Below are 144,179 nucleotides of genomic sequence, written 5' to 3'. Positions count from 1 at the left end.
TGATAACAGCACCTCATTTAGGGTCTCATACTCAATTATTTGGGCTTCCCAGGTGGCGCTAGTGATAAAGAACCTGCCTGTCAATGCAGGAGAAGTAAGAGATGTAGGTTCGATCCCCTGGAGGAGGGCCTGTCTACCCACTCCAGTATTCTTGGTCTGGAAAACCCTATGGACAGAGGAGCCTGGTGGACTAAATTTTTCAGGAAGCTGAGCCATTAGCATCAAGTGAAGCAGAACAGATTTGGTTCATAAGGTGGCCTTTAGTTATATTCTTTAAAAACAGGTACATTTTGTTTCCTTACTGAGAATGTAAAACGAAGTCACATCTGCAATGATATGGACTTCACTATATTTTATTATTTTACTTTTCATGATGTTTGAGCATAAGAAGTTGTTTGTTTTCTTCTTGACTCTGCCGTAAGGAAAAACAATAGCATAAGAATTATAATAGTAATATAAGTAATAAATGGCAGCTGACCCTTGCCTTTGGGATAGGAACAATAAGGAGTGCTGGGGGCTATGACAAGCTGGGTAGTTCCTGATATCTAAGTGTCAACACTCAGCTCCAGGTGACAGAAAACATGTTGGCATGAGGTCAGTATTCTCAGACCTAATGAATTTATTCACATGTACTTTTTATTGGAGTATAATTGCTTTACAATGTTGTGTTGGTTTCTGCTGTACAACAGTGTGAATCCTATGTGTGTATATATATATATAAATACAAACACACATACATCCCCTCCTTCCTTAGCCTCCTTCCCACCCGCTCCCATCCCACCATCTGGGTCACCACAGAGCGCCAAGCTGAGCCCCCTGTGCTAATCAGCAGGTTCTCATTAGTCATCTGCTTTACACACGTTAATGTATATATTTCCATGCTATTCTCTCAATGTGTCCCACCCTCCTCCTCCCTTCCTATATCCACATGTCTGTTCTCTATGCCTGCATTTCTATTTCCTGCCCTGCAAACACATTCATCTGTACCACTCCTGTAGAGTCCACCTATGTGCATTAATACATATTTATTTTTCTCTGTCTGACTTACTTCACCCTGTACGACAGTCTCTAGGTCCATCCACGTCTCTGCGAATGACTCAATTCTATTCTTTTCATGGCTGAGTAATATTCCATTGTACACATGTGCCACATTTCTTTCTCCATTCCTCTGTCGATGGACATTTAGGTTGCTTCCATGTCCTGGCTATTGTAAACCATGCTGCAATGAACACTGGGGTGCATGTGTTTGCATTATGGTTTTCTCAGGGTATATGCCCAGTAGTGGGATTGCTGGGTCATATGGTAATTCTCTATAGAAATAGACATCTCATGAACTTTTAAAAGATTCCTCAACATGCAAATTTGTATATATGGAATTGGGTTGGCATCTAAGTGAAATTTTCTAAAACATTGTCCTAGCCCAAAATAAAGATACCAAAAGTTGTAACTGTGGTTGGATTCCATCCAAGTTCCACCTGTTCGAGAATTCCAAGGTCACAGAGTTATGGATGTTCTTCATGAATTCCACCAAAGGAGGCTATTTCCCCAAACTCCAAGCCTCATGTAAAATCGGCTCATCCTGAGATCTATCCCCATTATTATGATCATCACCTCACTGAATCATGACTTGCACAAACGGGCACTTACAGAGTGGTATTTTGGAGGATTATTGGAGCCAAGTGAGACAAAGCTTCCTTGCTCCACAGGAGATGGAGACCAAGGTGGTCTCCCGCAAAACAAGAAAATCATCTTATCCTCAGGTGACAGCCAGATTCTTTCTGGAGAAAGACTATAGGTCAGAACACAAAGCAAATTTAGAAGTCAACATGTGGCCTCCAGGATCTTTTCTGAGAAATGTCTCTAAGATTTGGCAGGGAACATGTAACTTACCCCTTACAACTTCCCATGGATCTTCACCCTTCCTGTTGAAGGTCCAATCCCAACTTCTGCCTTGACCCTTCTTTTCTAAACAGGGGTCATGATATTAGACCAGGCTTTGTAGCTTTTTCCCTGTTAGCCTGTTATTTAAAATCCATTTCTAGACACAAATACACTCTTTAATCTGGCCACACTAAACCACTCATCCACCCTTTCCTGAATACTTGGTGAGCTTGTCCTCTTCCTGCTTTTGCCCCTGCTTTCTCCTTTACTTGGGATGCCCTTCCAGTCCAGCCTTGCCAGACACACACAGGTCCTTAAGGCCTAGCCCCAATGTCACCTCCTCTCTGTCGGTGTCACTGGTCCTCTGAACTTTTCCCATGCTCTCCTTCTCATGGATGTTCATGGAATGAAATAGACCATCACTCCCAATGAGTGTTTACAACATGCCAGCATTCTGTTAAGGCTGTGTCCACACATTAAGTCATAGTTCAATACACTGAGAAAATGATACCCATGAACTACAGTGCACTGGGAACTGGAATGGATCTGGGAGTCCCAGCATGGCTGCCAACCACATGTTCCCACCACCTCCCCAAACTTCCAGGACCAACGGGGTCCCTGACTCCTAGAGAACTGACTCTGGATCTTCATGGTACAGATGACACACAAGTAGAGAAAGACTAAATGCAGGCCACTTCTAATATTTTAACTAAAAACAAAGTAATATATCCCTACTTTGATGAATTATAAACTTTTCTCTCTTTATAAACATATATTAAAATATTAGAATAGTATTACCTAAAGGGCTTCCCAGGTGGTTCAGTGGTAAAGAATCTGCCTGCCAATCAGGAAATGCAAGAGATGCAAGTTTTATCCCTAGGATGGGACGATCTCCTGGAGAAGGAAATAGCAACCCACTCCAGTATTCTTGCCTGTGAAATTCCATGGACAGAGGAAGCTGGTGGGCTACAGTCCATGGGGTCACAGAGAGTCAGACATGACTTAGCAACTGAGCATGCATGCACCTTTACAAAATATTTGCAGACAGTGCCCTTGCCCTACATCCCACCCATGTTCCTCTATTGTTGACTTTTTCATTATAATGCTACATTTATAAAACATATTGAATCAATATTGCTATGTTTTTACTACATTCCATATTTTGTTCAGTCCTCCTTAGTTTTTACCTCATGCTGTTTTTAAAATCATTAATAGACTTTATTTTTGAGTAGTTTTTGTTCCCAGAAAAGTTGAATGGAAAGTTCAGAAAATTCTCATACCAACGCTGTCCTTCACAAACATAGCTGTCCACACTGCCAATATTTTCCACTAGAGTGGTACAATTGTTACAGTTGATGAACCTTCTTTGGGACATCATAATTTCCCCAAGTCGATAGCTTTCACAGTAGCTGACTGTTGGTGTTATAATCCACAGTTTTGGCAAAGATATAATGGCATGTTTCCACCATTACAGTGTCATGCATAGTAGTTTCACAGCCCTACAAATCCTCTGTGCTTACCTATTCACCCCTCCCTAACCTTAACCTTATCCCTAATCTTAAATCTAAACCTCAATCACTGGATACCCCCTCAACTTTCTACTGTTTCCATAGTTTTGCCTTTCATGAAGGCCATAGAATTGGAATCAAACAGGATTTACTCTGTTCAGATTGGCTTCTTTCACTTATAAACATGATTTTAAGATTTCTGTGTGTCTTTCTGTGGCTTGGAAGCTCATTTTTTTTTAATCACTGAATCATATTTTATTGTCAATTTGTACTACAGTTTATTTATCCATTTGCCTCCTGAAAAACATCTTGGTTACTCCAATGTTTTGGCAATTATGAAAAAAAGCTGCTATAAACATTCATATGCAAGATTTTGTGTTAATATATGTTTTCAACTCCTAATGGTCATTTCTTGAAAACGTATGTTGACACCAAAATCTGCACAGGAATGTTTATAGCATAAGTTTTCAACTCCTAATGGTTTTTTGATGCTTGATCCTTGAAAGAAAAGCTATAAAGAACATAGACAGAATATTAAAAAACAGAGAGATCACTTTGCTGACAAAGATCCATCTGGCCAAAGCTATGGCTTTTCCAATAGTCATGTACAAATGTGAGAGCTGAACCATAAATAAAGCTGAGTGCCAAAGAATTGATCCTTTTGAACTGTGGTGTTGGAGAAGACTCTTGAGAATCCCTTGGACAGCAAGGAGATCAAACCAGTTAACCCTAAAAGAAATCAACCCCGAATGTTCATTGGAAGGACTGATGCTGAAGCTGAAACTTCAATACTTTGGTCACTGGATGCAAAGATCCAGCTCATTGGAAAAGACCCTGATGCTGGGAAAGACAGAAGGCAGGAGGAGAAGGGGGTGACTGAGGATGAGATGGTTGAATGGCATCGTTGACTCAATGGAGATGAGTTTGAGCAAACTCTAGTAGATAGTGAAGGACAGGGAAACCTCGTGGGCTGCAGTCCATTGGGTTGCAAGGAGTCAGACACAAATGAGTGACTGAACAACAGCAACACGGTCATTTCTGTCCAGGAAGCCAGCTGAGATCCCACGTGACCTTTAATAGACTCGACTCCTCTATTTGTGCACAGAGCTTCTTTTGGTTGTGGTGTTTCCTCAGATGTTCCTTGTTCGTGATGACCTAGACAGTTTTCAGGATTGCTCAGGTGTTTTGAGAACGTGTCCCTTTGGGAATTTGGTGTTTTTCTTGTGATTAGATTGGGATCATGTCACTCTTTTCTTCAACCAAGATTGAAATGATGGACAGCAGGTTCCTTTGGGGGTTCCATAGAAAGCCTGAACCCAGTAGCTGAGCATGTGTCCTTAGGCAGTCTGGTCGCAGATAGTTTTGAGGCTCAAAAGCTGATTTTACTCTCATGCATTTATTACCATATGGTTCCTTAACCTAGAGGCTGGTGTCTGGTAGAGGGGTGGGGAGTGCAGTGACTGGAGATATAGTAGCAGGTGTGCTTTTGTTCTAAGGTGAATCTTAACTGTGCATTGCCAGGCTAAATTTGCTCCTTCAAAAATGACCTCATGTACAGTCAAAATGCTTAGTTACTCTATCAAAGCAATATTAACTTTTTGGTCAAATTCTGTGCATTCTTGTCAGAAAAATGAGGAAACTGGTCAAATAAACACCAGCTGAGCCAAAAAATTGATGCTTTTGAACTGTGGTGTTGGAGAAGACTCCTGAGAGCCCCGTGGACTGCAAGGAGATCCAACCAGTCCTTCCTAAAGGAAATCAGTCCTGGGTGTTCATTGGAAGGACTGATGCTGAAGCTGAAACCAATATTTTGGCCACCTCATGCGAAGAGTTGACTCATTGGAAAAGACCCTGATGCTGGGAGAGATTGGGGGCAGTCATTTTTAAGCTTAAACCAAATGAAATGGCTGTTTGTGGTAGGTTAAAATGATGGAATATCAGGAATTTTAATTAGATCAAACTAACAATAATAATTAGAGATTTTTAGAAGACCTTCTCTCTAGTGATACAGCTGTTTCAAAGCCTTATATATTCAACATCTTTTAGTGTTTTATAATGAAATTTCTCCATACAGGTTCATTGATTATCTCTAGGCTTTTTACATCTTTCTTTAAAAAGGAATCACTCTAAAGCATCTTGATCATTCTTTAAAGATGTCTGCTTCTTTTGAATAAAATTTCCGAAGTGCACACATGGCCGTGCATCTCTGCATATAAGTGCACCCACACTTGCACCCGCATACTCTCGTGCCGGTGCGTCACATATGGGTACGTACAACGTATGCACGCCTGTCACCTCCACGTCTTGGGGCAGAAGGCCTTAGAGAGGCTCCCTTTGGAATTATCAGTCTCTAACTGAGTCTCTAGTCCTCAGCCCCTTTTGTCACAAAGAGTGTCAGTCTCCACCCTGGAAAACTGGAGAAGAGAGAAGACAAGTTGCCCTTTGCGTGAACGCTATCAGTCACCGTGCACGGGGGCATAAGTTTTGCTGCTTTTGTCACATGTAATTCATTGGAAGGAGTGATGCTGAAGCTGAAGTTCCAATACTTTGGCCACCTGATGCGAAGAACTGACTCATTGGAAAAATACCCTGATGCTGGGAAAGATTGAAGGCAGGAGGAGAAGGGGACGACAGAGGATGAGGTGGTTGGATGGCATCACCAACTCAGTGGACATGAGTTTAAGTAAACTCCGGGAGATGGTGATGGACAGGGAGCCCTGGTGTGCTGCAGTCCATGGGATCTCAAAGAGTCGGACACGACCCCCCTCACCCACCTCGCCCCTCACCCCTGGAGTGGGTTGCCATTCCTTTCTCCAGGGGATCTTCCTGACCCAGGAATCGAACTGGGGTCTCCCACATTGCAGGTAGATTCTTTACCATCTGAACCACCAGGGAAGCACCTGCGTAAAGCAATGAAGGCCCAGCACAACCAAAAATATGATAAATAAAAAGAAGTTCAGATGGAAGACATCAGGAAACAGCTCTAAAAAGGCCTCGGATGGCACCTGGGGCAAAGGGTACCCACAGATGAAGAGCACAGTCCTTGTGCCTGCTGTGAGTTGTAGAGAAGACAAGGGACCTGGGGATAAGACACTAGAGGCTCCAGGAAGGGCAGGGCTGGTCTCTATCCAGACCTCATTCATTCTGCCACTCCGTCTGTCGTCCACTCACTCTTCCAGTTCATCCAGAGGGTGAAGCTCGTGAAGCGCTCGTGAAGCGCTGCGTGTCCCAGGCTCTCTCTGTCACTGAGTGAAATGCAGTCAAGAGTGACTTGACTCCTCCTCAAAGAGATGGCACTAGACAGGCAGGAGGAGGATGCCAGTCACAACAATGCGTGATTGAGCTGTTGGAGGGAAGGCTGGAATGCCTAGGGTGGGGACCTCTGACCCAGCCAGAGGCAATTTCTCAAGGGCCTTTCTCAAGAGACAGCTCAACAGCCGCAGGGAAAAGAACAGTATTTATTCAATCATTACTCAGTAACCACTCTAGGCAAAGGGCAGCATTAGTCATGTGGAATGCAAGGCGAATGTGATTTGTGCCACCTTCAAGACTGCCAGCTCCGTTGATGGCTCACTCTCTGGGGATGCCCGCAGCAGTGACATCGCATCACATCTCAGCCTTTAAGCTTCTGGTGCTCCTCAATTGCTTATGGAAAAGGTCCACATCTCTGGGTCTGATTTGAGGTCTTTCCCATCTTGATCCTGGCTAACCTCAAGGTCATACCCACCACACTTAACGCATGTCCCTGGATTCCAACTTTACATCACTGTCCACTCCTATCCTCCCACGTCGCACTGTTTCAGAACAAGTTGCCTCTGCCAAACTGTTTCCTTGTCCTGAAATTACATTCCACCCTTATTTATCCAACCAATTGTCTCTCTACCTGGCTCCCTGCGCTTCCGACAGAATTCACTGTTCCTTCATCTGGGTTCTCACAGCTTCTTACAGACGTCACCATGCTTTCACTTCATGTGTCATCTGATTTGGGTTGATTCATGTACTGGTCACCTTCATCAGCTGAATAATGGCATCCTTAGATCAGGGCTCGAGCAGGACGCTTAGAAAGCACTTAACAAATATTTATCGCTTTGAATTGGCTTCTGTATTTATCAAGATTATTCTGATAGTGATAAGAAAAAAACTGAAAACAACTGAAACGAAACTGAGAATTAATTGGAAATTTCTCTTTCTATTTATTATATTTTTGGTTGTGCTGTGTCTTCATTGCTGTATGCAGATAAGGGCTTCCCTAGTGGTTCAGACAGTAAAGAACCTAACTGCAATGTGGGAGACTCAAGTTCGATCTCTGGGTCGGGAAGATCCCTTGGAGAAGGGAATGGCAACCCACTCCAGTATTCTTGCCTGAAGAATCTCATGGACAGGGGAGCCTGGAGGGCTATAGTCCGTGGCATTGCAAAGAGTTGGACGCCACTGAGAGGCACTTTTCACTCAGATTGTAGCCCCTGGATCAGCATTGGCATCATCTGAGATTTACCAGAAATGCAAACTTAAAATGGGAACCTTATTCAGCCCCAACTCACACCCCTGTGCTTTAACAAGTTCCGCCGAGTGATCCTCACACACACACTCAAGCATGGACAGCAACAGCTTCAGCAACTACAGATTTATTCTCTCAGATACAAGGAGCAGAGCGTCAGCTGGGAGCGGGCTGTCTAAGCTGACCCAGGGCCCGGGTGCTTCCAAATGCTTGGTTCACTGGCTTTGTTCTCAGCTTTGTCTCATGGCTGCAAGACAGCGCTCAGCCTCTGATCAGAATCTCGGAATCACGTCCGGGAACAGGAGGGGCGATTTCTCCTTACACATCCTTTCCATCAGGGAGGAAATCCTCCCCCAAGCCCCAAAGGACCCTCTCCTTTTCCCTCAGGAACCAGGGTCACCTCCCATGGCCTAAGCCATCATGGATGCGGGCGGCGAGGGACCACGGATGGCTCAGACCGAGCCGCATCCACTGCCGGTGGGCTCAGCGGGGCCAGCTCCCTTGAGCGGGTGGGAGAGGGGATGCCCAGACCTGGCGGGGGCTTTGACAGCAGGTGAAGAGGGTCAAGCCAGCTGAGAGGCACCCCCAGGAGGGTCTGCTGCACAGATGACAAGAGGGTGGTCTGGAGCCGTGGTCCCCAGGCTTCTGGGCACCAGGGGATGGTTTCACGGAAGACAATTTTTCCACAAACCAACGGAGGGGAGGGGATGGTTTCAGGATGATTCAAGTGCATTACATTTATTGTGCAAAGTGACAAGTGTGACAAAGTGAAAGTCATTCAGTTGTGTCCGACCCTTTGCGACCCCATGGACTAAACTATCCATAGCATTCTCCAGACCAGAATACTGGAGTGGGCAGCCCTTCCCTTCTCCAGGGGATCTTCCCAACCCAGGGATTGAACCCAGATCTCCCACATTGCAGGCAGATTCTTTACCAGCTTAGCCACAAGGGAAGCCCATTGCACTTTGCCTCTATTATTATTTCATTGTGATACATAATGAAATAGTTATACACCTCACCAAAAGGCAGAATCAGATCGTCAGATTCTCTGAGGAGCATGCCACCTAGACCCGTGGCAGGCCCAGCTCACAGTAGGTTCTCCCTCCTATGAGAATCTAGTGCGGCCCCAGGTCCGGCAGGAGGCGGCGCTCAGGCGGCGATGGGAGCGATGGGGAGTGGCTGTGAATACAGAGGAGGCGTCACTTGCTCGCCCACCACTCACCTCTTGCTGTGCAACCCGGTTCCCAACAGGCCATGGACTGGGCCCGTCCGTGGTCCAGGGGCAGGGGACCTCTGCTCTAGATATTGGAGCCATCCTGTTGCTTTGTCCCCTGATCCGTCAGTTAAACTCTAGGCGTGGGGATCTCCTCTGTGTCTGGGAGCCTTCTCCATGGGTCATGGATGAGCAGGATTTTCCAGGTGTATCAGGTGAGTCTTCACTCGCTCAAAAGGGCCAAGGAGAGAGGCGGGGCAGGCAGAGTCCCCCAGGCATCACCTGCCCCACGGGTCTGTCCCGAGTGGACGTTGTGAGTCTTCCCCGGTGTCAGGACCACACCCAAACCCCAGCATCACCATCCACGCAGCAGGGCTCCGCCTGCTCAGTCCTCTCATCACCTAGGGTGCCTGACAGCCTCCAGGGACACAGTCCAGGGCATTTGCAATGTCTAAGTTCACGAACAAGGCTTCACTTGGGGACGCCCTGGGAACTGAGGAACCCGGAGGTTTACTGGAGTCCCGCCAAGCCCCCAGCTGGAGGAAGCAGGAGCCTCACTGGAGGGAGGGGTGTTCCGCTTCCAGAGTCAGCTTCCGTCCAACAAGCCAGGCCGCCTCACCGACATGGGGCTCCCCGGGGGCAGCAGGGACCGAGGCAGCACGTGGGGCCCTAGTGACGAGGGCGCAGCTCCTGCCGAGGCCTCCAGACAGAAAGAGGATGGCGGGGACGAGAGCCCTGCAGGGATTCCAGCCACGCTTGAGCGCTGGGGTCCTGCGGTCCTCCACGGCGAATTATCTGTGATGCTGACTTGGTCGGGTGGTGTTTTTAATTCGCATCCTGGGAGAAGGCTGCAGCCTCGAAGCTCTCCCGTGGAATCTCAGGGAAGGCTCCGCGCCCCGGGGGATTGTTCTGGTTACAAAGCAACGCTGAGCACGCTGAGCCGGTGGTGCTGAGAACTCTGGCCTGAGGCGTTTCTCGGGGTTGCTCAGGGCTCACTCTGCTCCGGGGCGGAGGGGAAGGCCCCCATGGACGGCGTCTGAGAGGGGCGGCCGGGGCCTGGCTCCCGGCCAGCAGCGGATGGGGCGTCCTGGCGCGGCCTCGCCCGAGGGTCCTGGATCGTCTCCGAGTGGCCCCGGGCGGCCCCGGAGGCGGGGACCCGGGCGCTGACGAGTCGGCTTCCTCAGGGCATCTGACTCCGCTCTGCTCTCCCGGGGCCCCGCAGGGGTGTGTCCAGGTCCCCCCGGAGACGTCCAGGCCCCCGACCACAGCCCTGCGGACCCAGGAGGAAGAATGGGGAGCTTGGAGCCGCACAGAGGTGAGGGCCCCGGCCAGGCGGTCTCCATCCCAGGTGAGGGGCCTCTGGTACCCGGGAGGGGGCCGTGGGGGCGGGACGGAGGCAGACACCAGGTCTGCTGGGAGCCAGCTCTGCCCCAGCTCGCTGTGTGACCGCCGTCACCAACCTCCCAGCACCTCGGCCTCCTTCTCTGCAAAAGGAGGCGGTGATGACGACTGAGCGCATCCTGGACTGGACTCGAAAAGCAGTGTTTGCTTCCTTCTGCCTTTTGGCAAATTGCTTGACCTCTCTGACCTGCGGTTTCTTCCTCTGCAGATATAATGATGCCCATGACATTGATCTGTGGGGAAAGTATGATAATAGCTGATGTGTATGCATTGGCTCAGCATTTATTCTGTGACGCTCCATCTTCACTTCTTCACATGTATTATTCACTCATTCACTCTCTCAAAGGACCCCTGAACTAGGTACTATTTTCATGTCCTTGTACAGATGAGGAAAGGCGATACGGAGGTCATGAATCCAACCCCAGGCCTGTAGCGGGTAGAACAGCCTGGCTGCTCACTGATGTTAGCTTGGGGGGAAAAGTGGAAGATTTATCTCTGAAATATTAGCATAGTTATTCTGAGCAATGGGCCCAGGGGCCATTTTAAGTGTCTGTTTTGGGATTTTTGTCAGTTTTCGGGTCTCCTACCATGAAATGTGTGACTTTCATTATGAAACACGCACGCGAGAGTCTCATCATAGGATAACATATATCAGAATGGAAACCACAGTTCAGCTCTTCTTGATCTGGTGCTCTGCAGGTCGCTGAGAAGAAGAGAGGGTCATATAGTGCCATTTGTGGGAAGCTTCCCGAAGAGGTGACCCCAGCAAGACAGATGCAGATTGTGGGGGAGAGGCGGGGCAGTTGTTTCATGAGGTCGGAGGTGACCTTTCTTTGGAGGTGATGAAGGCGTGCTCGGACTAGACAGAGACAGTAGTTGTCCAACATGGTGAATGGACTAAATGTCAGTGAATTGTACACTTGACAAGGGTTAATTCTATGTGATGTGAATTTATCTTAATCTTTTACGATGGAGAAGCTTATTCCTGTCCAGGGTTGGATCTGCTGGAATGACCCCCCCCCACACACTTCCTCCCAGGGAAGGCGCTCCAGTGGGGAAAGCCTCCTCTGCAGGTTTTGCCTGAGGCTCTGGGGGAGGCCAGTCCCCTGTTGGGGCCCCAGCATCCTGTGGAGGGCACTTATCAGGCCCCTTGGAGCCTTAGGGCCTTTTCTGGATGAGAAGCCCCCTCCCCTGCCTCCTGCCCCCTCCTGGCTGCCTGGAAGATCCATCCTGTCACAGCCTCCAGCCCCAGGGCAGAGGGTGGGGGGCGGGGGGCAGGTCCGTGCTCGCTGCCCCCTCATCGGGCTTAACTGTTCTTTCCCTGTGATGGGAAACTGTGATGTGGTCGTTCCAGGTGAGTCACTTACCCCCAAGCCCCCTCCGTCCTTCATGTGTGACCCCCAGGGTCTCCCGGAGCCACAGCTGGAAAGTTGCTGTCACAAGATAAAGGGAAGGAAATGAGGTGGCAGAACTCGGAAGCACCACCCCCACCCCTGCCAGCCCCAAGCAATCTCCTGGCCTGGAATCTTCTCCCAGCTCCTCTGCCCTTGGGAGAAGCCTGCTCCACAAACCCAGCCCTGGAGTGGTCACACCGCACCTGCCCTGTGGCCTCGGGGCCTCCTCGGTGCAGGGACCAAGCTGGTTCCCAGTTTCAACGCTTTTAGGAGCAGGGGTGGGTGAAGGGGTCTGTGACGAGAGAGCTCTGAGGCCCTGCAGGCGCAGCAGAGAGCCCTCCTTCCCTCCTACAAAGTCTTCCTTGTGGCTCTGACGGTAAAGAATCTGCCTACAATGTGGGAGACCCAGGTTCGTTCCCTGGGTGGGGAAGATCCCCTGGAGGGGAGGGCATGGCAACCCACTCCAGTATTCTTGCCTGGAGAATCCCATGGACAGAAGAGCCTGGTGGGCTACATCCATGGGGTCACAAAGAGTCGGACAGGACGGAGTGACTCACACTTTCACTTTTCCCTCCTCCAAACAGCCAGCGGTTGGCAACGGTCTCCGGAAGATTTCTATGGGGAGACAATAAAATCTTGTGTTTCAATCTGAGCTCTGCTTTCTCTGCGTCCTTGAGCTTGGGTTTCCTTCCTTGTTCAAGGGGAAGGTAGGAGCAGCCCCTGCCCCAGCCCCCAGGTCCCCCCAGAGGTGGAGAAGCTGGCATAGCCGAGGGGGCGAAGGCCGGCAGGCCCTGCAAAGGAGCCAGGAGACCCCGAGCTGTGGCTATGGGATGTCGGCAGCCTGGGAGAGGGGCCGCCACCAAGGCCCGCACACTGTCGCTTTCACACATTTTCCAAAGCCGCCTTATTTATTTTCCCAGGGATCAACCCCCTGGGGTTAGAGCTGGAACTCCCAAGGAGGCTTTCATTAGCTTTCTGATGTAAATAAGGAAACTTTCTTCCTCCTGGCTGCCAGGAATCTGATCCCTTCCCTCCCCGGGAGGGAGGTGTCCTGCCCTATGTGGGCACCAGGGAGATCACTGGACCAGTTTCCACCTCACCCTGGAAGGAACGAGTGACCATGGTTACCGTCGGGGCCTCCTCCGCTGCAGCGCAAGGGTGCAGCCTGCTCCAGGCCTGGGAAACCCCAGGGCCCCCCGACCTCCCACGCCCCCACCTAGAGGAGCAGCTCCAGGCGGTGGGAGAGGGCTTGGCCGCCCAAATCTCAGCCTCCGACTGGATGTAAGACCCTTCTTGCTGTTGTTGTTGCTCAGTCGTGTCCGACTCTTTGTGTCCCCATGACTGTAGCTCACCAGTAGTTTCCCAGGCAAGAATATGGGAGAAGCTTGCCATTTCCTTCTCCAGGGGATGTTCCTGACCTGGGGATCAAACCCATGTTTCCTACATCGGCAGGCAGATTTTTTTTTTTTAACCACTGAGTCACAGGGGAAGCCTTGAGGGGGACATGGAACATCTCTAAACCTCGGCTTCCTTATCTGTGAGATAGAGACAACACCTCTCCCTTCGTGGGGTGTGGGTTCATTTGCTCAGGCTGCTGGAGCCAAGTACCACACATTGACAGGACTGTCTCACACGAGGGAAGGGTCTGTCCTAAGACTCCATCCTTGGCTTGCAGGCGGCCACCTTCTTTCTGTGTCTCTGCACAACATCGCCCCTCTATGTCTGTCTGTCTGTCCTTTTTCTAAGGACACAGTCATTGTGAATTAGGACCCATCCTAATGATCTTACCTTAACAATTACATCTGTAAGGACCCTGTCTCTGGAGAAGGTCACGTTGGGAGGCATTAGGGCTATGAACTTGAACATGAATTTGGGGGGATGAATCCCACCCATATCATGGCAGTTGCCATGGTGATAGGAGGTGGGGGTGAGGAAAGGATCATATACATGTTCTCTCTTCTCTCCTAGAGGAGGGGAGCCCTGGTCCTGGGGACACTTCTCTCGTCCTCTTCTTGCCTGGGCAGTAGAAGCAACTCCTGCAGGGCTCTTGCTGGGTAGTTCCTTACTGTATTCTAGAAGATTCCACTGTACTCTATGATGGACAAGGGCCATGAGCTCAGCATGGTGTCCCGTGACCCAGAGACCTGCTTCAGCACATTCTTCCATTTTGTTTTTTCACCCACAAGCTTCAGGCTTCCTTGTGTAGTAAGCCATCTGGGGTGGTGGCCACAATCCCAGGCCCCAAGTCAGGCCCACCTGCACCCCGTCCCTGACCTCCATCCTCAGCAGTGGAGCTTTGCCAAGCCTCTTCACCTTGGGAACCAAGAAAATGGATCCTATGTGTTGTGTCTGGGACACAGAATGCTCTGGAATCAAATCTCTCGGGCTTGCGTGAGTGCGCCCTCAGTATCCGTGCCCACGTTACGTGGCGGGTCCCTCTCCGTCTCCATCCTCCACGGCCCTCCAGCCTCTGCTGGCTCTGCGTCCTGTCTGAATCTGGGCAACTACTCTGTTCCATTTCCTTCGGGGTCTCCCTTGTAAGCAAGGTAACAGGTCTTGTCCTCCAATTAAAAATAAACTTAAAAAAATAAAATCGGAAAAAAATAAAATGAAATAGTAAAGACCCCTTGGCAGATGTGACTCTGCTTTTCAGGGCGGCTTTCACGAGACCCTGCTTACTGTTTAATTCCCTGTGAGCTGTGAGCAGGAGGCAGGGGGAGAGAGCCTTTCCGGAACATTCCTGGGCCTCCCCCCTGCAGACTGCTCGCCATCTCCATGAATCTTGCAGGCGGACGGTAGGACGAGGGCAGGGGTGTCAGCAGGCTGTGTGCCCCTGATCCCAGGTCACTGCGGGAGACACGCAGTTGAAACCGTCTATTTCTGTGTGGGTCACGAGAAAAGAAGCCGTCAGTCAAGGCTCAAGGAAGGGTTTTGCTTTATCTGTCTCTGCCAAATGGTCCAGCTTCATTACATGCCCTGGCATGCACTGGATGTCGCCCGGGGTGACGGCCACACCCAGGCCCTGACCACACGGGCTCCAGGGGCAGCGGGACAAAGGCTAGAGCTGCCAGCCTCCGACCAGCCTCGGCCACGGTGTGTGCAACCGTGACACACGCCGTGTCCTCCAGGGGCGCAGCCGAGCCAGCAGCGGGCAGCAGGGACCCCGCAGGTCAGTCAGGGACAGCCAGGGGCCGGCAGGCAGGGCAGAGGGGCCAGTGGGGGCCCTGGGGCGAATGGTGCCCTGGAAAGGACTTTTCCTGGGAGCCTGGAAGACAGGAGATTGGGGGAGAAACAAACAGGGGAATCCTTCCTAACTTCCTAAGTACTTATTGAACCCAGTGCTCCTTATACAATAATTCCATTGTTCAAGCTTCTCAAACATGCAAGACAGGGATTGTTGGAATATGGGCTGGAATGGTTATCTTCAGAAGTAGAGCTCCTTGGAGCATGGGGACCACACTTGGGATCTGCTTCTACTCATGGAAGCGAGGGTCATCAGACTGAGATTCAAAGTGCCTGGCCACCGTGTCATTCACCCTGGTGAGGATCTGCAAGATTTCCAGGCTCTTTCTAAGCTCGATCAGGAAGGAACAGAAGGCCTGCACAAACCAGGAGCCCCTCTCTGGGTTCCTCCATGAGGAATGGCCTCTAACTGTGGAATAGGCAAAGAGAAAGTCAGCTTCAACTGGGATCTCATATCGAGGACTAGCATCTCTGTCACTGATGGGTGGATCCCGTCATCGAGCTCTGTCTCCTGGCAAGCCTGAGTGAGGAAGAGTTTGGGTTTCTCCAACAGGGCCAGCCCTAAAGGAAATCATCCCTGAATATTCATTGGAAGGACTGATGCTGAAGCTGAAGCTCCAATACTTCAGCCACTTAATGCGAAGAGCTGACTCACTGGAAAAGACCCTGATGCTGGGAAAGATTGAAGGCAGGAGGAGAAGGGGACGACGGAGGGTGAGATGCTTGGATGGCATCATCAATTCGATGGTCATGAGTTTGAGTAAACTCTGGGAGATGGTGAAAGACAGGGAAGCCTGGCGTGCTGCAGTCCATGGGGTTGCAAAGTATTGGACACAACTGAGTGACTGAACAACAGCAAGAGGAAAGAAATACTAGTGATTATTCCCAGAGGGGTAAAACACTCTGTGCATAGATGTAAGGTTTTGTTTTGTTTCTTTTAGTTTTGGTTTTTTGTTTTTTTTTTCTGTTTGATCAACTCTGAAATAGGTCCACATGACCATTTTGTATCGGTCTTCTCTCTAATCACCACTGTTCAACGTCAACCATCATGAAATTAGAAGAAGCTTTCTCCTTGGAAGAAAAGCTATGACAAACCTAGACAGCATTTTAAAAATCAGAGACATCAAAAGTCTTGGAGTCTCAGCATCAGTTCTTCCAGTGAAAGTTAGTCAGTGTGTATGTAATACACAAAATAAAGTCAGAATGTTCCTGCCCCTGGAGGAAAAGGACGGGCAGAGCAGCAGTTGCCCTGGGAAGTTCTGTTTCGAGTCCTCTCGCCCAATGCCTTGGCACAAGCCGAGCTCTTGGTTTGGATGATGGTTTCTGTTCCGCGGCTCATGCTCAGCCCTGTCTGTATGCCTGCACTGTGCTCAGCTCTGGGGAGAGAAACTCCAGGAGGACGGGGTCCATGCCGCCCCCCGGACGCTGGGTTGGGAGCTGATTTCGGTTCCTGATCTTTCTCCCCGTTCCCAGGGGAGGGCGGGGGTCTCCCTCTGCTCAGTCTGTCATCGCCTGGACCCCGAGTCGCCCATGGGGTGACTTGAGACGGGGACTCCCACCCGGGCGACCTGGTGAGCGTGTTAAAAAGACAGAAACCAGCGTCACCCCACCTTAAAGAGTTTGGTCCCTGCCCTTGAGGCCACGCTCTTCCAGTTTGGGTTGAGGGGAGTGAAGAGGAGATAAAGTTAGATCAGTGAGCGTATTAGTGAGATAAGAGACGGAGTAAAACACGTCTCCAGGAATGGGGTTGTTGCTGTTTGTTGTTTAGTCTTCCGACTCTTTGTGACCCCACGGACTGTATCCTGCCAGGCTCCTCTGTCCGTGGGATTTCCCAGCAAGAATACTGGAGTGGGTTGCCATTGCCTCCCCCAGGAGATCTTCCCCACACATGTCTCCTGCAGGCCCATTCTTTACCACGGAGCCAGATCACCGAGCACATTGGTAAAATAAGAGACAAAGAAAGACATACCTGCGGACACCTATGGGGCCCCGACCTAGTAACCTGTGGGGATCCTAGCACACCTAATCTCGAGGTCCCCGCATAAACTGGGCTGATTTTCTGGCCACTGTGTACACAGAGCTCAACAGTCTATAAACACCCGGTGAGGACATCGTGACTCCTGTTCCCCTACAGCCCCCCTTCCTCGAGCCAGGGCTTCCTACTTGGCTTGGAATGCCTTTAGGGTAATTTTTTCTCACTGTCTCAGGGATCTGTCTTGGGTCCTCAGTGCCCAGGGCCCCCAGGAATGGACCTGCTGATGAAGCCTGATCTCAGGACTCTGGAGTCCCCACACTCCCTGCCTTGACATGTGTGTGCATGCTTAGTCACTAAGTTGTGTCTGAATCTTTGTGACCCCATGGACTGTAGCCCACCAGGCTCCTCCGTCCATGGCATTTTCTGGGCAAGAATACTGGAGTGCGTTACCATTTTCTCCTCCAGGGGATCTTCCTGATCCAGGGATTGAACCCATGGCTCTTGTGTCTACTTCATTGGCAGGCAGATTTTTTCCCACTAGCTACTTTAATAGAAAATAAAAGAAATTTTAAAAAGAAACTTTACTGAGAAGCAACATAAATATATCTGGGGAAAAAAAAACAATCATCTGAACGAATTCAATGATTTAATTCATCTTAGACTTCAACTGATCACAACCAACTTTTACAACAGATGTTCACGGTTTGGGTTCTGTTCAGGCTAGTATATTTTTTTTAAACTTTTTGTTTTGTCTTGGGGTATGGCCGATTAGCAATGTTGTGATAGTTTTAGGTGGACAGCAAAGGAACTCAAGCCGCATACACACATGGGTCCATTCTCCCCAGACTCCCCGCCCAGCCAGGCTGCCACTAGCAGCGGGCAGAGTTCCCTGTGCTGGGCAGTAGGACCCTGTTGGTTGCCCACTTTATTTATTTATTTATTTTTTAATTTTTTTATTAGTTGGAGGCTAATTACTTCACAACATTTCAGTGGGTTTTGTCATACATTGATATGAATCAGCCATGGATTTACACGTCTTCCCCATCCCAATCCCCGCTCCCACCTCCCTCTCCACCCGATTCCTCTCGAAACATCCCACCCTCGCCTTCTCCCACAGAGTTCAAAAGTCTGTTCTGTATTTCTGTGTCTCTTTTTCTGTTTTGCATATAGGGTTATCGTTACCATCTTTCTAAATTCCATATATATGTGTTAGTATGCTGTAATGTTCTTTGTCTTTCTGGCTTACTTCACTCTGTATAAGGGGCTCCAGCTTCATCCATCTCATTAGGACTGGTTCAAATGAATTCTTTTTAATGGCTGAGTAATATTCCATGGTGTATATGTACCACAGCTTCCTTATCCATTCATCTGCTGATGGGCATCTAGGTTGCTTCCATGTCCTGGCTATTATGAACAATGCTGCAATGAACATTGGGGTGCACGTGTCTCTTTCAGATCTGGTTTCCTCAGTGTGTATGCCCAGAAGTGGGATTGCTGGGTCATATGGCAGTTCTAGTTCCAGTTTTTTAAGAAATCTCCACACTGTTTTCCATAGCGGCTGTACTAGTTTGCATTCCCACCAACAGTGTAAGAGGGTTCCCTTTTCTCCACACCCTCTCCAGCATTTATTGCTTGTAGACTTTTGGATAGCAGCCATCCTGACTGGCGTGTAATGGTACCTCATTGTGGTTTTGATTTGCATTTCTCTAATAATGAGTGATGTTGAGCATCTTTTCATGTGTTTGTTAGCCATCTGTATGTCTTCTTTGGAGAAATGTCTGTTTAGTTCTTTGGCCCATTTTTTGATTGGGTCATTTATTTTTCTGGAATTGAGCTGCAGGGGTTGCCCACTTTAAATAGAGCAGAGTTTGCGTGTCTCCCCCACGCTCCCTAACCTTCTGTTCTCCCCATTCTTACCCCCCGGCCCCTCCACCTCACCCCGAGCTCCCCTCCTCGGCCGCGGCAATCACAAGCTCCTTCTCAAAGTCTGTGAATTGGTGCAGGCTAGTTTATTCCTTTGTCCTTCTTTTTTTTTTTTTTTGACATATGCTTTATTTCTTCTGGATTATATCACTACCTAGGAGTAGAATTTCCTTTGTCCTTAGTTGATAAAAAGCCTCCTGGTACCAGCGTTCAGAAGCATCAGTGACTCCATATTGCCAGCCTGTGGTGATCTTATCCTGAAGACTAGACGGGGATAGTAGGATTTTTTCTTTTTTCTTCCTTTTGAGCATTTCCATCTCTTTTCTACTTGAGTGATAATCAGACTACACATCCACATACCACCCAAGCCTTGCTATGCCTTCACTGTATATTTTCACATTAGATTTTTATAACAAAGCCATAATGTGTGGCTGTTATTTATGCTTAAAATAAAGATGAGGAAAATGACTTAAGTGACTTCCCTATAGTGTCAGAACACCATCCTTTTAGCTGCACCCAGATTGCCTTCTTCAGGTATGCACTCTTTGTCCTCTGATAGAAAAAAAAAAGTTTTTCATCTTTTTTGTTTGTTTTTTAAAGAAACGGCCCTGGCTGCTTTGTTTGTGTTTTTTTTTTTTTTTTTGGCCGAGTGGTATGCAGAATTTTAGTTTCCCATCCAGGGATCGAACACATGTCCCCCTGTAGTAGAAGTGCAGAGTCTTAATCACTGGACCACCAGGGAAATTCTCAAGATTTTTTTTTTTCATCTTTTTGTGACACCACAACCCCAAATCGAGTCTGACAGCAAATGAGTGCAGGATGCCGGGGGTGGGGGTAGATCAGGAGATAAAATTCCACATGGGAAATCCTGATAAGACTTCAGCTGGCAGCCTGGGGGCTGAGAAAGGAGGGAGAAGCAGAAAGAGGACAGATGCTTCCTGGGTGCAAGGTGAGTGACTCACGGGGTCCATCCAGAGGGATGGGGACACATGCCTTTGCATAAAACGGTCGCTGTCTTCAGCATGTCTGAAGTCTTTCCCAACCCTGATTTCTAAAGCATTGACGGATATGTGACTTTTGGGTGTTGGCTAGAAGTTAGGCATGAGCAGCGAGTGGTGACCTAGCCAAAAAGGATGGTCTCAAAATGCCATCCCAGACACATCCAGGAGATCTCACGGATATGTTACAAAACTAACCCCAGAGACTTTTCCAACTCCAGCACCTGCACCCTAGGCATACAGTGGATACAAAAACTAACCACAAGGGCTTCCTCAAGTAACCCTGGGGAGCTAGGAGCCCATTAAGGGTTCGTAAATATTCTACACATAAATAGATCTGATTATTACAGACCCAATTATGGGAAGACATACACAACAGAGCCTGCTGTTACATAACTTGCAATTGTCAACTGGTCTTGAGCATATGCCCATTTCCATTTCCTTTTATTATTTTTTTCATTTATTTTTATTAGTGGGAGGCTAATTACTTTACAATATTGGAGTGGTTTTTGCCATACATTGACATGAATCAGCCATGGATTTACATGTGTTCCCCATCCCGATCCCCCCTCCCACCTCCCTCCCCATCCCATCCCTCTGGGACTTCCCAGTGCACCAGCCCCGAGCACTTGTCTCATGCATCCAGCCTGGGCTGGTGATGTTTCACCCTAGATAATATACATGTTTTGATGCTGTTCTCTCAGATCATCCCACCCTTGCCTTCTCCCATAGAGTCCAAAAGTCTGTTATATATATCTGTGTCTCTTTTTCTGTCTTGAAAATAGAGTTATTGTTACCATCTTTCTAAATTCCATATATATACGTTAGTATACTGTATTGGTGTTTATTTTTCTGGCTTACTTCACTCTGTATAATGGGCTCCAGTTTCATCTATCTCATTAGAACTGATTCAAATGAATTCTTTTTAACGGCTGAGTAATATTCCATGGTGTATATGTACCACAGCTTCCTTATCCATTCATCTGCTGATGGGCATCTAGATTGCTTCCATGTCCTGGCTATTATAAACAGTGCTGCGATGAACATTGGGGTGCACGTGTCTCTTTCAGATCTGGTTTCCTTGGTGTGTATGCCCAGAAGTGGGATTGCTGGGTCATATGGCAGTTCTAGTTCCAGTTTTTTAAGGAATCTTCACACTGTTCTCCATAGCGGCTGTACTAGTTTGCATTCCCACCAACAGTGTAAGAGGGTTCCCTTTTCTCCACACCCTCTCCAGCATTTATTGCTTATAGACTTTTGGATAGCAGCCATCCTGACTGGCGTGTAATGGTACCTCATTGTGGTTTTGATTTGCATTTCTCTAATAATGAGTGATGTTGAGCATCTTTTCATGTGTTTGTTAGCCATCTGTATGTCTTCTTTGGAGAAATGTCTGTTTAGTTCTTTGGCCCATTTCCTTCTATTGACTGGTGGTGGGTACAAACCTTATTGCACACAAGGCACAACAAAAAGAAGGAGACGGGAAGTGTGAAAAGAGGGGAGCCAAGAGACATGGGGAGACTGACTCCTTCAGGGTTGGCCGGCACTCATGTCTGGGGAGTGTCTTTCTAATAAAAGATCTGTCCACTTGAGCTGAACTGAAACTTGTTTCAGTTTTAAACCCTATAGTCCTTTCTTCCAAATCTTTGTTGCAATGAGACAAGAACCGAGGAAGGGAAGTAAACCTACCTGACAAAAGAAATAAATAAAAAAATATGTTGTTAAAGAACAGTCACAAGACCACCCATTACCTCCAGGATGGTCTCAGACTTGAGCTCTTCAGGCACAAAAGAAAGCCCTTCAAAGGGTTTCTTCATGCTGATTATAAATTGCTGTCGTTGTGGAGTTCAAAGACCTCCATATATTTGCAACATGAGTTTGAGCAAACTCAGGAGATTGTGAGGGACAGGGAAGCCTGGCATGCTGCAGTCCATGGGGTCGCAAAGCGTCGGACACGGTTGAGCGACTGAACGGCAACATGACATACACAAGGGATTTTTTGTGCTCACGTATTTCTTAGCCACTAAACTCAAAGCAGTTAGACCCCTTACCCCAAAGTGTTTCTCAGGCACTTCTTAAATAAATCCTTCCTGCAGATGGTAGGATGGCTGTTAAAAGGGTCTATAATTGGCTCAGTGTCCAAACTGGCCCAAAGTTCAAGTAAACTTTGAAACTCTGACTGTAAAAGGAGTTGTATATATCTGTGTGCGTGCTCAGGCGTGTCCAACTCTTGGCGACCCCATGGACTGCAGCCCGCCAGACTCCTGCCTGAAAATCCCACCATGGGATTTTCCAGGTTAGAATACCGGAGTGGGTTACCATTTCCTACCCCAGGGGATCTTCCCCACCCAGTGATCCAGCCTGCGTGTGTCTCCTGTATTTGCAGGCAGATTCTTGACCACTGCACCGGGAGTTTATGGGAGAGATGAGAGAGCTCAGCGCCATCAGTTTCAATCCACTCATTCAATTAATTTGACAAATATTTACTGATGTTCCTAAATAAAGCTCAAACAGATCACGGGTCTCTTACAAGTCCTAGAGCCTGTGAAGTAGCAGAGTGTATAAGTGAGTAATACAGCCGCTATTACAAACAGCAGTCTATTTGTATTATAAAATAAGTCCCAAGTCTCAGGGACTTAACACACTGGACGGTCATTTCTTCCTCACATGAAGTCTGATGAGCATTCCCATAGCTAACGATGGGTTTCCCTGATGGCTCAGACAGTAAAGAATCCACCTGCAATGCCGGAGACCTGGGTTCGATCTCTGCATTGGGAAGATCTCCTGGAGGAGGGCATGGCAACCCGCTCCAGTATTCTTGCCTGGAGAATCTCCATGGACAGAGGAGCCTGGAGGGCTACAGTCCACCGGGTCACAAAGAGTCGGACAGGACTGAGCGCCTAAGCACAGCACAGAGCTAATTATAGCCGAGAAAAGTAAGGCTCTGCCTCTACCGCCCCAGCTTCAGCCAACTTTGCTTTTGTTGTTGTTCAGTCGCTAAGTCGTGTCCGACTCTTTGCGATCGCAGGGACTGCAGCCCACCAGGGGCCTGGGGAGCAGGTGTGTCAGGGTCCTCACAGGGTACTATGGCAGGGCCCCGTCTGTAAACCCGGAGGATGTGGTGATTCCAGCTCTCTGAGGCTAAGGGCGGTGCTGAGGGAGGCAGCTCTGCCCAGAGTCTGCCCTGGGGGCTCTGGCTTAAGACACGGCTCCTGGTGGTACCCCAACTTGAAACACAGCTCCTGGCCTGCTCGTGGGCTCTTGTGGAGATCCAGTGCCTTAGAGAGGATGGCCAGATACCATGGTATCCAGGAGTCCTCACCCTGCCCTGGTCCCATCCTGGGTTAAATGTAGACTTGGGAGAATTCCCTGGCTTTCAGTGGGGAGGACTCTGCCCTTTCACTGGTTGGGCCTGGGTTCAATCCCTGGTTGGGGAACCAAGACCCCGCAAGATGGGCGCTATGGCCAAAAAAAGAGAGAGACAGAGTTGGAAAGACAAACAGATTTCTAGCTTTAAAAAAGAGGAAATGGAATATTACAGAGCATCAAGCCTGGTCCCGCAGATGAGTGCTCTTCACACAAGAAGGCTGAGGTCCCATGCTTGGGGATCCACTGTGTCTGCCTTGGTTAGCCCAGGGCCAGCCTTTGACTGCCTGGACCCGGCTCCCTGGAAGCCCTGACCGCACCTGGGTGTAGTTTAGGGCGGGCTCATGGCAACTAAAAACTGATGGCATCCTGTGGATGACAGCAGCCACCAAGTGCCACGGCAGCCCTGGAAAGCCCGCGTCTGTGTGCCAGGGGAACGGAACGGCCGTCGGGATGTGGGACCTGCCTGGAGATCATCCGTCTTTCTCAGTGTGAACCACGACCCTTACAGCTCAAAGGGGAGCCTTGCCAGATCCTGGCAGATACACGGCCTCTGCACTCTGCTGCCATCTGGTGGTGGCTTGTGGCCTCTAACAGCCTTTGATACTTGACCCCGTAACTGGAAATGCCTTGTGAGAGCGGTAGGTTTGGGCCAGAACACAGTAGCACGCGAGTCCGAGATGGGCCACCTTTCTGCACATCTGGATCACTGACGGCCATAGGTGCTGCGGCCCTCTCAGCAGGGGGCCCTGACGGTGGGTTGGTGACCCTGACACTCCTACAGCGGTTTCAGTTCCTTCCCCTGCTCAGCTGGTGGTGTCATCAGAGGCAGAAGGGACTTTGAGCGCTGGGGCTGGAAAAGGCGGCTGGAGACTGTGCTGTCAGCACCGCGGCCTCCCTTGGAGCCGGACCAGATGGGCATCAGTGCAGGCAGTCCTCAGAGCGAGGGCATCCGGGGCCGCTCGCTCCAGCGCCTGCACCTCTGGGATTGGAAGCAGCGGGCAGGGGTCAGAAGGCAGACCTCCCAAATCTGCAGGACGGGGGCCTTAGTGCAAGCTACTCAGGGAGCATGCGCACTGCTGACTGGCTGCCTTCAGACCGGGGTGGGGAAAGGACAGTGGTGCAGAGCTTAGAACTGAAATTAACCAAGATTAACCTTCCCTGGAGGCTCAGCTGGTAAAGAGTCTGCCTGCAATGCGGGAGACCTGGGTTCAGTCCCTGGGTTGAGAAGATCCCCTGGAGAAGGGAATGACAACCCATTCCACTATACTTGCCTGGAGAATTCCAAGGACAGAGCAGCCTGGTGGGCTACAGTCCATGGGGTCACAAAGAGTCTGACACGACTGAGTGACTAACACTGCTTCTACTACTAACCACAATGTACCAAGACGTCCCCTGGAATTTGCCAGCCTTCAGTAGACTCCATGCATGCCTGTGTGCTAAGTCACTTCAGTCATGTCCGGCTCTTTGTGACCCTGTGGGCCGCAGACTTCCAGGCTCCTCTGTCCATGGGGTTCTCCAGGCAAGAATACTGGAGTGGGATGCCATTTCCTCCTCCAGAGATCTTCCCAACCCAGGAATCAAACCAGCAGCTCTTACATCTCTTGCAGCAGGAGGCAGGCTCTTTACCACTAACGCCACCTGGGAAGCCCTCAATAGGCTCCAGGGTTCTAAAATATTGGATACCACAGAAAGCCCCAGTGGGTCAGCTCTGAGTACTCTCTCAGGACTGGTTCCACCTTCTCCCTGTTCTCTTTCCACCCTTGTTGTCCAGTCGCTCAGTCGTGTTCACTCTTTGCGACCCCAGGGACTGCAGCACGCCAGGCTCCTCTGTCCTCCACTATCTCCTGGAGTTTGCTCAGACTCATGTCTGTTGAGTCAGTGATGCCATCCAGCCATCTCATTCTACTACCTGGGCACCCACCAACAGTCTGTAGTTTGCACTGAGACTTCACCACATTTCTTGGACCAAAAACTATTTTAAAATCTGGGTTCCCAACCCTGGGCCAGGGACTGGTACCAGTCCAAGCCCTGTTAGGAACCAAGCCACACAGCAGAAGGTGAGGGGGCAGGTGAAACCCAAACCATCCCCCACCCCCGTCCATGGAAAAATTGTTTTCCACAGAACTGGTCCCTGATGCCCAAAAGTTTGGGGACCGCTGTTCTAACTGAAGCAGAATATTCATCAGGGTGATTCGAAGCATTGTTTGGGCCAACTTTGTGTAGTTTGGACTAATCTGGAAAGCCTGTTAAAATACACATTCCTGGACCTCATCCTTGGAGACTCTGATTGAGTGAATCTGAAGTGCAGGAAGACTGAGCCTCTTTGGGATTCCCATGTAGCTCAGCAGTAAAGAATTCACCTGCTGATGCGGGAGACAGTGGTTCCACCCCTAATCCAGGAAGATCAAATATGCCTTGGAGCAACTAAGCCCCTGGACAACTATTGAACCCGTTCGAGAGCCTGGGGGCCAGAAACACCAAGCCCACCTGCTTCAGAAACTACTGAAGCCCAAGTGCCTAGAGCCATGCTCTGCAACAAGAAAAAACACCGCAGTGAGAGGCCATGACTGCAACATGTAGCCCTCCCTCTCTGCAAGTAGAGGAAGGCCCACGCAGCAGTGAAGACCCAGCACGGCCAAAACTAAATTAAATTCAAGAGCTAGCCTTCTGTGAGCTCCCCGGGTGATCCTTCTGTTTCTCAGGCCACACTTTGGGTAGGACTGATTTATACTGCGTTTCATCACTAGAGAACACGGGACAGCTAGCTGGTGGCTTTCATTTAAAATGCTGCGAGTATGTGGTCTGTGCCAAAACCCAGCCTAGCTTGAGACTTTATTGCTGAGTCCAATTTGTACTGCTCTCTGTAGAACAGAAAAATAAATCAAGAGACGAGTTGTGGGGGTAAGGAAAAACAACTTTATTTGGAAATCCCTTAGGATAGAGAAGATGGTGGACTCCTGTCCCAAAGAATCATTTTAACTGAGTTATAATTCAGGCTCCTTTTATACTAAAAGGGGGGTGGGTGTGGCTGGTTTCTGCAGCCATTTGCTTTTCCACTTCTTTAAAAAATTATTTTTATTTAAGTATTAATTTTTTTTTTTTTACAATGTTGTGCTGGTTTCTGCCAAAGGTGCTGGGGTCCCTTATTCTTGCAGCAGTCCATGTAGGTCTGGTCATATTGGTGTTCCTATTACCCTCCCAGCAAGAAAAATAGTTATCCTCTGTTTATCACTATATGAATGGCAGAGTGTACACCTCTTAAGGTCAGAGCCTTGAGAATGGGATGTCTTGGGTATTTCAGGCTATAGGCGACATTCTTTTACAAAATGAGCAGAGTCAGCATGACTAAGCGGAGGCAACAGAGCAGGAAGATCAGAGCTGAAGGGATGGATTCCATGAGCAGTCAGGTTTGTTCTTTGTAAGAATGTGCCTGTGCTGAGAGCCAGGAGCTGCAGAATCCGGGAGACCTGGGTCCTATGGGCTGGGCCATACTGGACAATCGCTCTGTAAGCTTCAGGCCACTGAGTTTATAATTAGAACTAAAACTGCTGACCTCACAGGGATGCAGTGAGGATTATGGAAGGGACAAGTGAAGGGTCCAGAGCCTTCATAGGAAACGGACTTGTTAAGTGTGAGGTAGATTTTTAATGTATATATTTTTTAGAAATTTAACTGCAAGAAACCTCTCCTGACCCCCAATACCCTCGACTCCCACCCCAGCCTTCTGTGTCTCATATACTCATCAAGCGGGTCATCTTGGCTTCCACCACTGAGACGGAGCTCCTAGGAGGCTGGACCTAGCCTGTCAGTTCACTCCTACCCCACCCAGGGTCTTGTACAGAGTGCTTGGGACGTGCAGATGGTCAACACATATATATAGTCTGCTAGTGCCAGCCTCCAAGAAGCTCAGTGTCACAGGTGGAAACCAAGACAACCCATTTGATGAGTGTGTGTGTATATATATATATATGTGTATAAATTGGGCTTCCCAGGTAACACTGGTGCTAAAGAATCCACCTGCCAATGCAGCAGATACAAGAGATGCATGTTCCACCCCTGTGTCGGGAAGATCCTCTGGAAAAGGAAATGGCAACCCACTCCAGTAGTCTTGCCTGGAAAATCTCATGGACAGAGAAGCCTTCAGGGCAACAGTTCATGGGGTCACAGTCAGACATGACTGAGCACATGCACGCGCACACACACGTATATAAATCAGATGGAATGCATGTAGAAACTGTATTAATAACTCTCAACCCAGGTTACACTTGAGAATTCCCTGGGATACATCTCAGAAATTCTGATTCAATTAATCAGAGGCTGTGTATCTCAACCTTGGCCTTACATCAGAATCACCAGGCAAAAATTTTAAATCCATATGCTCAAGCCTCATCTGTCAGCATCTCTTGGGGGAGGACCCAAGGACCAGTAGTTTTAAAAAGCTCTTTCCTCAGAGGAACCCAGTCAGTCAGAGGGGGGCTAGGCGTCACTGGGTCAGATGCAGAGGCAATTGATTGACACAAGCAGTGGGTTAGTCACGTGCTCTTAGGTACAAACTTTACTAACATTTTTTACTTCCTGCCATTCTCGATGTTGGTGGTTTACCTTAATTTGTGTGTGTCCGGTACAGCTCGCTTTTGTGTTCACATCTCTATCTCTTTGGCCATTTGTTACTGATGTTGGGTGACTGTGCAAGTTGAATAATATCCTCTCCTCCCCACCTTTTAAAAATACTTTTATTGATTTACTTTTTCGGCCGTGCTGGGTCTTCACTGCTGCCTAGACTTCTCTCTAGCTGGGGCGAGCGGGGGCTGCTCTCTAGGTGTGGTGCCCAGGTCTCTTGTTGCGGAGCATGGGCTCTAGGGCGAGCGATCTTCAGTAGTTTCAGCACACGCATTCAGCAGGTGCAGCTCCCAGGCTCAAGAGCGCAGGCTCAGCAGTAGTTTACTCAGGGGATTAGCTGCTCGATGGCATGGGGAGGAATCTACCCAGACCACGGATCCCACCCGGGTCTCCAGCATTGGCGGATGCATCCCTCACAACCGAGCGACTAGGCAGCCCCTCCCCCCCCCCCCCCCCCCCAACTTATGTCCACTGGTCTCAGCGAATGCTTGAAAATAGGTTGTTTGCAGATGTGGGCAAACGAAGATGAAGTTGTTCTTGCCTAGGAAGGGCCCTGATCCGACGACCAACGTCCTTAGGAGGTGAGACACACCAAGGGAAGCTCCAGGAGAAGACAGAGGCCGGGGCAAGCTCTTCCGGGCTTCCTGGGAGGAGCCAGCTCTGCTGGCGTGTGGGTTTCAGACTTCCGGCCTCCGCTAAAGTGGAGAGCACGTTGCTCTAAGTCAGCCGGTTTGTGTGATGCGTTACAGCGCCCTAAGAGAATAACAGAGACTTCACTGACATCTGTTGTTTGGGTCTATTTTTCAATGAAACGATTAGAGTCATAATTGTGAAATCATTCTTTTATTGTTCACACACACATCTGCTATTGATACTCATTGAACTTTCTCTAACAAGGGGTCCAAGCTCCCATTCGATGAAATGTACCAAAATTCCTGTATTGTTCCAAAGGATTAGTGGGAATTAATGAATGTGCTGCATATTTAAACTTTCATGGAAGGCTCAGATGATAAAAGCACAACTTGTAAAAAAAAAAAAGACACCCGTTCTTTCCTCTCTTTGGCCATTGGGCACACATTCCCTGTGATCTCACTGGACTCTGTGAACGCCTGGAGGGAGGTTACTTTCCCAACATTTGGAATCGCTGCAGGTCAAGAACTGGTCAAGTTGGATCTGTTTACAAACTCTGCTCAAATTGTCTGAGTGCCTTGTTCTACACGAGAACGGGTATTAGCATGTCTCATACTGTAACAAAAAAAAAAATTATACCAAAAACAGCATGTTATCATTAAGAGGAATTTACATTATGGATTACAAAGACAACTTACTGGTTCTAAAAGTTATAGAACAATTTGTTACAGCTACAAAGAAAGTTAAAAGGTATATTTACATTTCCTTCCCATTAAAAAAAAACCAGAGAAATAAACCAGTTTTATCTATTAATAAATTTAACATAGACAATTTTCATTCATTCCACAAGGATTTCTTCAGTATTCACCCTGTGCCAGCTCCTATTTTAAGAGGCAACACCCTTTATATTTATTTGGGCATATCTGTTGCAGTTATGTAATTTTAATATTATTAATTCAGTTTTAAAAGTTCATCCTCTAATAATAAAGCCCTTCCCAGTCTCATCTTGGGAAATATGGTTTTAAAAAAAGGCTTACGTTTTCATGGGTACAGTTTGAACCATGGGTACAGTTTGAACCCTGGGTATAGTTTGAACCCTGGGTTTACTTTGAACCCTATCAAATACAAAAAAAGGGAGACAATTACAATTACAGCTGGACAGTTGCACCCCCCCCCCCACCCACACACACATATTTTTACTTTAATACAAATGCTGCCGAGCAAGTTCAGGAGAAACAGGTGTTGAGAAGGAGGTGAGCGGAGTCAGAAGGAACACAGTTTGCGTACAAGTTCACTAGGCAGAGAGTGAAGGGTGGAGCACGGGTCAGAATGAAAAGCATTGAAAACAGTTACAAAGTAAAGTGCCAAGTCCCCGAGACAGAGGAACTGCAAAGAAGAAATAAGAAGGCTGATTAAGACAGCTGAGACGAGTAAGCAGGAGGAAAGATAGTGAAAATAAGTGTAAGAAAATCTTTACAAAGGAAGCATCTGATTAGGGGTGATCCCGCCACTTTAAAAAGCAATCGAGTTCAACCTCATCAGAGCCCTTTTTTAACAAGTGCTTGGAGGGTGGCGCCACTCAGAAACCACCGCAGCCTCTTACTTGTGCACCGGCTCATCCTCATACACGTCTTCAGAATACATTCGACGGAGGTACTTAGCCAGCTTCACGGCAAAAATGAGAGCAGGAAGTAAAAGCACGGTCGCTTTTCCTATGCCAAACCAAAACAGATTCTGGGGCGGTGGGAGAGAAAAAGGAAATCACGAGGATTAGATGCTTGAAGATGGGAAATGGAAAACAACACTGATTTGGGGCAGGGGGGGTGGATTTAATTTCGCATTTTTTAAAATTAATTCTAATTTCATGAACTTCAGATAAGCCAACTACCGGCTGAAGGGCTAATCTGTTATTCTGGTTCATTCCGTCTTTCTGAAAACCTGGAATTGATCCTCTTCTATTTATTTTTACAAATGAGGCACAGAGGCAGAAAGTGGTGAAGCGAGATTAAGCACCTAGGGCCCCAAAACAACTGGGGAGGGCCCTCCTCGATGGCTCCCCCTTGCAGCCAGCCACAGAGGCACGGACAGTGTGCAGACCGGAGCCCCAGTCCGGGTCTGAGCTGTTCTGATGCGATGGTGGCTCCTGAAACTTTCTGACTTTGCATCTGAACAGTGCAATGATAGATAGCATCTCTCCCCCAAGACATTATTGTGTGAGGAAAACAGATATGATGATTTTGTGCACAGGAGGCTCCCAACAAACGTTCAGGGATGAATTGAACTGATCTTTAACAACGGTCACAGGCTGGATTCAATCCTGTTCTAAGAAGCAACATTAGAGTAGTTTTTAAAAGATAGCTGCTGAGACTTCCCTGGTGGGACTCAGGCTCTGGGCTCCCAGTGCAGGAGGCGCAGGTTCGGTGCCTGATCAGGGGCCTAGATCCCACTAGATGCCTCAGTTAACAGCTGCAACTAAAGATCTCGCATGCTGTGAAGAAGACCCAGCACAGCTAAAGAAATAAATAAATATAAAAAAAAAAAACCAACTTATGGCTCTGCAAAAAAAAAAAAGATAGCTGCTGATATTCCTAAGTCACATGTCCAGTAGTTAAGAATCTGCCTTCCACTGCAGGGGGCGTGGGTTTCATCCCTGGTCAGGGAACCAAGACTCCACATGATGCATGGTGCGGCCAAACAAAAACAGTTTTCTTCATGGGGGTCTCCTGACTTCTGTAAATAAAGTTCTACCAAGGAATGAAGATAGGCAGTGAGGACGTTGAACTTTCCAGCCTATTAGTATCACAACAAATTCATCTACAATTTGTAGATCCGAGGTCTTGAATTCTACCACTGTAACAGACCCAAGCAGAAGCCTATTATTCTCTTTTTAAAAAATTTTTATTTTTTAATTTTTCTTTACTATTATCATTATTTGGCTGCCTAGCATGCAGGATCTCAGTTCCACGGCCAAGCATTGAAACTGTGGCCGTTGCATCAGGAGCAGAGTCTCTTTCTATTGGACCTCCTGGAGATCCAGAAACCTGTTTTCTGTTATAGTATGAACTATCATCTGGAGAACGCAAACGATGGTGAATTCATTGTGTCTTCCTTCGAAAGACGAAACTCTTACCAGAGGGTCGACGATGTAGCTGCACAGAAAGACGTTAACAGCCGAGTCCAGTGCAGTGGCCGCCGGTTTGCAGGCCGCAATTTGCTGGGTGACCTATGGACGTGAGAGACACAGGCAAACTTTGATGGGGCCACACCCACACAATCCCATACAATGTTCAGCTCTGGGTCTCCAGGCCCCCTGGATAAGGAACTGAGAGCTGATTCTATGGATGAGTTCTACAACACTTGAAAGCATGTACTCGAAAACAAGACCCCAAGTCTCTCTGAGCCTCAGTTTTCAGCTCCCTCATCTGTTATTTGCTTATTCCCTAAGTCGTGTCTGGCTCTTTGAGACGCCGTGGACTATGGACCACCAGGCTCCTCTGTCCATGAGAATTCCCAGGGAAGAATACTGGCGTGGGCTGCCACTTCCTCCTCCAGCGGATGTTCCTGACCCAGGGATCGAACCCGTGTCTCCTGCATTGGCAGGTGGATTCCTTACCACTGAGACACCAAGGAAGCCTCCAGGAAAAAAGGAGAAAGGGGCGGCAGAGGATGAGATGGTTAAATAGCATCACCAACTCAAGGGAAAATGAATTTGAGCAGACTCCAGGAGACAGTGAAGGACAGAGGAGTCTGGTGTGCTGCAGTCCTTGGGGTCCCAAAGAGTCAGACACAACTGAGCAGCTGAAACACAACGCTTGTCATTCGGAACAGTCAGACCCAGCCGGGTAGCCTCTGGAGAGAATTAACGTACGTACACGTGGCCGGCACAATGACTCAGTCTGAATTTCTTACCTGACCCCTTGGTAATCTGACAAAGTATGTGGGAAGAAAATGGAAAGTTAAGTAATGAATACATGTACATTTTACAACAGGGGTTGGCCAACTTTTTCTACAAAGGGCCGGAATGTAAATATTTTAGGCTTTGCAGGCTAGGCTGAGACATATCTGTTGCTCCACTCTGCCATGGTGCGGTGAAAACCACCACAGATAAACAAATGGGTGTGGCGGTGTGCCAAGAAAACTTGATTTACAAAACGGGCAGGACCTGTGGACCCAGTCTGAGAAGACAGAAAATAAGGTACTCATTACTGAGGTTAGAGCAAACACATTTAGTGAACCACAGACAGATGCCCCAAACCCATCAAGTTAAGGCGACTATATTCATTCACTCAAAAACTCTGGAGTAAGCACACGAAGCTATTACACAGCTCTTCAGGGCAGGGGCGTGTCTTATTTCCTTTGCTTTACTGGTTGACTCACCTCCCCCTTATCGTCCACCTTCACATGACAAGGCAACTCAGGTCATTAATAACCTTATGTTTCTCCTAGCTCAAACAAATCTATATACTCTCTTTATAGGCTTTTTCAAAGTGAGTTTTATAAAAACTGGGGGAAGGGTGCATATGGGCTAGTGGAACAACATAGAAAGTCCAGGAGTAATCCCACCCACTTAAGGGTGAATGAGTCTATGACAAAGGAGGCCAGAATACACAATGGAGAAAAGACAAGCCCTTCAACTAGTGGTGCTGAGAAAACTGGACAGCTAGGTCTAAGAGAATGAAGGTAGAACATTCTCTAACAACATATACAGAAGTAAACTCAAAATGGATTAACGACCCAACTGTAGGACTGGATAGTATGAAAATACCTAGAGGAAAACTTAGGCAGAACACTCTGACATAAATCACGGCAATATTTTTTGGATCCCTTTCCTTAGACTCTGAGGCTGAGAGTAATGTATACAAAAGCAAAAATAAACAAATGAGACCTAATTTAACTTAAAAGCTTTTGCACCACAAAGGAAACCATAAACAAAATGAAAAGACACCCTATGGAATAGGAGGAAATACTTGCAAGTGATGTGACCAACAATGGCTTAATTTCCAAAATAAGTTTGCACTGCTCAATAAAAAAAACAAACAAACAAAAAAACCAAACAACCCAATCAAAAAATGGGCAGAACACCTAAATAGACACTTTCCCCAAAAAGATATACAGATGGACAACAGGCATATGAAAAGACGCTGAACATTTCTCATTAGTAGAGAAAGGCAAATCAAGACTTCAAATGTGCTATTAACTCTCACCAGTCAGAATGGCCATTTTCAACAAGTCTACATACAGTAAGTGCTGGAGAGGGTGTGGGGCAAAGGGAACCCTCCCCTGGACTGTTGCTGGGAATGGAAATGGCGCAGCCACCATGGAGAACAGTGTGGAGGTCCCTAAAACACTAGAAGCAGAGCTACCATCTGATCCAGCGGCCCCACTCCTGGACATGTATCTGGAAAAGACGGAACCTGGAGTTTGAAAAAACTGCAGCACCCCCATGTTTGCAGGAGCACTGTGGACGCCAGCCACGACGCGGAAACAACTTCGTCCTCGAGGTACTGCGTGTGACCGACATGTGGTCCCTTGTCCAGTGAGGAGACGCACGGAGGCGATGGTGAAGGCAGTGCCGACCCGGGCCCCCCGCCTACCCTGGGTGTGCCGGGCGGTCCAGCACCAAGGAGACCCCAAGGCCTTCAGCTCTGGGGGCGAGGGGTGGGGGGCAGCGGAGAAGCTGGAAGCTGGGCTTTGGAGGAGAGGCGGGCACCCGGTCTAGAGGGTGGGGCCCGGGGGAAGAGGAGAGGTGACACGCTCAGAGCATCGTGTAGAGAGAGAGGTGAACGTTTCCCGGAATCGGATTGAGGCTGGAATGCGGGGTGAGTCAAGAGAGCAGGAGGAGGGCGCTCCGACAGTGAAGGCCTGGGAGCAGAGCCGGAAGAGCTCCTGCCTGCTCAGGGCGGCCTGTCTCCCCGCCTCACTAGACTTCCCGGGGTCCCTCCTGGCCAGCCGCCCCTCCCCCAGGGACTCAGCTCTAAGCCCACCCCCCAGTGGAAGAGTCCTCAGTGGGGACCGGCCCAGAGCCCCAGGTGACAAAAGGCACTTGTGAGATGCTGAGTTCTCCACTGGCCGTGTGCTGGGAGCAATGTGCGCCACTGGAAACTTCATTCTGTTCCTCGACGTCTCTCTTTCAACCGACGCCTGGAGACCCAGCTTTGTGGACTGACTTTTGCCCCCTACGTGTTCCCAGGGTAAAATCCTAGCTCCCTGTACCTCTGAATGCGACTGTATTTGGAGATGGGGTCTTGAAAGAGGCAATTCAGTTACAGTGAGGTCACTAAGATGGTCCTGATCCAGCAGGACCGCTCTTCATATTAAATAAAAGAAGAAGAAATTGGGACACAGCCTCATGCAGAGGGGATACTCCGTGGAAACACAGGAGAAGCCACGGAGAGGCCTCAGAAGAAACTAACCTGCCCACACTTTGAACCTGGACTTCCAGCCTCCAGAATCTTAAGAAAATAAAACTCCTGTAGTCTAAGCACCGAATCCACAAATAAACCCATGATGTGTTAATCACAGGTTCAGTGCTGCCCGGGGCGTGGACAAACCACAGCTGCAAATGGCCCCTACAGTAAGGAGCTTGTGGTTCAGCAGGGGAGACACAGTGGAGGAGGCCAGAATTCCCAGAGCAAGCAGCAGAGGGAGCCGGGGCGGGGGGCAGGTTAGGACGCGGGGGTCAGCCGTCCGTGACGGCGGACCCGGGAAGACACCCAGGGTGGGCAGCGCTTGTGTGACTTCTTATGGTTTCCTCTACCCGTGGGCCCTAGGTGCAAGGTTTACCTATCCCCTGTCTAATTTCTGAATCCTGGTTTTACCCTAGAAAATGACATGTCCCCAGACATGGAACCCCGCATTCCAGCCGCAATCCGAATCCGGGAAACGGTCACCCTTAGGTCCATCAAAGACACGCCACTTACGGCCATCCTGACCCACTGCAGGTAACGTTCAAAGTAGCTTATTATCTTACTCCCGAACTGCTTACTTTCCTGGAAAGACATTAAAGAGCAACAAGGCCGTTAAAATGACTCCACCACTCTCTAGAGAAGCATGGGGCTATGGTTGCACACCCCCCTACTGGTATAACAACTTACTTCAATGACAACTTTGGCCAGCTGGCTGGTGAGAAAGTACTGGGTGGAATTCAAAAAGAAAATGATGTTGGATACTCTGTCCTGCAAAATACAGCAACCAGCGACATGGTGTCAAGAGACACAGGGGTTTCACCAGACAGTTTGTATATCGATGCAAATACAGTTCACGCAGCCCCTGAGCACCATGACTTGCCAGTGAAGACTGTACTAGCAGTTCATGGTTAGTGATCCCCTCCCGGCTTTGGCTTCCCAGGGCATGGGTATATGGCCCCACTCCGTGATGAACCTGGCTGTGTGAAACTTGTTTTGGCAGATGAAATGCGGTTGGGCTCGCCCCGTGCTGGTTTCCAGTGAGAATGAGAATTTGTGGGCCACAGGCACTATGTTTGGAGGCTGTTTGTGAAGCTGCAGTATCTCTGTAAAAGTGACCCACGGGCCACCTACACTTGCATTGCACACGTCCACACATGGCTTTCCGTTGACTAGACAACAGTGTGCCAGGATGTAGTCTGCATTTGCAGAAGTCTTTTAGAAAGGGGAGAACAGGGAAACCCAGTCTGGTGTTTAAAATGGGTGGATAACTAAGACTTGATTTTACTTAAAATAACTGCAAAACCCAACACCTCTGAAAGTCTGCATGTACTTTTGTAACAAGACCCCAAGACAGAGAAAGAAAACACATCCTTACCCTCAATCTGCTGGTCCTGTGATGAAGTCCCTTCATTTGCTGGTGCATGATGCTCTGGTGAACAAACACAGGTCATATTTCCCGGTAAGTGAAACTTGAAGATCACATGATCTTTGTGTCCACCCCCCTGCACCCCCACGCCAAGTCAGCCATCAAATCTGACCTTACTCTGTGATAGTTTCATTCAAGAAAAAAACACCAGACACGGGGAATGATATGCACCTCACATATCTGGGTGTAAGAAAACCTGAAGAAGAAAATCAGAATACATCTTCTGGGCAGTTACTCACGTGTGACAGAGCCACACGACCCTTCTGAGGCGAGTTGTTCAGAGTAAAACCTGCCCCACAACAGTGGCTTCATTTGCCTGGTTTAGACGAGCGGTTGGCAAACTTTATCAGTTCAGGGCCACATAAGAAGTATTTTCGACTTTGGGGACCACACTCTGTCCGAATCTCTCCACTCTGCCCTTGGAGCCGGGAGCAACCACAGAGCATCTGTGAATAGGACCAGCCTGGCTCTGCTCCGGGAGAGCCTTGCTTCTAACAAACAGGCGGCAGGAGGGGCATTCCCTAGAAGTCCCGTGGTTCCGACTCCGCGCTTGCACTGCTGGGGACCTGGCTTCAATCCCTCGCTGGGGAAATAAGATCCCAAAAGCCACAGGCCATGGCCAAAATTAATCAATTAATCAAATACAAAACAAGGAGCAGGCTGGGGGGCATCCAGGGGCTACAGTTTGCAAAGCCCTGGTTAAGGTCATGGGTCATATCTATAGAACAACTTGCCTAACTGTAGGTCAGCACAACTCTGCAAAGGCCAAGGAGGCCTGTGTCTACTTGAAGGAAAGCATGTCCAAAGGGACATGTCCAAACCAACTTAAAATGTTAACAAATTTGTGCAGCGCATAAAGGATAGCACAAAGAGAACTGTGATGAGCCCAAACACAAATGAAGAAAATTCTAGAGGACTTTGTGAATTAGAAAGTCAAGTGGGAACATGAAGAAAGAGAATTCTACAAGCAATAAATGCTGGAGAGGGTGTGGAGAAAAGGGAACCCTCTTACACTGTTGGTGGGAATGCAAACTAGTACAGCCGCTATGGAGAACAGTGTGGCGATTTCTTAAAAAACTGGAAATAGAACTGCCATATGACCCAGCAATCCCACTTCTGGGCATACACACCAAGGAAACCAGATCTGAAAGAGACACATGTACCCCAATGTTCATCGCAGCACTGTTTATAATAGCCAGGACATGGAAGCAACCTAGATGCCCATCAGCAGACGAATGGATAAGGAAGCTGTGGTACATATACACCATGGAATATTACTCAGCCATTAAAAAGAATTCATTTGAATCAGTTCTAATGAGATGGATGAAACTGGAGCCCATTATACAGAGTGAAGTAAGCCAAAAAGATAAAGACCAATACAGTATACTAATGCATATATATGGAATTTAAAAAGATGGTAATGATAACCCTATATGCAAAACAGAAAAAGAGACACAGATGTACAGAACAGACTTTTGGATTCTGTGGGAGAAGGCGAGGGTAGGATGTTCTGAGAGAATAGCATTGAAACAAGTATACTATCAAGGGTGAAACAGATCACCAGCCCAGGTTGGATGCATGAGACAAGTGCTCAGGACTGGTGCACTGGGAAGACCCAGAGGGATGGGATGGAGAGGGAGGTGGGAGGGGGGATCAGGATGGGGAACACATGTAAATCCATGGCTGATTCATGTCAATGTATGGCAAAAACCACTACAATATTGTAAAGTAATTAGCTTCCAACTAATAAAAATAAATGAAAAATAATAATAATGAAAAAATATATAAATAAAATTAAATCCCACAAAAAAAATAAAATAAAAACTAGTCCTAGAAGATTCTAAAGTTGGAGTCAAGCCAACAAATAAGCTTCTTCAAAGCTGAGCAGGCTGACTCTGGAAGCTGGTTCCCCTGACAACTGCATACATGACCCCCCGCCCCAAGCACACATCAAGCATAATAATAATGGCTCCTGTTTGCAGAGTCCCTCTGGGGTGTCAGATCCTTCATCTCCAAGAGCCAGGTAACAGTGAGGCAAGGACCCCTCCTCCTGCTTTTAAACAAGAAAAACTAAAGCTACCAGTCTCGGGAGAGGCAGAAGCAAGACTTGAAATCAGGTTGACATGACTCAAGAGCTTATGTTCCTTCTCTGCTTCCTTTCTGGCATTTAAGAAAGAAGCCAGAGGGTAGTGAGAATAAAAAGAAAGGAAGGAATTGAGAGAGAAAGACTGACAAATATACACAACCGTGTGTGAAACAGACTGCCGGTGTGTGAAACAGATAGCTCCCTGCTGCACAGACAGGGGGCGCAGCGCAGTGTTCTGTGATGACCTAGACGGGTGGGATGGAGTGGGTGGGCGGAGCGCTCAAGAGGGAGGGGATATACATATACAGACGGCTGCCTCACCTTGCTGTAGAGCATAAGCTAACACAATGCTCTAAACGGACTATTGTTGTTGGTGTTTGGTCGCTAAGTCATGTCTGACACTTTTGCAACCCCATGGATTGCAGCCCTCCAGGCTTCTCTGTCCATGGGATTTCAGAGGCAAGAATACTGGAATAAGCTGCTACTTCCTTCTCCTGGAGATCTTCCCAACCCAGGGGTGGGACACGTCTCCCGTATTGGCAGGCAGATTCTTTACCTCCGAGCCACCAGGGGAGCCCAAAGCAATGATGCCCCAATTTTTAAAAAACTAATTATTCAAAACAAAAAAAAAAAAAAGAAGAGAAAAGTTGAGAAAGTCGGATGGAAGAGAGGAGGAAAGACGTGAGGAACAGGGAGCAGAGCTACGTGCAGACAGAAAGGACATCACATTGCCATCAGGGATGTCACGGCAAGGTGTGAATGCAGAGAGGCTGATAAAGCAGGTAAGACCGAGTCTAGCACTCTACCACCTGCATGGCTTAGGGGAGCCTTTTAAGGCCATGAAAAATGAGAGCAAAACGGATGGAGGCAACTGCGCATCTAAGCTGTTCATACACAGATAGGAAAAGGTAGAAAAGGAGGTGTGAACATTGAAAACAAGTCCTCTTCAAAGCCCAGCTACTATCATTTCTTTTAAAAAGAGCTCCGCTTCTTAGCCTGAGGTTAACTGAATTTGACCTGCGTGTGAGACACAAACGTTATCACTGGGCTGGGCGAAACGGACTTTGCACAGGCCACAGTGAAAGAGCAAAAGGTGTAGCTTCTCACCATTGAATTCTGCAAAGGGACTACTTGGTTCTGATGGATATTTCTTAAGGTATCTACGTGATCCTTCAAGCTGGTTTTCAAGGTTCCTGGGGGCTACAAAGAAAAGACAGTAAATAAACATTAGTACCTCCTTCCAGACTCTGGAGCAGTCTCTCTAGTCACCACCAGACACATGGATAAAGCCCTTCTTATATGATGATGGGCTTGGAAGGATGGTCCTGAGACGCCCATAGTCCATAGCGTGGACAAGAGTCGGACATGACTGGGGCATTGAGCACTGCCTCCCGAGTCCAGGGTCCTGACCACCATGCTCTGCTGCTTCAGGAAAGAGACCAGTTGCAGCCATTTGTCACCAACCAGCAGAAGAGCTGGTGATGGGGAAGCTTAAAGGGTTTGAGGTGCTCTTTGCCCTTCCATATCCGCTCATCCTTGGAGCCGTAAAGCACCAAGTGGGATCTCGCTCCCACGTCCAAGTTACCATTCCTTACACTGCAAAAACATGCGTGCACTGGTGCTGGGCAGTGGAGGCGGGATGGCATGAAAGCAGACCAGTGCTAAAGTGGTGGGGCTGGGGACGGCCTTGGAACGCCGCTCTGGGAAACTTCACAAGCTCACGGACTGTCGGGCCACACGGCAGTGGCCGCTGGTGGGAGCTTCTCAACAGGCACGGAGGGGCATTTTTATACCAGGGACACCTGCGGCGCCAGGAACCTCTTCCTGGATCCTCTAAGAATGCTATTGACCTTCGCCCTCTACAGCAAGGACAGCCTTGAACAGGATCGTCTCTACTCACCAGCTGGTTGGCTTTTCTTTGGAGATTGTCTGCAAACGACATAAGATTTACTCTCGTGGGACTTCCCTCGGTCTACAAAAGAGGTGTAGAAAACTGATATGGAGATGGGATTTTTAAACCTTAACCTGTAACATGCAGAAGGAAATGGCAACCCACTCCATTACTCTTGCCTGGCTGGAAAAATCCCAAGGACAGAGAAGCCTGGCGGGCTACAGTCCATGGGGTCACAAAGAGTCGGACACGACTTAATGACTAAACAACAACAACCTGTAACAAGCAACAGAGTGAACGTGGGTCCATAAACACAAGGTAAGGCTAGACACCCCTGCATTGTTCATACATACAAAACAGCATAATTTGCTTTCAACCATACAGAGAAAGAAAGTACCTGCTGTAATGGACATGAATCTCGAAAAACTTAGACTACATGAAATGGACCAGTGAAGGTCATCAGACAAAAAAAGGGCACCCCGCTCATATGAAATATCCAGAATAGGTAAATTCATAGAAGCCAGGGGCTGGAGTGGGAGACAGGGAGCAATTACTTACTGGAAGCGGAGCTTTCTGTTGAAGGTGATGAACACACATTAGAACTAGTTAGAGACGGTAGTCGTGTAACATTGCAATTATACTAAATGCTAGTGAATTATTCAGTTGGTAATAAAAGAATTAATTAATGTTGTGCAAATCTCATCTCAGTTAATGAAAAACAAGAACAAAAGACAAACAAAAAAAAACATGCAAAGGATCACCCAGGAACACGCAGGTCATACCGCGTTTATGTAGGCAGCATAGTCTATTTTGCCTATTCCCGAAGAGCTGATATCCATAAGGGTTTTCCTTCCTGTTTTATCCAGCAGTTCTATATCGTTAATTCTTAAATTCATATTTTCCAAATTACTATTTATGTCTCCAGTATGCTGCAGTTTAAAAAAAAAAAAAAGATTAGTAAGTTCACTCGTCTCCAAAAATGTCACTAATTTAATGCTTTAAAGGAGCAATAAAATTACTCAGGCCAAAAATAAACACACCTGCACCTGACTGACATGTCTTCCTCGTTTTCTTGTCTTCCCTCCCAGTCCTTCCCCAACTCCCAGCTTTCTTCGCTGGGCCCCAGGCCAAGCACCATGTGAGGACCTGGGATGCAAAGCAAAAGCCTGCTACATCCCCACCCTCCAAAGACCTCAAAGTGAAGAGGCGGTACTGTGATAAAGGCACATGAACTGCATCAGGACACGACCCTTGCAAGGCAGGGGGCTGGGGAGGGCTTCCGAGAGGAGGTGGCTGGGGAGGGCTTCCGAGAGGAGGTGGCTTCTGAGAAAGCCTTGACAAACAGAGATGCCAAAAGGGGCCTGGGGGCTGCTTTCCAAGGGAAGGAGGTGGCCTGCCCTGGACTGGCTAGTGAAAACACTCCAGATCACGGGCATGCGGCTGGTGACTGTGGGGTCTTGTGTGTCCAAGGCACCGCTCATCATTGAGAAATGGCATCATGAGTGAGTGAGCAGAGGCCATCCCTTTGGGACCTGGCTGCAAAATAGTATTATATTTATGAGTGCATGCAAGATATGTCTAGAGAAGAGAATACAAAATTTGTACACAGCTTTCAAATAAGCCTCTTGACCTCTGAAGACCCTCAGGCCATCTTGACCTCATGGTGCCCCTTTGGTGATGACTCCGTACAGAAGCAGTGGGGCTTGGGGAACCACCTCTTTTTTTACTTTCCTGATGTTGGAAGCCCAGAAGGCACCAGCTTCCTTAGCTTCTTTCCTACACAGCAAAGAAAGCCAGCAGGCCTCTAGGCATGAGGGAGTGGGCACCACCTAGCTAAGGGCACCAGAGGCATGGGCCGCCGGAGCCCCCGGCCCCTTCCCCAGCCAGTGCACTCCGCAGGGGCCTCTACTCGGTGTCTGAAGGCTCCAGACTCGGCTGGGGGCCGGGGTGAAGGAGGAAAAGTAGTCATCCACTCAGTCCCTTTCCATCCCTGCTGCCAAGCTGTGTCTTGCCAAGGGCCCATCTAGGAGCCCTGGGGTCCCCCCACCATTCACACGGAGTAAGGACTCTGTGGGCCACTGTTCTTGTCCCTCATCAGCGATGTGACAGAAAAGGGTGGCTGGTCTGGGAGAGTCAATGCCCTGGGAAGCAAGTAGGGTTTGTGCCTCCAGGGACTCCGACATTCAGCAAGCTAAACTCTTTCCCCATGAAGGGTCTGCGGGGAGAACCCTGGAGATGCTTTTGTTCCATTCAGAGGAGAAACTCATGTCTCAGAAAGTCAGCTGGTCGGGGGTGACACCAAGGTCTTGGAATTAAATAGACGTGAGGGTTGCACAGCCTTGCAAATGTACTAAAATCACTTCAAAACGGCTCATTTTATCTAATGTGGAATCCACCTCAAAAGAGAAAATGGGGACCACTGAATTTGGTAAAGAAATATGTCGATTTCCTGATTGGTCCTAATTACTCACCTCTGTTGGAGAAGGAAATGGCAACCCACTCCAGTACTCTTGCCTGAAAAATCCCATGGATGGAGGAGCCTGGTGGGCTACAGTCCATGAGGTTGCAAAGAGTCGGACACGACTGAGCGACTTCACTTTCTTTCTTACTATAGTTCCTTTTAGAGAAGGAAATGGCAACCCACTCCAGTGCTCTTGCCGGGAGAATCCCATGGACAGAGGGGCCTGGTGGGCTACAGTCTATGGGATTGCAAAGAGTTGGACACAACTAAGCAACTAACACACACATACACACGCACACACTCACCTTTGTAATGTTGAGCTCTTCACTGACATTGTAGATGTGGTCAAGCTTAAGTGTTGCATAAAGGCCTTTATTTTCTTTGCAGTCACTGAGGGAAGAAACAGAGAAATCAGGATGCAAAAGGGCAGTTGTGGCTACCTCTGTCCGCTGCGAAGGATGGAGAAAAAGGTCAACCGTTCATCTTTGTTTAATCTGTGAATATGAACATGACATGGCAGGTGGGTGTCAATGCAATAAGCTGCCACCAGTGTCCCCAGGAATCCCCCGGGGGGCCCACCATTCCTGACGCCTTTCTCTCTTCTCCTTAATGTCCCACGTTTGGAACAGATACAAGGTGAAAGGTGAAAGTGAAGTCAGTCATGTCTGACTCTGCCACTTCATGGACTATAGCCCACCGAGCTTCTCTGTCCATGGGATTTTCTAGGCAAGAGTACTGGAGTGGGCTGCCATTGCCTTCTCCAGGGGATCTTCCCAACCCAGGGATCAAACCCAGGTCTCCCGCATTGCAGGCAGACGCCTTACCCTCTGAGCGACCAGGGAAGCCCACAAGAGGACAGGTAAATACTACAGCCTAGTGCTCCAAGTGACAACAAAGTTTACAAATTGGGAAGACACAAACTCTAACCCGAAAAGAACAACACACGTCAGAGAGATGCGTGTTACCAAGCGTTATCCTTATTAAAAGATTTAATAAATATTTAGTAGAAGATTCTATCGGGCTTACGTGGTGGCTCAGTGGTAAAGAATCCACCTGCCAATGCAGGAGATATGGGTCCGATCCCTGATCTGGGATGATTCAACATGCCATGGGCCAACTAAGCCCATGAGCCACAACTATTAAGCCTGTGCTCCAGAGCCTGGGAGCCACAACTACTGAGCCCGCGTGCCCTAGAGCCTGTGTTCTGCAACAAGAGAAGCCACTGCAATGAGACGCTCGTGCAAGGCAGCTAGAGTGTACCCCTGCTCACCACAGCTATAGAAAGGCCTGCTCACCAACAAAGAACCAGCACAGCCAAAAGTAAATAAATAAATATATATATATAAAACTTTATCCACTGACTTCCTGGCAGTCCAATGGCTAAGACTCTGCACTCCCAATGCAAGGGTCCTGGGTTTGATCCCTGGTCAGGGAACTAGATATCACATGAAGCAACTAACAGTTTATGTGCTACAATTACAATTCCTGTGGGCTGCAATTAAGGGCCCAGTGAAGCCAAATAAATAAATAAATTTGTTGTTAGTCAGTTGCTAAGTCATGTCCCACTCACTGCCAACCATGAACTGCAGCCCACCAGGCTCCCCTGTACTTCACTATCTCCTGGGTTTGCTCACATTCATGTCCATTGAGATGGTGACGCTATCTAAACATCTCAGTATCTGTCACCCCCTTCTCCTCCCGCTTTCAATCTTTCCCAGCATCAGGGTCTTTTCCAATGAGTCGGCTCTTTATATCAAGTGGCCAAAGTATTGGAGCTTCAGCTTCAGTGTCAGTTCTTCCAATAAACATTCAGGGTTGATTTCCTTTTGGATTAACTGGTTTGATCTCCCTGCTGTCCAAGGGACTCTCAGGAGTCTTCTCCAGCACCTCAATTCGAAAGCATCATTTCTTTCATGCTTAAACTTATGATCCAACTCTCACACCCATACATGATTATTGGAAAAACCACAGCTTTGGCTAAACAGACATGTCATGTCTCTGCTTTTTAATACGGTGTCTAGGTGTGTCATAGAATCCCTTCCAAAGAGTAAGCGTCTTTTAGTGCCATGGCTGCAGCCACCATCTGCAGTGATTTTGGAGCCCAAGACAGCAAGGCCTGTCACTGCTCCCACTTTTCCTCATGTACGTGCCACGAAGTGATGGGACTGGATGCCATGATCTTAGTTTTTCGAATGCTGAGTCTCAAGCCAGCTTTTTCACTCTCCTCTTTCACCTTCAGCAAGAGGCTCCTTAGTTCCTCCTTACTCTCTGCTATTAGAGTGGTATCATCTGCATATCTGAGGTTGTTAAATATTTAAAATATACTCTATCAAGCCCCCTCCTGACCATCTCCCTCCACATTTCCAGGGTTGAGCTCTACCTACTAAATCTAAGGTTGGACTAAGGGTAGGAGACAGGGACGGGCTGACAAACATCCACTTTGGCTGTAAACCTAACTTGGCCTCACCTCTCCTAACTTCTCTGAAACGTGGCAAATGCCTTCTCCAGCGAGCTCAGCAGGGTGGCCACACCCTTGCACATCCTTGCCACCCAGATGACCTCGTCCTGGGTGCTGCTTCCTTCTGCAGAGTCCTCGAGGGACGCCTGGGAGAAGAACGTCCCAGAACCCTGGGAGGGGTGACGCTCCTCTCCGGGGAACCCTAAGCAGGCTGGCGTTGGTGATACACTGACCACCAGAGGAAGGAACGGAGAGTTCAGCTGGAGACGGAATCCCAAAGAGCTGGCACATGACGCTGAGAAGCTTGGCTTCCTTCTCTCAAGCCTGGCGAGGGTTTCATTCATTGCATTCATTGGAGGGCACAGAGACGCCAATGGACTGAAAGTGTCTTCCTAAAACACTGTTTGAGAAGGCTCCTATGACCCTCTGGGCAAAGCAGAAGACCCCAAGTGATCAGCAAGTCTGCCATGGGGGCCACGTGCCAGGAGGATGGACCCCTGTGCTATTTACTCACTGTCTAGTTCCCTGGAAGTGAGGGTAGCTGGTGATACTCAGCTGACTATGATCATCCTACTGAAGTGACAGGAAGGGGACCACAGAGGTCACAGAGGCCCTGGGGGTGGAGCCGGGCCTGGGGCCCAGGCGGCCTGATTCACAGCCTGGTCCTCAGGCTACACCACTATCAGCCCCTGAGAGACTCGACCTGATAAGAGATGTTCGCATATGGAGGGCTGGGGAAGTCTTTTTCTGCAAGACCTAACTCAAATTTTATGCTAACTAAAACAGATTGCTTGTGGCCTGTCAAAGAGACATTTGTACGTCAGCTTACATACAATGAAATTATGAAAGAAAAGGGTGCACTGACCAGGAAAATGTACGCATCAAAATAAAGATTAAATGTTTCCCTCCCTGGGACATCAATGCTGGTCCTTCCTTGGTGATAAGACTGCCCTTCAGGTGCCAAGGCCATGCTGACTCACCGTATACACACTGAACAGTTTTGTTTTTTGAAATCTTTAATGCATGTACCCCTGACTTTAATGTTACTTGTCCTGACAGGATATAAAACTGTGCCCAAAGACAGTTTTTGGAACAACTCCTCAGAGCTGTCTGAGAGGCTGTCTCCCTGGCTAGAGTCCTCAGTTTGGCTCACATAAAACTCTTTCCTATTCCTATTAAAGACTGCATATTTCTGTTCTTTGCTTTTTTTCTGCTGTCCCACAAGGCTTGTGGGATCTTAGTTCCTGAGCAAAGGATGAACCTGGGCTCTGGCAGTGGAAGGATTAAGTCCTAACCACTGGACCTCCAGGGAAATCCCATGCTTATCATTTCCACTGACAGACTCATCCAGTGAATTCTAAATTGTTATACAGCATTTACCTGGGGTCAGGGTGGTTCTCAAACAAGAGTTTTCCCAGGGTCCCATGAATGTATTTTAGGGTCACCTCTACCAATGAGAAGGAAATGGCAACCCACTCCAGTGTTCTTGCCTGGAGAATCCTGTGGACGGAGGAGCCTGGTGGGCTGTGCTGTCCATGGGGTCACAGAGTCGGACACAACTGAAGTGACTTAGCACACATGCATGAGTTGGAGAAGGCATTGGCAACCCACTCCAGTGTTCTTGCCTGGAGAATCCCAGGGACACAGGAGCATGGTGGGCTGCCGTCTATGGGGTCGCACAGAATCGGACACAACTGAAGCGACTTAGCAGCAGCAGCAGCTACCAATGAGTTTTATTGATAAAGACAGAGTGACCTGGGATGCACCATCCTAAGTCCTAGAGGGTTTTCCGGGGAAGAATGCCTTTTTGGTCTTACTGCTGAGACCAGAGACTGGCTTACGTCTGAAATTGGAAAGTTGACCATTCAAATGAAAGACACGCTGAGAGCAAAATTCTCACTGTAAAAACACAACATTCTAAGTAGCAAAAAAAATGCATAATGCAATTATTCATACCTGTAAACTTGTTCAAAAGTGAGATTAATATCTGGTTTGTTAAGTACTAGGCCAGAGAGATAGTATTCCCAATCCTCATTTAGTAAATATGGAGTGTCCAAAATCTAGAAGAAATTTAAAGACAGTTTTACACTAACATACATGCATATAATTAAATGAATATTCTGTTAAACATATAATGTTTGGGATATTTTTATTTATATCATGATTTACTTCATTGATTTTCAACTTTAAACTAGAAAATAAAAGTGTGATTGGAATAGACAGATCACCGGGTAGAAACCATAGGAATTATTAAAAGTATGTTTTTGAGAGGAATATTTAAGCAAAATAAAGATTAGACATGGCTGAAGAATAATTTGATTCAGAATATCTAATAGAAAGCCATGAAGCAGTAGACTCAGCTCTTCACTCTTTTGCCCTAGACAAATGGAGTTAAATCAGGCACATTCTTCAGCTTCACATTATGTAATTTTAAGATGGGCTAATGAGTACATGGGAGAAGGCAATGGCACCCCACTCCAGTACTCTTGCCTGGAAAATCCCATGGACCGAGGAGCCTGGTAGGCTGCAGTCCATGGGGTCGCTAAGAGTCAGACACGACTGAGCGACTTCACTTTCACTTTTCACTTTCATGCATTGGAGAAGGAAATGGCAACCCACTCCAGTGTTCTTGCCTGGAGAATCCCAGGGACGGGGGAGCCTGGTGGGCTGCCGTCTATGGGGTCGCACAGAGTCGGACACGACTGAAGCGACTTAGCAGCAGCAATGAGTACATGACTGTATACTTACTTGAGTGTAAATGGGAAATACCCTCATTTTTCAAAATATTCTCCTCTACTTTTAAAGAATTCCTTTTTAACAACTTAACGTAGAATAAAAGATGATGAAGTTGGGCTTGATGCATTAATTTTTTTATCAAGAGGCCACATGGAGATTGTGTGACAAACTGACGCTCCCAACTGAATTTTCCTGAACCAAGTGAGAAATTAAAAAACCTCCACAACAACTGGTTTATCTTAGGAGTCCCTCACCTGATTTTATAACATATATGAGGTAGACAAATAGGTACAATGAAACAGGAAAGTGGAAACACATTTTAAAAATCAGAATAGGGAGAAAAACACTGGGAAATCAAAATGAGAAGACAGACCTGTAGATCAAAACATCTTTGTTAGTTAATGAAGCTAAACTTGGATATGGTGCCCTAAAACCTGAAGTAGTTGGCTGCAGAGGGAGAAAGTGAAGTTCAAATTTAATTCCCAACTACCTCATCAGATTTCCACCAGGGACAACCCTCCACCACGAGGTGTGCCATTCAGCAGTCCCCTTCACGTCAGCGTTTTTTGAAGGTTTATTTATTGGCTGCATCCGGTCTTATTGCAGCACGTGGACCCTCTAGGCGTGGCTCGCGGGCTCATCACGAAGGCTTAGTTGCCCACGGGCGGTGGGATGTTAGTTCCTCCACCAGGGATCGAACCTGAGGCCCCTGCATTGCCAGGTGCATTCTTAGCCACTGGAACACCAGGGAAGCAAGGAAGCCCCCTCTTTCATTGCAAATTTAGGGCCCGTCCACCATCTGTGTGGGCAACTGTCATCTGGGAAGTTCTTCGAAACATCAGAAACCTCTTGAGGTATGGTAGGAACCTGGAAAATTTATCCTCTGATATTCCACATTTGGGAACTACTTCTGGGAAGAACTGTATTCTCCCTGAATATGACAACCAGCATTGATGAGTAAGCCTTAACTCCTGGGACCGATTTCACTGACATTAAAAAAAGAATACAGTTGACCTTTCAACATGGGTTTGACCTGCAAGGATTCACTTATACGTGAATTTTTTTCAGCACTAAATAATACAGTGCCACGTGGTCTGAGGTTGGTAGAATCCGAGGAAGGGTATATGGAGCAACCATGTGGACAGAAGGCTGAATATAAGTTGAATGCCCAGAGGATCATCACCCCCAATACCCTCGTGTTCAAGGGTCACCTGTATGGCTGTATTTTTTTTTTTTTTGGCTCTGACAGATGGCATCTCAACCTACTGAATACAAATCAGGTGCTCACCTTTTTACTCTTGAAGAAACCCACTAGGTTTGGGGGGAGCATAAAAGCTTTGGCTCAAGCCCTGTGTAATGGACACACAATCCATATTTACCTGGAAGAACTTCTTGTTTCTGTAAGGCTCACAGACCAGATTTTCCAAATTTCCACCAGTGACAAAAGTCAGCACCACGATGGTCATGACTATCCAAGAAAAGAAGAAACTGAATCCAACCCCACTGGAAACACAAACAAACAGGAAAAAAACAGTTAATTCTACAGGCAGTTATTCACTATTACCAGAACTTACTCATTCTACCTATTCCACGTATAAAATGACCTGGGACGTCAGCTTTCGGCAGGTTAACCCGGGTTCAGCCTACCCAGGGATGCAGACGGGTAGTGCAAGGAGCACCTTAAGGGGATACTGGGCCCTGGGCCCCTGGCCTGCCTGCAGCCCAGCACCGCGGCGCAGATGTGGACCCGGGGTCACCCGAGGGAGCCAAGGCTGTCCAGTGAGTGAGGGGGCTGTAAGTTAGTATCCCTGGAAAATGCTGACAGGACAGAAATCCTATCAGCAGACAAAGGACGCTGTAGCCATTGGCCGTCCCATTACACCCGCCCCAACGGTGAGCCCTGCGGGGCTCAGCATAGAAACAGGATGCCCACCCCCCCATCTAGCCATCACCCACTGCAGCCACCCTGAAAGGCCGCCCCGAGGAGACTCAGGAGGACAAAGCATAGGACCCGGGCCCCTGGATAGCTGAGGTGCTCGTTGCAGGAATGTCAGTGAGCCCAGACCATGTGGCTTTCTTTTTTTTTTTTTTTAAGAGATGAATCTGTAGACATGCCGCCTGCATTGTAAGATTTTAATCTGTAGAATGTTGTGCTAGTTTCAGATGTACCACAGCAAAGTAAATCAGTTGTACCTATACATAGGTCCACGGTCTTTTTTTTTAGATTCTTCTCCCATATAAGCCATTACAGAAGACTGAGTCGAGTTCCCTGTGCTATACAGCGGGTCTTATTAGTTATCTATTTTATATACCCTAGGGTGTGTGTCTATCCCAGTCTCCCAGTTTATCCCACCACGCTTTACTCCCTGGTGACCATACGTTTGTTTAGTCCGTTCGTGACTCTATCACTGTTTTACAAATAAAAGTTCATTTGTACCCTGTTTTGTTAGATTCCACATAGGAGCAACATCACATAACATACTGAGGGAAGTAACTCAGACCCAGAGAGACCAATCCCACGTGGTTTTCTTTAATTAGCACTAATCTTCTGAGGCTCTGAGGGCCAGGTCTTTGTCGGAAAAACTCCTCTGTATCCTGGCTCCTCCCTCACCTCTTCAGAGCGGTTCCCTCAGAGCGTCCTGGCCTTCAGTCCTCAGTTTTGTCTACCAACTACAACAGAATTCCCAGCTTTTAGAGGGTGCATTTTTTTTTTTTTCTCCCTCAGTTGACAGCAGGAAATGTACTCTGGGGAGTCTGAAAGCGGCAGATGTATTCAGATATTCAGAGGGATGCCGACAGCCCAAGATGGCGGGCAGGGGCATCCAGCGGGGAAGGAAGAGTGGTTCCCTTAGAGCGACTTGAGAGGTTCTGTCCTGGCCTTCAGTCCTCAGCTTTGACCGCCAAATACAGCGTAATTCTCAGCTTTTAGGGGGTGTGTTTGTTTCAGTTGACAGCAGGAAATATACGCTGGAGAGTCTGAAAGGGGCGGATGTATTCAGATATTCAGAGGGATGCCGACAGAGAAGCGCTGTGAGGGAAAGCCCAAGATGGTGGGCAGGGGCATCCAGCGGGGAAGCCTGGAGGATCCCGGGAGGGAAGGCCAGTGAAGGTCTTTAAGCACGGGAGGAACATGCCCCGACTTCCCTCTGCAAAAACAAGCCCTCTTGGCCGCGTGTGAAGGGTGGATGGACAGGTGCCCACAGGGGAGGCTGTCAGGGAGCTGGCTGTTTCTGGCCCAGGATGGGGACCTCTTGCAGCTGGGAGTGGTGGAGTGGGATCAAGGGTGAAAGAGGGCTGAGCCGGGAGGAAGACACGGGAGGATATGGTGAAGCTCATGCGCTGGCGATGAGGGAAGGGAACAGAAAGGATGCACCAGGGCCCGTCAGCAGCAAGGACAGAGCAGGGGAGAAGATGGACTTTTACAAGGTCCTGTTTTCCGGGAGACGTGGCGGAGGAGATGCTGTGCAGATGCAGTCTGGGGTTTGGAGCACAGAGGCCTGGGGTACAGACCTACTTTAGGGAGTCAGTGGCTTAGAAATGATGACTGATCCTTGGGGCGGTGGGGGAAGGCACAGGCAAGCCTAGGACTGACTGGGCCTGGGGGGACCCCACCATTTGAGCAAGAAGTGGTGGAAAGACAGCAACGGAGACCAAGGTGGAGGATCAGGAGGGTTGGAAGGAAACCAGGAGGGTGTGAGGTCACTGGGAGTTAAGGAGTGTTTGCAGAAGGAGGGACAGCTGTTCCGTCGCTGCTGTGATGTTCGAGGAGGACTCGGAGAAGTCCACTGGGCTGGAGACGCAGAGGTCACTGCTGATCTGACAGTGACAGGCGAGGAATCACGGTGGCTCGGGCTGGGCAGGAGGTGGGACACCAGGAAACGGGCAGCAGACGCAGGTCTTTATTTTAAGACGTCTGTGCAGAGAGGGGCGTTAGAGGGAAGGATGGGGTGTCTGCAGGGGTATTGTTCTCATTTCTAAAGAGGGGAGAGCCCCGTGTTGTGGCCAATAGACGTTCACCACTGTACCCCACTCGGCCCCTACAATGCTCCCCAGAGCCTCGGAAGACACAGGATCACAGAGAAGCCAGGACTCCTCCTTTCAGATCTTTTCACTCGGATCCTCCTGGGAGGCAAGGACTCTTGCTTGGTTGTTAGAGACACCATGCTCTCTACTGGACAGCATCAACCACTTTCAAAGAGCAGGTGGTGTTTTGGTTTGAAGTTGAACTAAACACACTCTTTCTCCTTTCTACAAGCAAGTCAGTGATTAGAAGGAAGAAACAGCATTCTAGCTTGATGAGTCCATCCAGTTGTTGACCAGATGTCTCAAAAGATGCAGCATTCTGCCAAGCATAGCAAAGTATGCCATGCTGAGGGGTGGGCTTCGATGGGACAAAAAAAAAAAATTGCAGAAGCCCTCAGGGTGCAGACCACCCAGAATGCATCTGACAGCAATTGATAGCTACCAGCCTTTCCCCTACTGCTGAGATGGGTCTTATGGCTCCTAAGTCATAGGTTTACATGTGACTCTAACATTTAGAGATTCCTTAACCTGAGACGTGAGTATTACATCCAAACTGAAGTGGCTCTCAGCCTCCCATCAGTTTGCTCATGACTCTGTTTTATTTTAATTTTTTGAAGCTAGATATCACATTTTTTTTGCTTTCATTCCCACCAAAAAGTAGAATAGACTTTTATGAAAGCTGGACCTTTTCAGAGCAATTTACTTCCTTCCTTCAATAATTAAAAAGATGTATCAACAACACATAAATCCACCATGAAAATACTGATAAAATAGCCAAGTGATAAGATTATTAAATTTTGAACATTAAATTAATCTTCTGTCTATAGCTGTGGACATTTACACAAAAGGCCAGGCAAATACATTCTTCCTTGCCGGCTTAATTTCTGAAATTTAGGCATGTGAGCAAGAAGGCTTTTCCACGGGTGGAACTCTGTCCAGCTTTGTCCAATTCTGGCAGACTCCCACGTCATTAGCTTTAAGGTTATTTTTAAAACTTCACTTAAAAAAAAAAACAACTCACAAATGAACCTAATGGAAAGACTCACAGACATAGAGAAAGACTGGAGCCTGCTCGGGGAGGGGGTAGGGCAGGGAGAGTGATGGGCTGGGAGTTTGGGGTCAGCGGATACAAATTATGCCATTTAGGATGGATAAACAACAAGGTCCTACTGTATACACAGGGAACTATTATTTAGTATCTTGGAATAAACCATCATCAAATAGAATATAAAAAGGAATGTACACATGTGAGTCACTTCACTGTACAGCAGAAATTAACACACATTGTAAATCAACTATGCTTCAGTAAAACAAAAACTCATGTGCCTCTATTCATGTGAATAAAGGCTTGTATTACAATGAAGCTTGAAGCTTTGTGGAAATGGCCTTAACTTTAGAGTCACAGCTCATAAGTAGCCAGATTATTATAGTGACCCAAAGTTTAAAAAAGCAAATTAATGCATGTCACTATAAACACAAGTAAAGAAATGGCTGTGGTTTTGGTTCCCTATGACCCAAAATACTTCTTCTAAATCTTAACCCTCCCCTGGATCCTCATCACCACCACCCCCAACTCATTCCCAGGAGTTTATTGGAAAAGAGAATATCCCACAGCTTCCTCTCTGGGGAGCACTCCAAGCTTTTACCCCTGGTCACTGGTTTACATTTCTGGCTCCACCTCCACTTCCATCCAGCACATACCCCCTCTGCTTTGTTATAACCTAGTAAATGGTTTTCTTTACAAAAATAGGAACTTGGATACGAATCTAACTGAAACAGGGATAACTGCTCCAGTCTGCGTCACATTGAACACTTGCTGGTACCTCGTATCTGATCCCATCACTAATACAGGCTACCTGTCTAACTCCCAAGGGTGCTGGCTCCACAATCCCTGTTCTAAATCGAGTCTCTAGAGCTTCAGAGTGAACAGTGTCTGATATCAGGTCAATCTTCAGAAAGTATCCAATGTATGGGTTGGTAGATAGATTGACAGACAGACAGACAGATGGATGCTGTTGTTTTTTAGTTGCTAAGGCATGTCTGAGTCTTTTCGACCCCGTGGACTGTAGCCCGACAGGCTCCTCTGCTCATGGAACGTCCCAGGTAAGAATACTGGAGTGGGTTGCCATTTTCTTCTCCAGCGGATCTCCCCAACCCAGGGATCAAACCTGCATCTCCTGCTTTGGCAGGCGGATTCTTTACCATTGAGCCACCAGGGAAGCTCAGAGAGATAAGACAGATACGGGGGAAAATAATGAGAATTAAGAAAGCAAACTTGGGGAATTCCCTGGTGGTCCTGTGGTTAGGACTCAGTTCTTACACTGCTAAGGACCCTAGTTCAATCCCTGATCAGGGAACTAAGATCCCAAAAGCAGTATGGCCAAAAAGAAAGAAAGAAGAAAGCAAACTTGGAAATAACTTCCTGATAGCTGCTTTAAGGAGGAGCCTACTATACACACATGGATATACTTATAAACATGGATTTTAAGCTTGTCTCTCAAAGTGTCACTGACCTAGAGTTTCCTTGATTTTTATGCTTAATGGAATTTCCCAAACCAATGAAAGCATAATCACATCAGGTCTCCCCGGTCGGTCACAGGAACCCAGAGTGCTTGGCCCGGAGGCCACCGGGTCCCTGTCACACCATGGTCCCCACCCTGTGTTTCCACCCTTCACAGACCAAGGAAGGGCCGAGACTCACACCATGAGGAGGACGCCCCCGGTGTTCGAGACGCAGCCTCGGTTGGTTGGGGTGGCATTCTGGTCATAGCCCAACGTGCCACACAGCAAGCCCAGGAGGTAAAAAATCAAGATGAGGGTCAGCAAGCAGCAGATGGTCAAGCAAACGAGCCACCTGGTGAAGCAAACACAGAGCAGGCACAAGTGAGTGGTGACATCATCGCAACACAGGCGTGCTGGAGGGGGTCCACGCTACCCTTGGCAATCAAACACCAGAGTCCTGCTAATTCCTCAGAGGGAGAGCGTGCTGTGAAAAGACCCCTTTCCAGCCCGAGTCCTCCAACCCAACCAAATCAACATTTATCCTGGTTTCAAAGAGCTCTCAAAGGTCATGGGATTATCGCTTCTTTTCCTTTGCTTTAATTCATGGGGCCCGGAAGCAGGGTTGACTCAGCCTCTCCGAGGCAACCGACAACCATGCCCCTTAAGGCTTTTCAGTTCTCTGAAGGTTCCGGAGGCTACAAGTGTGGATAATCAGGGTGTAAGAGAAAAGGGTGATGGTTGGAACGCTGCGTATTCAGATAGTTATTGAGGGTGGACCCAGGACAAGCCAAGCTTAACACTGATTTACTTCCCCCACCAAACACAACCATGCCCCTTAAGGCTTTTCAGTTCTCTCAAGGTTCCCGAGGCTGCAAGTGCTTATTATAAGGAGGATGAGATTCAGACAGATCGTGATAGACAACAGATAAGAAGTTGGGACTGGTTCCCCTGGTCTTTTATCTAAAGTGTTTTGTGATTTGAGGAATACGAGGGACGGGGGTGGGGAGGAACCTGTGTTCCTTACTGAGGCAGATACCTTCTACTTGACGAGTGCACTGACTCTTTTAGAAATTTTCACATCAAGTGAGAACAGTGCATGCTCAGTCGTATCCAACTCTTTGTGACCCCATGGACTGTAGCCTGCCAGACTCCTCTGCCCATGGGATTCTCCAGGCAAAGATACTGGAGAGGGGTGCCATTTCCTACTCCATGGGATCTTCCCGACCCAGGTATCCAACCCGAGTTTCCTGCATCTCCTGCAATGGCAAGCTGATTCTTTACCACTAGCATCACCTGGGAAGCCCTTAGAATTTTAGGTCCATGCCAAATCAAATGCCTGCAGAATGGGGGTCTCAGTGTTATGGGAGGTCTTGTGAGACACTTGAGGATAAGGGATCCTCAGTTAGGTATTGCTGGCATTCCTCAAACGTACAGCAACCCAGGAGCGTTCAAGGGTAGAAATACTTTCCAATCCTTAAAACGCTAAAAAACAGAGTATGTACTCTGCGACCAAAGCTGTCACTGCAGTTTTTCATTCAATTAAGAATAAACTCAATCATTATTAATAATGGGCTTCCTAGGTGGCACTAGCAGTAAAGAACCCGCATGTCAATGCAGGAGACCTAAGAGAAGAGGGTTCAATCCCTGGGTTGGGAAGATCCCCTGGAGGAGGGCATGACACCCCACTCCAGTATTCCTGCCTGAAGAATCCCAAGGACAGCCACCTGCACCTACTCTGTGACATTTTGTCCAGATCCTGAGGATACAAATTTAAATAAGCCATGGAACCTGGCCTTAGGGATCTTTTACTGTTAATACATGCCTCATCTGCTTCATTAAAATTTCTTTTTAAAATAAGCTTATCATCTCAGGGTGCGGGAGGAGGAAGGAAAGGGAGCTGGTATGTAGACAGATCATTGCACCAATCCTCCCATCTGTACCACTCTGACTTCTAATGAGATTTCAAGTCCATTGGGAAAGGGTCTGTCTTATGTTTGTTCAAGAAGATATTGGTGGCTCAGACGGTAAAGCATCTGCCTACAACACGGGAGACCCAGGTTCAATCCCTGGGTCGGGAAGATCCCCTGGAGAAGGAAATGGCAACCCACTCCAGTATTCTTGCCTGGAAAATCCCATGGATGGAGGAGCCTGGTGGGCTGTAGTCCATGGGGTCACAAAGAGTCAGACACGACTGAGTGACTTCACTTTCTTTTGTTTGTTCTGACGCCTGCTGGGGTGGCCAAGCCGCATGGTGGGAAAAGGCTGGCTGAGACACAGCGGTAAGTGAGGGCATAGTCAGGTGGGGGTTGAAAGCCTACCTTTGCCATGCTGTCCTCAGTCTCGAGTAAGTCACTTCACGTCCCTGAGTCTCAACAAAACAGGGTTATAAACGCAACACAACCTGAGGGGTTTCTGTGAGATGCCACATGGACGGCTCGTGGTGGGCACACCTCAACTCTTCCCTGAAGGCTAGCAAGTACTGTTACTGTCTCACTATTTATCCTGTGCTCCTGCATAATAAATAACACAAGTAGGGATGGTGGTCTCTGCAATCTCCTGGGTTTGGACGGCTGGAAGAGTTCAGTAGTGGTCGTGAGACTGAGCCTTTCAGAGAAGAGATCCCGTCTTCCTTCTCATGTGATCCTGGAGATCCCGTGAGTCTCTCCTGTCCTGTCCTCCCCTGAGCTCTCGTCTAAGATATATGCCCACCAGCATCTCCCAGGACCACAGCCTACCCTTAGTGCTTTTCTAAAGGACAAACAGCGGGGATCCACAGCAGCTTCAGACAATCCACTGGTTTCAAGGATGCTCTTTTCCGTAAGAACCAACCTCTATGGATTTATTTTATATATGCATAAAGAGAAAAATATTACCTGAATGCTCATTCTAATTTCTTTTAAATTGTAAAATCTTGTTACATACTTTAGATAATTATAACCAAGACTCTGGAAGCCATAAAAAGTGCAAATAATTGACTATTTGGCTCAAGAGCTTCCAGTCTTCAATTTATATATATATACACACACATACATATATACACACACGTATGTAATGCTTCATGAATTTTCATGTCATTCTTTCACAGTGGCCATGCTAGTTTTCTTAGCAGAGTTTCAATTTTAGTATACGTGCTGCTGAAGTGAACACTTCAACTTTTTAAATGAACTTAAACTAGGGTGAACACATATCCCCTTATGGCCTCTTATTAAAATTTGCTGTCTTAAGATTACCCCGGTTGTATCGTCAGATTTTCACCCCCCTCCCCAGCAAGTTCCATGCTCCTAGTGGCACAGCTCAGAGAGGGCACTGACCTGTATGAATTGCATTTTTCCACAGTGGGTAAATAGTGCAGGATATAATCTTCAGAGTTATTAACGTAACGGACGAAATTCGACAGTGTCTTCTGAATAGGAATCTTTGTGCTTACATTTTTGACATCAGATTGAATGGAATTCAAGGTCTTTTTAAACTCTGAAAACAAAGATGCCTCAGTTATGCATTTTCATAGAGAAGACAAGGCACTTAGTTTTGGAACTCAACTGAAAAGCTTGAACCACTTTTAGTTCTTCCCATGTTATGCAGATGTTTAAAATATGAGAAGATTCTACAACAAGCATGAATGCAGCCAAGTCTACTGAAAAGCAACTGTTTAACAAAAGAGCAAGCTATGAGAACTGACTTAAATGACATGGTGTGAAATCAAGCCAGAGTTTTCTTCTACTTATTTCACTAAAAAAAGAAAAGCAAAATGGACCAAGTGACTAAACTGTACTGTGTGCCTACAACAGACAAGGCATTTTTATAAATGTTAACTCATTTCTCATTCCCACTTCACTAACAGGGATGCTGGACTCATAGGGGTTAAATCACTTGACCATATGTCTGTTTTTCAGAAAGTACTAGAAATGGGATTAAAAACTCAGGTTCACCTACCTGTAAAGCTTCTGTTAAGTGATTTTGCAAAAAAAAAAAAAAAAAAAAAAAACAAAAACTATTTAATAATATAAGAATCCCTCCATCTACAAAACAGCACTGAGGAACACAGTAATTCTCCAGGAACAATTTTTTGAACACGTGACCTCAGGTGACATTTTTGTTAAAATTGTATTTGACTCATACAAACTGAATCTTGCTGAAGTCTACCTGTGTCTCCTATATGCAAAAAGCAGTACTATTCCCAGCAGTCAGGTTCTATTAGCATGTATCCTCATCTCTCAGGGAGGTGATGTTGCAGCTTTCTGGAATGTGTGTGATCATCAGGGCAGGTCCTGGGATCAAAGTCAGCAGGTGGGGACCATCACCACTCACTAAGACCTGAAGGGGGCCTCATCCACAGTGATTCTTGACGCGGGGACATCCCAGAAACATATTCATCGGTCAAGGTCTGCTGATTCTAAAGGGCAGATACACGTCTCTGCGGCAGCGGAACCAAGACTGGCAGGTCTCAGGATGCGATCCAGGGCTCCCGGTGAACTTCTGGGAGCTGGGAGCACCATCCAAAAGGAAATGACGTCACACTGGTGGGGGTTTTTGTTTTTGTTTTTTTTGGAAATTGTGCGGTTTACCTCCGTGTGAATCCTCAGGAACTCCTAAGAGTCACAGTCGGTGGACATCTCCTCCACATCACTCATGCCCAGAGACCCAGGACCGTCCACCTGGAGACTCTGTAGGTCTCTTTTTTAAATTAATTAATGTGTTTATTTTTGGTCGTCTTTGGTCTTCGTTGCTTTGCACGGGCTTCCTCTAGTTGAACGGGGGCTACTCTTCACTGAAGTCTGCGGGCTTCTCGTCACGGTGGCGTCTCTTGTTGCAGAGCAATGGCACACAGGCTTCAGTAGCTGCAGCACTGAGGCTCAGTAATTGTGGCTCGCGAGCCCCAGAGCACTCTGGTTTTGGGGCTCTTGCAGGACCAGGATTCGAACCCATGTCCCCGATACTGGCAGGCTGATTGTTATCCACTATGCCGCCAGGGAAGTCCTCCAGGGCTCTTTATTCACCCTGAGATTTCTGGGGGTTGGTGCACATGTCATATAGATACCCCCTCCCCTAAGCGCAGTTTCCTCGTCTCCGAATCGGGCCCCTTCCGCTTCTCTGGCTGTGTTCCTCCCCACATTCCGCAGCCTTGGTGACTGTAGGCAGCTGCCGCCCTCTAGGCAAATACCTTCTTCCGGCTTCAGTTCGGACGTTGCTTCCTGAAGCCTTCCGCTATTCTCTCCGGCCGCTGGATCCCTTGCACACACCTCACCAGCTTCCCAGAGGGTGATAAAAGCCAGCTGAAGGGTTCATGCCCAGCTGTAGGGTACACGGGGGTCATGCCTCCCTCACCTCCCATCCCCAGAACCCAGCAGCAGTGGGCACACAGCAGGCGCTAAGGGTTATTTGTTTGGGAAGGACATGAAAACCCTTACTTGTCTTCAGCCTGAGGGGCGGGGGCGGGGGCGGGGTGGGGGGACGCTCGCTCAGACTCAAGAAAACTCTGGCTCGTGTTCAGGTGATGGCAGTGTGTATACCCGGCCTCGCGCATGCAAACTGCGCGCCTTGCTTGGCCAGACTTACAAGGGAGGGCGGCACATGTTGGCAGAGGAAGTCCAGGAAGAACAAACAAAGAGAGTAAACACAGAGATTAGTAAGCAAGTGGCTCTCAGATGTACAGCGTAGGTTATCCCTCAGAGGCTGGCATAGGAAAGCCAGAACTGTCTTGAATAGGTCAGTATTTTAAAGCAGAATCTTAAACAGACGGGAAACCACAGAACATCCAAAGCACTATGTAGTAGGAGAAAATTCTTTTTACTCAAAGTCTTAATGGGTTGAAGGAACAGTATTGGGGTGGGGGAGGGGGGAATCAAATACCTCCAACACAACATTTTAAAACCAGCAACAGGTTTTTCCTGGGCGCTCAGCTGGGAAAGAACCTGCCTGCAATGAGGGAGACCTGCGTTCAATCCCTGGGTTGGGAAGATCCCCTGGAGTAACGGAAAGGCTACCCACTCCAATGTTCTGGCCTGGAGAATTCCCTGGATAGTGTAGTCCACGGGGTTGCAAAGAGTCGGACACAACGGAGCGACTTTCACTTCACCATCAACAGATAAAAAGAAGCACTAAGAAGATGATTTAAAGAAAAGAGAGGAGATAGCCTTACACAGCTTCAGAGATGTGTTCCCTTAGCAAACAGCCCAGGGGACTCCACACTCTTGCACAAAGAATTGTTTATACTGTGTTCTTTCTCTGTACCTTCACCCTGGGTACGACCACCTGAATTCAGTGTGACTTGGTCGCTTGAGATCAGTGGGATTCTCTTTACATCACTTCTGCCTCTCCAAAAGCGTAATCACCTTAAGACCCTACAGCAGCATGACATCAGCCTCCCTAGAGAAGCATGACGTCAGCCTCAGAAGCAGACCGATGTTTTCCTAAAGAGACAAAATAAGTCCCTAGACAGAGTGTTCCTTTAAAAAATCAATTTTAAGCTCTTTTAGGAGATAAATTTACAGTGAAAACAACCCAAGTGTGACCTTCCAGATCGTAAGCTATGCCTGTTGTTGGTTCTTATAGCACCTGCCAGGTTATCATCACAGTCTGACCCTCAGCCCTGCAGCTTCCAGCCACAGGAGGATGTTAATCTGTGTTTAATAGGAGTATTATTTTTTAATTGATATCATTTGGTGAAGGTAACATTATTGAAATATTCATTATTTAGTTTTGTAGTTTGGGATTTTAGTGAGAGAATTTTTTAAAGAGGGAAAAAGAACAATTCTTAATAATGCAGTTCTTTGTGCTAACCAGCCAACTCTTAATAAGGAGACACACACAGTTACTTCTAACGGGCAGTCTCACCTGATATGAAGTCCCTGGTTTGATTTTTCACTTCCCCAGGTATGTCAGAAAGAGAGTCATTGGCCTAAAGAAGGTTCAAATAAAATCATTATACAGAGTAAGTAGAAGAGCATTTCATAATATTCATGTTCAGCTTAGAATGGAACAGAGAAGCAAAATTCAAATGTAACCTTCATCTTAAGGCTGAAATTATCAAGACATGGTCATTAAAAGTCTAAAAATAAATATTCCCCTTTAGAGAGGACTTGCTTTAAATTGTATCCATGGAAGATCACATTAAAAGTTTTTAATTTTCAGTTCATGTTAAACGTTTCCATGTATTTAACCCAGTGTTTCTCAGTTAGGAACAACTTTGTTCCCTAGGAGATATCTGGCAATGTCTGGAGATGTTCTGGTTATCACAACTGATAATGTCCTTGCCATTGGCAGGCATCAGTCAGGGATGCTAATAAATACTTGACAGTGTGTAGGACCAGTCAAAGTGCCCTGAGGTTAAGAAACTCTGATCTGTACAATGTTCCACATGTAGCTATTAAGTGAAACTCTAAAAACAGAATCTTATTTTCCAAAGCAATTGCATGATAACATTGGAGATATAGTCTCAGGGAGAATAGTAAGGTCCTAAAGCACAACTTAGAAAGAATACAAACTATAGTGAGGCTCAAATGAAACTCAAAGCAGCCATGCCAAGCTCTGTCACTCTTGGGCTAAATCCATGAAAGGACAATGTCATTATTTCCAAGCAACTTACCTAAAGAGCCAGATTTCTGTCTAGAAGGGGTTTAATTTGTGTTTCTTAACTGTCTGCTGGTGTATTTAGACATCTGTTAGGGAACACTGTAGTGATTACAACCTCTTATGAACTGAATGTCTGTCTCCCTGGAATGTATATGTTGAAATCTTGACCCCCAAAGTGACGGAACTTGGAGATGGGGTCTTTGGGACGTGATTATTTCATGAGGGTGGAGCCTCCATGAACGGGATTAGTGCCCTGTTAAACGGGCATTAGTGCCCAGAGAGCTCCCTCTGCTTGGTGAGGATACAATGTGAAAATGCCTGTCTGCAACCTGGAAGAGGTCTCCCTCATCTGAACCCAACCGGGCTGGCAACCTGATCTTTGACTTTCAGCCACAAGAACTGGTCAGAAACACATTTCCACTGTTTATAAACCACCTGGTCTATGATGTTCTCTTATAGAAGTCCAGACTTCTCAGGTGGCTCAGTAGTAAAGAACCCACCTGCCAATGCAGGAAACATAAGAGACATGGGTTCCATTCCTGGGTCAGGAAGATCCCCAGGAGAAGGAAATGGCAACTCCAGTATTCCTGTCTGGGACATCCCTAGGACAGAGGAGCCTGGCATGCTGCAGTCCATGGGGTGGGAAAAAGTCAGACATGACTTAGTGACTCAGCAACAACCATCTAAGTTACAAACTTTATAAGATTTATGGTGACAACAAGTTCCCACCTTAGCTTAGCAACATTGATGTCATAAAAAGGAAGTTCATGACTTGTGTTTCCTCAAAAGCAGCTAAGCCACCCAGCACGCTGGTACTTGTAGTGGCTTTGGTACACCTGACCCCTCTACATTTATCTGTGTTTGGACTTGGGGAGGTCAACCATCACAAGAGGTTTAATGCCTAGAAAAGGATTTACAGATCTTCTGATTCCGTTCCTTCATTTAACAAACAAGATGACGTCAGAGTTCAGAGACCGAGAGTTTCTAACGACTTGTCTAAGGGGACACTTCCTTCGTTAGCACACATGGCTGAGTGTCTGATAGACAGCTGATGACTTCTTTTATGTCCACGCTTAAAAGATGGAGTTGAGAATAAAGCTATTCTCTCCCTCTTCAGCTCTTGGGGAAATTCCAGTATTCTGGACCAACGTGGTTGCTGTCTTTTTTTAGGGTTTAAAGTCTTGTGGGACAACCAAGGCAGGAAAGCAATAGCCACTGTGATGAGGAACTTAACAAAGAATATTTGTGATGCTCTGAGAGTGTATTAGAAAGGGTTCTGATCTGGTCAAGATGCCCAGGAAAGGCCTCACTAAGAAGGTGAAGTATAAAACTTCAGGTAGCTACTGGTAGCCCAAGAAGCCCAAGAGAAAAAGAGAAAGTGCCAGGCAGAGCACACAGCCTGCACATGAGCAGAAGTGGGGAGAGGCACCGCGTGGCCGACTCCCCGGCAGAGCGGGAGAGCGCCTCGCGTGAGAACCAGCCCAGGGCCCGCCACGACGCCCGCGGGCCCGGGGGATGACGTCACCGCCCTTCTTGGCGGCCCGGCTCCAGAGTCTCTGCGTTTTCGCTGTTGCCTGGTTCCTTGTGCACTGCTCTACTCTGGAAAATAATCTAGAATAAGCTACTGTGTTTGGTTTTGTGTTTTTTTTTTTTTCTCCAAAGACCATACCTTTTGGACCAGGCCGGACAAATCTGTTTGAAGCAGTCCATCAAGGTGAGCAATGTGTCCATCCAAAGATGGGAGCTGAAATTTTATAAAACAAAGTATAAGGCCAGGTGGTTCCCCTGCACCCCCAATTCTTTGTCATAAGCAAGGGATCTTCTTAATTCAACTCCTGAGACATCTACATTATAAAGGGTGTGATCTGTTTCTTCTGAACAGAAGCACGTCGTTGGAGGGAAACCATTGGCTCAGAATGGACTCTACAAGTGCTGATTTTACATGTTTGGAGGTCTCCCATAGCAGTCAGCTAAAAGTGAGAGCAAGAAATTTAACACAGATTGAATACGTGTGACCTCACATGTGATTGAATACAGGGACTGAATATTGTTGAATACAGTTGTAAACAGCTTCTTAAAAAATAGCCTTTATATAAAGAGAATCCCTGGTGGGTCTGTGGTGAAGAATCCACCTGCCAATGCAGGAGATGTGAGCTTGATCCTGGGTCAGGAAGACACCCTGTAGAAGGAAATGGCAACCCACTCCAATATTCTTGGCTGGGAAATCCCATAGAGAGGAGCCTGGCACGCTACAGTCAATGGGGTTGCAAGAGGTGGATATGACTTAGCAGTGAAACCACAACATCTTCAAAAATGTCAGTGTCACCAAAAAAAGACTAAGAAACTGTTCCAGGTTAAAGGAACTAAAGACACATGATAACTAAAGACAATGTGTACTCCAGACCGGACCTTGAACGGGGAAAAAAGAAATCAATTTTAAAGCGCATTTTTTTTTTTTTTTTAGAAAAATCAGCAGATTTTGAATATAAACTGTGGATTAGATGGTGGTTATTGGATCAGTATTATGTTACCTTAATTTTGGTAGTCATAATCATTATGTAAAGTTAGGAAACACATCAAAATATTTAAGGGTAAAAAAGCATTATGTCTACATCTTTCCTCTAAATGACTGAGAAAAGAACAGAATGAGCAGTATTGTACCCGTATAGATGACAGTATAAACAGATGATAGATACATAGATAAATGGATAAAATGGTAAGATTAAACAGAGCGAAGTGCTGACAACTGGTGAGTCTAGGTAAAAAAAATGTAGACAGGGAAACTTGTACCATTGTTGCAAATTCTCTGCATGCTTTTTAAAGCACATCACAATTAAAAGTTACTCCCAAAAGGACTCAATGTCAAAGAATTTAGATGCAAGTATACGTCCTACGTATTGCTATTTGATGACAACAAAATTTATTGTAGGAGATTCAACACAGATGTTGAATGTGAAGTGTTTGAATAAAACTGACTCACGAAATGTGAGAGTGAGAAAAATCTAACTATATTAAAACACTGTTTTATGTAAGTGTGACACGTACGTATCATTGGGCTTCCCCAGGGCTCAGTGCTACAGGTCCACCTGTCAACGCAGGAGATGAGTGTTCCATCCCTGGGACAAGACGATCCCCTGGAGGAGGAAATGGCAACCCACTCCAGTATTCTTGTCTGGAGAATCCCATGGACAGAGGAGCCTGGTGGGCTACAGTCCATGGGGTCACAAAGAGTCAGGCAAGAGTTAATGACTGAGCACACACACAGGTACATATCACTATAATGAAACATTAAAAATATAAGTACTCGTGATTATTTTATCTACATCCCAGAACTCTATATTTTCAAGTGGCTCCAAACCCTTTCTTTTTCTAATCTTCTTCTTGGGATTGTGAGATATTACCTTACATTTTGGTTATCTGTGGTTAATACACTAGGCCTATCATTTAAAAGCAAATTTTAATTCTTAAAGGTCTGCAAAAAAGGCATTCAGCTTCCTTTTTCATTTTTAAAGCTGAATTCATCACAGATACATTGGTCCCAATGCAGAGAGGGAAGGGGGGAGAGGCAATGCCAGGATTGGGAATGAAGAGGTACAAAATACTGTGGATAAAATGAGTTAAAGGATTCACTGTACCACACAGGGAATATGCCAATATTTTAAAAAACATACACTGAAATTGTCAAAATAAAATAAACAGAGAAAGAAGAATGGTGGGGGAGCTGAATTCATTCTGAGGGTGGCAGTGAGTGCTCAGTCGTTTCTGGCTCTTGGTGACCCCACAGACTGTAGCCCACCAGACTCCTCTGTCCACGGGATTCTCCAGGCAGGAACACTGGAGTGGGTTGCCGTGCCCTCCTCTAGGGGATCTCCCCCACCCCGGGATCAAACCTGTGTCTCTTGGGTCCCCCACATCGGCAGGTGGATTCTTGACCACTGGTGCCACCTTGGCAGCTCGTTCATCCTGATAAGTTTCAAGCAACGAATGGCGGAGAACTCTCAGGGAGCATTTCCCATCCTCCATTCTCTCCAGCTGCAGCCATTCCAACGTGGTGGCCACCTAACCAGGAAGGCCGACCGAGATCCCCCCCCTCCCCCCCGGCCACCGGGCCCCTGGCAGCTGAGCCAGGCTGAACCCTCCCGGCCGTCCCAGTGACACCACCCTGGAGCAGGACTGCCCTCTCGTCACCTGATCAAAATTGGCGCTGCCATCCAGGACGTTCAGAGACTGCCTGATGCTGGCGCACGTGGTCGCCGTTACAGGAAAGGAGCACTGGGGATCCGTGAGTGTTTGCTCCATGCTCGTTTTCATGTCTCTCAGGCTGGTGCGAAGATGTGCAGACGACTGCTTCATGTCCGTTAAGAGAGTGTTCACTCGGGCAAGGGTAGCTCTATTAGTTTTCATGTCTGTTAGGAATACAGCCTGCTTCAGGATAGAGGACCCACTGGGCTGACCAGTGGGGAAAAAAAGTCCCTTCCCATCTACAAAAGGACCTTAAAGGAGCTTGAGATCAACTTGCAAAAATGACACTGCAAGGCACCCAGGAGAGCCCGCTGTGATGGGCAGACTGACAGGGGAATCCACGGCTACTGTGGCCCCGTCTGCCTCTGCCAGGGACTCCAGCCAGCTCAGTTCCCCCAGCTGGGGGCTCTTTCAGACACACAGGGGCGAATATCAACCTAGGGATGGGACTGGGACTCATGGGCGCAGCATTAAGTGGCTGGTGTTGGAGCAGCAGCCACAAGAAAAGGTGTCCCCACCCTAGCCTTGCCCAGCCTTGAGGAGGTTAGCCCAGACACCGCCAATCCCGGGTAGTTTTAATCCACAGTAAACCTGATGACACCCAGACAGATCTTAGCGATGGATATTCAAAGAGCTGGAAGTAGACACAGCAAGAGATCACAGATTTGGTCCCTTAAAAGCCGAATCTAAAAAGACACGATACAAATGAACTGGCTGACAAAACAGAAACAGACTCACAGACGTAGAGAATGAATCTATGGCTGCAGAGCCGGGGGACGGAGGAGAAGGAAGTGGCAACCCACTCCAGCATTCTTGCCTAGAGAATCCTGTGGACAGAGGAGCCTGGTGGGCTGCTGTCCATGGGGTCACGCAGAGTCGGACACGACTGAGGCGACTTAGCAGCAGCAGCGCAGCAGGGGGGAAGGGTGGGGGAAAGGGACACTCAGGTACATGTAGGTGGGATGGACAGGTACACACTGCGATGTTTAAAACGGATGACTAACAAGGACCTACTGCGTAGCACAGGGAACTCTGCCCAATGTTACGTGGCAGCGTGGATGGGAGTGGGGTTTGGAGGAGAGCCGATACATGTGTATGTATGGTGGAGTCCCTCTGCGGTGCACCTGAAACTATCACACATTGTTAATGGGCTATATCCCAAGATAAAGTAAAAAGTTTAATTTAAAAATAAATAAATAAATAAAAGGAAAATGTAAAAAAAAAAGAGAGAGAGAGAAAAGATTCCAGATTTAGATTCAGCCAGTCTAGGTACAGATTTCAACACAGATACTCTCTGTGTAACCCGAAGCAGATACCTGAATATTCTTCAGCAACATCCTCATCTGAAAAATGATAAGACCACCACAAGCTTTATCACAAAATGTGGGGATCAGAATGATCAGATTGAAATCCCTCAAGGGCAGCGAGTCCGCCTCTTTTATTTTAGAAGCTTCCAAAGCCTAGGCCACATTCTTATCCTCGGCGATCCCTACAGATTGTTTGCTCTCTGATTTCTCTGGTGCTCGGGAATCGATATGCATGACTAGGCAGGTAGCAAAATATAACTCTTTTCTCCAGCGACTTAAAGTCACAGCATAAGAGATGTGAAATTTAGAAGGCACTGCTTTTTGTCTTCCAGGCTCGCAAAACAGATGGTGGAGTATCAGGTCACGACAGGGTGTTACTAGGAAAAGTGTGATGTGAAAGTTGCTCAGTCGTGTCCGACTGTTTGTGAGCCCATGGACTATACAGTCCATGGAATTCTCCAGGCCAGAATCCTGGAGTGGGTAGCCTTTCCCTTCTCCAGGGGATCTTCCCAAACCAGGGATTGAACCCAGGTCTCCCGCATTGCAGGCAGATTCTTTACCAGCTGAGCCACAAGGGAAGCCCAGGAAAAGTGTGAATGCCCTTAAAAGCTGGTTCCCCCAATTATCTCTGGCAACCACATAAAACTTGGTTCTAAAACCACACACACAAACACACACACTTTAATCCTTTTGTGTTGCAGTCTCATCCCAGTTCTTCTAGCTACCTTCCAGGACTGGATTAAAATTTAAGACAAAAGACTGTCTGAAGCAGACCCCAAGATTTTCTATTCTGATAAGGTGAGATCCCCATTTGGGATGAAGAGGCAGACAATCCAATCCTGAAAGCTTCCCCAGGTCTTAGAGTAAGTCACCAGACCTAGGCTGGGGTGCCATCTTGGATGACATGGGCAATGCCATCTCTTAAGTGTAAGCCTGCTGAAGCAACATCTAGAATCAGAGACTCTCCTCGTAACCAAGACATGACTCAACCAACCTCCTAATTTGCAGATGAGCAAACAAGGTCCCGAGAGGTGAAAGAGTTTGCCGGAGATGCTATAACAAGGTAGTAAAAGAACTACTATCTTAACAGTAATTTGAGATAGTAATAATAGAGACTTCATCAAAGAATCACTCTGAGCCTCAGACTCTCGTCTTTTCCACCTACCTCCCAGGTTTAGCAGCAAAGCATGGAGCTGGTACCCAGCTCACATTAGAGGCTCAGTAAGTATCTGCCATGGGGGAGCAAGAACACGGTTGCAACTAGAAACACACAAGACAGTGCAAAAGAACGTCCCCAAACATGACTCCCACCACACGACACACACCTCACATTTTAATGTTCTGTGGTTTTCCTCCCACAGCCCTTTCCACTTTGACTTCAGGATGAGTCATTTTAAGGCAAGAAAGGAACAAAAACGACGACAAAGAATGATGGATGATAAAATGAGTTGAAGGTCCGGAAAACCTGAGTCCATTTAGGGACCATGTGTAGACGTCCTGGCTTATGGGTGGCTATACTGTCATGTCCCAGGAATGACTTAGAAATAAGTCAAAGGCTTCAAAGCATTTCATAAAATGTCTACTGAGTTATAACTCTGGGAGTCATTCGAAGCCTACCAAGATCACATATATTATGTATCAGAAGTCAGGGGAAAGATATTTTAGATTCTCAATTTTAACTAATTAACATTTTACCAGCTCATAGCACACTTCCTTTATAGGTTCTGGCCTGCAGCTCAAACATGATTTGCAGAAATCCATTTGCAGGTTTCTGCTTTCTCCAAAGGCCAACAGGTACATGAGGCTGCAAAGAATTTTTAGCAAAAAACTTGGTGAAGCAGTTTCCTAAGTACTGGCAACACCAGAGGCTAACATTTAACCGTATAGGCTGGTTTTAAGAAATATATAAAATTACAATAATACAGGAAGCGCTGAAAAGAAAAATAATGTCTGTTTTAATTGATTTCAATCCAGCTAGAATTGTAAGGCAAATGTTAAACACTGGGCAAACCAAGAGGCTGACTCACTGGAAAAGACCCTGAGGCTGGGAAAGATTGAGGGTGGGAGGAGAAGGGGGCAACGGAGGATGAGATGATTAGATAGCACCACCGACTCAATGGACATGAGTTTGAGCAAGTTTTGGGAGCTGGTGATGGACAGGGAAGCCTGGTGTGCTGCAGTCCATGGAGTCGCAGAGTCAGACACGACTGAGCAAGCGAAAAACAATGACGAGGCAAAAAGTAAAGTACGTGTCAACCACACTGCATCATTCGCACACTTTTGCACAGAGCTTATGTTCACATAACTCTGGAGCTGGAGGAGACCTTGGCAGACCAACACTCCAGTGAACGGGCTCAAGAGGGATCTGGGGCGCAGAGGTGCCTGGCATCACCTTGTGGTCACACCAGCTTTTTTTTCCCAATATCTATCTATTTATGTGGCTGTTCCGGGTCTTAGGTGCAGCACACAGCATTCTTAGCTGCAGTCTGTAGGATCCAGATCCTGATCAAGGATCAGTGAATCCACTGGGAAGTGCCACATCTGACGTCATAATGAGCAGGCCCAGAGGATCCGCTGGATGCTGCAGGCAGTGGACAGGGAAGGTTGTTACGTGTCTACTGGACACAAGGGAAGAAGTCGCAAGGTGAAGCAGCAAGGAGCCACTGGGCCCCCATCCTTCCTCCTAGTTCTGTTCCTGCCAGCTAAGTAACATATTCTGCTAAGATGTAGGACTGGGCAGGGGAGGGGGTGCTGGGTGGCAGCTACAGAGGGAAACTTCTCTGGGGAAAAGTCTGGGCTTCATTTTCCTTCCTGTGGCCTAGATGCTCAAACAGCAAGCGACCAAGACATCACAGAAAACTTGTTATTCAATTCTATGACAACCCTGGGCTCCTTGTCTCAGATATAACCTGGTTACCTGGACAAACTGAGCTGAAATCGGCGGTTCGTAAACTCTGGTCTGTGCATAGAATTCAAAGGGATTTGTGAGCTTGGAAGAAAAAAAAAAACCATACCAGACCAAACTCCCATCCTATTTCCACTAGTCCCCAGTTACACTTTCAGCCTCTAATTTCTCTCATGAATATAGACGGTGAATCTCCATCAGGGCCTTGACTGTCCCTGAAGAAGGCAGAAATATTTTCATTTCATATTCAGTATTGTAATATCAAGTCTACTCATCACTACTTTAAAGGATGGTATTTATGAGACCCTCTGCTACATACTATTAGTTAATGAGCTTAATCAACAAACACAGGTTACTCCACTGCAAACCCACTTTTTTTAACACTCTGATACCCCAGCCTGACACTCTACTTATGGAGGGTGTCACTTGATTGTTGTTGTTCAGTTGCTCCGTTGTGTCTCTTCGTGACCCCCATGGACTGCAGCACGCCAGTCTTCCCTGTCCCTCACTATCTCTGAGTTTGCTCAAACTCACGTCCATCGAGTCAGTGATGCGATCCAACCATCTCAACTTCTGCCACCCCCTTCTCCTGCCCTCAATCTTTCCCAGCATCAAGGTCTTTTCCATTTTATAACTAATGCCATTTAACTTTCAATAAAAGATGATAACACGCAGTTTTGGGGCCACATCTTGGCCATGATCACAAAGAGCTCATTCGTAAGTGTGATTGCTGGAGGAAAGAGAGGTTACGCTCAGTTGTAAGAACATGTACTAATTAACAGGAATGAGAGGTTACACTCCTTGGACAGTGAGCTCTTTATCTAAAACACTCTGATCTCATTTTTGAGCATTTTTTTCTTTCACTCATCATTTTTTGGCTCCATAGCAGGCCCTCTTACAGTTGTTAAAGATTACCATATTTCCTTGATTCACCGGCTCCTTTTACTTTCTTTTTTACATTTTAATTTTCATGAAATGAGGATGTATGTTTAATTAATAGTGCATTTAACGTGACACTTTCCTCTTTTCCCCCCAAAAAGATATGTATTAATCCAGTGGTCTATACAATATCTGCTGCCTTAAAATAAAGGAGTATTATAGTCTGATAAGGAAGCACAAATAGCACAGTATATATTGACTAGGAAATCAGAAGCTTTTAGTTTTCCTTGCTCATGTGTTGAAGCCTGGAGAGGAAAGTAATGGTTGTCCACTGTATTAGTTATCTATTGCTGCAGGCAATATTATTCCAAAAGCCAGCAGTTCAAAGCTACAGAGATTTATTATCTCGCACAGTATGTGAGAGTCAAAAACCTGGGATTGGCTTAGCTGAATGGCTGGGCTCAGGATCTCCCGGGTCTTACAGTCAAGCCGGCAGCTGGGACTGCATCCATCTGAGGACTGACCGGGGCTGGTCCATCAGCTCCCTCAGTCAATGACCTGGTTGGCAGGCGGCCTCAGTTCCTTACTGTCTGGGGAAGGAAGGGGTCGTCCTCAACCCACCTCCTTCCCTCACAATTATGGTTCATGAATAGAACCAATATTAACCATTAAATGAAGGTCTATTTCCACTAGTTTAAGCAGATTCATTGTGAAATGCAGGACAACCGGTATACCCTAACAATACCTCAGGAAGGACAAAAGCAAGAAACCTTTTTTTGTTGTTGTTTTCTTTTTTCCTCCTCCATTCACCTTCCTTTATTCAGATACCACTGAGCCTCTGCTGTGATTGGTGATGATTTAATCATGGGGGTAAGATTCATTCTAACTGATCTAAAGATCAGTTCAGTTCAGTCACTCTGTCATGTCTGACTCTTTGTGACCCCATGGACTGCAGAATGCCAGGCTTCCCTGTCCATCACCAACTCCCGGAGTTTACTCAAACACATGTCCATAGAGTCGGTGATGCCATCCAACCATATCATCCTCTGTCATCCCCTTCTCCTCCTGCCCTCAATCTTTCCCAGCATCATGGTCTTTTCAAATGAGTCAGTTCTTCGCATAAGGTGGCCAAAGTATTGGAGTTTCAGCTTCAGTATCAGACCTTCCAGTGAATATTGAGGACTTATTTCCTTTAGGATGGACTGGTTGGTTCTTCTTTCAGTCAAAGGGACTCTCAAGAGGCTTCTCCAACACCACAGTTCAAAAGCATCACTTCTTCAGTGCTTAGCTTTCTTTAGATATGCTAAAGGTAGGCCTTGCTGTTTTAAACTTCAATCCTTAAAAGGGTTAAATACACAGACTAGGAACCCAGTTGTCTCTGGACAGAGGTAATATAGGGCTTCCCTGGTGGCTCAGATGGTAAAGAATCCGCCTGCAAGGTAGGAGACCTGGGTTCAATCCCTGGGTTGGGAAGATACCCTGGAGAAGGGAATGGCAACCCACTCATTTCTAACCTGGAGAATTCCATGAAAAGAGCAGACTGGTGGGCTATAGTCCATAGGGTCACAAAGAGCCAGACACAACTGAGTGACTAAGACACACACAGAGTTTATAGATAGATAGATAGATAGATAGACAGACAGACATTAGACGAAGAACCGAGTGACTAACACACACAGAGTTATGTATGTGTGTTATGTATGTATGTATGCACACATATATATGTATGCATATATGTATTAGATGAAGAAGGTTCTGTGGCATTTCGTGCAGATGAATCACATGCAGCACAGGGTCTGGAGGAGAACAACACCTTCAGGGACTTACATCAGCATGAACACTGGGATTCACGGCTGGAATGGAAAGTAGGGTGCTGGCAGAGGAGACTGGAAAGATAGTGGGGCCAGGTGTGGAAGGAAGGGAGGGAGGAAGGGAGGAAGGGAGGGAGGGAGGGAGGGAGGAAGGGAGGAAGGGAGGGAGGGAGGGTGGGAAGCTGAGTTGTCCCAGTGGAGGCGGGACAGGTGGACGCCGTCTGGGTCCCGGAGCCGCACTGCTTACCTTCTGCCAAGGCCTTGATGTCCTTCAGCACAGGGAGCACTTTGGGTTTGAGACGCTCATAAATGCTGCCTCCCAGCAACAAGTTAATATCTAAATCCCAAGAAGCATAAGGAACGTTGAGGATGGACTCTTTCTCTCTTTGCCTCTGACCTCTAGGTCCCAGGGCAGGGTCCCGTGGCCTGGTTTAGTCTCTTCCACCACAAAAATCCCACTTTGCACCCCACAGCCCACTTGGGCAGAGACTGTCACGTGGCGATTTCTCTGCACACGTCAACGTGCCCCCTCGGAAGACTTAGCGAAGACTTGGTGTTTCTTCGCCCCGGGACCCTGTGTGCCTTCTCAACTTAATCCCTGGCTGCCCGCGTCCCACCCCCATCTCCAGCTGGACCAGGGTCACTGAATCCCGGCTTGAGCAACACTTGGAGCCGGATCCCTTCTTTGTCGTTGGCTGCCTTGTAGGACTCATAGCCACATCCCTGGCCTCTACCAATGAATGGGACCCAATCAGGACATCGAAACTGCCTCCAGGCGTTACTGGATGTCTTGAGGGCAAAAGAGCCCCTGGCCGCTAACAGCTGAGCGCTCGGGGAACAGCGCTGCCCGCCGCTCTGTCCCAGAAGCCGCAGCCCCTCGGGCTTTAGCAGCAGACCTGACAGAGACCCACTTCCCCTCTCACGGGGGGAGTGAGGCAGAAGCGCCGTGGCTGCAGGAGGCAACAGCGCTTTCACAACAAACGCGCGGTTTTAGTGTCTGAGTCACCAACGATGCACTGTCAGTAACACCAGGGAATTACGGTTCTGTTTCTCCCATGTGTTGACACAGAAATTGCAGAAACGGCATACTTCGTTTCTTGGTCTGTTTTATGGGAGATGACCACAGCATCTTCGAGCCAAGACAAACAACCAAATTTGAGGCAACGTTCAATGTTACTCACTATCCAGATCGTCAAATGCTTTCTCCTTAGTGCGGGTATACTGCTCCAGTATATAGTCAATTTGCTTTAAAAAGAAAAAAAAAAAGGTTACATGAAACTTCCTCTTGAGGTCCCAAGCCACAATAAAAAGAGATTTAACATCTGAAAATTAGGCAGGACTCCCAGGTGGCTCAGTGGTAAAGAATCCACCTGCCAAGGCAAGAGATGAGGGTTCGATCCCTGAGATGGGAAGATCCCCTGGAGAAGGAAATAACAACCCACTCCAGCATCCTTGCCTGGGAAATCCCATGGACAGAGAAGCCTGGCAGGCTACAGTCCATGAGGTCACAAAGAGTCGGACACAGCTGAGCAATGAGAACACACACACATACAAATATTAGCAAATCAATGTTTATAAAACAGGTTTCATTACCAGAGCAATTTCAAGCAAACGATGTGGAGTCAATTATATTGCCAAGAAGAAAGGACAGTGACACCAGAGATATTGTTTTTTAAAGAAATCATGAGATCTTTAAAATGGTTAAGAACTTCTATAATAAGTATTATGTTATACCTTAATAAAGACAAAAAATAAAGTGAAATGAAATAAGAGCATGCATGCTAAGTCGCTTCAGTCATGTCTGACTCTGCGATCCCACAGACGGCAGCCCACTAGGCTCTTCTGTCCACAGGATTCTCCAGGCAAGAATACTGGAGTGGGTTGCCATTTCCTTCTCCAGAAATAAGAGCACTAATTCTGAAATGAGACTTTGTACTCTTGGGAAAAAAAAAAAAGATCACTTACTAGCCCTTTATTCCTTTATCTGCAAAATTAAAAGACAAGGCCTGGATTTCAGCAGGTTCAAATGTGATTCCAAACATTCAAGCAACTCCAAAAGGCCTCAGACACAACGCGTCGGGGGAAATACAGGTTGTGGTCCTTACCCCTGGCACCGCATTCAGGAGAGTTCTCAGGTCGTTGAAGTTACTATCTGACAATTTCCGAGTCTCTTCCACGTGAGTCCTCATGTACTGATTTGCCGCAAAACCATAGATGATACCGATGCTGCAGGAAAGGGGATGGAGAAGGGGACACATTCACTGTTAGAGCCGTGGCCGGGGGACCAGACACAGAACAGCCAGCAGCCGGGAGGAGGAAGATGGTCTTCCTGAAGAGCCCCGCCCTGCCACAAGCCCCGCCCCTCCCGAGCCCCGCCCCATTACAAGCCCCGCCCCTCCACTGCCGCAGCCTCCCTAACTCCAACCCATAACCCACCCACACCACGTGTGGACCCCAGAACAGGACTCGGTCCTCTCAGGGAAGACACATCCAACTCAAGACACATTGTTCTGAATATGAGTCAGTTCCAGTGAGGTGAATGAACCTACAGCCTGTTACACAGGGTGGAGTAAATCAAAAAGAGAAAAACAAATATCATATATTAACATATATGGAATCTAGAAGAATGATACTGATGAACCTATTTGCAGGGCAGAAATAGAGACTCAGACACAGAGAACAGACTTATGGACACAGCGGGGAAAGGGGAGAGTGGGACGAATTGAGAGAGCAACGTGGAAACACATACATTACATTATGGAAAACACATAGCTAATGGGAAGTTGCTGTATGATGCAAGGAGCTCAGCCTGGTTCTCCGAGACAATCGAGAGGCAGGATGGGGTGGGAGGTAGGAGCAAAGTTCAAGAGGGAGGGGACATGTGTATCTTATGGCTGATTCATGTTGATTATGGCAGAAACCAACACAATATTGTAAAGCAACTGTCCTCTGATTAAAAGTAAATACATTTTAAAAGATACATCATTCTGTTAAGGATGACTCTCATAAATGGAACAATGTTGAGAGAACAGAAGTTACACAGGTTACAAGGCAGGGTGTGGAATACAGTCCCACTTCTGTGCAGATGCAAATGTATGTATGCAGACTCTGTGAAGCACGTGTGCATATACACACACATGTACCACATATATACCACTGCTTCCCTCAAGAAGACTATCAGGAAAAATACTAAAATCATAAGATTGCTTTGGGCTTTCCCATGCTTTTGACTAATCTAGTTTGTTAGCTACTACATTGTCCAGGTTGAAAATAAACATGAATTACTTTAGCATTAAAATGTTATATGAGAAGCTGCACATAACAGGGTACATCTTATGTCATTCCATTTTATGCAGAGTACAAAATCAAGCAAAATGATGAAGCTAAAAGTCAGTAGTTATATTTGGGGGAGGGGTGGATAATGACGTAATCAAGTGTGTTGACTTCATGGGAACTCATACATGTGTGCTTATGATATGAACACTTTTCTCCATGTAAGATGTACTTCAATAAAGAGTTTCAAAAACACTGCATGAGGGACTTCCCTGGTGGTTCAATGGTTAAGAGTCCATCTTGCAGTGTAGGGGACACAAGTTCGATTCCTGGTCAGGGAACTAAGATCCCACACGCCATACAGCAGCTAAACCCGTCTGCCTCAACTACTGAGCCTGACCATCACAACTGGTGGCAAACAACAAATAAATAATAAGTAAATAAATATTTTTACACACACACTACATGAAAGACATCTGGCATGAAAGCTGCTTTACATGAAAATAAAAACCGTATTTTCTGAGCCACCCGAAAGGTCTACATTTTATTTTATACATATTTATATATGTCTTAAATTTTATATATATGCCTCCCTTTTATGTATTTATCATTCTAAGGTCTCTTGATGTTGACTACTAACAATCTCTTGACAAATTTGACCAACTGGTTTGTTTTTGTGTCAAAGCTTTTAAACATTAAAATGTTACATTTAAAACTGCTAATCCCCAAGGCCCTGTTGGATTTAACCACTAGGTGGCAGCAAGAAGTTATGTAAACATAATACAGACTACAGAAGTTAACAAAATTAGTTTGTAATGAACTCTTAGTTTGTAACCATAGAATAGAAGGTGTAACTATGTTTCTAAAAAAAAGTTTTGCAAATAATATGCAAACTTCAGGCAAAAATATGATTCAGAATATGAACACTTCTTCTTCACCAAAAGCAGCATCTTAAGAATTATATATTAATATTTTAACAAGTAGGGTGGCCAGCTGTCTTTTTTGCACCAAGTCTCAACTGTTCCCAGGACACCTTTCAGTCCTGCATAAATGAGTAATCATTTGTCCCATTTTGGTCATGAGTCATTCCAAGAAGTAAGGCTGGTCTGGTTACCAAAGGAGGAGGGGGGTGGTAAATTAGGAGGTTGGGATTAACATATACACACTACCATATATAAAATAAATCACCAACAAGGACCTAAGGACCTGCTATATAACACAGGGAATTATGCTTAGCATTTTGTAATAACCTATCTATGGTTTTTCCAGTGGTCATGTATGGATGTGAGAGTTGGACTGTGAAGAAAGCTGAGTGCTGAAGAATTGATGCTTTTGAACTGTGGTGTTGGAGAAGACTCTTGAGAGTCCCTTGGACTGCAAGGAGATCCAACCAGTCCATCCTAAAGGAGATCAGTCCTGCGTGTTCATTGGAAGGAATGATGCTGAAGCTGAAACTCCAATACTTTGGCCACCTCGTGCGAAGAGTTGACTCATTGGAAAAGACCCTGATGCTGGGAGGGATTGGGGGCAGGAGGAGAAGGGGATTACAGAGGATGAGATGGTTGGATGGCATCACCGACTCTGTAGACATGTGTTTGAGTAAACTCTGGGAGCTGGTGATGGACAGGGAGGCCTGGCATGCTGCGATTCATTGGGGTCACAAAGAGTTGGACACGACTGAGTTACTGAACTGAACTGAACTGATATGGGAAAAGAATCTAAAAATATATGTGTGTGTGTGTGTGTGTGTGTGTGTATAAATATATATTGGAGAAGAGAATGGCTACCCACTCCAGTATTCCTGCCTGGAGAATTCTATGGACAGAGGAGTCTGGCGGGCTACAGTCTATGGGGTTGCAAAGAGTCTGACATGACTAAGCAACTTTCATATATATACACACACATATTCACACACACATACATATGTGTATATATACTTATATCTATATATAAGTATACAGAGAAGGCAATGGCAACCTACTACAGTACTCTTGCTTGGAAAATCCCATGGATGGAGGAGCCTGATGGGCTGCAGTCCATGGGGTCGCTAAGAGCTGGACATGACTAAGCGACTTCACTTTCACTTTTCACTTTCATGCATTGGAGAAGGAAATGGCAACCCACTCCAGTGTTCTTGCCTGGAGAATCCCAGGGACGGGGGAGCCTGGTGGGCTGCCGTCTATGGGGTCACACAAGGTTGGACATGACTGAAGCGATTTAGCAGCAGCAGCATATATAATTATATGTATGTATGTGTATGTATAATTGAGTCACTCTGCTGTATGTACACCTGAAGTGAACACGATACTGTAAATCAACTATACTTCAATTAAAAAATTAAAAATTTCAAAACAACAAATACTTTCCCATAGCAATATTACATAGATGTGTAGTATTGTGCAATCATTCCACACTAACCCCCAACAGTCTATAAGAGAATGCTGAAACTATTTCTTGTGGTTAACAAGTGCAGCAGACCGCGTTGGAGCAGGAACAGGAGACGCGGGGTCTGGTCCCACAACTGCCAACAACACACACTGTGTGAGCCTGACAAAGTCCTTTGCTCATGAGCGTCCGTTCGTATCACAAAACTATAAAAGCCACTAGACCAGTGCTTCTGAGACAAAGGAGGGCGGTACTGGGTGTCCATGAGGGCTCCAGGATTTTACATTTGCATTCATGCTGACGATAATCTTTAAAAATGAAATTAACAATAGTCTCTGGCACTTGGAGGACCACCTTAGAATCCACTTTTGCCTGTCTTAAGCTTGCATTAGTATTTATGAGGCTGAAATTATACCAGAGCAATAATGCTCAGTCCCTCAGGCGTGTCTGACTCTTTGCGACCCCATGGACTGGGGCCCCCCAGGCTCCTCTGTCCATGGAATTTTCCAGGTGAGAATACTGGAGTGGGTTGCAAGAGCAATAACGGCTATTATTAATAAATGATATATTCATACAAAATAAGGCCAAACAGCCCAAAACAGCAACTTTGAAGTAATGTCAACAGAAGGAAAAAAAAAGTTGAATTATAGTAATATTCCTGCAGCTTTTCTTACCACACCAAATTTCGACCACTCCATATGGTAAGTCAGGATCACCACCTGATACCTCTGCCCACCAGAGGACTTCACAAAGGGAGGTCCTTGCTCTTCCCCATCACGTCCAAGTTATTTGTCATTCATCATTCTTCAGACCCATTTTTCATATAAGTCAAAGTGCACTTGGGAAACAAGCAGCAAGTTCAAGTCCAGGCTGGATGATCTGCAACACCCAACCTCCCATTCAGTCAGTTTAAATCTCTCAGTCATGTCCGACTGTTTGCAATCCCATGGACTGCAGCACGCCAGGTTTCCCTGTCCATCACCAACTCCTGGAGCTTGCTCAAACTAACGTCCGAGTCAGTGATGCCATCCAACCATCTCATCCTCTGTCATCCCCTTCTCCTCCTGCCCTCTATTTTTCCCAGCATCAGGGTCTTTTCCAGTGAGTCAGTTCTTCCCATCAGGTGACCAAAGTATTGGAGTTTCAGCTTCAGCATCAGTCCTTCCAATGAATATTCAGGACTGATTTCCTTTAGGATGGACTGCTTTGAACCTTCCATTGGATGGTTACAAACTAACAGTTTTTGTTGTTAACTTTTCCCTGAATCCCCTGGATAGGAGAACGCCTTGCCTTGAACTCCCAGAAGGCTCACCCTGAAGTTCTGAGGGGTTTGTCTCACTTCATACTCTCTTTTGCCTTATTTCCACCTGTGCTGAACTGCCCTAAAAAGAGGTGGGAACTGCTTCTTGGTCAACCTTGGGTAATTCAGTGTCTTGTGTCCAAGGTGGGTGCTTGGTGTAGATGGATTTAAGGACTGGGCTTTGTTTCATCTGGTCCATTTAGAAGATTAGCCATAGGTTCAGAGTGTCCCAGGCAGAAACCATCCCTTTAGTGAATAAATGCCTTCACTCCAAACATAAATCAGGAAAGATGGCATTGCAAAAAAAAAAAACAGCTGACTTTCAATGCAACATATTTAAAGACACATTTCTGTTACTCAGTTATGAATCTAATTAAAATGAAAGCCATGGATCATTTTTCAAAAACTGTACTAAACAGAATTCTGGGATAGAATTCAGCCAACTTTGAAAGTTGATTTTCATAATCACAACTCACTGCAAATTTTATACTTAAATTAAAGATGGCAAATTCAAATGCCTATGCAGGCAGGCAGAAAGCATGAAGGGCAAACTGTGTAGGCTGGACTGGGGGAGCTGGGAGATCACAGGTGGTGATGGCAGAGATTCTCTGTGCCTCTGGTAAGTGCTGCCTTGATGCAAGAAGACCAGAGTTGCCAGATCTTCCAATTATTCACAAAAATCTGGGAATCTAAATAAAATTTCCTATTTAAAAAGAATTTCCTATTTTTAAATACTACCAGCAAATCAAAGAAAAAAAATTCTGAGTACTACACAAACCAATTGTATAACTCTTATTCAAATAGAAATAGAGAATTAAGAGGGCTTTCCTGGTAGCTCAGCTGGTAGAGAATCCGCCTGCAAAGTGGGAGACCCACTGGAGAAGGGATAGGCTACCCATTCCTGTATTCTTGGGCTTCCCTGGTGGCTCAGATGCTAAAGAATCTGCCTGCAATGCAGGAGATCCAGGTTTGATCCCTGGGCAAACCACTCCAGTATTCTTGCCTGGAGAGCCCCCTTGGACAGAGGGACCTGGCAGGCTACAGTCCATGGGGTCACAGAGAGTTGGACATGACGAGTGACTAAGCACAGCACAGCAGAGCAATAAGGGGGCTTCCCTGGTGGCTCGGTGGTAAGGAAACCGCCTGCCAAAGCGAGAGAGGAGAGTCAGATCCCTGGGTCAGGAAGATCCCCTGGAGAAGGAAATGGCAACTGACCCCAGTCTCCCTGCCTGGAAAATCCCATGGACAGAGGAGCCTGGAGGGCTACAGTATATGGGGTCTCAAAAGAGTTGGACACAACTTAGGAATAAACAACAAGAGAATTTAAAAGTTACATTTGGGGGAGGGGGGCGGGCAGGTGGCTGTTGGTTCAGACATTCCTTATTATTCAATGTTCTTTTAGGTAAAAAAAAAAAAAAAAAAAATCACATGAATTAATATTTTGGTTTTGTTTTTTTTAATGACCAGTAGTCAACTATCGGGCTTCCTTAGCGGCTCAGGTGGTAAAGAATCTGCCTGCAATGCAGGAGACCCGGGTTTGATCCCTGGGTCAGAAAGAACCCCTGGAAAATAGAATGGCAACCCACTCCAGTATTCTTGCCTGGGGAATTAAATTCCATGTACAGATGAGCCTGGTGGCTATAATCCATGGGGTGGCAGAGTCAGACATGACTGAGTGACTAACACTTTCACTTTCAGTCAACTCTTGGGATTTAAGGATAATGAGGGAGATTCACCTCACATAGAAAGGGAATAAGATTTCAATCAAATGATAGCCAAATGACTATCAGTTCTCTGGCACTGACACAAAAAAAGCATTTAAGCTATCAAAACACATACTTTTATGTTGTACAACAAAATCTCTTGAAGTTTTTAGCAGAAGATGGGCATTTATTTTATGATATATAACATGACACTTTCTATATTTTACATGGACAGACTACTTTTCCCTCATATACACTTAAAAGTAAATGTTTAAAAGTTTTTTAGAGTTTCTAAACCTTTAAGATGGGTAGCAATTTTTTTCTACCAATTCCTACTGACAATGAAGTTTGCCAATAAGAGCCAAATAAATGCTTTAAGTTTGTAACTGACCTCTTACTTTTTAAAGATACCTTTTCAATTTCAGCTTCATTTTTAAATAACTAGCCCTCTCATTAAAAAGTCTCATGATTTTCCAGGCATGCTAGCTCGATTTCTTTTCTAGAAGTTTGTGGCCTCCAAACCCGGAATTGACATCACATCCTAAGACCAACAACAAAAATGAACTTTGAAAAGAGCCACCTGAAAATGACTGGGATTCAGTTTTCACCCCAGTACCTGGCAAAAGCTGACTGGTACGCTCGGCAACAACTGCATGCTGGAGAAAGAAAGGCGCAGATGTCCCTTTTGTTGTTGCTTACAACCTTTTTGAAATTCTGAAAAATTCAGTGATGATAAATGCAAAGGAAAGAAAGGAGAGAAAACCTGTTTTTTTTCTGGAGCGAGACACATCTGCTTAGAGTCTACCGTAAGACGGGGTGATGTAATCTACTGCTGATCGTCAAAGAGACTTACGTAAACATACATCAGGGTCTGTGGAATTCGAACATTCCACAGCTGCCTTGGGAAAAGCTCAAAAGGAGAAAGAACACGACCACATACATTCCACATATACCAGGGGATCTTTCTCCTTGACACCTATGCTTTTCTCAATTAGAAAGAAAAGATTTTTAAAAATTTTGCAAAATAGGATGTATTAAAAAAAAAAAAACGAGACACTTAAAAACCAACTTCTTTTTGAATGTAACACTTAGTATAGAACCACAAAATGGGACTGAACCTGATAAAGGGCAAATGGACTGCTCTGGGCTCCTGAAAGGACTTATTAAAAAAATCACATACAAAGATTAAATATCAGTAGTATTCAATCTCTGCTGAGGTCTTTGGAAGCATACGCTAACATCTCTTTTTCTCTCTCCTTCTGCCTTCTGATTTTGTGGACACTCACTCTCCTCTTATTTTATCTAATATTCTGATTTTATGGACATAGTTCCTCCTCCTTTTTTTCTAGTCATAGTATAGATATTTCTGTTTTCCTCTGGTTTTTAATCTTCTTGGCTGGTTTTGTTTACTTGCAAACATTTAAAACAACTCATGATGTTGAAGAAAATACAAACAAGTAGATATTCTAAAAGGATGACTTAAAGTCACTATTTAAATTTTTTAAATTCAAAGTAAAGAAGTTTAAATTTCTAGTCTGAATTTAAGGTAAACAAAACAATTTTAATACTCCTCTTATTTAGACCTATCTATAATTTGTATATAAATTCAATGTATTATGTGAAATAAATTAATTTAAAATGTGTCACAGCCTCAAAGAGTAGATTCACTCTGGTTTAATTATATTGAATTTAAAATTATGATATTAAATTATACATTTTACTTGAGTGGGCAAAATATCTTCACTGAATATACAGAAGATTATAGAATCACAGATGTATTTTTTAAAATGATTTTCTAAACTAAAATATACTCAAGAGAGGAAAAAAAACTCATCTAAATGTGTTTGATGAGTCTGAGTCCTCAAGAATAAAAAAATTTATGTAGCATTCATTTTATATAAAATGAAAGCCAAGCTTATTGCTGACACTGAAGCTGTAACATTTATATATCTTTACATAACATGTATCTACATGAAGTAAAAACTATTAAGTAATCAGGCTAACAAGAAGCCCCTCGGACAAGTATTTTCAAAAGACACTTTGTCACCTGAACCTCATCTTTGGTGTCCCGGGGTGTGTAGAGAGGAAGAGGGACCACAGTTCAAGACTCTGGATGAATGAAGGATGTAAGCTTCAGGCTTCAAGGAAATGCACAGGCTCTGACTTGTCTTGGGCGGTCACTGACATTCCTCTGGTAGCTACTGCCCCAGCTGTAGGGTCTGTACATTCCTGAAAACACTTCAAACACCAAGCAGAGAGCCTGGGGACATCTGGAATCACCATCGCCCCAGCCTTAAGCTGCCTTTCAGAGTTCAGTGGGCGAAAGCAGCCAGATTCAAATTACAAACCAAGAGACAGAGGCACACAGGGAAACAGGAAAGAGAGAGCGGACCCACAGCCCTGCCTTGCGCACAAAATGCACACACAAACTCCCTGGTGGTCAAACCAAGCTGCGCGAAATCAGCTGGGGAACTCTTAGTTCCCCAAAGAGTACCTCTCTCCGTGCCTCTACTGATGCCCACACTTAAAGAACTTTTCTTCTCTGGTTTGCAGCCAGAACTTCTGAGCTTTAAATTGTTCTATTTGATGTCTGTTTTCTGCTTAAATTCCCCAATATCAGTTCTTTAGCGAAACTTGAAAAATCTTTCTCACGGCTATCAAGCAACTGAGATGCTTGCAGACACATCAAGGAGGAAGTGACTCTCCACTCCTCACTATCTCTGGGACTCCTTGAAGCTCAGCATCGCTCATGTTACAGGCACTTTATTTCTGGATATGACACGCTCATTGAATGGATGAAGGAATGTGGAGAGACGCCCAAATATCACCACCAGGGTGCCAAGATCATGAAGCACACTCCTTTTGAAGGAATCTGATTTGGACTCAAGAAATCCCATGGACAGAGGAGCCTGGAGCTCTACAATCCATGGGGTCACAAAAGAGTCGGACACAAATTTGTGACTACACAACAATTGTCCTCAGCTTAAAAGCAGTGTCCTGATTCGTCAGTCCACTGAAGACTTCTGGCAGCAGCAGGGGCTGCCGGAGAAACATCCTAAGTCATGAAATGTGCTCCAGGCTTCAAGAGAGCGTTCCATATCATTTCCAAAAGAAAGAACACTGACAGAACCAGAAATAGGCAAATTCTATAACTGGGTAATGCATCACTAGGGTACAGGCACCTGCCTCCAGACTGCCATGCGAAACACTGAAGGAAATGTTTAGAGAACATGGTACACTATAGGAGCTAGATCATTATTTTTTTTTTTTTTTTATTGAATTTTATTTTATTTTTGGCCACACTACATGCACAGCATGTAGGATCTTAAGTTCCCTGACCAGGAATCGAACCCACAACCCCTTCATTGGAAGCACAGAGTCTTAACCACTGGACCACCCGAGAAGTCCCTGAAGGAGCTAGATTTCTAGATTTATGTATGTGTTACTTATTTTTAACTCAGTAATAGTCTTGATGCTGTGTTTCATTAAACTGGGGTACAGCTGTTTCGCAATGTCGTGTAAGTTTCTGCCATACAGTGAAGTGACTCAGCCACACGTACACACGTCTCCCATCCCTCCTGGGCCTCCCTCCCACACTGCACGCCCATCCCAACGCTCTCGGCCGTCACAGAGCCCCGAGCGGGGGTCTCTGGGCTGTGCAGCTCATTTCCACTCTCTGCTTTACACGCGGCGGTGCACGCACGCCAATCTCAACCCCCCGGTTCATCCCAAGCCCTACCCCATGCCCACACACTCATTCCCTACTCTGAGTCACAGTTGTGAAGATCATTCTCTCAAGAACCTGTGACTGCAAGCGTAATTATCGTTTTCAAAGGGGAGAGAGGTATAGTGAACAGATTCTTTCTCACAGTAAGAATCTACATTGAACAAACTTTAAAAAAAAAAAAAAAAAGGGAAGACAGGGTTCCAGGATAATTGTAAAAATCAAGAAAACTGGCTATATGATTAGGAAGCTAATTCCGTCCAACAATATTCTAAATCTCCCAATTCAAGGACGCTACCCATCTGTAGAGTGCAGGGAATTATACTCAATATTTTGTAATAATGTTTAAAAGAAAAGAATCTGAAAAGGAATATATGTGTGTATATATATAATATATATATATATATATACACACACATAGGTACATATAACTGAATCATTGTGCTATACATCTGAAAGTAACATACTGTAAATCAACTGATCTTCAATTTAAAAAAACAAAACAGAACTTTTTAAAAAAAGATCCCTTGGGACATAAAGATCAGCTAGTAAATACTTGCTCTGCCGTCCTGCATGGTCCCTGTCTCGAGAGAGCTATTTAAGAGGAAGGAGGTGCTGTCCTGAAAGGCGATGCTTTCTGCAGGCCCAGACTTTATTCAGATGTCTTCAAAATGAAAAAAATACCACGAGGTTGGCTTATCACCTAAACTCGAGCGGTCCAATGACACTGCCAACTTCTGTTTACAGTGAGGCTCGGGACAAGCGTCTTTGCTCTCTTTGCTGGTTTTCTTTTTTTCTTTCTTTTTCCTGTTTCTGTATTCTCGTGTGGTTCAAGCTCATGCGCTTAACAGGTAAACACAAGCATTGCCCATCAGCCTCAGACCCACTCGGCTGTGGTCCACGGTTCCACTTGCCTCATGAACGCACAGGTCACTAGGAGGGAAACTGTAAAACACTTCTTGAGGAAGGGACCATTTTTCTTCTGACGCTGGTGCATTTCTCCACCACACTTGTTACAGCAACGACACAGACAAAAGAAAAATCCCACCAGAGGCATCAGAATAATAAACAGCAATCCCAGGGCAGCACAGATAATAACCCCGATCTCATAGTAGATAATCTGCAAGTCAAACAAAAGAAACAGCAAAGACTGTGACACCAGTTACACAGAGAACATTCCACAGTGTAAACATTTCATGCTTTTTAACCTATTTGCCATCATGGCTTAAAGCCTCAGGGGTGTGTGTGTGTGTGTGTGTGTGTGTGTCCACTTTGAAGATCCTTCCTGAAACAAAGGATGCAGAGATTTCAGTTGTCAGAATATGGGATCAAGCAGTTGCTACCTTCTTTCAGTCAGTCGGTTCAGTCGCTCAGTCGTGTCCGACTCTGTGACCCCATGGACTGCAGCACGCCAGGCTTCCCTGTCCATCACCAACTCCTGGAGCCTACGTAAACTCATGTTCATTGAGTCGGTGATGCCATCCAACCATCTCATCCTCTGTCAGTTCCCTTCTCCTCCTGCCTTCAATCTTTCCCAGCATCAGGATCTTTTCCAGGGAGTCAGTTCTTCTCACTGAATCCAGTGAGTCAGTTCTGGAAAAGACCTTCTTTCAACTTCCAGGAAAATATCCAAATGCAAAGTCAAGCTGCAAATTGTTTAATTTCAACCCCAAAGAGTCGGATATGACTGAGAGATTAATTGTTCCACTTTCACTTTCAAAGGTACTTTGTTTTCAAATGGCATGATAAATTTTGCCAGAACTCCTTGCATGATGAATAAGCTCCGGTGGCTCGGCCGTAAAGAATCTGCCTGCAAAGCAGGAGATGCAGGAGACACAGCTTCCGTCCCTGGGTGGGAAAGCCAATCCCCTGGAGGAGGAATTGGCAACTCACTCCAGGATTTTTGTTGGGAAAAGTCCCGTGGACAGACGGGCCTGGCAAGGCTTTAGAGAACAAGCCATGGGTGTCCATGGGATCACAGAGCCAGACACGACTGAGCGACTAAACACACACACATACCAAGGGTGTTTTTCACCAGAAAGACAGAACCAGCAGTAGTTATTCAGGATTCACAGTAGTTTGGATAGGATCAATTAATGACAAATTCATCATTGTAGAAGAATCTGGAATATACCTAAATTTAAGGGAAAAAGTCTCTGTCTTTCCAAATCAAACATGATAGTTTCCTCACCCAGGTACTGAGAATAAAAATACATACCTTGTAAGGTCATCATGAATGTTGTAGATCATATGCAATTAGCGATAAGGTGCCAAGGAAAGTACCTGGTACGAGCAGACGCTCCATACGTGCCCCTTTCAGGCCGGTGGGCTGGGGCTCAGCAGCCTTCATCTCATAAGTCTCTAGGTTCCTAACGAGCCCAATTTCTAGACACAATCACATGACCAAAACCTGTTTTCATAAACAGAGCTGGCTTTATTCCAGCCTAGTAAAAATTAACGCACCAGGAGGATAAAACTTGTTCTCGTTCCAGTCCCTGCAGGCAAGTACTCACCGACATAAAGGAAGACATTGTGAAAGGATGCAGAAAAGCTACAGGTTGGCGGTTTGAACTACGGAGCAGCGAGAGAGCAAGACATTCTGAAGCCAAGCGGAGCAAAGGAAAACGAAACCCATGTCTTGTTCCTGCGAGTAAATGTGATGTCCTTGTGAGACAGCACTGAACTTGGGAGTCTGAGAACCTGCTCTGAATCCCGGCAGAGGAGGCTTTTAATTCTCTAAAGCAGGAAATGTTACATTAGGGTTAACGTCGTTAGCAGATTGAGAGGGACAGATAATTAAATGAGCTAATGTGTAAACAACTAGCAAAGTGCCCAGCACACAGCAAACGTTCAATCAATATTAGCTAACTCTGTGGGCAAATGCTTATTATGAGCATTGAACTAGGTGTACACGCACTTGAATATTACCTAATTCCATATAATTAGGTATCCTTTATCCTATAAGCTTAAAAGGATACAAAGGAAAAATAGTGCATTTTTGATGCATTCATCAAACATACTCCTTAAAATAAACCAGACACCAGGGCCATGCAGAGACATTACTTGCTGGTCTGTAACCCTCCCTTGAGGATTCACATCACTGGCCACTTGAAAAACCAGCTCTAGACACACCAAACTCTTACTTATTCTGCTACCATTTCTCAGCAAGTATTCTACATTGTAACTATTTTTAAAAATTGTTACTACTTCTAAAGGAATTTCAAATCCTTTCTGAATCCTAGGAGACAGAGAACCCCAAATCCAGGAGAGATGGTGTATTGAAATGTTTTAGATGCACTATCTTTAGTTCCAGATAAGAACTTTGTATTTTGTATATAAGCTTTCCAATGAAGTGAAGTGAAGCGAAAGTCGCTCAGTGGTATCCCACTCTTTGCGACCCCATGGACTGTAGCCCACCAGGCTCCTCTGTCTTTGGGATTCTCCAGGGAAGAATACTGGAGTGGGTATTCTTCTCCAGGGGATCTTCTCCAGAGGATCTTCCCAACCCAGGAATCGAACCCGGCATTGTAGGCGGATTCTTTACCATCTGAGTCACGAGGGAGGACTAAATACTGGGTGGAACAGTATCTGGAACAAGATACGTCATTTCCAGAGTTCACGTCTAGACTGAAGTCTGGCCAAGATCTGGCAAGGACCTAAATATTGTCCTGATACACCAAGATCTCCGGACGGCTTTGTGGGTTGCGTTGAAGAGAAGATTGAAATTTTAATCTTGCCAAGATGGTCTCTTATTCTTTCCTGGACTACTAGAGCTGAAAGAGAGGATGAAGACGATGGCAGAAACAAAAATGAAGCAACTTAAAAACCATCAGTGGGGAGGACAGGGAACTGGGAATTCTGGCAAAAGCGTCACAGCGGGCTTTACACAGAGCAACGTCAAACAGCAGGCAAGGGCGTTACCTTCAGAGTCAAGACTACGTTTTCTGGCTGAGGAGGGCAGAGCCGTTGCAGAGTTTGTGCAAGCACGGGCAGCATGCATCAAGAAAACAGAAAATGTTACTGGAGCGATTAACCGCCACTGAGAACATCAACGTCCCGCACAGAGAGAATCGAGAGAGAGAAGGAGCATTTATGAGAGAAACAGTGTTTCAGGGAAGAGTCGAGTTCTAGGACCCCCACTTGAATTTACAGCTGGGTTTCTTGAAAGGCTCTTCATCAGTGTGCTAATCAGTTACAGACCAGGAATTAGAGAGAAAGTTACAAATGCTTAACACACTAACCACGTGGTCCCCATAGAACAGAGTCCGGGGCTGCCTAAACCCCAGAACCCAAGGCTCCACTTTCCAAGTGTCCTTTCTGAAATGACAATCCAATGATGTCATTCTCTTGCTTAGCAGCATGCCACGGGGTCCCACCAGGTTTAATTCAAACTTTTCCACGTGGGCCTATCTTACTTACTCCTGGCTTCCTGGCCCCCTTCTCCTTGGCCACTTGAGTCCCTAGAAAGCCCTGTGCTCTCTCTCCCTTCCTCACTTGGAGCTCCCCCCTGCTTGAACATTATTCCCATCACTCTTCTCCTGAGGAAACTCAAGTCTGTGTGGATGTTGCTTCCTCCAGGAAGTCTGTCCTGATGACCACGTCTGGGTTGGTTGTACATTCTTCCTTCGTGCTGCCATGGAGTACTACACCTGCCCTTTCAAGGTACTACAGCCCTTCCATCGTGTGGAGTGATGGTTCCAATGTGACCTGCAGCCCCAGGATGGTGAGGACCGTGACCATCACACTCACCGTCTCTCCCAGGTGCTCGGTCCGGGACCTGTCTTATGAGAGGTGCCGGATCACAATCAGACAAGCTAATGGAGAGAACAGAGAAGGAGCAACATCGCCTAAGACCAACAATCCCTAAACAGTGGTCCGGAGATGGGGGATTGTCAGCGACAGGCAAGGACCGATCCACGGCAAAGTAATGAGCTTCCCACGATGAGAGATCTGCTCAAGTTATGAGACTGTCCCTTGTTTTTTTAAAAAAGAGGGAGGCAGTTTGTGTATGAAGCGGGGACAGTCATTGTTACACTTCTGCAAACACGGAGGCTGGGTTGCAAACGTCACAAACCCACCTGGATTGATGACCTGACATTTACAAAGTGACGAATCAGTATCCCAAGACAGTTAGCTCCGGCGAGGTCGGGACTGAGGCCTTAGCAATCAGTCCCAAGCCCTGCACCTGACCCCAGAGGTAGCTCCAAGACCAGTTTGGTTCAGTCGCTCAGTCGTGTCCAATTCCTTGCGACCCCTTGGGCTGCAGCACGCCAGGCTTCCCTGTCCATCACCAACTCCCAGAGCTTGCTGAAACTCATCATCAAGTTGGTGATGCCATCCAACCATCTCATCCAAGACAGGGAAGCGTAGTAACTGAGGGATGAAAAGAATGAGGAGGATCCAGCTCAGCTGAGTCTAGAGGAGCATCAGCCAAGAGGCTGGAGTGGAGCTGAACCAAGGCCACACGAAAACCACTTCAGGAAGTCATCGCAAGGAGACTCGAAGTCCTGCCGACACTGATGCTCAGAATATAAAAGATGGCAGGTGGGAGGGGGGCAGGAGGCTGGGGAGAACATCCCCTGAAAAGTTTTAGAGGTGTGGGTGACACTTATGGGTCATCGATGCGAGGTGATCCTAAGTCACCACCTAAATTATCTGATACCGTGCATTCCTTGAAGACAGGAACCTTGTCCTTTAACTGAGCAGGCACCATTCTGACGAGCTAGGCTGTGAGGTTCTCCCTGCAGAAACCCCAAGTGAACAGTGAGACAAGTGATGCTGCACTATTTCCCTTGTTTACAGCCAGCAGGTGGAGAGTCTGTGGAGGGGCTGGCTGACACCCGCTGGTCCCCAGGGGAAATGTATTCTTCCATATCAGGGTTGCTATGCATAGCTCATTTTGCATCACAAGCCCAGGGCTTGGCTCACGCCCTGCATGCCGAAAGCTCAGGACGGAATGGATGAATGTATTTAATTGCGACCTAAACACCTCTGCTTCGGGTAGTCTACTCCTGTGAACACTAAGAGTTACTATTTGCAAAGCACGTTCTCGGGTTCCTGCCATGGAGCCCATACTACGCAAATGCTAGCAAACGAGGGTTATTTAATGGGAGCGAGCTTCAAAAGGGAGGGGATTTATGTATACCTGTGGCTGATTCATGTTGAGGTTTGACAGAAAACAGCAAAATTCTGTAAAGCAATTATCCTTCAATAAAAATAAATTCATTTAAATAAAGAATAAAAACCTAAACACAAGTTTAAAAAAAAAAAAGGGTTATTCAAGTTGTTTCTCGGATTTCTACAGCTTCATCTGTCTGGTCCTCAGATTTCCTCACGGCTCCATAACTCCAAATTGTCTTCCGATCCAGGTCTTCCACTTCTGCCTGACCATTTCTGGCCGGGGGAATTGCACACAGTAATCTTTCATGGTTTCATAGGTAAAAGGTGCAGCTCAGGGGCTCTCACCCTCTGTTCTCACAGCTCAAGATACTCGAATGGAAGCCGCTCTTCCCAATGAGTCACCTTAGGATGCCACTGTAAAGTCCCTTACACGCCAGTGCCACTCTGGAGGCTTTCTTGATTTCCCCAAGCGCCAGTACACTTTCCATCCTCAGCACGTTCACCGCCCTGGATCTGAACTTCTCATGGCATATGTATCCCTCTCCATCTTGCCTTCCAGGTGTCTACTGCACCAGTCAGCTAGGGCTGCTATAACCAAATACCAGGGCTGGGTGGCTTGAAGAACAGAAATTTATTTTCTCATAGTTCTGGAGGCTGGAAAGCCTAAAGTCAAGGTGTGGGTGGGGTTAGTTTCTTTTAATGCCACTCTCCTTGGCTTGCAGATGGCCATCTTCTTCCTGTCCCCACAGAGACTTTGTCTGTGTCCTAATCTCTTCTTAGAAGGAGACCAGTCAGACTAGATTAACACCCACCAGAATGACCCCATTTTGACATAATCACCCCTTTAAAGACCTTACCTCTAAATACAATCCCATTCTGAGCCACAGGGGATTAGCACTTCAGCGTATGAGTTTTGGACACAATTCAGCTCACAATGTCCAAGCATACACAAGTCTAACCTCACGACCTCCTTTTCACCAACTGCAAATTCTTGGAGTAAAGACATTACTTTCACATGCTTGTCCTCCTATTATGCATTGCTCCTAGTGTGTGCTCTGTAAATACTCATTAAGTGAATACATTAAATAAAGGGAGAAAACGTGTTTTAAAAAAATCTCTGGAGGAGAAGGAGACCACAGATCTTCAAGTACTACTTTGCATGTTCAGCTGAGGTGGAAGGAGGAGGCAGTTTCATGGGAAGGAGTCATATTTCCATTCAGAGTCAAGGCTGCCCCTTGGAACACAAGGTCTACACCTATTGACAGCTTCCAACTTCCCAAGGGATGAAGTTCCCTGAAAGGGCCCGTCCAGAGATCACCAACTCAGCTGCCCCGGCTACTGTGGGCTCACCAGGAGATGAAACGAACTCAGGACATGGACAGCTGAAGGACTCCCAAGGGCCGTTCAGCTGGACAGAGGGTCCCTGTGTGACTGCGTATATCACACCCAGTGGGCATGGCCAGCATAGAGGATGCTGTGGAGTCCACCCGAGTCCCGAGACCTTTAGCCATCTCCGTGTGTCTCCCCAGACTTCTTACTGCTGGTACTCGTGCTCCAAGGCATCTTCCAGAACCATGGAAGGTCAGAGTGCTCAGGGATTAATACCGCCCCCTGCCCCGAGCGGCCCTTACGGCGCCTCTTCAGTCTCCGTGCAGGGAGTGCGCAGCCCCCGCCCCTTCGGGTGGGCTAGTCCACCGGGTCCAGGGCAGCTGCTCTACGGGACGGAGCTCTGTCGCCCCCTGTGGTGGGTGGTGGAATGACACACCCCCTGTAGGCTGCCCTCCCTCCAGTTTCACCTCCCACTCCCCAGCCAGGGTTCCCAGAACTTCCCAAATAAGCGACTCGCTCTGAAGTCCTTGACTCAGGCTCTGCTTCAGGACAGCATTTACCTAACTAAGGCCAATTAGAAAGCTCCCCTCCCAAGGCGCCCTGGCCTCCTGGGTGTCTTTGTTTAACCAAATCCTTCTCTCTGGATAACTGGGAAACGTGACCCAGTTCCATGTTTAGGGTAGGAGTCCATTCATTCACAAGGGCCCAGTTCTGTCTCCTTTCTCCACCCCAGCAGTGTTTATCTATTTGTAAAGATGCCTGAGGTGGAGAGGAAATCAGGAACGAGGGGCCCCCAAGTCTACAGGAACTCCAGGTCTAACATCAAGCCAACCACAGAGGACTCGTCCAGGGGTGGTGGCAGCCAATGCCAGGTCATGCTCAACAGGCTGCTCAGAGTCACCTCAGGGTCCAAGGCCCTAGACCCCCAGGCCTGGCCCAGATGAAGCTCGGCCGCTCACCCCCTCCCATGCCTCTGCAGGGCTAACGGGCATTCCGGCTGGGCTGCTAATGGCATGCAAATTTTTAACATAAATATGAGAGCAGCAGTCATTTTATTCTGCCCAGGGAGGCAGGCAGACACGGGGCATCATGTCTGCAAGATATAAATGAAGCCAGTGGAACTGAAGAATAAAGATGCTTTCCGAGGTATTAGGGCAGGCTGCAGGCACCAGGGAGTAAACGGCTCATTTCCTTTTATACACATAAACGGCCATGAAATGAGGCTTTCCTCTTGGCTTTTACATTCAGTTTTGTCTTGACTGTCATTTTACTGCAAATTGAGAATATGCAGCCATTGTTCCCACCGTCAGGCAAGGAGGGTTAACTGCCCTCCTGGTGCAGGGCCCTCACACCCACCGGGGACACTTTCATTCACATCTGTCATGCTGGCCATTAAATAAATAAAAGTCCTGCTGGTCCCTTTGATTGTTGTCTTGACAACCACCCTCATACCAGGAAAGGCTGGAATGGGCAGTCTGACCCTGCAGGACTAATAGCTTGACAACCAGATTCAATTAATCTTTATTATCCTAACATTCATGGCAACAAACATTTGCCTGTTTGTTTTACCGACAACTGGCATTCATCATAAGCCAGAATCAGAAAGAACACATTTGTCTCTTGAAGGAAGTTAATCTTGTGGATGCAAACGGTGAATTCACAGCACCCTAACCCTAATGCTAACCTTGGAGTTAAGCAGAGACGTGAAGGTGCCTGGGTCCTTTCTGACAATACTGGCCGCTCACCTGAGCGGGGCCTTCCAGGCCCTGCCCTGCCCTGGCCCCAGCTCACCCGGCCTTCCTCTCCCCTCATCCACCGGCTCCATCTGTGGGCTTCCTCCTCTCACACCTCGTCCTCCCCTCACGTGGTCCCCGCAGCCTGGGCCCCCGCAAAGCCACCTCCCACCCACTCCAGCCCTTCTCAGCTTTACCAGAGTCACCTCCTCGTGGAAGCACTCTGGTCAGAATTCACTCTTTCTCCTCTACACGTGCGCATGCATGTGTTACAAGTATGCGTCCCTGCTTCTAGGGATGTTCAAACCACTCCATTTGTTAGAGGTCTCCTCCCTTGCTTAAAAAAAAAAATAGTGTAAGACTTCATTAAAGGAACTTTTAGATTTTCAATAAAATACAGCTTAAAAGGTGAGTATTTCTGTAAATGCCACCTTTGAAATTTCTGTAGTTCAAATGGGATTTAAAAGGTGTTTCAATATTCCATAAAACTTCTAGGTCAAGATATTAGCTAAATTCACAGATAACTGGTTATTTAAAGATTAACTTTCAAGTCAGCCAATATTTTGCTCATACTCATTTTCTGATAACAAATACATCAATCCAAAATTACCTTATCATACTCCTTTGAGGGGTCAAACTTCTTCTGTATAATATTTCTTAAAATATCTGGGGGGAAAAAAAGCCACAAAACAATAGCAAGATTACTTTTTCAGTAAAAAGATAAAAAGGTTATTTAGAAAATATGTGCTCACAAATTATTGAACTGCGACATAGTATACTTTTATTTCTCTTTCTTAAGTAGGTAAATAATTGAGCTAATGAGGCTCTAATCAATCAAAGAATGGAGGGCAGATATTTTTGACCTAAAGTTTTGCTAGTTGGCAGAACTGGAGGGTTGCCATTTTTAAGAGTTTTCAGCTTTTCACAAGACGCCTTCATATTTACCAACAAACTACATGCACCTACTTAATACTCACTGATAAAATGTTACACTGAAGTCACCAATTCTTTTTTGTCAATAAATCAAGTTTAATTATTTCTTTTTAAATTTCCAATGCGGCCACACCCATATGTTGACTCTGGTTGCTCAGTCATACAAACTGCAAGAGCTGAGCAACAGAAACGATATGGTCCTCAAAGCCTCAAATCTTTACTACCTTGCCCTTCACAAAACAAGTCTGCCAACCCTTGTCTATATGAACACGTTGACAGGACACTGAATTGCAGGGTTTAAAGTTTTAATGTGACCGGTGTGCTTGAATTTTGCCGGTTAATTTATGTAATCCAAACTGGACAGACAGCAACCAGCCTTAGGAAAGAATGAAGATCTAAACTGTAAATGTGATTTTCTGTTTTTAGTTGGAAAATGCAGTAACAGTTGCACGCAGGTTAGTGACATCAGATTTCCTTAGTGAACTGTGACTCCATGTATCCCTAGAGGTTTTTGTCCCACAGCCCATGAAACTGCGAATTCTTACTTGGAAACACAGATGTAATTTAGTCTTTAATAATCCCACATTTACATGATATTTTACAAATCAAAGGAATTTACAATTAACCTAATCCAAGAGCTCCTTTATTAAGATTTTTTTTTTTTTTTGATGTGGACCATTTCCAGTCTTTATTGAATTTGTTACAATATTGCTTCTGTTTATATGTTGTGGTTTTTTTGGCCCAGAGGCATGTTGGATCTTAGCTCCCTGGCCAGGGATCGAACCCACACCTCAGTCTCAACCATTGGACCTCCAGGGAAGTCCACTACCAAGAGCTCTCAGCATGAAATGTCCCTCCCCACCTCCAAGCAGTGCATGAAAATCCGGAAACAGTAAGCAAAGTTGGATGTTTCTGGACATGATCATTTGGGGCATTTAAAAACTCTCATGTAGGTCTGGAGCTACGTTGTATCCCGATCCACCCATCTAGTAATGACATAGCGCGGCAGACGGCAGGTGGCTCAGTGGTAAAGAATCCACTTGCCAATGCAGAAGTGGGTTCCATCCCTCGGTTGGGAAGATTCCCTGGAGGAGGAAATGGCAACCCACTCCAGGATTCCTGCCTGGAAAATTCCATGGACACAGGAGCCTGGCGGGCTGCAGTGCATGGGGTCACAAAAAGTCAGACACGACTGAGTGGCTGAGCACCCACGATGCGCTGATAGGGAGGATGATGTCTAAAAGCTGTGACCCCAGCCCAGGTCGCCCTTCCTCTGGTGGGGGCCCATCCCACACTGCCCACTGTCTCCTGCCCCAAGAGTGAGCATCTGGGATGTTCTGGGTCCTGCACGGTCGCTTCCAAAGTGCACTAACAGGGGGGCAAAGGCAACCCCAGGGTGAAGCCTGTTTTAAACCAAAGATGTTCAGATGTACAGGCCAGGAAACAAAGCAAGTCACGTGCCCACAGGACATGTGAGGGTTTTCCTTCTGGAAAACCGCTTCCCAGATGCGTGGAGCAGACACATGTGATGCAGGAACAGGGATTTTCAGGCTGGCAGGGGCCCGGGGAACCCTAGAGCTTCTCCAAGGTCCCACAGGGGCAACCCGGGGCCAGAAGGCCACAGGTATCCTCTGGCCTTGGACCAATCTCTCTGCTTCGCCTGCACACACCTGACAAGTGTTGCTCAAGCAGAGGCCTCACTCTGTTGTGCTGGCCAAAAACCCGTCTCAAGACTCTGAGCACAGACATCTCTGTTCCTGTGGTTTAAAGCAGCACCAAGAGCCACGTAGGTAATTTCAGATTTCCGAGGAGCTCCATTTAAAAAGGTAATTAATTTAAGATTAATTTTAGGGACTTCCCAGGCAATCCAGTGGTTAAGACTCCACACGTCCAATGCAGGGACTGAGGTTTGATCCCTGGTCGGGGAACTAAGATCTCACATGCCTTGCAGTCCAGTCCCCCAAAAGATTTCTACCATGTCAAGGTTATACAAATATTTTTAAACATTTTTTAAGATTAACTTTAATATTTTACTTACTCCAAGTATATGCAAAACAGTATCACTTCAGTGCTGTTGCTGTTCAGTTGCTAAGTTGTGTCCGACTCTTTGAGACCCCATGGACTGCAGCACGCCAGGCTTCCCTGAGTTTGCCCAAACTCATGTCCGCTGAGTTAGTGATGCCATCCAACCATCTCATTCTCTGTCACTCCCTTCTCCTCTTGCCCTCAATCTTTCCCAGCATCAGGGTCTTTTCAATATGGTAACAATATAAATATGAATCTGGAGGGGCTTTCCAGCTGTTTCAGAGATAAAGAACCCGCCTGCCAATGCAGGAGACCCGGGTTTGATCCCTGGGTCAGGAAGACCCCCCTGGAGGAGGAAATAGCAACCCACTCCAATATTCTTGCTCAGAAAATTCCACGGACAGAGGAAACTGCTGAGTTACAGTCCACGGGGTTGCAAAAGAGTTGGACACGACTGAGTGGCTGAGCACACACAAATATGAATGAGCTCTTTTACAGTCTTATTTTCATACCAGGAGTTCAGAAGCTAGTGCGGATCCCTTCGGTTCAGTTCAGTCGCTCAGTCGTGTCCGATTCTTTGCGACCCCATGGACTGCAGCATGCCAGGCTTTCCTGTCCATCACCAACTCCCGGAGTTTACTCACACTCATGTCCATTGAGTCAGTGATGCCATCCAACCATCTCATCCTCTGTCATCCCCTTCGCCTGCGTTCAATCTGACCTCCTTTAGGATGGACTGGTTGGATCTCCTTGCGGGCCAAGGGACCCTCAAGAGTCCTTGGATCCCTTCAGTGCATTGCGATTCAGACAAGCTACAGTTCAAGTGCTTTGTGGCCACACGCAGTGAAGGACTTCTGCCCTGGACAGCATAGGCCCAGAGGTGGCGGGACTCCTGCTTACCTTCACCCTGGGGTTCACCCTCTCCCAGCAAAGTCCCAAGGCCTCTATTCCCTTTCTTATCGTCCCATCCTTCTCAGTGTCCCTAGCCACAAGCACACAGAATGAGCATCCTTCACACTCAGGACCACAATATCCATGCTCCCCTCAGCTTCCCTGTGTATCTCTAATTAAGTGGCTCTTCATCAGGGTAAGCGAACATGAGAACTGCCTGCCCAACGTGACGCAAGCATCTTTCCTTGACAGGCCAGGGACTGACCTTCTGTGGCTCTTAACTCCTCCAGAAGCCTGGAAGCCTCCAGGCAAAGAAACTCTATCTCAGAACTAATAGCTTCATTGCTGGTGAGAACTCTGAATCCGCTACCATCCATCTCAGATAACACGTGCGAGAACTGGGGCCCCACCTCTCCCCCCCCCACCCCGGGTGGTCCCCAAGTGTCACACTCACTCTACTGCACCCGGTCCTTTTGTCTTTGTCTTTCCTGACCGGCCTGTGAAAGGCTTCTGGTGCAAACCACCTCAAGCCTCCAGATTGCCTGTGTCCTCACATGGGAGGAGGTCACGGAGAGGACGTGACCGAGGTTGGCCTGGGAGCTGGACCCAGGCACTCAGAGGCTCCCCCGTCTCTGCTCACAACGTCCTTTCTGCCCACCCAGTCCACATGAGGAGCCGGGTTCAAGGACGCGGCCTGCAGAGAGTAATGTGAGTTGAGACCATCTGGATGGTGTACACCACAGCACCCAGTCGACCCCCACATTAACTTGGAAGACTCAGGTTGGGTGGGGGAATGCAGAGATCTGCTCATCTCTCAGCCCCTCAAGATAGGCCTCGAAAGTAAGTTTTCCTCCTTCTCAAACCTGCTACTGACCCATCACGGGGACCTCTTAAGCCTCTCCTTGCTCTCGAGTTTCAGATGTCACCTGGGTCCTCCGGCCCCCATGCTGCAAGGCTGTGACCCAACCCAGCAGCAAGTCCCAGGGCTCCAAAACCATCTGTGGGGTGGATGCCACCCAAACACAATACTTCTTCACCAGAAAGAGTGTTGCTTCCACCCCGCAGGTCCGATGGGACCCCTGAATCTGTGACCAGCTTCCCGTATCGCCTGCTGAGTATTAGCCGTTAGCAGGCGGGCGGCACAGAGCCCCGGAGAACACGCAAACCGAGACCTTGGTCTAGGCGGGGCGCTCACTGCAGACTGCCCACCATGACCGACACCAGCTCTGATGCTTCCCAAACGGACCGTGAAGGGAAGTGAGGAGAAAGTCGCTCAGTCGTGTCCAACTCTGCAACCCCATGGATTGTAGCTGCCCAGGTTGGGTTCGATCCCTGGGTTGCGAAAACCCCCTGGAGAAGGGAAAGGCTACCCACTCCAGTATGCTGGCCTGGAGAATTCCATGGACTACAGTCCCTGGGGTCTCAAAGAGTCAGACAGGACTGAGCGACTTTCCCTTCACTTCACGTCATGGTCCATTTGGAAAGCATCAGAGCTGGTGTCGGTCATGGTGGACCGTCTAAATGGACAGTCTCGCCTAACACTCCCCACTGTGTTTACATGCTTCTCAGCTCTTGGGAAGGCAGGCACAGCTCAAAGCAAGCTATAAAATGATCCATACCATAAGGGCAGCAGGTTCCATTTGCTGCAAGAATCCTGCTAACTTAAACGTGACCCACTCTTTGGGTCACTCAGCACTCAAACCACCGTATGAAGTGCCTACAGGGTGCCAGGTGCTCTGATCATGATAGAAGGGAATCAGACTCCTTGCTTGAGAAACCACTGTATTCACCCGCCCTCCATGAGGCGTCAGTGTGGACAATAGTGACCTCCCTGCCCCTCCAGAGCTGAGGGAGGATCTACTGAGATGGGACCCGAAAGGCTCTGAGCACAGGACTGGACCATTCCAGGAGGCAAGTGAGATCTCCCTGCCCTGGACTCAGAGGGCGGTCTGGTCACCTTTCTTCCTGCCCTGGATTCATTTCTTACTGTCTTTCCATGCTCTTTTCCATAACATAGTAGTTGCGTCTGAAGATACAGCAGTGTGAAGGAAATATATAAACGTGGATAAGGAAGTTACTTTCATGGTAGAAGACTGTTTCTCAGAATCCAACTCCATGGGTCTTCCTGGGTAGACCGGCAGCCTCTCTGTGCTCAGCTCCCAGACCTTACAATGTCTTCTCAACTGGGGATTTACTTTAAACTTCATGTGATGATGGAAATTAAGAAATGCAGCAGCCGGACATCTTGGTGGTTCAGTGGTTAAGACTCGGTGATACTAAAGCAGGGGGCAGGGTTTGATCCTTGGTCAGGGAACTAAGATCCCACATGCCGTGTGGCCTAGCCAAAAAAATTAACAACTAAAAAACTACAGTATAGAAAGTCTTGAAAATAACAAGAGAAAATGCTTATTATATACGGAAACAAGACTATTACAAATAATGTAACTTCCCAGAAGAAACTATGGAGGCCAGAGGACAGTGTAATGAATGACGGGATTCATAGATCTGAAAAAACACAAACAAAAGTTGTCAACCAAGAATTCTAGATGCAGCCAAATATCCATTAAAATAATAATAATAATAATAATAAAACAATTGTGGTAGCAAGAGCAAGAACAATCCCTTGGTTATACTACCAAGTTACAAAGTGGGTGGGTTTTGTTTTTGGCTCCCTATGTGTGCGTCTGTATATGTGTGATTTCTCCATGAGTTTTTTGATGTTTGAAGCTACACAAGTCTTGTAAAATAAAAAAGTACCTCGTGCAGGCTCTGTCTATGACAGATCCATCTACCTTAGCTTAGACAACACTCATCTTGACAAGTAGCTCAGTAGTTCAGTCGCTCAGTCGTGTCCGACTCTTTGCAACCCCATGAACCTCAGCACGACAGGCCTCCCTGTGGGATGAGTTGGTCCATCACCAACTCCCGGAGTCTACCCAAACCCATGTCCATTGAGTTGGTGATGCCATCCAACCATCTCATCCTCTGTCGTCCCCTTCTCCTCCTGCTCTCAATCTTTCCCAGCATCAGGGTCTTTTCAAATGAGTCAGCTCTTCGCATCAGGGCGCCAAAGTTTTGGAGTTTCAGCTTCAGCATCAGTCCTTCCAATGAACACCCAGGACTGATTTCCTTTAGGATGGACTGGTTGAATCTCCTTGCAGTCCAAGGGACTCTCAAGAGTCTTCTCCAACACCACAGTTCAAAAGCATCAATTCTTCGCTGCTCAGCTTTCTTTATGGTCCAATTCTCACATCCATACATGACCACTGGAAAATCCATAGCTTTGACAGGATGGACCTTTGTCAGCGAAGTGATGTCTCTGGTTTTTAATATGCTGCCTAGGTTGGTCATAGCTTTTCTTCCAAGGAGCAAGCATCTTCTAATTTCATGACTGCGTTCACCATCTGCAGTGATTTTGGAGCCCAAGAAAATAAAGTCTGTCACTTGTTTCCATTGTTTCCCCATCTATTTGCCCTGAAGTGATGGGACCGGATGCCATTCATGGTGTTCTCGAGACAAGAATACTGAAGTGGTTTGCCGTTCCCTTCTCCAGTGGACCACGTTTGTCAGAACTCTCCACCATGACCCGTTGGCCATCTTGGGTGGCCCTACACAGCACGGCTCCTAGTTTCACTGAGTTAGACAAGACTGCGGTCCATGTGTGTGGTCCACGGGTGTGGTCCACAGGTGTGGAGGAGCTTGGGGCCTTTTGTCCTGAGCAGAGATTAGCGCAGGGCTCGGTATGTGGCATCAATACAGTGACGTGGGACTGTGGGCGTCTGTCCTTCACGCTCATGCCACTCTGCCCTGAAAATGGGAGGACCTTGCTTATTCAGTTCTTCAGTGACTGGGATTGGAAAAGGACTAGACTTTTCTCCAGCTACATACTAGACTTTTCTCCAGCTACATACTAGACTTTTCTCCTCACACCCAGCCTCAAACACTGGAGATAGCGACCTATGTCAGTCAGGTTCTCCAAAGAAACAGAACCAGGAAGAGGTGAGATGATAGAGAAAGAGATAAAAAGACAGAGGAGAAGAGAGAGATGGAGATAGAAATGAAGAGATGAAGTGACAGAGATAGAGAGATGAGATAGAGAAATATATAGAGCTAGAGACAGAAATAGAAGGAGAGACGGAGGGGGAGGGAGAGAGAGAAGGTGAGAGACTGAAATTAAGGACGCCTGGGCACGAGCCAGTCTGAAATCTCAGGGCAGGCTGGGAACTCAGCCAGCGGCGGACATCACAGTCTTGAAGCTGAGTCTCTCCTTCCTGTGGAAATCTAGCTTTGCTCTGAAGACTTTTCAGCTGATTGCATGAGGGTCACCCACATTATGGAGGGGAGTCCCCTAGACGAAGTCATCTTCCTGTAGGTGTGAACCACATCTACAAAACACCTTCCCAGCAATGCTTAGATTAGCATTTCACCAAATCACGGGGTACCGCTTCCTGGCCACGTGGACACAGAAGACCAACCACGACTTGGCCATGCCAGCTGCGCTCCCCAAGGAATGGTTACGCCCCATGGGTGTGCTGGAGCAGAGAGTATCTGAGCAGCCCTGTCACCCTCAGCAGTGGCAACTCCTGACAACCTGAGCCCCCAGCCAGGTCATCAGGCCCCTTTAGGCAAGGACGGGGGACCAAAGGTCATCTCTGAGGACAACTGATCTGAATGATGGAACAAAGAATGCTGAGTTGACTTAGGTTTGGTGTGCGCTGAACTAAAAAGGCAGACAAACAATTGTATCTTGAAAACACTTCCTTCAAAAACCTCAGAACTAAATTGGTTGGTCAGTTGCAAGGTTAAGTGTCACTTCTTTGACAAAGGTTCTTAAGCAAGCCCATATTCCAGCAGCCTGATTAGTTGAAACGTGTTCGCTGTTCTTTGACATCGGGATGAACGTGACCTGCCCACTCCTCAGTTCACACCTTCGTCTGGCTGCTCTGGATATCAATTTGGGGACCCAAATGATGCCACTGCCTCCAGTCCTGGAGCTCACCATATTCCTTCTGGAGTGTCCACAGTGAGTCTGTCTGAACTTAACACTTAAAGAAGAATGCATTTAAACAACCCCTTCAGGCAGCCACAGTCCTGTACCTTTCAGTTTCACAGAGCACTTCCTTCTGCAGTTCACCTCCTCCATCAACACGCCTAAATCCTTTGGTTTGTGGTTCATAAAGGGATTAATGATTCAGATATTTGAAAGCCAAGCTGCCTTTACTGGAACTTATCAAAGGTAGTCCCCGTGTCTCCAGGTATGTCACCAAGTATCCCAGAGGGCAAACCCCTTTTCCCATATTTAATACAATCTGAATCAACCCTTGGTGTGGTTTCCCTTCATTTTGACAGTTCTCAAATTGACTGGAGCGGCTTCCCTGCAGAAGGACGCATGGGCTTGCACCAGGATTCACATTGGCACTAGCTCGCTCTTCCAGAAAAGAGCCCAGGCAAATGCTACACAGGACACAATTCTCGAGAAAACCTCCGGGACCAGTCTGGCCCTTGACTTTCCCCGGCACTAGCTCACACCCATCCATGCTGGGGATTCTATTTCTCTGCTACCACGTACAGCCAGGTCTGCGACTGGGGCAGGCTGGCCCTTCAATCATTTCAAGTGCCTTAGAGGAGGCAGGCTCTTTCATTGCACAGGAGCAGGGGGACTTGTGGGGTCTCTGGAACTTGGAATCCCTGACAAAGATGCCACTGAAATAAGGGCTCAAAGCACAGTGGCCTCCCTGATCACGGGACGGGACTAGGAGGGGGCCACTGGGCCTGAGACAAAGACGGACCAGCAGCTGTGTTGGATTTACCACCACTGGTAAATCCAGGACAGGGGAGGCAGGGAACATGGCTAAGATACCTGTGAAGTCCAGACTATGTGGTCATTCCCTCACTAAGACATTCCTGGAAAGCACACTTTGGTCTGCTCTCCGTTTGAGGAGTGTTGGCCTTGAGGATGTTTGAATCACATCTTTTGTCTGCGCCAAGTTCCCCATGACTGCACAGACACTCCTGTGAGCGTGTGAATCAAAATCTCATTTTGCTCCCTCGTGTGACAATAGAAGGCTCAGCTATGGACCACGGCCCCCCATGGATACAGAGTGAGACCAGGAGCAGAGTGAAGCAGGAAGAATTCCTGTGTATACTCTGAACTTCCTTGAATTTTTAAGAGAGTATCTTAAAATTTTTAAACAAAGCTATTTATTGTCTAATAATGAAACAATATGAAAGACATCCTCTTTCACCTCTTTTCCAGCCCTCCTCTCCCCAAAAATCTATAAAAGGACAGAGTTCATGACACTATCAAGCTAAAAAATTCTAGTTCCTATAAATATAACCAGATTTGACAGTTTCTTGTGTAGGAGATGTGATCTGGAGTCATTGTTACAGTATGTCAGCATGTAGTATTTGTCATTTTAAAAAACAAACAAAAAAACCTTGCGATTTCCCTGGTGGTTCAGTGGTTAAGGCTCTGCACTTCCAATGCAGGGTGCATGGGTTTGATTCCTGGTTAGGGAACTCAGATCCCACATGCTGCGTGGCATGGCCCAAACAAACAAGAAAAAACCTGAAAAGAAATGAAGCGAAAATCTGCAAAATTTCAGATGTTTCCCAATACATAATCATTGAAAAGGTAATAATCAAATGTTCAAGATCTAGAAAAGCCCAGTTTTGTCCCAACAAGTATGTGGTCCAGGCAAACTACACTCTTCCAGCATTTTGTTAATAACACACCAGAAGCGCTCTTTTTTGTGGTTTTGTCTCCATTCACTCAGCTTGCTTAAGCTGAGCTGTACAATCTCCGAGAGTCTCTCATGTTTGTCCCCAAACTACTTTTTATCAGTTGTCCTTGTTGATGTAATCTCATAACTTAATTAAACATTATATAAGCAGATAAAACACGACAACAAGAAACAAAAGTTGTTTATACAGATTCTAAATTGAATGTTTTTTAAAGCTCAATAAAGAGGGGTTATTTTACAAAAGAAAAGATCTGTTGAATGCACTGTGGGAGCAGCCGCTCTGAAAGCCCTGATGAAAGGGAAAGTGTTAGCTGCTCAGTCCTGTCTGACTCTGTGTGACCCCATGGACTCTAGCCCATCAGGCTCCTCTGTCCTCGGGATTTCCCAGGCAAGAATACTGAGTGGGCTGCCATTCCCTACTCCAGGGGACATTCCTGACCCAGGGATCAAACTCGGGTCTCCATTCAGGAGAATTCTTTACCATCTGAGCCACCAGGGAAGTCCAAAAGTCCTGATAGAAAAACAATAAGAATCTAGGGGGAAAAAAAAAATCAGTGCTCAGTTGACACCACAGATTCTTGTTAATGGAATAAAACCTGAATTAGAAGCCACAAGAGCTGTGTTGCTGGGGAAATTCCTACCCAGAGACTTACACCCCTCTGACATTAGGATGACACTCCCCTGACATTCACAACAAACTGCGGAAAATTCTTAAAGAGATGATAATACCAGACCACCTTATCTGCCTCCTGAGAAATCTATATGCAGGTCAAGAAGCAACAGTTAGAACTGGACATGGAACAATGGACTGGTTCCAAATTGGGAAAGGAGTACCTCAAGGCTGTATACTGTCACCCTGATTATTTAACTAATATGCAGAGTGCACCATGTGAAATGCCAGGCTGGATGAAGCACAAGCTGGAATCAAGATGGCAGGGAAAAATACCAATGACCTTAGATATGCAGATGACACCACCCTTAAGGCATAAAGTGAAGAAGAACTAAAGAGTCTCTTGATAAAAGTAAAAGAGGAGAGTAAATAAGCTGGCTTAAAACTCAACATTCAGAAAACTAAGATCATGGAATCTGGTCCCATAACCTCACAGCAAATAGACGGGGAAACAGTAGAAACAGTGACAGACTTTTATTTTCTTGGGCTCCAAAATCACTGCAAATGGTGACTGCAGCCATGAAATTAAAAGACGTTTGCTCCTTAGAAGAAAAGCTATGACCAACCTAGACAGCATATTAAAAAGCAGAGATATTACTTTGCTGACAAAAGTCCATCTAGTCAAAGCTATGGATTTTCCAGTACTCATGTATGGATATGAGAGTTGGACCATCAAGAAATCTGAGCAGTGAAGAATCGATGCTTTTGAACTGTGGTGTTAGAGAAGACTCTTGAGAGTCCCTTGGACTGAAAGGAGATCCAACCAGTCCATCCTAAAGGAAATCAATCCTGAATATTCATTGGAAGGACTGATGCTGAAGCTGAAACTCCAATACTCTGGCCACCTGATGTGAAGAACTGACTCATTGGAAAAGACCCTGATATTGAGAAAGACTGAAGGCAGGAGGAGAAGGGGATGACAGAGGATGAGATGGTTGGATGGCATCACCGACTCGATGGACATTAACTTTGAGCAAGCTGCAGTAGTTCGTAATGGACAGGGAAGCCTGGCGTGCTGCAGTCCATGGGGTCACAAAGAGTTGGACATGACTGAATGACTGAACTGAACTGAACTGACATTCAGATTGTTCAGTGGAAAATGAGGACTCAGGAATCTACAAACTAGTGCCACCACCTAGAATGGAGAACTTGTCAGACAACAGGTGACATTATTGCTTTTCCTGGATGCACTGGAGAGCTGAGACCACAAAGCAATCTATTCCAGTGAGCACCACACTGCTGAGATGAGACATGGGACACACTAGCTATTTCCCCTTTGGTGGTCAAGCAGAAAGAAACCCTTGCAACTGTTCACAATGCCTTAAAGCCTGAGTGTGGACTAGCATGTCCCCTTGGGCTACCTGAAAGCCCAGAGTCCATGGAGGGGCTTGTATTTGCTGGAAGCCTCCACAGGGTGATTATGAAAGATACTGGGGCAGGGCAGGTACCCAGAGAAAGTCCCCTTGGTGGCAAGTGGGCAGGAGGTGGTGAGCTGACACGCACAAAGTCCATATATTTCCCTGGACATTCCTTACAGACAAGGCAACATCTCAGAGCCCAAGGCCAAGGCCAAGGCCAAGGCCACGCTCCACTGCTTCTTCCAGGGTGGGAGGAGAAGCAAAACCCAACTGATCGTGGAAAAGAGGCTGGAAACCCTCCTGCCTGTAGGACACAGGGAAAGACCAATTGCTGGTGGGGGAGGGCAGGGTGGAAGCAAGACTCCTTTGCTCCCAGGAAGGAAGGCACTCTTAGGGCAGAAGGCTTGCATCTTCCCAACACCAGGGCAGATGCATGGCTGCCATGGGCAGAAGGCCTAGGAACGCTGAGAAAGCCCGACTCCCACCCCCCAGGCCCAGGGGCACAGGCCTGGCTAAGCCTGAAGCTGGCCCAGGGTGACACTGCCTCCCACCATGAGGCAGCAGCAAGTGACAAGCGCCTCCACCAGGGTGGAAGGAGCCGGAGCACCGGGGGGGCTGCGGGTGAGCAGGGGCTGACCAGTGATGAGGGCGGAGCGGGAACACTGCAGATAGCCCTCCTGCACACACACCAGGCTCCCACTGTACACAGGGGAACTGTGCGCTCCACTGCGGGGGGAATTGAAAGCCTGAGTGTGGTGTGGTGAAGTCGCTACATCAACAAACTGACTCAGCCCAGCTCACGAGCTCACCGGAAGGACTCACCGTCCCACACGAACAGCCTGACAGGAGAGGAGACATGTCCGGTTCACCCCAGTTTCTACAATGCTACACAGTGTCCAGCATTCAGGAAAAAATTACAAGACACGCGTGAAAGAAAGAAAAATATATGATCCATCGTCAAGAGAGTATCAGATCCAGAAAAATCCAGATGTTAGAGAACCTTCAGACAGGAACTTCAAAAAAAAAAAAGGAAGAAAAAGGACGGTTGAGGGGATTTACATTTATAAATCAAGGTAAAATAAAAAGCCTAAGAAAAGTATGTACAATTTTTTGGATATTCCAAATTTACCAACTTTAACCAATCAACTACCAGTCATAATTACATTGAATAAGAGGACTCTACTCTCCTTAAATTAATCCTAATTTTTTTTTTTTTACTATAAATCAATCAGCGGCAATGCTCTAAGAATTATGATTTGGTCTGCTCTGTCCAAGTTTCCAAACTGTGGGCCCCTACATCTATATTCTTTCTCAGCGTCCTTTAGAGGAAATGGAGGGGAAGATAGTGTTCTGTGAGTCACTCGGTCCTATCCAACTCTTTGTGACCCCATGGACTGTAGCCTGCCAGGCTCCTCTGTCCATGGAACTCTCCAGGCAAGAATACTGGAGTGGGTTGCCATTCCCTTCTCCAGGGGATCTTCCTGACCCAGGCCTCCTGCATCGAAGGCAGATTCTCTGCCATCTAAGCCACCAGGGAATTCATGGGGCCCTGTGAATCACCACTGAGCCATGTGCTTTAGGCAGCATGGCAGAGCAAGAAGAGTATGCAGTTTAGAACCAGTCATAACTGGCTTCAATTTCTGCCTTCACTACTCAGAAGCCACGTGACCGGTTAGAATATGGATCAAATTACAGAAACTCTCTGGGCCTCAATTTCTCCATCTGTAAAATGAAGAGAAAGCAATTGCTACTTAGGAGCTTATCAAGATGACATAAGATGGCCATCACACACAATCCTCCCAGCAATCCAGTAGGGGAAGTGGGACCATTCTGATTCCCCACTGAGGACCCCGAGGCTCAGAAGGCTGATGAACATACGGCATGGATTGCTTGGTTCATAAATGGTGGGGCAGGAATTCAGACTCAGGAACATTTTAATGCTGAAGCCCACGCCCCTTCCAGTACACAGCCCTGCATGGTTCAGATTCCAGGTCCAGCCTTGCCACCTGTGGGCAAGTAAGGTGACTTGGGCCATTATCTGAATTCTTTGCGCTTCCATTTCTTCATATGGACAATGAGTTAATAAAACCTACCTGGCAGGATGATCCCAAGTGATGTAAATTATATGTGGTGTGTAAAGCGCCTAGAAGGGTAGCTGACATCATAATTAGTGCCTCCAAATCATGCTGTTGATGGTGGGGTGATGGAGGCGGTGGTGGCGGTGGCTGAAGCGGTAGTTTATGAAAAGACAGGCCTTTGGGTTTTTTGGTTCAAGATAAATATTGGCAAAATATCCATTAGTGGCAGATTAAGAGGATAAGACTGTGGTCTCAGTCTGGTCCTCCATTTACTTGCTCTATCATATTCATTTAAGCCCCTTACCCTCTTAGGTTTGAGTTTTCCCATAGGTATAATGACATAATTAGACTACACACACAAAAATATTTGATAGGTAGATGGAAAGATATACTATGTTCACAGATTGGAAGAATCAATATTATTAAAATGTCCATACTACCTAAAGGCAATCTACAGATTCAGTGCAATCCCTATCCAAATACCAACAGCATTTTTCACAGAACTAGGACAGATAACTCTAAAATTTGTATGGGAACACAAAGACCCTGAATAGTCAAAGCAGTCTTGAGAAAAAAAGAACAGAGCTGAAGGTATCATATGCCTTGACTTCAGACTATGTCACAAAGCTACAGTAGTCAAAACAATATGATACTGGCCTAAAAACAGACACATAGATCATATAGAGAGTCCAGAAATAAACTCATGCACTTGTGGTCAACTAATCTACAACAAAGGAGGCAAGAATATATAATGAAGAAAAGAGAGTATCTTCAATAAGTGGTGCAGGGAAAATTGGACAGCTACATGTAAAAGAATGAAACTAGAACATTTTCTCATACCTTATACAAAAATAAACTCAAAGTGGATTAAATACCTAAATGTAAGACTGGAAACCATACAACTCCAAAAAGAAAACATAGGCAGAACACTCTTTGACGTAATCATGGCTATACTTGTTTTTAATCTGTCTCCTAAAACAGAAGGAATAAAAGTATAAATAAACATTTGGGACCTAATTAAACTTAAAAGCTTTTGCATAACAAAGGAAACCACAGACAAAAAATGAAAAGAAAACCTACGGATTGGGAGAAAGTATTTGCAAATGATATGACTGATAAGGGGTTAATAAGTAAACAGCTGATACAACTTAATATTAAAAAAAAAATCCAACTAAATAATATGCCAACAATCACAAGAAAAGATGCTCACCATAAACAAACATCAGAGGAATGCAAATCAAAACTACAATGAGGAACTTCCCTGGTGGTACAGGGGATAAGACTCTGCCTGCCAATGCAGGGGACACAGGTTTGATCCCTGGTCCGGAAAGATTCCACATGCCGTGAATCAAATGAATCCACATGCCTCAACTACTAAAGTCAGCGCTCCCAGAGCCTGTGCTCCACAAGGAGAGAAGCCCCCGCAATAAGAAGCCTGCACACCGCAGGGAAGAGTAGTCTCTGCTCACCGCAACTAGAGAAAACCCACGTGCAGCACAAAGACCCAGCACAGCCAAAAATAAATCAAACAAAAACAAATTTTAAAAAACACACAGTGAGATATCGCCTCACACGTGTCAGAACGGCTCTCACCAAAGAGCACAAAATAACAAGTGCCGGCAAGGACGTGGAGAAAAGAGAACTCTCGTACGCTGTTGGTGGGAATATAAACTTGTACAGCCGTTAAAGAAAACACTACGGAGGTTCCTCAGGAAACCAAAAACAGAACTACCAGATGATCTAGCAATCCCACTTCTGGGTGGATATCTGAAGAAAATGAGAATGCTAATTCGAAAAGATGCATGCACTCCAGTGTTCACAACAGTAATATTTACAGTGGCCAAGACATGGAAGCAACCTAGGTGTCCTCCAACAGAGGAATGGATCAAGAACATGTGGTATATGCACAATGGAGTGCTACTCAGCCACAGAAAAAGGAAATGTTGCCATTCGCAACAACATGGATGAATCTGGAGGGTCTCATGCTTAGTGAAATAAGTCCGGGAAAAACCAATACCATATATTACTGCTTACATAGTCCATCTAAGAAAAGTAAAACAAACAAATGAATGGAACAAAACATAAACTCACAGATCCAGAGAACAAACTAGTGGTTGCCAATGGAGAGAAGGTAGAGGGCAGAAAGTAGAGGATTAAGATTGGAGTAGGGGATTAACAGGTACAAACTACTACGTGTAAAATAAAAAAGCTGCAAGGATATACTGTACATCACAGGGAATACAGCCAATACTTTATAATAACTTAAAATGGAGTAAAATCTGTAAAAATTTTGAACCACTGTGTTGTACACTTGAAACTAATGTAACACTGTAAACCAATGATACCTCAATAAAGAGATGGATCTTAAAAAAAAAAAAAAAATTTAGCAAGCACAAATATGTCCCAGACCCTGTACTAGTGCTAAGGCTTCAGCGATGAAAAGATATAATCCTGTGGTTAATGGGCTCGCAGCCTACCAGGAAGACAGATAACAAGATAGAAGGTAGGTGTGCTATGTGGGACAATGTGGTCGTACAAGATTCAACGTCTGCAGGCTAAGCACAGGACCTCTGGGGAGGAAGGAGAGACAGGGCAGGAGATAACTGACCTGTGTCTTAACGGAGGAGGAGAAACACAGTAAGTTAAAGGAAGGAGCTCCAAGCAGAAGGAACAAAGCTGGGGCCCAGCTCCTGAGCCTAGTTTGGTGGTCTGGCCTTTTACACAGTCCTCCAGTCACTCCTCGTGGCAGAGATGAGAGTTAGAAACTCAGAATGAGGCTGGGATTAGCAAGAGCCTGGTGGTCCCCAAAGTCAATGTCCCAAACTCCATTACCAACACAACACTGCTTATTTGTTTTGAATCTCTCCTACCTAATGAAAAGAAGAGAATGAAATGCCCAAAGCCCACCTTCTTTCGATTTAAACACAATACAAGCCAACTTCAGTTGGGTCTGTAGCTATGCCTGTCTATTAGCTATGGGATGGGAACTCTGCAAGCAGCATGGAAATGAGAAAGAATGCTCCATGAGAGCTGAGTCTAAGCACCCTTGGGCACCTGCTGAGAATTCACAGGCTAGAGGAGGCCTCCCCAGCAACTGATGGAGCCTGTGGACCTTCCACCCCTATCGTTTCGACATTCGTACATGGAGACACACATTCCCTACACTCATAAAGAATCCAAGTTCCGAGCTCTGTTCCAGCCACTCCAAATCACCAGAGTCCTTGGGAAGTACTAGACTGTGCAGTTCCCCCAAGCCTGAGATGTGGCACCAGAATGCTTCTGATGCAGCAGAAAGCCCACTAGTGACTGGAAAAGAAATGGTAGAACATTCCCGTTTACAACTACCATGGTGATGATTTCTACAGGCAGGTGTAATCCATGGATGCTAAAAGCGCTAAGCAAATGAGTGCTGGGGAGCAGGATAGGCTATGGAAAAATCTAGAAGAGAAACCACCTCAACCAAATCAAACTTCATTTCACCAATAATGGGACCAACTGACATCAATAACCTCCTGACATGATGCCATCCCTGACAAAATATTTCATTTGAATCTAATCATGAGACATCAATTAAATTCAAATATAAAAGGACATCTGGGGAGGAGGATGGCTTAGGCTTTTCCAAAAAAAAAAGTGTATTATATAAAGGAAAAAAGTCCCAGAGAACTGTTTTAGATTAAAGGAGACTATATCTACACAGGTGAAGCAGGATTTTAGACTGAGTATTGGATCTAGGGAATTAAAAAATAGAACATTATGGGAAATTCTGAGAAATGTAAATATGAACTGTACATTAGATAAAAGTGTTACAATAATGTTAAATGCCCTGAGTGTTGTACTTGCATGTGGTTGGAGAGAGACTTATTCTTTTTTTTTTTTTTAACTTTTTATTTTGTATTGGGGTATAGCCGATTAACAATATTGTGATAGTTTCAGGTGGACAGCAAAGGGACTCAGCCATACATATACATGTATCCATTCTCCCCAAAACTCCCCTCCCATCCAGGCCACCACACAACATTGAGCAGAGTTCCATGTGCTATACAGTAGGTCCTTGTCAGTATCCATTTTAAACATAGCAGTGTGTACTTGTCCATCCCAAACTCCCCAAGTACCTCTTCCACACAATCCCCACTCCCCCAACAACCAGAAGTTCATGAGAGAGACTTATTCTTATGAGACACATGACGAAGTATATAGTGGTGTGACAAACTGTGAACAACTGATGAATCTAGGTAAAGAATATACAGATATCCATCTGTACTGCTTTTGTAAAATTTCTAAAGATGAGAAATATTCCAAACAAAACTTTGGAAGGAAAAAATCTCTTGGCTCTCTTCCCATCTTCCCCTGCAACCATTTTCCAAATTATTTTGTTTATAAAGGGATTTGGAAAATTCCTTTTCCAAATTATTTCCCATACCAGTTAGCCCATTAACTTAGTTTTCTGTTTATCAAGCTCAAAACTTCTGGACTCAGCTTTGGAAAGTCACAATGCTTAATGGGGTCTTCCTTCCTTGTTGGGATTCTAACTCAAGGGAATAAAGGAATCAGTTAAAAGGTAACTGGGAAAATGTGGATATCAAAGGGAAATGAGAACTAACAGTAAAAAATTAGCATTCTCATTAATTTTGGTAAGTTGGTAATGGCACTATGGATAGTAAGAAATGTCCATATTCTTTATAAATGCATATGGAAGTGGAAAAAAAGAATTAAAAAGGAAGATGGATGAAACAAAAAGGACAAAATCAGGTAATTTTTTCATCTGGGCCATTGGCATGTAGGAATTCATTGTATTATTCTTTCCAGTTTGGGGTAGGTTTGAAAATTTTCATTATTAACAATTTGTGAGAAATCTTACTGCTCTCTCACTCCATCATTCAATTCAGATCTTCCTCATATGTAAGCTACTTTTAATGAACTCACCTACTGATTATTCCCTGAGACTCTCATCTCTTCTAACTCCACTCCATCCTATACAATGTTGTCAAACTAATTAGCCTACAATCCTGTTGGAAGAAAAGTGATGACCAACCTAGACGGCATATTAAAAAGCAGAGACATTACTTTGCCAACAAAGGTCCGTCTAGTCAAAGCTATGGTTTTTCCAGTAGTCATGTATGGATGTGAGAGTTGGACCATAAAGAAAGCTGAGCATTGAAGAATTGATGCTTTTGAACTGTGGTGTTAGAGAAGACTCTTGAGAGTCCCTTGGACTGCAAGGAGATCCAACCAGTCCATCCTAAAGGAAATCAATCCTGAATATTCATTGGAGGGACTGATGCTGAAGCTTAAACTCAAATACTTTGGCCACCTGATGTGAAGAGCTGACTCATTGGAAAAGACCCTGATGCTGGGAAAGACTGAAGACAGGAGGAGAAGGGGACGACAGAGATGAGATGGTTGGATGGCATCGCCGACTCAATGGACACGAGTTTCAGTAAACTCCAGGAGTTGGTGATGGACAGGGAGGCCTGGTGTGCTACAGTCCACAGGGTTGCAAAGAGTCAGACATGACTGAGCAACTTGACTGAACTAAACAACCCATTTTGCGTGGCCTCTACCACTTCTCTTCCAAGCTGTATAGGTCCGAACATGCTGTCCTGGCCTAGTCAGCACCGGTGCTCCCTTCCACTCTTAAAATGTTCTAGCTTGGATGATAAATTGAACGGTCACTGTTAACCAGGTGATCCTGATTCCAGGATCTGATATGTAATGCTATGTGAACTTGGCCATCTATTTAATGTCCCTGACCTCAATTTTCTCATCTGTAATATGGAGGCAATAACACCCATCATTAAAAAGTAATACGTGAAAAGCTCTGAACAAGATGCCCAGCACATATTACGCATTCAATAGACAGTTGCTGTAATTATGTCACCGTATAAATAAAGACTCCTCCAATCTAGCCAGATCTCTTTCTTTTCCCCCAAACAAAACACGCCTTATTCAAAACCCCTCTGAGGTTGGTGATTCTATTCCTCCATCTATCAAAACCCTCCTTCTATACCCTTCAAAGTTAAAATCTGAGGTTCTCAGCTGACTTCTCCTGTCATCAAATACCTACAACTCATCACTCACATGTGACACTGAATGATCCACCGGCTTACATGTCTCCCAGACTACTTATTCTCTGTAAATGCAGCTTGCCTCCTCAACCGGAGACTGCTGGAGTAGGAAATGTTCTCTCTCCCATGTAAATCTCATAATCACTAAACCAGTATTACGATCTGTGGCAAGGGCTCAGTAAAACTTGCATGCCCTAAACAAGACACCAAAATCAGATCTCAGAAACTAAATTCATCAAAGCAAGAATGTTTTCCTTGAAAAAAAAATCTAGAAACAATCATGGCACTATTCTTAAGCAGTTTTGCTATTTTGTTTTAAAACAATCCTCCTCCTATACTATTGGTGGGAAAGTAAATACATACAATCACTGAAGGAGAACAGAATGGGGGTTCCTTAAAAAACTAAAAATAGGACTGCCATATCATCCAGTAATCCCACTTCTGAGTATATATCCAGAGAAAACCGTAATTTGAAAAGATACAGGCAACGTTCGTTGCAGCACTATTTACAATAGCCCAGACACGGAAGCAACTTAAATGTCCATCAACAAAGGAATAGATAAAGATGTGGTACATATATAGAATGGAATATTACTCAACCATGAAAGAGAATGAAATAATACCATTTGCTGCAACATGGGTAGATCTAGAGATTATCATATTAACTGAAGTCAGACAGAGAAAGACAAATATCATATGATATCACTGATACGTGAATTCTAAAAAAAAATTATACAGATAACTTATTTATAAAACAGAAGCAGACTCAGACTTTAGAAATGGACTTATAGTTACCAAAAGGGAACCACAGGGGGAAGGGATGGATTAGGGATTCGGGATTCACACGCACATCCTCCTGTACCCAAAACAGATAGTCAACAAGGACCTATGTACAGCACAGGGGACTCTATTCAATATTCTGTGACAAGCTATATGGAAAAAGAGTCTGAAAAAGAATGGGTATGTGTATCACTGAATCACACCTGAAACTAACACAACATTATAACTGAACTATATTCCAATTTAAATAAAAATTAAATTTAAAAAAATAAGAAATAATTTGAAAAAGGAAAAAGAAAATCCTGCATGTCTTTCCAAAAGGGGTGGGGTTGAGAAATCAAAGACTTCTTAAAGTGAAAGTCACTCAGTCGTGTCCGACTCTTTGCAACCCCATGGACTATACAGTAGATGGAATTCTCCAGGCCAAAATACTAGAGTGGATAGCCATTCCCTTCTCCAGGGGAACTTCACAACCCAGGGATCGAACCCAGGTCTCCTGCATTGCCGGCCGATTCTTTACCAGTTGAGCCACTAGAGAAGCCCTCTGACAAAAAAAACAGAATCCCAAATCACCATTTACTCTTGAACCTTAAAACCCAGGTCATTTCAGCGGTACATTAAACAGCAAACAAAATCTGATTTCTCTCCAGCTCTAAGTCCTTAATTCAGTCTGGTTTTTAAATGCACAACCTGTTTTTTGTTTTTTTTTATGGTCTCATGTATCATAAGAAAAAAATGATTAGACCTTCAAGCACAGTCAGTTCTAGGTAATCTATATACACAGGAGACCAGTGGGTAAATGGTTTGAAACCAGATGATCTAAATTAAATGTCTTTTTGTTTTTCCTCTAAGGTCACAACTTTAGGCTCACATTGTACACGGGAACAAAAGGTGATTTTAGATACAACAATAACCAAAAAAAATCTTTGCCTAGGGAAAAAATCTGGAAAACTGTCTTTGTTCCTTGGATGGAGAACGGACTCTTTTAAAAATGTCTGTTCCTGTGCATTTTGTGTATGAACATATTCTGTCTGTAAAATGGGCACAAATAAAGGTATGTCTGTTGCGCTTGCCAACAATGACATGGCCAAAAATGATAAACGACTCACGCTGTCAACAAAAGCATCTTCGGTCAACAAAAGCTCCTGCTACACCTCGAGTACCAGGAACCCAGCTTGCAACAATGAGCAGCAGCTGCCTCCCTCCCAGCCAACCACTCCCCTCATCATCTCTCCTGACTCCCTGTCCTGCCAGCTCGCATTTGGCTGGATGGTCTAAAACGAGCAAGCTCCCTGTCTCTCTGGGCCTTAGTGTTTTCATCTACAAAATGCAACAGTGAAACTGGATGACTATTTCTGACCCGCTGGTTGCCCCTAAATAAGTTCCCCAAAACCAATGGCCCAATGCCAACTGACAATCAAGAAATGAGGCAAAGGGTGTCTGTATAAGGACCTGCTGGCACGGAATCAGTATTTAAAAGACTGACTCTGGGACACAACCCGGCAGAAGGCACTTCACAGACAAACTCCTCGAAAAGGAAACAAACAGGTGGGAAAATAATCAACCCTCCCAGTGATCAGAAACATATATTAACGTAATGAGATACAATTAATTCCATCTTAAAAATGTCTAACTCATTACTGGTGGTGGCATCAACCATTTCAGGACCTTCTGGTGAACTGATAGTTCTTTCCAAAACTAGCTTTTGATTGTTAACTCTAGGGAAAACAATTCTAAATGCCTGAATAAGTCTAGCAAAAAAAGTGGAAATAAAAGTATGGAGGGATAGGTTATTTCCCGTGTGATTCCACCCATTTTCTCCATGAAGTACGAGGTCCCTGTCTGGTGGAGGAGGGTTCAGGGTAGAAATCTGAGAAAGAGAAGAGAAAGTATGCAAATAGGAAGGGAATTTACTCCATGTCTGGACTGCCGGGGGTGTGCTATGTTTGGAGGTCTGATTTAAAGCAAGTCCTGTAGACACACTCGCAATGTTTCCTAGAAGCAGTGAGTTGCTCTGACACGGACATGAGAAGGTGGAGTAACCAGAAAGTGGGGCGATCAGATTTGAGATTTTGCCAGAAGAGAATCGAGATGGATGAGAAGAGGAAGGGGATGGTGATGATGGTCATGAAGGCATGACACGTGCAAAGCCACCACTGACAGGAAGGAACGTGGAAAGCTTCTGGTTACTAACAGGCCAGCGGGGGCAGGGCAGGGTGGGGAGGTGTACAAGAGCTTATCCACAGGTGCAAACACAACAAACATTTAAGGAGCACTTGCTGTGTACTTTCCGGGGACGCTCTTCTGGGCTCGGGGGACACAGTACGGAAGAGTGAGCCCAAGAGACCCACCCTTCAAGATGCCAGTCAGCAAGATAAGAGATGTTTAGTAGAACACCAATATATGTACCAGACAGAAAGATGAAGCAAAATAAGGACTGGGGACAGGGGTATTCCATTAGGGAGTGTGGCCAGAGATGGAGATGACATCTGAGCAAAGACCAAGTGATGTGAGAAGCAAGCCATGCAGAAGAAAGGACCATGAAAAGAGAACAGTCAGAGGCCAAGGGTCCATGGCAAGACGTGGTGGGGTATGTTCCGGGAAGATGGGGGAGGCAGCTGGTGCGAACTGTTATGGTCCTTTGGAGGCTACTGTGTACCCCCTCCCCACTCTCTCTGAGCTGAAGCATCCGCACTGGTCCAGGTGATGGGCGGCCTCGGAGAGGAAGAACCGCCCGGACAGAGAAGCGCACAGATCTGATACACATGCTCACAGCGGAACTCATGGATTTACCTGCGAGCAAGCGGGCTCTTTACGGAGATGGGTTTGTGTCTGTTATCACAACGTAACACTCGGGAAGCATGTGTTTCTAAAGTCAGCTGTTAATTTCGGAATAGATGTTCATCTCGACTCTGCTTTATTGCTATTGCACTAAATTCCAGTTATATTTGGAATGACTCCTTAAAGAAAGGCAGTTCCTTGCAAAGCAGGCTTTCCGAGTATTCCGTCGTTTTATAGCACGGTAGCCTTGCAGCGTTAAGCGCACATGTCACAATCAATCGCCCTTCCAGAAGCCTGCTGTCCAAAGCTCATTAGCCTGAGCTTCTAGGTCAGCCAACCTCCACAAGGATATTAGCACCCACACAACCTCCTCCTCTCTGGGATACAAGGCTATTTACTGTCAATCAGGTTGGGAGACAGCCTTCATCTCCGTCAACAAACACGTCATACTGAGTCAGTGACACCGTCAATTACATTATTAAAATATTAAATATTTTCAAATAATTGGACAAAGACTTACAGATTCCTGCAATACAAGCTAAACAAATGTCAAACACAAAGAAATTAGGTCACCCCCACCTTTTGGTCCACAGTGCTGACTCCAAAGTTTCCTCCCAGAGAATTACCAAACAGAAGCCCGTCTCTCTTTCAAGCTGCTTCCTGTGAACGGGTCACCCCTCTCCTGGAAGGGCTGCAGAGATTTCTCTCACCTAAGCCACCGCCCTGGGGGTCTTCTCCATCCTTTCTCTTCTAGTTTTAAAATTATTTGGCTGTTTTTTTAAAATCCCACTCAAGAAGAACTTGGCTTTTAGGATTTTATTGTTTAATTTTTTTAATTAATTTTCACACAATTTTCAAAGGCTCTGTTCCATATACGGTTATGACAAAATACTGGCCGTGTTCCCTGTGTTGCACAACACAGGGCTGAGCCCGTCGTGCACCTAACAGGCTGGCCCTCCCACTCCCCCACCGCTTTACAGCCCCTCCCCGCTCTGCCCACCGGTAACTAATCTATTCTCTGACTCTGTAAGTTTGCTTCTGTTTCGTGATATTCACTAGTTTGTTGAGTCTTTTTTTTAGATTCCACATATAAGTGATGTCATACATTATTTGCCTTTCTCTGTCTGAGTTACTGCACTTACATGATGCCCTCCAGGTCCATCCATGTGGTTGAAAATGACAAAATTTCCTTTTTTTTAATGGCTAAGTGATATTCCACTGTGTGTGTGTGTGTGTGTGTGTGTGTGTGTGTGTATACCACCATCTTCTTTATCCATTCATCTGTTGATGAAGGGTCTCCAACATGCCAGACACTGTTAGCATCAGTAACTTTGTAACCTAAGACAGCAAATTATTAAAAGGCAGTGTTAAACGTGCAATAGTAAAAGTGCATAAATTACAAAGACACCGAAATAATACAAACCAAATGACAAGAGGAGCGTGACCAGATTTCCAGAATAGGTATCACATGAAGCCAGCTTTAAAGAAACAGAAGGAGTTTGCCAGAAGGCCAGTGGAGGGAAGGAGGCAACAGAATGAGGTGTCTGATCTCCAGGGGGTGAGGTCCTCGGGTCAAGCAGGAAGTGTAGGAAACAAAAAACAGGTAGAAAAGGAATTACTCATCAAAGTCCCTTAAATCTTGTCTCAAGCAAGCAGTGAGTTTTTCTTTAAAGCACTGATGCAGGAGGTAGCTCGATACTACATAAGGCAACTGTACCCCTGTAGGAAGAAACATTCGTACTGTCTCTGTCTTTTTCTTACTCCTCAACACATAAAGCTGAATCTTCATGAATTCAAGGCGTGGACGATGTGCGTGTACAAACGTACGGTGGAGATTCTGGAACTAAACCCCACTTTGCAGCTGATCAGACGACCCAAACATCAATCGCCGCCCTCAGAGAACACGGCTGTGTGTCAGCCATCACCATGAAGTCACACCCCTGCCCGTGGTCCTCTGCAAACGCCAGCTCACTCGTGCAGATGGTTAGCTAGAGCTGTTGTAACAAAGCACTGCAGCGGGGGCTTCCCTGGGGGTCTAGTGGTTACGAACCCACCTGCTGGTGCAGGGCACATGGATTTACTCCCTGGCCTGGGAAGATCCCACGTGCCAGGAGGCAACTGAGCCTGTGCTCCACAACAAGAAAAGCCACCTCGACGACGAGAAACCCATGCACCAGAATTAGAGAGCAGCCCCTGCTCGCCACAGCTAGAGACAGCCCGCGTGCAGAAACAAAGATAAATTTGTTGTACCTTTGTATCTTTATCCAGTGCAGCCAAAAATAAATTTTAAAATAGTGTTTTAGAAAAGGGCCACAATAGAGTGGCTTAACCAGCAGAAATTTACTGCCCCCTGCTTCTGGAAGTCTGAAATCAGGGTGTCAAGGCTCTCCCTCCGAAGGTGCTCAGGGCGGACCTGCTCCAGATCTCACCTGGGTCTGGTACTTCTTTGCCTGAGGCAGCGTGACCCCAGTCTTCACGTGGCATCCTCCCCGGGTCTGAATCTGTCTCCAGCTTTCCCCTTTCACAAGGACACTGGTCCCAGGGGATTTTTAGCCCATGCTACTCCAGGAGAACCCTACCCCCAAACAAGGTCACATTCTGGGGTACTGGGGGTCAGGACCTCAATGGACGAACTGTGGGAGGAACAATCCAACCCATAACCCTGGGTTTGCTTTCAAGTTTCTTTCTGCCTCTCTGTATATAATAAGTAATTAGATATTAAACAAATGTGTGATTACAACATTACACAAACTGAAGAAATATGAACAGAAAAAGAATGAGCTTTGAAAACGAAGTCTAATGTTCTATAAAGACTTAGTAAAGGCCAGTTCAATGGATGAAATATATGTGAGTAAACTGTAAAAGTCTGGGGAGGAAAAACCAGGCTGAAAATTGAGAGCTCTGAACTTTGTTTTGCTCCACTTCAAAGAAATCAAAACAAAGAACCAAAAATTATGGAGGATGCATCGTGGATGCTGTTTATATCGAAGACACTAATTGATGTTAAACTGTTAGCAATTAACTCATAATTGTAAAATGCAAGCCTTGGCCCTACATCAAAAGATTGGTGAATGAACGTTTTAGGTTCCTTGCTTTCAAAGAGTTTTTATTTTAAGCAACATGAAGGACAAGAAGAGATATCTACCATAAAATGTTGAGTGAACAATTCAAGTTTTGGAATATACAAAGAAATCTATGTTTTTCTGGAGTTCCAATGTACTTGAGAGCCTGTTTACAAACCATTTTGAAAGGACTGGATGTGTTATGAATGAATGAATATAGATGGTGACCATCCGTGCTGCTAACATCACCAAAAGGAGAGATAACCAGATGTCAACACCATCTATAAACTGTTATTTCTCTCAAAACAAATCTGAATCTGAGCTCTACAGGTCTTAGTTTATACAAGACGCAGATGACAGAGAAACATGTAAAGAACCCCATGAAGATGGAATCGGCAAAACTCAGCCCGTGGGAAATACTACTGCAACAGTAACTAAGTTCTTCAACAAATAAATTGCAAGGGGGAAAAAGACACGGCGGGGCATCGTATAAGGTAAAAACAGACTGCAATGCACTGGCATCATTGGGATCCCAGTTCAAACAAAGGGTTCTAAAAATTGCATTTATGAGACAATCAAGAAATCTGAACATTTCCCGAATATTTTATCATACCGAAGATCTCCTGCTAACTTTATACACTATAATAGCATGATGTCTTTATTTTTAAAGAGTTACACTGAAATATTTATAGAGGAAATGATAGAAAAACTGGAATTTGTTGCCAAATGAAGGGGGTGAGTACGAGGATTGGGTAGACGCAGAAATAAGACTGGTCATGGGCTGAATTGCAGAATCTAGGGTGATGGGTGATGAGAGCCTTTCTACTCACACATGTATTTGAAATTCTCCATATAATTTTTTTTTTTAATTAAGGATTGGGTTGGTATATTCACTGTGGAAAACTATTTGGTAGTATTAGTAAAGGTGAAAAAAATGTTTACCCCATGGCCCAGCAATTCATTCATATGTGAATTCATCCCAATTCATATATATTATGTGAATATATCACCACAAAAGACACATACAAGAATCTTCACTGCAGCACTATGTATTGAGGCCCTGCTATGGACTGAGTCACCCCAAATTCATAGACCGAATCCCTAACCCTCAGTATGCAGGAGTTTGGAAGTGAGGTCTGTTTAGACGCAGTCATGAGGATGGGCTCGTGGGGGGATTAATGTCCTCGCAAGAAAAGGAAGAGACCAGGGACTTCCCTGGTGGTCCTGCGGCTAAGACTCCGAGCTCTCAGTTCAGGGGGCTCAGGTTCGCTCCCTGGCTGGGGAACCACATGCCGTAACAAAGAGTCCGCCTGCCACAACTAGAGAACGATCCCGCCTGCCACAATGAACATAGACGATCCCACATGCCGCGACCAAGACCTGGTGCAGCCAAATAAATTTATAAAAAAAGAAAAAGAGGGACAGACCAGAACCTTCTCTCTCTCCACCAAATGAGGACACAGCAAGGAGGCTGATGCTGCCACGAGATCACTTCAGTCGTGGCTCTTTGTGACCCCCGATTTAGCAGGTGGAGGGATGGGTTTCAAACTCCCAGGTCAGGCTGATGTTTTTGGTCCAAAGGCCACACCTCAAGTAGCACTGAGCTAGGACACCAGTGTCCACGTGAACATGACAATTTCCAGGAACAGCCTCAGTGGGCAGTACACACCCCACCCCACCCCCACGGCCTCCTTCCTGCAGCTCGGGCTGGGGTGACAGGTTTACTGAGCGATGCCCACCTTCCATCGTCTATCAAACCCCGTGCAGGCACGTCAGCCAACATTCCAGAGCCGGTCTGCCATCTGCCCACAAGCTCCTCCCCAAGCTAGGAGCCTGACAACCTCCCAGATACGCAGGGCTCTGGGCTCCCTGCTCTCCGGACCCCGTCCTACCAGCCCCTGTCTCATCTCGCATCATTCCGGCCTCTCTGCTTGTGGACCAGGAATGCTCGACTCTGCTCTCTGAGCTCCTCCACACCCACACAGCGCAGCTCAAACGCTATTCCTCCAGGAAGTCTTCTACGATGGCCCACCAGCACGAGTCCCTCCTCCGGAAGCTGTGGGCACTGCTCAGCAGGGACCAGCCTTCCAGCCTTGCAGTTGACTGCTGAGGCAGAGGCTGCTGGCTCAACGTCAGCCTTCTGAGAGCAGGGGGCCCAGGTGGCACCATCTCTCCAAAGGGCACCAGGCGCCTAGCTCACTGCAGATTTGTTGTTGTTCAGTCACTCAGCCATGTCCGACTCTTTGCAAACCCATGGACAGCAGCATGCCAGGCCTCCCTGTCCTTCACCATCTCCCGGAGCTTGCTCAAACTCACGTCCATTGAGTCGGTGACGCCATCCAACCATCTCATCCTCTGTCGTCCCCTCTCCTCCTGCCCTCAATCTTTCCCAGCAACAGGGTCTTTTCCAATGAGTCATGCATACCCAAGGTCACACAGCTCGTCGACACAGGAGCCAGAATTCAAATCCAGGCAGTGGTTCCAGAGTGCAGACTCATCACCAACACTCAAATGTCAGACTCAGGACTTCCCTGGCGGTCCAGGGGTTAAGACGCCACACTTTCACTGCAGGAGTTGCAGGTTCCATCCCTGATCCGGGAGCCAAAACCCCCATATGCTGTGCGATGTGGCCAAAAAAGCAACAACGACAAAACCTGTCGGGCTCATTTCTGAATCTAGACTCCAGCCCAGCAGAGGGTACACGACAGGCCTGCCTGGGGCCACCCCTCCTGTAACATCCCTCTGCTTCTGCCCCAGCACTTCCAGATCACAGTGGACAGCTGCTTCTCTAGGTGTCTATCTTAGAACTTCTCTCCCACTCAGCAGACAAGCGATGTCTCCCACCGCGTGGGTCTCATCCCACAGCTGCTGGGGTGGGAGGGCCTCTCTTTATTGACATTCATATTTAATCGATGGCTCAGATGGTAAAGAATCAACCTGCAATGCAGGAGACCCCAGTTTGCTCCTGGGTCGGGAAGATATCCTGGCGGAGGGCATGGCAACCCACTCCAGTATTCTTGTCTGGAGAATCCCATGGACGGAGGAGCCTGGGGGGCTACAGTCCGTGGGACTGCAAAGAGCTGGACACGACTGAGTGGCTTACACTGTGTGATTAATCTCTTATTTCCTGCGTGTACCTGAAGGCCTCAAAGAGGACATCATTGCTGGAGGCCAGGAAGCTCACCTTCTCACATCTTCCGCAGGACTGGCACACACTTCGCAGACAAGCTTATGGGAAGACAGCCAACAAGACTTGCATTTCAAGTCCACAGTATGAAAGCTGTACTAAGAGGCCCACCAGATGGATTAGCGGAGTGCCCGTTACACACCCTCTCCAGACCCGCCTCCTTCAGGAAGCCCATGGAGGAGATTCGTGCTCACAGTGCCCTGGGTCAAACCCTGGCATGGTCCCCGAGCCATTGGAGTGTGTGACCTTGCAGCTGTCCTTTAACCTCCCTCCCTGGGTCTCCCTTTCCTTATCGGCTAAACATAAGCGGCAACTATGACCCTGGACGTTCAACCCAGCCGTCCTGGCTCTGCCACTGGCTCGTTGTGAAACTCTGGTCAACTAGCTAGCTCTCGGGATCTCAGCGTCCTCTTCTGAATAAATGAGGTTAACAGTCCTCAGCTCACAGAGTTGCTGAGCTGTTCAAATCCCCAGAAGCAGGCCCATTGTGGCTGTTGGCTGTTGTCACTGTTAGGATGCAAAGAGATGGTAGACGGCCCAGCAGTCAGTGACACCGGGGAGAGAGGTTCAATTCATGTCACCCTTTCCCTCCACGACCTTATTTACGGCTGGGCGGGTTGCCAACACGCATCCACGTGATCTGAAGGAGACAATGCTGGCCCCGTCTGATAAAGGGGAAACACGCAGGTGCTGGATATAATACAGCGCCCTGATTCTAGGTGGACGTTGGCACAGACACACCTACTGGGCCATCTGCCCGACCACTCCTTTCCTGAAAACCAGCTTCCCTGCCTGTGATGCCTCTCAGCGCCAGGCCCACGTGCGGTGTGACTGTGGGCATGGGTACCTCCATGGGCCCGTGGTTGGCGACTGACCCCAGGCAGCACCAGGATTGAGACTTAAAAAGAGACAGAAAGAGAGAGAAGGCTCAGGGATTCTCTAGGGAGCTGGCCTGAGACCGATGAGGCTGGCAGCCTGGAATTGCCACCATGAGGACTGCGGGATGGGGGAACCCAGAGGAAGGAAGAGGCCATGGGCAAGGAGGAGCCCAGAAAGGGGGCGGGCAGAGTCTGTGCTGACCGATCCCCTCCTCAACCCCTCAAGTGTCATGAAGTAACCTGGAGTTCTGATGATTAAACCCCCTTTGAAAAAAAATATTTTTAACTGAAGTATTTATTACAGATTTACAATGCTGTGTTAGTTTCTGGTGGACAGCGAAGTGATCCGGAATACACAGATATAAAGACATATATATATATTCTTTTTCATGTTCTTTCCATCTTGGTTTATTACGAGATACTGAACACGACTCCCTGAGTTATGCAGTAAGACGCTGTTGCTGATAAAGACCTTTTTGGACCGCCTTTGCGAATAGGTTTCTGTCACCTGCAACAGATAGACTCGCTGCGCTCAGTCTGATGGCACCAAAGTCCTTGGACACCAAGCTCGGCTCCTCCCGCTGCCCCACTTCTACCACTTACCCCAATCCAGCCCACACCACGCCTCCCAGGAGCAAATCAGATCAGCCTCAGACGCTGCGAGAAGTCGGTCGTGTGTGCACGTGTGCTCAGACGTCAGTCCTGTCTGACTCTTTGCGACCCCATGGACTGTAGCCCTCTAGGCTCCTCTGTCCATGGGGATTCTCCAGGCAAGAATACTGGAGTGGTTGCCATGCCCTCCTCCAGGGGACCTTCCCAACCCAGGGATCGAACCCGAGTCTCTTATGTCTCCTGCATTGGCAGGCGGGTTCCTTCCCATGAGCGCCACCTGGGAAAGGCCTAGAAATAGGTCAACCATTCTCAACTCTAATCTAAAGATATACCAAAACAGAGTAGAGAATAATTCTAGAAAATTTCTACGAAAATAAAAGCAGAGGAGGGCTTTTGGTTTGCTCCATTAGAAAGGCTCTGACGTGGGTCATGATTTCTGCCAAGATCATCACAGGCACAGGAAACTGGAAAAGGCACCGCTCACCATCCACACCAGATCATCTCCTGCAGAGCCCGCTCTCAGTGGGCAAGTCACTGCTTTTCATAGTGACTCACAATCAGTTTAAAAGCACTATTATTAAAATAAGAGGGAGGGACTTCCCTGGAGTTACGGTGGTTGTAATTCCGCGCTTCCAGTGCAGAGGGTGTGGGTTCAGTCCCTGGTTGGTGATCTAAGATCTAGTGTGCCGCATAGCTTGGCCAAAACAAAATAAAATGGAAATAAATTACCCACCAAGAAAGCTATAGAATACAGGAGAAGTAACCAGTCCTGGAGACAGTGGGTTCTCAATCTGCCACTGGCTAGTTGTATGCTTTGAACCTGTAATCTCACCCTGACTTAGTTTTCCAATCTGTAAAAGGGGCTGTAAGAAATAGAAATAAGATCACCGTCCACCTGTCAAAGTTGGTGGGAGATTCAAACAAGCTGATGTGGTGCACAGTATGCCTCACGGCACACCCTGGAGACAGCGGGGGGGTGGAAAAAACAGAGAAAAACAAGCACCCGTGAGATGCAGACACTCTGTGGGAGCAGACACTACTTAGTAAACCAGCGCTGCGTCCAAGTCCTGGCTTCTAGACCAGCTCTGCTGCTGCGGGGCTTGCTGGGGAGACACAGCGCAACCCAACTTCAAAAGGAACAGAACTGCTTCTCATAAGGCATCTCCACGGAGAATGTTCCTAAGGAAACATCAGCAAGAACATTTTAAAGATCCCTCCTGGAGACAGCTTTTCTTTTCTGTATTCTTCCCAAAAACAATTCTGGCAACAAGTTTGGTCAATGCTTCCTCGCAAATAGTATGAAAGTAAATGTGTTAGTCGCTGAGTCATGTCCCACTCTTTGCAACCCTGTGGACTATAGCCTGCCAGGCTCCTCTATGCACGGAATTCTCCAGGCAAGAATACTAGAGTGAGTTGCCATTCCCTTCTCCAAGAGATCTTCTCCACTCAGGGATTGAACCTGGTCTCTCTCATAGCGGGCAGATTCTTGACCGTCTGAGCCCCCAGAGAAGCCCTAAATAATAATATGATGAAGGTTTTTCTCTGCGCCTTTCAGGCATGGTTTTAAACACAGGCTTTACATGCATCATCTCATTTAAGTCTCACAGACAAAAGCTATAGAGTCACACTACATTTATGAGAACAGAGGCTCTGAAAATTGTCAGCCCAACAAGCAACAGTCAAGACCTAGGACTTAAACCAAATCCCCTGGACATTTAACCTGCCTCAGTTTGCCCCATCACCTGCCCACGTTAATTCATCATTACCACCCTCTGGGCCATGGCAGGAGCCTCACCCTCCCTGTGAGCTATCCTACCAGCTGCAGCCGGATTCTTTTCCCAAAACCCAAGTCCACTTCGAGGCTGGTTCACAGCACTCAGCAAGTGCACCACAGAAGGCGTGGCTTTCAAAAACACTTGCCAAATGAATGCAACCTTTGCTTACGCTGCCTTAGCTTCCTGCCCCCTACAAAGCTCCCCAGGCTGCCAGTCAGGGTCCTCTAGCTCTAGCTCCCCAGCCTTGGCCAACTTACCCCATGAATGCACACCTCGTGGGTCCACCATGAACTGCTGCCTCCTCCACTCTCTGGACACGCCGTTTTCTCTGCCTGGCATGCTCTTTCCCCATCTCCCCAGCCCCCCAGCCCCCACATACACACTCTGCCATCAACACCCTTTCTAGGTTAATAAACGGACTAACAATTCCTCCGTAATGTAAGTCATCACTCATTTCTTAGTGAGCCAAGCCCAGGACACTACATCTCTCCTGCAGCTTCAGATCAGGGCAGAGTTTATGAAATACCCAGACCAAGTTCTAGAGCACACTCTGCTGAGCTGTATGCCTACCTGTCTTCCTGGTCTAATCTAAGCTAATCTCTTCTTCAATGCAGGAACAGGCCTGTGTCTCAAGCCCCAGCGGAACAGGAACTCTCCATCATGTATTTACCAGGATACACCCTGTGCTTCTCTTTGCTGTTGTTCAGTCGCTCAGTTGTGTCTGACTCTTTGTGACCCCATGGACTGCAGCACGCTGAGTTTTCCTGTCCTTCACCATCTTCTGGAGTTTGCTCAAACTCATGTCCATTGAGTCAGTGATGCCATCCAACCATCTCCTCCTCTGTCGTCCCCTTCTCCTCCTGCCTTCAGTCTTTCCCAGCATCAGGTTCTTTTCCAAAGAGTTGGTTCTTCCCATCAGGTGGCCAAAGTATTGGAGCTTCAGCTTCAGCATCAGTCCTTCCAGTGAATACTCAGGGTTGATTTCCTTTAGGATGGACTGGTTTGATCTCCTTGCAGTCCAAGGGGCTCTCAAAAGTCTTCTCCAGAACCACAGTTTGAAAGTATCAATTCCTTGGTGCTCAGCCTTCTTTATGGTCCAAATCTCACATCCATACATGACTACTGGAAAAACCATAGCCTTGACTATATGGATTTTTGTCAGCAAAATAATGTGCTTCTCTTTAGAGAGTTCCAAATGCAAAATTGGGTATTCCATTTTGGCTGGACACAGGATGCAAATATGGAAAACTCCCCAGGTTCTATGGCACGAGAAGAGGGAGCCGGGTTCCAGGGCCCTCCCTTCCTCTTCTGCCCCGGCACTGGGACTGTGCCCCCAAAACACTTCTGCTCTCTCACATGAAAGAACAGACCTATGGGATATGATCCTCTGTGAAGATGTTACTCCACAGAGGACTCATCCTGAAGTTAACTGTTTTGATTAATGTATAAAGTTAGTTAATACATAAAAATCCACCTCTCTCTCTACATCTTCAATTATGAAGATGTCACTCTTTGTTCTGGGGCTCATGAAATGCACTCACCCCAAAGATCACTGCAACACTATTCACATCAGACAAGACAGGAAAGCAAGCCAAGGGTTCATCAAAAGACGAATGGACACCGAGGATGTGGTGCATACATACAACGGAGTATTACTCAGCCATAAAAAAAGATGGACTAATGCCACTTGCCGTGACATGGATGGACCTGGAGATGATCACACTAAGTGAAATGAGACAGAGCCAGACAAATATCACAGGATATCATTTACACGTGGAGTCTAAAACCAAAAAACACAGATGAACTTCTTCATAAAACAGGAATAGACTCACAGAACCAGAAAACAAACTTATGGTTACCAAGGGGAAGGGGAGGGGAGGGATGAATTGGGAGGATGGGACTGACATAGTCACACTACTGTGTATAAAACAGATAAGCAGCAAAGACCTACTTATAGCACAGGGAACTAGGGCAAAGAATCTGAAAAGAATACATATATAAATATACGTACACACACACACACACACACACACACAAAACTGAACCAATGTGATGAAAGCCTGAAGCTAACACACTGTAAACCGACGATACTTCAATTATTTTTTAAAAAGTCATGTGAAAAGGGGGGAAAAAACCCAGAAAACCACGATTGTGCTCTAGTGTCCATACTGCAAAGCACCTAATGAGCACTTTGAAGCTACTATGAAAGTCAGTAACTGAGTGGGAGAGCGTAAGTAAGGAAGCGGTGGAAGAAAGCCGACACTTGCAAGCATCAGCTGCTACGTTCAGTATTATATCCTCCAAGCAGCCTGACAAGCTTTTTGAAAGGGGCAGTGTTGGTCTGCTCTGGTCTACTTCTGGGAATTTCTTTCTCCAAAGTAGCAAGTATTGATGAAGGTCAAAGGACAAGGAAGGCTAACACCCTAAGATTACACTGGGATTTAAATTCCACACTAATCATGTTGTTGGAGATAAAAAAAAAAAAAAACCCTAGAAGGCAATGGAAGTAAGACACCTTTTAACCTGATCATTCGAATGAAGACCTTTAAAAATATTGTTTTCCCTAGTGAAACTAGTGTGAGGAAGTCTTCCTATGAAACCCAGAGGGAGAAAAATAAACATATGGAAAGAGATTACAGGATTAACCGATTACATGATCTGCCTTAGAATGACACAAGGAGGCTTCACAGTCTTTTTAAAGAAGTCATTGCAGATTCATATCAAACAACTGAATTCTAGGTTTTCTACATAAACAAGAAGCCCAGACTAAATTCACTAATCGGCATCTGTGCTTGCTTGCATTTGTGCTCAGTCATGTCTGACTCTCTGTGACCCCCTGGACTGTAGCCCACCAGGCTCCTCTGTTCATGGGAGAATGCAAGAATACTGGAGTGGGTTGCTATTTCCTTCTCCCGGGGATCTTCTCAACCCAGGAATCGAACCCGGGCCTCCTGCACTTTCAGGTGCATTCTTTACCACTGAGCCACCAGGTATTTACTGGTCAAAAAGTCTGTTCGGGTTTTTGCATAAGATGTTACAGAAAAACTCCAACAAACTTTTTTGGCCAACCATGTATTTATTCAATTATATTTACATCAAGTCTAAAGATAAATGAAGAGATATCTATTGAGAAGCGTGAACTTGTGTTCAGTATGAATAAATAAATTCGATGTGTCTTCTGCTTCTGTCCTTTGGCCTTCCAGATTGAGTCTTTTAGGCAGTGACGTAAGCAGTAAGCAGTGCTTGCCCAGGACACTCTTCTACGACAGAAGGGCTCCGAGTGATTTACTTCACTGAATCGAAATTTAAACTAACAAAAATTTGAGAACTACACTTCAGACTGTTTCAACTGCTTAACCTGACATAAATACATGTAAAAAGTTCTATGTAAATGTATATTAAGAAAATCTATAAACTGCCCATAATATAAACAGGTGCTAAGGTTTGCTAAATACATTCTCTCTCCTCCTTTCTCTCTCTCACAAATAATCTTCTTATGAACAATGGCTGACCATCTTAGGAAGATGATCAAGACTACCACAAATTTTATAACACTTAATAATCAATGACAGTATGCAAATCTTCATAGTTAAAAGAACAAGCCTAAGCTAGATCTAACATTAAACCAATAAAAATTTAGACTGCCAAACCCTAATAGCAGACACTTCCCATAGACCACTTACATTTTCATAATCCCGTTCCTGAAAACACATACCCTGAAGACTTCCCAGGACAGATTAGCCCCATTGCTAAGGCCAGACAGTGGCACATACACAGAGCAACTGCACGATGCCAGCCAAGTTCCCTCCTGTCCTCAGACTCAGACTCATAGAATTGAAGCAAACAAGTTACCCAGGTAACAGGTTTGTTTCACCTGACCTAGCCTGAAGCAGTGTCAAAACCACGTATCATAGTGGGTGGAGGAGAGTTAAACTTCTAACGTTCAATGTCCATGAGCGGTCATTATTGACTTCTCATTTGATGGCAGGGAATTCGCATTTTTAGCCTACCTTTTACCTTTGGTAGGAATTTGAGGATAATTCAGTTCTCTAACCAACACAAAGAAGGAGGGGATGGAGGATAAAGAATTGGAAGAACAACATGGCAACACAGTTCAGTTTCATTTTCTTATCATCACGTTCCTGACAACCTATTTCATTTGATTTTCTTAACTTCCATCTAAACGCTTTCTGTTCCTGTGCCAATCACTCACTCAGAATCTCACACTTGACCACAGAGAATATATCCTCCTCCTATCATGCTGTCATTAACAACACTAGTGCGTGTGTGCCCGGGAGCGGTGTTTGGAGACAAATTCTGTCCTTTTCCAGCCGCGGGACTTACCTTCAGGGAAAGCATTGGGCTGCACAACGTGAACAAATAGGCGCACGATGTGAAAGAAGAAGCCAGCGGGACCAGGATCGAAAGAGTCGCTGGTCTGATAGGAGGTTGAAGGCAACTGGAATTCCAAATCAGCAGGACGGTACCCGGATGATGACGGCTCCTCTGACATGGTGTCCTCACAGAGGCCCAGCAGCAGGAGGAAGCTGAGGAGGAGGACCATGGCTAGTAAGATGCCCTGAACATGAGGTGGTACTGGGGGCCGCCCACGTCAGGGGTTCTGGAAGCCTTAGGGACGGCAGAAGCGCGTTCCTGTGCAGAAGAAGCGTCCTGAAGTTGAGTCTGCGGTGTCCTCAGTTTCCTGGCCAGGGTGGCATGCAGCGAAGGGCAGCAGAGAACCTTCTCTGGCAGGCAGGGGAGGGGGACTCAGTCCATCAAAGCAGCATCCCTGGCAGGGAGAGAAGAGACGGGGGGTCACTAATGCCTGCAGCCTGCCCGCACCCGCAGCTCGCCTGGTGGAGAGGCTGCCAAGCTTTAGAGCAAGCGCTCAGCCTAATCCGCTGCTGGGGAAGAAACACAGAGCCTGCTCCAAGCGTGAGGGCAGGAAAGCTAGAAGGTCCCCGGCCAAGAGCCAGACCCAGGAACACCAGGCAGTGGAGTGACTGTGTGGTCTCAGAAGCTAACACTTAACCGCATCTGAAAACATTCTACACGCCCACAGGTAGGAACTCACTTAAGGCATTATCCCATTTCACAGATGAGGAAACTGACTCAGAGAATCTCAGTGATTTGCCCGAAGCCACCGCTGACTAATGGTAGGCCAGAACTCACACCCAGTAGGTGGCTTTCAGAGCCCAAGCCTGGACTGTCCCAACTCCGAGACACCCTCCCTGCAGAGCCCGCCATCTCAGAGAGGTAGAGCTCCCCAGCAATAGATAAGATGCTCATTTTTCCTCCAGTTTTGGGCTGTTCTCCCCATCTCTGCAAATGTCTTACTTTGTCTTTTATTTTACTAATGTGCTCCGTGATCTGGCTCCGTGGTAAAGAATCCGCCTTCAGTGCAGGAGACACAGGTGGGGAAGATCCCCTGGAGGAGGCAATGGCAACCCACTCCAGTATTCTTGCTGGGAAATCCCACGGACAGAGGAGCCTGGCAGGCTACAGTCCGTGGGGTCACAAAGAGTCGGGGGACTAAACAACAAACAGCAACAACCCCCTTCCTGGAGACGTGTTTTACTCCGTCTCTTATCTCACTAATATGCTCACTGATCTAACTTTATCTCCTCTTCACTCCCCTCAATCCAAACTGGAAGAGCGTGGCCTCAAGGGACCAAACTCTTTAAGGTGGGGTGATGCTGGTTTCTGTCTTTTTAACATGCTCACCAGGTCGCCCGGGTGGGAGTCCCCATCTCAAGTCACCCCATGGGCGACTCGGGGTCCAGGCGATGACAGACTGAGCAGAGGGAGACCCCCGCCCTCCCCTGGGGACGGGAGAAAGATCAGGAACCGAAATCAGCTCCCAACCCAGCGTCCGGGGGGCGGCGTGGACCCCGTCCTCCTGGAGTTTCTCTCCCCAGAGCTGAGCACAGTGCAGGCATACAGACAGGGCTGAGTATGAGCCGCGGAACAGAAACTACATCATCCAAACCAAGAGCTCGGCTTGTGCCAGACACTGGGCGAGAGGACTCGAAACAGAACTTCCCAGGGCAACCGCCGCTCTGCCTGTCCTTTTCCTCCAGGGGCAGGAACATTCTGACTTTATTTTGTGTATTACACTCACTAACTTTCAAAATAAGGATGGGGTTCTCCAGAAACCCATAGGGATTCCCTGGCAGTTCAGATGGTAAAGCAGGAGACCCAGGTTCGATCCTTGGGTCAGGAAGACCCCCTGGAGAAGGGAATGGCGACCCATCCCAGTATTCTTGCCTAGAAAATTCCATGGATGGAGAAGCCTGGTGAGCTACAGTCCATGGGGTCGCAAAGAGTTGGATTGAGTGACTTCACGTGCTTTCACTTTCTCCAGGAACACACGCAAGATGCGGGAGAGAGACCACTAAGAGATGGACACATTTGTACAAGAGGCCAGAGGACCCACTATCTGTATTCCACCAAGTCAAAGAAAGCCCAGACCAGAGGCAGGAGGTGATGAGCTACCTGAGAGAAGATGTTCATTCACATCAGGTGCCCTTAGAACCGCCTCATCTTCTAAGCCCCGTCCACTGCAGTCCCGTCTGCACAGACCAGCCAGTGGAGGGACCCTCGACTCTCCCCTTCTCAAACCGCGGGCTGCCCGGCTCCCCTGCGGTGCCCAGTGCCACCCTCATGGACCCCCGCCTCCGGGTCCACCTCACCCACGGACACAGACACACCGGGGCCCTGGCCAGGGCTTCTAAAGGACGATCCCTGCCAACAACCCGTGCTCGGGCTCGGAAGCACTCGAGCCTTTCACGGTCTCCACCACGAATCAGCGCCCTGCTCGGTCCCCGAATCTCTCCCAGAGAGAACAGATAAGAAGGAGGAGACACAGCAAGTCAGCCTCTGCCCAGCCCGTCTGCAGCTCTGCGGGGCTGAACGGGGCAGGAGGAAGAGACGACGGAGGGGCGTGTGGTTATCCAGGTAGGACCACGCTGCTGCGGGCGGGCAGGCGGGCGTGCACACACATCACACACAATCCGGGCACGCACACTGACACACAGTTCACACAGACACAGCACACATGGAACACACTCCACAGGCGGGCGTGCACACACATCACACACAATCCGGGCACGCACACTGACACACAGTTCACACAGACACAGCACACATGGAACACACTCCACAGGTGGACGTGCACACACATCACACACAATCCGGGCACGCACACTGACACACAGCTCACACAGACACAGCACACACGGAACACCCCAGGTGCATACACTCCACAGGCGGACATGCACACACATCACACACACAGTTCACACAGACACAGCACACTCGGAACACCCCAGGTGCACACACTCCACAGGCGGACATGCACACACATCACACACACGGCTCGGGCACGCACACTGACACACAGTTCACACAGACACAGCACACATGGAACACACTCCACAGGCGGGCATGCACACACATCACACACAATCCGGGCACGCACACTGACACACAGTTCACACAGACACAGCACACATGGAACACACTCCACAGGCGGACGTGCACACACATCACACACAATCCGGGCACGCACACTGACACACAGTTCACACAGACACAGCACACACGGAACACCCCAGGTGCATACACTCCACAGGCGGACATGCACACACATCACACACACAGTTCACACAGACACAGCACACTCGGAACACCCCAGGTGCACACACTCCACAGGCGGACATGCACACACATCACACACACGGCTCGGGCATGCACACTGACACACAGCTCACACAGACACAGCACACATGGAACACACTCCACAGGCGGGCATGCACGCACATCACACACAATCCGGGCACGCACACTGACACACAGCTCACACAGACACAGCACACGCGGAACACCCCAGGTGCATACACTCCACAGGCGGACGTGCACACACATCACACACAATCCGGGCACGCACACTGACACACAGCTCACACAGACACAACACACTCGGAATACCCCAGGTACATACACTCCACAGGCGGACGTGCACACACATCACACACAATCCGGGCACGCACACTGACACACAGCTCACACAGACACAACACATTCAGAACACCCCAGGTGCATACACTCCACAGGCGGACGTGCACACACATCACACACACAGTTCACACAGACACAACACACTCGGAACACCCCAGGTGCATAGACTCCACAGGCAGACGTGCACATGCACATGCACACACGTCTTGTTTTCTGCTAAAGGACACGCAGAAGCACAGCAGCTGGAAGGATTAAAGACTCAGCTGCTAAGAAAGGCTGACTTCCTGGTGATGCCACCAAGGCCCCGCTGGGGACAGAGGGAAACGCAGTGAGGGGAGACGGCAGGAGGCCCACGGGAGACCTGTGAATAAACAGGCTCCAGCCATCCTCGATGAAGAGCAGACTGGAGAGATCCCTCAGGAAAGGCAAAGATGGGGCGTCCACTGGGTCAGGGCAGCACCTGAGCGGCGCCTGCGTCCTGCTCCCGAGTGGAGGTCCCTCTTAACTTCTGGAGCCACTTTTAAGAACATATCGAACACCCCAGGTGCACACACTCCACAGGCGGACATGCACACACATCACACACACGGCTCGGGCACGCACACTGACACACAGTTCACACAGACACAGCACACATGGAACACACTCCACAGGCGGGCATGCACACACATCACACACAATCCGGGCAAACCTCATTACTTACAAAACACCAGACTACAGATAAAAGTCAAGGTGACAAAGAAGAAGTTTTTGTCTCAGTTCGAATTGCTGTTCTTTCAAGGTCTGGGTACTTCGGTACACTCAGTAGCAAGAGCCCCTGAGAGCCATCAGGGAACTGCCAGCACAAACCCCAGGATGGCTCCAGACCCAAGAGCCCCATCAGCGTAAAACTGGGTCTTTGTTTCAAATGAGATTATCAGACTGCATTTCTGGAGATGTGGCCCATTAATCTGCATGTTTAGCACCCTCCCCCGGTGACTGATGCTTAGACAACGAAGGCTTGAGAACCAGCACTGTTCCTGACTAAGCCATACCTCTTTCCAAAGACACCTCCACGCTCCCAAACACAACTGCAGAACAACAGACGTGAAGCAAAACCTAGCTGAACATCTTTCTTTGATTGCACTGAGCGGACCAAGCCCAGCAGCTTTGTGGGCCCCTGACTCCCCATCTTGGTGCCCTTGGAGCCTGGCACATACTAGGCACTCAGTAAGGATGTGTGCATGCTAAGTCACTAAGTCCTGTCCGACGCTCTAGGACCCCATAGACTGTAGCCTGCCAGACTCCTCTGTCCATGGGGTTTTCAGCCAATCAGACGCTCACTTCTGGGCTTGTGCATGAGACACAGGGCAGCAGAGGCAGTTTCTGCTTCAATGATGGCAACATTCGAGCAGCCACAGTCAGAGCCTCATGGCAGCCACGGCCGTACCCCATCAGGAATCCTGCTGTAAGCCCCAAGTCCACTCCTCTGGGCTCCCAAGCCTGGCCGGCCAGCCAGCCTTTCGGTCCCATCACTAGGTCACCCCAGTATCCAGTCTCTTTTCTGCTAAAATTATGCAGAATTGCTTTCAGTCATTTGTAACCATGCATCCTGACCTTGAACTAATCTCAGTGTGAACTCTTGATCCCTATAAACGGACTTCCTTCATACTGCGAATGGTCCCAACAAACCAATATTTGCCTTATTATTTTCTACCTGTCCTTTGATGCACTTTGCTTTACCACACTAGACACACAGGAATAGTCCAGCATGGAACTCATAAAGTGAAAGTTAAAGTCACTCAGTTGTGTCCCACTCTTTGCGACCCCATGGACTATGCAGTCCATGGAATTCTCCAGCCCAGAATACTGGAGTGGGTAGCCTTTCCCTTCTCCAGGGGATCTTCCCAACCCAGGGATTGAACCCAGGTCTTACGCATTGCAGGTGGATTCTTTAGGAGCTGAGTCACAAGGGAAGCCCAGGAATACTGAAGTGGGTAGCTTATCCCTTCTCCAGCAGATCTTCCCGACCCAGGAATCAAAGCAGGGTCTCCTGCATTGCAGGCAGATTCTTTACCAACTGAGCCATCAGGGAAGCCTGGAACTCATAAGAAAGTTCATTTTAAAAATGGGATACATTAAGAAAACTAAATTAAAAGGCACTGTAGCAGGGAACAGAGGGCCCCGGCTTTTACGAGGAGGAAGTCTCTAGTCCCACTGACGACCTGAGCACAGCAGTTGTTTGCAGTCCCCCCAGCGGTTCTCATTGCTGTCTGCAATAAGGGGTTTTGAACGGCGTGGGAGAGTTGGCGGTGGAATTCAGGTGCAGGGCCTAGCCGCACTCACACCTGGCAGTCCACAGAGGGTTCCGACCGCCCCTGCCTGCCGAGAGCAACAGCCTCAGCTCCGCCGCGGCCGCCGCTGGCAGAGGAAACTCACAAATGAAGGAGAAGATCCAAAGTTCACACACATTGAATAATAGGAAGTTGCCTATATTCAAGTCTTTCGAAAAGTGTCATCCGGCTCAAGCAACCCAGGAACAGCCAGCAGTTGAGTCTCCGGGGGCGGGGGTGGGGGTGTCTCTGTTCGGGTGCGGGAGGGGACGTTCCAGGATCCCAATCACACACCTGCTGAAATTAACCAAGCTCAGCCGCCTGTCTCCGGAACCCGGGAAAACCGTCCTCCAAGCCCCGGGGCAGGAGCGAGTTTCAGCAGCTGCCGCGGGCTACAAGGCAAAACCTGTTGCTACTCCAGCTGGCGGTGCCTATCGTCCCCGCCTTTCCCTACCACCCTCCGCCGGCCCGGGGCCCCCTCCTGCCCGCGCGCCCCCGGCGCCAGGAGCCTCTCCAGGGCTGCTGGACAAAGGATGCGCGGCCGGGCGGGCGGGCGCGCGAAGCCCGGAGACTCCAGGAATCCTTCACCACCGGGGGGAAGGGGATGGGGGTGCCCGAGTAACTTGGCCGCCGCTGGCGCAGGCTGGAGTGGACTGGGATCGCGGGTGAGAAAGGGGTCCCGACCGGTGCGCCCCGGGCTCCCGCGATCCGATCCGCCGCCGCTCTCGGCGAGGACTTGGAGAAACTGACCTCCGGCCCCCGACTCCCCGGCGCCGCGAAGCTCTTCGTCTGTCCACGATTCCCTTTGTTGTCCTCCCGGACGCCTTACCGGCCAGGGTGCGCCTCCAACACCCCGTTCTCCGTCCGGCAATCGCTGAAGGTCCCTGCGCTGCGCGCCCAGAGCGGACCGAGCAATGCTTCAAGCCAGGGGTGACTGCGCCCGCACGTGGGCACGGCGACAAGGCCGCCCGCCCACGGCACCCCCAGAGCCCCACGTGTGCCAGTCGGCTGCACTCCGTACTCCTTTCAGCAAATCAGAGGAAGGGGACCCCTCTCCATACCCAGCCGGGGGGAGTCAATGCCCCACACCCCTTGCTCCACTACCCCCACCCTCCGCCGGGGACTCCCCGCACCGAAAAGCAGTTCCCAAGCCCCAGACCCGCCTCCCTGGTCCGCCCCCCTCTCAGAGAGCGAGCTGGTGGCCTCGGGGTCCGAGTCGCGCTCGCGCCCCCATCTCTGGCTCGCACCCCACAGCCGCCGGCTTCTCTCCGCTGCGTGGAAAGACCCACCACGCAGCCCGCAAAGTTGGCGCGCGTCAGCGCCCTGCCCCGAACTCCCGAGAGGTCCACCTCGCCCTGCAGCCCCTCGGGCTCCCCCGCCGCTCTCCGGGCTAGCATCACCTGCCGCGGGCTGGGAGAGGGGGGTACAGAGTGTGCCCTCCCCCCCATTTCCCGCCCCCCCTAGCTTTCTGGGCGGGGGCGCTCACCCCCGGGGTTGGGGCCCCAGACGCCTTCCGGGCTCCGAAGGGGCTACTCACCGCGCGCCCGGTCCAGCTCTCCTTCGGGTCGAGCCGCCGCCGCCGCCTCCGCCCCCCACCCCACCCCGTCTCTTTCCTCGCCTCACCCCACCCCCCCACCCGGCCCGCTCCGCCCCGGCTCATAAATCATTTATGAGTCGGCTTCGGGGACCACCGGGCTGGCTTCCGGAGAGGCGGCCCCGCAGCCCCGCGCGTCTGCCAGACAGACCCTGGGACAGGGCGGGTCTGGAAAGGCGCCGGCCTTGGAGGCGCGCCGGCGAGGCCCGGGGCGGGGGGTGCCGTGAGACCTGTTGCAGACCGCCCCCCCCTCCCCTCGCCCCGGCGCTCACGGGCGGGGACTTGAGGATGCGGCCCCCGGAACGCGCCGCTTCCTGAAACAGACTCACCCGCGGCGGGAGGGCCGAGCGCGCGGCCCTGGGCCCAGGTGGGGACCTGCTGGGGGTTCTGCACGCGCGCCCGGTTGGACCCGCTGAGCAGCTTCGCCTACATGCCCTGGGGCACCCCCGGAGACCCAGCTTCTGCCATTTCCAGCGGCGAGAGCGGGGCTCCGGCAAGCACGCCCTTCTCCCAGCACCCACGCCTCCTCGAGGCAGGCTGAGCGTCTGTTTGAACACCGCTACTCTTCTGAAACTTCTCTCTCTGGTTCCCACTCAGACCTGCCTCGGTTGACTCCCTCTGCCGCGTTAGACGCTTTTATTGCCAGATTCCAAGGCTTTTTTTTTTTTTAATTTACCCAAATAAAACCAAACTCAAAGCCTTTGGTTCCTCAGCGCGCACTAACCGTGATGCTAGTGGCTGGGGCTAGAACGCCCACAGAGAGCCACCCTTGCTCCCGTATACGCACACAGGCAGCCGCTATAGGTCCAAGCACTGGGAGCTTTCATCCCTCCTTTCATTTGCTGGGAGTTACCTGCCATCCCCACTGGCTGAGGGGCACGAAGCTCCCGCCGAGAGCAACCAGCCCCCCTCTTCCAACTGCGCTCACGGAGGTTCACCTCACTCCTCACTCACTACTTCCTATCTCGAGTGGAGAGTACTCCCTGGTGGGAAAAATAAGACTTATGGAAGAAAAGCACCTTCCAGACAGTGTTGGGAACACAGTAGGTGTTTCATGTTTGTGATAAAGATGGATTGATGGATGCATGGAAGGATGGACAGACCGACAATTGAATGATGGACAGGAAGGTTGACTTAATAGTTCTTTCACTTACCCCAGAATCTAGCAGAGAACAGGTGCTCAAAACAGCATTATTTGTTTGACAACTATTAAGTCAAAAAAAAAAAGAAAGAAAGAAAAGGGCTTCCCTGGTGGCTAAGCTGGGAAAGAATCCATCAGAAACTCGGGAGACCTGGGTTCGATGCCTGGGCTGGGAAGATCCCCTGGAGAAGGGAAAGGCTACCCACTCCAGTATTCTGGCCTGGAGAATTCCATGGACTGTGTAGTCCCCGGGGTCACAAAGAGTCAGACACACTGAGCGACTTTCACTTTCACTTAACTTTTAAACTGATCTTGGGGCTTCCCTGGTGGTTCAGTAGCTGAGACTCCACTCTCTGAATGCAGTGGCCAGGTTCAATCCCTGGTCAGAGGACTACATCCCACAGCCCACAGCCAAGAGTTCTCAGGCTGCACATGAGATCCTGCATGCCACAGCAAAGGTCAAAGATCCAAGACCCTGGGCAGCCAAGCCATTTTTTTAAATGCAAGAAAATAAAAAGTTTAAACTGTGCTTGACTGTGCGTATTTCTAGGATATTTCCTAGCTCAGGAAACTTCTGAAACCTGTACTATAGGCATGGAGAGGTTAGGTGGTTCAGTTCAGTTCAGTCGCTCAGTCATGTCCGACTCTTCGCGACCCCATGAATCGCAGCACACCAGGCCTCCCTGTCCAGCACCAACTCCTGGAGTTTACTCAAACTCATGCCCATTGAGTCAGTGATGCCATCCAGCCATCTCATCCTCTGTCATCCCCTTCTCCTCCTGCCCTCAGTCTTTCCCAGCATCAGGGTCTTTTCCAATGAGTCAATTCTTCGCATGAGGTGGACAAAGTACTGGAGTTTCAGCTTCAGCATCAGTCCTTCCAATGAACACCCAGGACTGATCTCCTTTAGGATGGACTGGTTGGATATCCTTGCAGTCCAAGGGACTCTCAAGAGTCTTCCCCAACACCACAGTTCAAAAGCATCAATTTTTCGGCGCTCAGCTTTCTTCACAGTCCAACTCGCACATTCATACATGACCACTGGAAAAACCATAGTGTTGACCAGACAGACCTTTGTTGACCCTGACACATCTAATCAGCTGCTCCAGGTCTCTGCTGAAACACCTCCAGAGGCCCCCACACTTCCACTCAAAGGCAGCCCTCTCTGAGTGGGGCCCAGAGGTGAGCTCACCCCTCCCAGAAGCAACCAGTTCTCCTGCCTCGAATTTGGACTCTATTCCTTTTTATCCCTGTGACTTTGGCTGCTTCATCTCATTGAGCCTGTTTCCTCATCTGCAAAGTAAAAATAATTATGCCTCAGGAGGCTCTTTTTTACCCTTAATAACAATGATAGTAATAATAATAACAATAGTAGTAATGTCTGACTCTGCAACCCCATGGACTGTAGTCCATCAGACTCCTCTGTCCATGGGATTTCCCAGGGAAAAATACTGAAGTGGGTAGCCATTCCCTTCTCCAGGGGTCTTCCCAATGCAGGGATCGAGGCTGAGTTGCCTGCATTGCAGGCAGATTCTTCACCACTGAGCCACCAGGAATGTCAATAATGTTGATAGCTAAAACTTAAATAATGTTTACTACGAATGAAGCAGTAGGCTGAGAGCTTTACGTGTATTATTTCATGTAGTCTTACCAATAACAACAGTAATCTATTATCTCCATCTTAAAGATAAGCCTAAAAGAGTTTCAGTAATTTGCCCAAGGTCACAGAGCTAGTAAGTGAAGCACTGAATTTGAACCCAGAGTGGCCTCCAGAGACCATGATTATCCTAAAACACCAAAAACACCCCAAAGATAACAGGAAACCCTCTGTGCTTGTACTCTCCCGGCAGACAATGTTCTTTTTCAGTCGCTCAGTCATGTCCACCAACTCATTGTGACCGCATGGACTGCAGCACACCAGGCTGTCCGTCACTCTCTCTCTAAATTTGCTCAAACCCATGGCCATTGAGTCACTGATGCCATCCAACCATCTCATCCTCTGCCGTCCCCTTCTCCTCCCACCTTCAATCTTTCCCAGCATCGGGGTTTTTTTCAATGAGACAGCTCTTCACATCAGGTGACCAAAGTATTGGAGTTTCCTCTTCAACATCAGTCCTTCCAGTGAACATTCAGGACTGATTTCCCTTAGGATTGACTAGTTGGATCTCCTTGCTGTCCAAGGGACCCTCAAGAGTCTTCTCCAACACCACAGTTCAAAAGCGTCAATTCTTCTATGCTCAGCTTTCTTTATGGTCCAACTCTCACATCCATACATGACCACTGGAAAAACCATAGCCTTGACTGGATGGACCTTTGTCACAAGAGCAATGTCTTTGCTTTTTAATA

The 144,179-nt window shown here is 47.1% G+C and overlaps 1 protein-coding gene and 1 non-coding gene across 13 annotated transcripts; both read right to left on the bottom strand.

Moving 5' to 3' along the window:
• Positions 1-28,118: 28,118 nt before the first annotated feature.
• PROM1 (prominin 1) lies at positions 28,119-141,208 on the bottom strand. 12 transcript variants are annotated; one of them, XM_061145465.1, is made up of 26 exons: positions 139,849-140,194; positions 139,393-139,490; positions 133,112-133,556; positions 95,537-95,592; positions 86,659-86,864; positions 75,465-75,585; positions 74,541-74,604; positions 73,607-73,696; positions 66,404-66,621; positions 63,885-63,959; positions 61,478-61,541; positions 57,955-58,114; positions 54,843-54,995; positions 49,498-49,621; positions 47,339-47,442; positions 43,230-43,314; positions 41,246-41,392; positions 40,473-40,544; positions 39,680-39,772; positions 36,436-36,489; positions 35,748-35,828; positions 35,574-35,642; positions 31,784-31,876; positions 30,257-30,387; positions 29,691-29,768; positions 28,852-29,268 (listed from the first exon to the last, which is right to left on the bottom strand). In XM_061145465.1, the coding sequence occupies exons 3-26, from the start codon at positions 133,329-133,331 to the stop codon at positions 29,214-29,216; spliced, it is 2,613 nt and encodes an 870-aa protein (XP_061001448.1). In that variant the 5' UTR covers positions 133,332-133,556; positions 139,393-139,490; positions 139,849-140,194; the 3' UTR covers positions 28,852-29,213. The 12 variants fall into 12 exon arrangements, with proteins under 12 accessions (XP_061001454.1, XP_061001455.1, XP_061001448.1 ...); XM_061145471.1 differs by lacking the exons at positions 28,852-29,268; positions 139,393-139,490 and adding an exon at positions 28,119-28,776; XM_061145466.1 differs by lacking the exons at positions 139,393-139,490; positions 139,849-140,194 and adding an exon at positions 141,022-141,208.
• LOC133058960 (U6 spliceosomal RNA) lies at positions 57,684-57,790 on the bottom strand. Its single transcript, XR_009693466.1, has one exon. It is a non-coding gene; the product is annotated as a U6 spliceosomal RNA (small nuclear RNA).
• Positions 141,209-144,179: the final 2,971 nt, after the last annotated feature.

The sequence above is a fragment of the Dama dama genome, chromosome 6, assembly GCF_033118175.1.
Source record: "Dama dama isolate Ldn47 chromosome 6, ASM3311817v1, whole genome shotgun sequence".
In the NCBI taxonomy this organism is placed as follows: Eukaryota; Metazoa; Chordata; class Mammalia; order Artiodactyla; family Cervidae; genus Dama; species Dama dama.
Note: the sequence above shows the minus strand (reverse complement) of the source record. Positions and strands in the feature narration are given on the sequence as shown.

Bases quoted from the DNA above. Each gene is read 5' to 3' on its own strand.
- PROM1 (XM_061145466.1), bottom strand. From the start codon at position 133,331: ATGGTCCTCCTCCTCAGCTTCCTCCTGCTGCTGGGCCTCTGTGAGGAC. The intron at 54,996-57,954 runs GTCAGTGCCCTC...TTGCTTCACCAG, and splicing joins GAAAAATGCAATTCATACAG to GTGGCTCGTTTGCTTGACCA. The intron at 41,393-43,229 runs GTGAGTGTGTGC...TTTAAACTGCAG, and splicing joins AAGAGCTCAACATTACAAAG to CATACTGGAGACATAAATAG.